At 37.4% G+C, this 121,084-nt stretch overlaps 1 protein-coding gene across 2 annotated transcripts; it reads right to left on the reverse strand.

Moving 5' to 3' along the window:
* Positions 1 to 7,228: 7,228 nt before the first annotated feature.
* On the reverse strand, positions 7,229 to 101,894 carry PRKACB (protein kinase cAMP-activated catalytic subunit beta). 2 transcript variants are annotated; one of them, XM_007421375.4, is made up of 10 exons: positions 101,585 to 101,894; positions 37,754 to 37,815; positions 29,822 to 29,950; positions 25,776 to 25,874; positions 24,037 to 24,119; positions 21,261 to 21,387; positions 20,409 to 20,504; positions 19,081 to 19,203; positions 13,161 to 13,325; positions 7,229 to 10,189 (listed from the first exon to the last, which is right to left on the reverse strand). In XM_007421375.4, exons 1-10 carry the CDS (start codon positions 101,628 to 101,630, stop codon positions 10,064 to 10,066), a joined length of 1,056 nt encoding a protein of 351 aa, XP_007421437.1. In that variant the 5' UTR covers positions 101,631 to 101,894; the 3' UTR covers positions 7,229 to 10,063. The 2 variants fall into 2 exon arrangements, with proteins under 2 accessions (XP_007421437.1, XP_007421436.1); XM_007421374.4 differs by lacking the exon at positions 101,585 to 101,894 and adding an exon at positions 80,639 to 80,847.
* Positions 101,895 to 121,084: the final 19,190 nt, after the last annotated feature.

The raw sequence follows: 121,084 nt of genomic DNA on the forward strand, positions 1-121,084 counted from the left end.
AAGCTCAGAGCAAGATGGAGTTGGTGAAGAATGCTAGAAATAATAAAGAAGGCTTCTTTACATACATTTAAAAGGAAATGAGGTGAAAGAAAACTGCTCAAACAAAAAGGTTGAATGCTAACAGTTTGGTCTAGTGACTAAGGCATCAGGATAGAAACCGGGAGACTGTGAGTTCTAGTCCTGCCTTAGGCACAAAGCCAGCTGGGTGACCTTGGGGCAGTCACTCTTTCTCAGCCTTAGGAAGGAGGCAAGGGCAAACCACTTCTGAAAACCTTGTCAAGAAAACTGCAGGGACTCATCCAGGCAGTCACCAGGAGTCAACACTGACTTGAAGTTGCCAAAACAAAACAAAACAGGTAGCAAAGAGAAGAGAATGTTCCTTGAATCCTGTTCAACAAGTTCTACCAGGCAACAGTGAAGAGCAAGATGAAGGGCAAGGTTGAAGCTTGACATGGTCAGGAAATATTGATTTATTGTTTAAATCTCTAGGGCTGTGAATTGCATCCGTGAGTACCAGAACTAGCTAACAGTCTGGCTAAACTTTTAAGTATTATTTCTGAAAACTCCTGGAGAACTTGTAAAGTGTCTGATGCCTGGAATAAGGCAAATATTGCTCCTGTCTTCAAAAAGAGCAAAAAGGAGGCTCTACACTTAGTCTGATATTGATACCTGAAAGATTCTGGAGCCGACCATAACGAGGTCACTCTGCAACCACCCTGAAAACAGTAAAGCAATTTTAAGACATCAGTGTGGATTGGTCAAAAACAAATCTGCCAGATTAACCTCATTTTTGCTCAGGTAGCTTTGTTAGTAGATTTTGGGAATGTGGAAATAATATACCTTCATTTCAGCAAAGCATATGGTGAAGTACTGCATGACATCCTGATTTAGCAAGCTAAGTGTTTGCCAGATTGCACAGTTTCACAACTGACTCAGAAACTATATTGAAAATGCTCATTGATGATTCTCCATCAAACTGGAGAAAGTTGGGGTGCTGCAAAGATCAATCCTCGATCTTCTACTCTTCAGATTGTTATTAACTATTAGATAAAGAGAAATAAATTTGCAGATGATACACTAGGTGGTGTATTTGATGTTATGGCATCTGTGCGGGAGTCAACAACATTAAAATGGTGGGTGTGACAGGATGATTGACACCTCATCCTTTTTTTTTTTAAACGTCATATCACACACACTTAAGAGGTGGAGTTTCAGTTGTTTGTGCCCTCCATTTTAATGTCTTGCAGTTGCCCTTGTTTAATACCTTAGATGTTAGAAATAAAGTTCAAAATGATCTTAAGAGGTTAGAGAAATGACCATAAGTAACAGAAGGAAATTTATCAGAGAAAAATGATGTTATACATTTGGGAAACAAAAATCACCTGCATAGGTATAGGGGATTTATTTATTTATTTAAAAATTGTTTAGACTGCTTCTATCTTAGAAGATTCTAAGTGGTTTTCAAAGATCATCAGCAGTATAAGCCAGTGGAAACTATAAACACCATAAACATTATATTAATTAAGCATTACATATCTGGTACCAGCAGTTTCATAGCAATTAGATCCCACAGACCTTTTGGACAGCCAAGTTTTTAAAGTTTCTGGAAGACCATCAAAGTGGAAGCCAACCTTGCTTCAGGGGGCAAAGTATTCCAAAGGAGAGGAGCTCCACCAGATAATTACTGCTTTTGGGGCCCTCCCATCTCACCTTTCAGTAGGTGGATCTTCAACAGTGATTTATTTATTTATTTATTTATTTATTTATTATTCATTCATTCATTCATTCATTCATTCATACATTCATTCAATTTATATAGTTGCCCATCTCAGTTCATGACTCTGGGTGGCTCACAACATACATACATACATACATACATATATCCCTCAATTCAGCAAGGATACAGGCTCCATCATACATCTGGGGCCCCAGGTTTGAGCACAGAATCATGTTGTCTGTTCCCTTGGACTGGGCAGGCAGAAACTATCTGAGATTGATGATATAATAGATATAAAACCCTGAGCATATTGGGCTTTACAGGTGATAACCAGCATCTTGAATTGCACTTGGAAACACACTGGTAGTCATTGTAACCCCTGCAGCAGAAGACTGCCCAGTGAGCACGTAGTCTTAGTTCCTGGCATGGTAATAATATTTGTGGAAATGATCTTGGAATAGTAATTGGTTACAAACTGAATATGAATCAACTATGTGATGTGGCTACCAGAAGATAAATGTAATTTTAGGCTGAATCAGTAGAAATATGGCTTAAAACCAGCATGTTGACTAGGGCTGGAAACTTACAGCTAACCAATGTAGTGACCTCAACCTACACTGATGAAACTGCTTCTTCTGGTCAATGGTCAAGTTGCTACATTTTGAATCAATTGCTCTTTCAAAGCCATCTTCAAGGGCAGCCACATATATAATGCCTGGAAGTAATCTAACTGCAAGTTTGTGAAGACATCTTAATCCTAAAGGGTCTGTAACTGTCATACTAGCTAAAACTACGCATAGCCTCTCTGGGCTGTGGCTTCCACCTATTGCTTGTGGTGGAGCTTTCAATCCAGGATGATCCCCAAGTCATAGACCTGCTCTTTCAGAAGGAGTGCCTCCCCATCCACAGATAACTTAGCTATTGCATTCAAGCCCAACCAAACACTTACAAACAGCAATTTTATCTTATAGGGATTTAGTGTGAATTTGTTTTGACCAATCCTACAACGCATAACAGCAAGGATCACTGAGCATACAAAGCCCAAATCAGAAAACCCATAGTATGATTGAGACAGTGTCCACGAGGGCCTTTGCACTACTTCAGACTGGTGTCATCTCACCACCACTGCTTTTGTACATATAGGGGATGAGTTGACTAACATCTTTTCAGGCTGGAATATATTGAATTTTTAAATAAAACGATTTTGTTTGAAATGCTGCAATTCTATGTGGTTTGTGAATGGTCTCTTTCTCCATTTGCAGGAATTCACTACACTTCCTGGCTCCTTCCCCAGCAAGTCTTTCAAAACTTGACAGCTTGACAACTTTTCAGCAATTGTTTTCATCTTTTATTTGGATGTTTCTTTTTAATCATACTTATTAATCCCACTGGAAATTCTGAGACTAAGCAAGAAAAAATATAGATAATTCTATGTCTTTTATTTGTTAGATGATTATAGGTCTTTGGTATCAAGTGTAAGCTTTCTCCTTGCCCAGGATCTGAAGATCTACCCCGCATAAATAACTCATGTGCTCCTGATTAAGACTTCCCAGCTTTTCCCATTGCTGTGATAGTGTGGCCTCCCCAGTTCCCTGTTCTTCAAAAAGCTAATGTGAGAAGATTGTAGATTTTCTAAAATAATCCTTTAATGTATGATTAGAAGAAGAGGAACATAATTGAAAGTAATATATTGGCACAGCATTGAATGACTGTATTTTTGAAACATGTCATAATGAAGTGGAATAAAAATATTCCTAACAAAAACTTTGGAGCAAAACCATCATAAACAAACATGCTAATATTGTACAACAGCCACAAGGTGGAACTACAGGCCTGAGTTCCTTCCACTCATTAGATGTTCAACTAATAATGACAGGAACTGTAAACACATGATAGGACAAATTTGAGTTGGAAGAAAAATGTTGGATTCAGTGAAAAAAATTCAGAGCATGGTCAGTGAAATAAAACATCTTTTTGATCTGGGAAAGTGGCAGCCCCATGTCCTCTAGCTATGTATTAAGCCTATATATTAAGCCAGTTTTTTTTTTAATTGGAATCTCTCTTTTCAGGGCATGGAATCTGATAGTTTTAAAAAAATTCCAGGACCTTGATCAAGAGGCAAAGTGATGAGTCTTCATGAGCACAAATGCTTCCTGGGGTTTTGAGGCTTCTAAATATTAGCTGACAAGCCCCACCCTTTCCGCTTTACCTTAGAAAATTTGTTATTGAAATTATTTTTTAAAATACCTTTAGTCTCTTATGGAATCCCATCAAGTCCTCGCAGAACCCCAATGTTCTGTGGAACACAGTTTGAAAGACCCTGCATTAAGCTACCTTGCCCTAAATCTATGAGTTGCCTCCAAAATATGCAAAGAACTAAGTTAATCCAAATGCTAGCCTCACTTACACAGAAGTAAACACTTGACTTTTAAATAAATATTCATTTTATTGTATATTTCCTTTAAATCATGTTTTCTTGTGGAAAAAAATGCTTTAATGTGGAGTAATAGCGTTTTAACTGCTCAATACTCTGCGCGTTCCTTTAGAAGGATCTACTCCTAAGTAACAATAGCCTTACATAGCAAATAGTTCAGGTTTCCAGAGAAAGCAAATGTTAGCTCCCCTTTGCTGGACACTATCTGTTGTGGAAGTTTCCTGGTTATCATTTACAAAAGAACCATTGTCCAGAATTTCATTCTGAGCAAAAATAAAACCTATGTATTTTATATATTGCTTTGCTCACATGTAAGGTCCTATGAGAGTTATTTATTGCTAGATGGTACATGGCATTATTTTTATTCTAACGAAGTGTTTCATTTTTTATGAGCTCAGTCCTTGTTCATGTCTTCGTATCTGGGGACAAGCAAAGGCTTTTTTGTTAAGTATAATAGCTGCAATTTATGTTTAACTATTTAATTATTCAGTTCTAAAATCAGTTTCCTATAATTAGCGATAGGGACATCTGCAGGGTGGGTCAGAGAACTCAAGACGGTAGTCACAACCGTGCAGTTAAAGCCCTGACTCTTTGTACAAGCATGTAAGCTCTCTACACATAGAAACGGGGCAGGGTTTTGACTGTGTGGTTACCTGTCATCCTGACTTTTTTGACTTCCCCTGTGGATACTACTGCTTAGCGAAGATTACACCCCGGTGCTTCCTAACCGAATGGGACTCTTACTTCTTTCACATACTAAGGTACTCACCTCTTTATCTTAGTTCCTTTCATTTATCTTAATTTGGAGGGTGGGGGAGTGTTAGGGGGAAGAGATAAAATGCTTTACTGTTGTTACTATGACAATGTGTGTGGGATTCAGTTCTTGAAATACAGATCAGTATTCATCAAGAGATGGCTCCTCTGCCAACCCTGCCCTAGATCAGTCTGATAAAACCATGGCAGCTGAGGATGTTATCCCTAGGCCTTCTTACCAGAACTTAAACGAGGCTTGTTGAACCTTTATTATTTGAATACAAAGCCCAGACAAATATTGGGAATTCCCTGAGTTTTATATGGTTCCCAGGCAGTTTTTTTTTTTTTTTTAAATGCGTGCTTCATCCCCACTTCCACTGAATTATAGTTAAGGAAAAAGCAGAGTTAACCTTGGGTGCCCCATTACAAGGCACCGCCCCTCTTCCAAACCTGGGCACAGAATCTTCACAAAGCAACGGTTCTGTTCTGTTCTTCTCTAAGCTTATCTATAAAAATATTGGCAAGAAGTGGGAGGAAAACAAGAGATCTCGATGGTGAGTAGATGCTGCTGAAAATGTCCCTTAAAAGATAGCAACAGATATACACCTAGCATCTCAGAAAGGCAATGTAATTCAAAGGGAGAGCCAGTGGTTAATTACACTGTACAAGGTCCACTAAACTCAGTGGGACTTGCTGATATGCAAACATGTGCAGGGTCCATAAAGTCCTTCAAGTGTTTGTAATTTAGATTACACACTATAGGGGTAGGTTATATCAATATATATATATATGCACACACACACACACTCACACAGATGCTCATTTTAATGCTTATTACTCTTCGCCACTTCTTTCCTGTGTGGACCTGTGATACCAACCAGAATGTTTGTGAAAGGTAAAGAACAAAACCACTAATAGTTTCTGGACTTGCACTCATGTTGATTAGTAGGTGTGAATGTGCTGGAGTTGATTGAATAAGTTCTGTAGGAGCTCCTTTCCTTGGAATGGCAAGAAAACCAGCACTGGCATGTGATGAAAGAAAACCTTCTTAATTTCTAAGGGAAAATATTTCTTCAAGAAAAAAAAATCATTTCTGGAAAAAAAAAAGTTTGAATTGTGCTGACAAAATCATGCTTGAATCCACTTGAGAATTTGGGGATTCGGGAAGTCCCCCCGCAATTAAGTGGAAAATATTTGTTAGATTCCTTATGGCCTCAGAGATGTAATACAGATCGGCTCTCCTTTCCTGTCTGAATAATAATTGCTGCATTCTTTTTAGCATGTCAGGGATGGTTGGGAAACCACCCCCGTAGTTATAGAACATGGTAAATTTATTTATAAATCAAATTTATATCACCACCCAAACCCCCCCACGAGGAGGGACTCTGGGCGGTTCACAACCAGTTAAAACCAATAAAAACATAAATAGTACAGCAAAATCTGTTTTAAATAGTCCACAGGAGAAGCAAATGTTGGTTTCTTTGACCAATTCCTGGTTTTCCCTTTGACTTTAGCTGTTAACCACAAATAAGCAAACCTCATTATGCCACTGATGCAATCAAGAAGAACAAGCCATGATTGTGGTTTACTGCCCTCAAATAAAGGAGGCTTTATTCAGTGACTGTATTTACATATTCTAAGCCAAAAATGAAAATCTAATTTACGCTCACAGAGGGATAAGAAAGGTGCAGAAATCAAGGAGATCTGTAGGGTGGTGATAGCTTAAGGATGCTCAGCTGCTTAGAGGATTGGTTGGGAAGCAAAAGCAATGTTTGGAAAGACTCCTTTACCAGGAGACTACTTTGCATTTCGGGGGGGGGGGGGGAACAGAGGGAAATCTCACTATTCCTCTCTCCTATTGGAAGGTATGTGAAACATGCAGCATACAATTTTTGTAATAAATAATGTCTCTCTGCGTTTTAAATTTTATTTATTCTAACTACTATGCTTATATAAGTCGAGTACCAGTTTGGAAGATTATAAACCAACATAAGGAATTCTGTAGCAAAGGAATCCTGTACCAGTAGGCATAGTTCTTCGAAATGTTAAAAGAAGTGATTGTCTAGATAGGAATTAGGCTTAACATTCTATCTCCCATGCAAGGGTATTCCTCAAAATAAAACTGTTTTATAGAAAGTACATAAGCTTGGCTTCCACAGCAAAGGAGAATGCGTAACAGGATATACTACCTCAGAAAAAAGCACCACAGTCTTTATGCAGTGTTGTACATAATTTAATTTGCAGTTCTGTATATAAACTTTTACTGTATTGCACACTATTGTAACAAACTAATTATTTTCAAAGAAATCAGTAAATACTTAAAAGATTTTAAAAATAAGGGTTTTAATGCAGCTGACAAAAAAATAAGAGAAGCAATTTACTTAATGAGATACAATTTTTTATGTTGAAAATGAGAGTTACATACAGCTAGAGTACAGTTAAAAGATACCATACAGTCCAACACTTAATTCCTCAAATTATGTAAAATTAACAAGTCTGTACTGTCAAATATACAGTATTTCATATGATGGAAAAGGTTTTTGAAATTAGACAGAGGCATCTTCTTGTGGCTTTTGTGTATTTAAAATGATAGGACCATCTAACACATTGCCAAGTGTGTACTTCAACACAGCCCTCTGACTTGCTGCCCTCCAGATGTGTTGGACAGAAATTCCCTTATTTTCCCAGCATATCCAATGCTGGCAGGGAGTGATTGTTGACATATCTGGAAGACAGCATGCTGGAAAATATGTTTTCATGCATTGTAAATAGCAACTTCCTTATATTTTGCCCAACCCCTTTCTATTTCAATCTATTACTCCATTATTATGATTTATGTTTACTGTTTATTTCTGACACATGTAAAATATTTAAACAAGCATAAACCAAAAGAATCAAAAGGGTGTTTCAAAATTGTTCATCTAAAGTTGAGAACTCAGGCATGCTAGAATCCATCCCATGGACATCCAGAATGAAGCCTCACATTTACACATACTTATAAGTTACCCAATTAAACTACTGGCTAAAATTCATACCAGAATAAAAAAAAAATGATCTGCAGCATTTGTTAAAATCCATAAACAAATTAATGTTGAATTTATTGGATACAGCTAGCATACAACAGCATGTCCTCTGTCTAGATGAAATACAAAAGATTGTAACATTTTTTCATACAAATAATTGTTTAATTTATTAATGTGACAATATATTACATAAAATTTGCTACTGCAGATTTTCATATGTTTGTCTTGCACATACATAGACAGGGGTGGACAAAGATGGCAAACATCTAACAATGATTAGCAAAACTGCCTGACAACTTAAAGACGTGCAGAAGATTGTATGATCCATCTCATTCTAGACTGAAAAATGTCTACAGAGGTTTTTGTTAAAGGAGTGTCACAGAGATTAAAAGGAAATAATGCCAATTATCTTACGTGTATTGGCATTCTATAGAACACAATGATTACCTAGCAATTTAGATCAATTGGATAAAATAACCCTTCATCCTTGTAGATGTGTAAATTGACCATAAAACATGAGCCTAGTTTAAATGTACTGATGTGCCATCTTAAGACATGCCATCTTGAGATAAATCAGAAAATAAGTGCCTAATTAAAAACTGTATGGATAAATTTAAAAGCACAAGGACGTGTGCTCAGCCACTGATTGTTAAACACTGAAATAGATGTCTGGAAGTGCTAGAAGCAAGCACATGGTAGCAATACCCATATAGGTCAGTTGATGAGATTATATGAGACTTAATTCAACCCAATCAATTCTTTGTGCAACCATAAGTTTCATTTCACCAAAAGAAAAGTATGTTAGAAATGAAGACACCACATCACAGATGGTGGCAGTTTCAAACGTTGTCTCTTTTCTATATGAATGAAGCGCTGCTGATAGAAACCATGACTGGAGCAGCATTCCATTCTTGAATTTACTAATATAGTATACCAGAATAAAAACTTGGCATTTATTTCTTTTATTCTTCACAGCTAACAGAAATACCAGGTTTATCTAGCAACTTATCAATATTTTAATACTAAATTTTCAATTTGCTAAACCATTTATTCTCATAGCTAAAGAGATAAAAAAGATGCTTTCCCCCCCTTCAATAAAAAAGGGTTGAAATGTGAAATACTTCAGGAGCCCCACTGACATTACTAAAAATCAGTCCTAGTCTCTTGACAATACTGACCAAATCTTTTATGAGTTCCAGGCTTTAGGGTGTTTAAAACCCATTTAAATAGTCAATTCTTTAGATGCAAGTTACTAACCATGATTAAATATGGTCCAAAGCCCAGACTGGATAGAATTGTTCCTGCTTACTGAGGCTGTGCTTCTTACGGCACAGTACGCTTATGGCATATTTACCTACTGCCTAGGAAAATAACACAAACTATGAGGCAGGGAGAAGAACTGCCAGCAATGTAGAAAACCAAGGCACAGGGCTAGCTACTGTACCTTATACAAATTTTCCAATTTTGAAAATAGGTTTGGTCAGTCTCCAGGAAGAGATCCTTAAGTCAATTAGCATACACTCATATGGTGATAAATACTACTTTCAAAATGCTAATGAAGTTGGCTAGGTTTAGATTGTGTTACCCAAACAAATGAACAAACAAACAAAAAAACCACCACTAAAAGAAACCCCTATGAGCTGTAGCCTCAGACACAAAGATGGACACAGAAGGATTGGCCAGCACAAACTAGAAGCAACACTTATCTTCCACTTCACTCTAACTCATATTAGCCAGAACACCTTCAGTTTCATTCATACAGATACATTATTCAAAATAAAATGGAGCATTCTTGAGTAAAAGGCTACTTCATTTTAAAAAAGAGGGTCAGAGAAAAGAGGAGAAATTAACAATACACAGAAAACAAAGAAAATAACAGAAACCAAAAGGTAAATAGGAAAAGTGGTCTATATTCTGTGTAACAGCACAAACCGTGCTTGCTTAATTGTGCCTAGTTATAAGGGTTGGTGCAACCTGCACACATGGAAGATGGCAATAAAGACCTCAGTCAGCTTTGTGGAATGAAGTAACTAGATAATTGTTTTGACATATGATGGTCTCAGCTCCACTTCATGAGTTAACAGAGTGCAAAGACCCCAATATGAGCCCTGATGTCCTCTTATCCTTCAACAAGTACTAAAAATCAGCAAATTCCTTTGCACATTTCTCTGTTAGAGAAACACGAATATCTTCTTCCTCATAGTCATCGAAGTTGCTGGTGTCTCCTGGACCTCGACATTTTGGTATGAATGGAGCTTCTACCTATATAACGAGAAGAAGTATGAAAGGTTGTTAACTGCTAATCTGAAAAATTAAATACAGTGGTACCTCTACTTACGAACTTAATCCGTTCCATGACTGATCGCAAGTCGAGTTGGTCGCAAGTCGAAGTAAATTTTCCCATAAGGTTCAATGTAATTACTGTTAATCCATTCCGGCGTCCGCGGACCACGCGTCAGGGGCGGAAAAACGGCCGCTGACCACGCGGCAGGGCGGAAAAAATGGCCGCGGACCACGTGGAATGGGCGGAAAATGGCCGTGGACCACGTGGCACAGGCGGAAAAATGGCCGCGGACCACGTAGCACGGGCGGAAAAATGGCCGCGGACCACGTGGCACGGGCAGAAAATGGCTCGTAAGTCGAGGCGAGTTTGTAAGTAGAGGTAAATTTTTGGGGCCGGAGCTGATTGTATCTTGAAAATTTTGTAAGTAGGGGCGTTCGTAAGTAGAGGTACCACTGTACTAAGACTGAGGAAATTAAAAAAAATAAAAGAAGCCTTCAGGAAAAATAGCTACTCTTCAAGGACTATTTGACAGGGAATGAAAATGTCCAAAGGAACAAACAAGAATCCATTGTGACACCCACTATATGAATGAAGGGGCTATATAGATCAGGAAACTGCCAAAATTACAAAATCCCTGTAGTAAAATCGAGTCAAAATACAATATGAAATGCTTGAACAAAACAGGGCCCCAAAATTGAAAGAACTACATCGAAGTGCCATTTATCAGGCCCCCTTATGATCCTTCAAGAAAGTATATATAGAAGAAACAGGTTGGGTATTAAAGACCAGGTTAGCAAGACAGTGGAAGGCACTGAACAAGTGGAATAGCTGAACTCTGCATAAAGTGTTGCTATAGATTACATTACAAAAACATGAAAATCATAGCCTTTGAAGACAACAAATGCAAAAGGAAGATTCAAGAAGCAAACAAAATGGAAATAACTGGCCAAAAAGCTTTGGAGAAAAGAGCACTGAATTTAGAAGGATAAAGAATGCAGAATTTCTTGGATCATTTGAAAAATAATTGGTAACATCTCAACAAATGATCAGTCATATGACTCATCTAGAGTTAATCAATCATTATTTGTACTGGCCTGATAACAATTGGTTTATTGGTGAAACCCTGCATTCTTGTGCATTATTTGCAACTCTGTTATATACAAAAAGTGATTTTTGTGAGACTAAAATGACCAACACAGCAGATTCAAATAAGAACCAAAGCAAAGATTTCTTTGTGGAAAAATGAATAAAAATATGTTTCTTCTATATATTCCAGGCATAAATGTAAGAAAACTGAACACATTTAGTTTAGAATTTATTAATTTAATACAATTATTATTAGGAACTCAGTCCTTTTATGAATGCACAGAGTCATTTCAGGTAACTACAGAAATATAAAACCTCACAGGTGAATACTACCTCATTAAACTTGCATCTGCACAAAATGGAGTCTGATCATAAGATAAATAAGAGAGACTGATTTAAGTGTTGCTACATATGGTCTCCCCACCCCCCAGCAAGCTATGGTTTAGTACAGGTATGCCCAACTACCCTTCAAAGCCTTGGGTGCAAGCCCCAGAGCCCCACCAAAGTTGCCAAATATTGCTGTAACAGAAGGGCAATTTTATTAAATTCAGGAACAACTGTATGTCGTTAATGAAGTAAATTCAAAATAAATCAAATTTTGTTTTGTTCTAGTCCTGCTTATTTGGGGATTGTGGCTCTCTATACCTCATTCAAAGGCCAAGAGCTGCTCTGAGACTAAGAAAAAAATGTGTACCCCTGTAGTGTTAAAGGGTTAGCTCTGTAGTCCAATTCTCTTACTGTACAGTTCCAAAAAATTAAAAATAAACAAGCCAACTCTATAAGCCATATTTTGACACTGGCTTATTTCAAAAGCTAATGTTAACTTTTTAAAAATTTTATATTTATTTGAGTGTCCTGATAGGCATAAACACATTTCTGAAATATTTTAATATGTAATATAAAAAACTTAAAAGAATGATTTGTGGTAGAAGACTAATGAAAAACATTTTGATATTCAGGAGAAGAAGAATAAATAACAGAAAATTTCCTTTGAAACAAACAGAATTTGAGTAGAGATAAAAATATTTCCATTCTTTGATGAAAGTTGTATTTAAGAAATTTCCCTTCAAAATAAAACAAAACCCCAAGAGTTAATTGTAGCCTGTCTTGAAATAATTAATACATTACTTATTATAACTATACTGTACTGTCACACTGCATAGCTCTGTAACTCGCTTCTTTTTATAAACTATTATTATGATTCAGATTTGGCTTTTAAATAACATTTTTGTAAAATAGCATGCCTATGTACCTTGAAACTATCGTATTAAAAATGCTTAGCTTACAAAAGATTGGCTCTGTCCAAGAAGTATAACTTCTCAAGGTGGTAATAATAATAATAATAATAATAATAATAATAATAATAATAATAATAATAATAGTAGTAGTAGTAGTAGTAGTAGTAGTTGTTGTTTAGAGAGAGAATTATAATTTTTACTCATAGAAAATACTAGTAAATATTTCACATTGCTTTAGTGGAGTTAGATTAGGAATCACCTCTGTCTCTGTTACTTAGGTGAGGAAGAATACACAGTAGTTATATATATGGAGCGATATTTCTGAGAAGTTAATAAAAGTAGAATACATCTATACTGGAAATCATTTGAAGTTAAGAGGCAGATGGACATTTCTAACAATTAGAGAAGAAGGGGGAGCATCCTCCTTTTGAATACAATCAAGATGGACTGATTCAGGAACTTGATGATTCTAATCTCAAAATTCTAAGGCCCAAAATACTTTGGAAATATTCTTTGTATTTTAAAGGTAAAAGCAGATATAACAACCTTAAATAAGGAAAAATGGAATTTTCCACTTGCTGAAGTTTGCTGTCACTAAATTCCTTTTAAAGAAACACAAACTTACCTTTCTCTGATAAATGGCAATCCAATCTGTAGTGGCAAACCATTTGTGGTTTTTAATATCATTTACTCCATTCTTGAGATTTCCATACCGCTTGGTCAAATCTACCTGGAGTAAATTTCTTAATAGATCCTTAAGATCTGAACTGAAATGCGATGGGAAGCGTACCTACAAAATATACCCAATGCATTTACTTTAGCAATACATATGCTGTTCTTTGAAAAGGATGACAGATAAGACAACTGAGTTTATATGTATGGTGTAAATCCAAACCCACATTGCATATTGGAGAGAGGGAGGGAGGGAGGGAGGGAGGGAGGGAGAGAGAGAGAGAGAAGCCTATTTCAAAGCTGAGTATAAAACAAGATTTGAGAATTGAAAGCTGCATACATACCTCTGCAGCATTTATTATTAGCAATCTACAGATAATTTCTATTATTTTTTATAATATTGAATATTTCCAGGCAAAGCCTTCAGTGGAGATAAAGCCTATTAAAATTCAGCCAGATGCAATTTTTTATTCACAGGGAGTCTTTATAGATTTTGGATAATATAAATGTTCCCTAAGTTTTCCAATGGTTGCATGGGCAATTTCTGAGTACCAGATGTGAAAGTGTTGCCTTTTAGTTAGAGGTCTGCTATTCCAGAGACAGATATCTGTGTTAAGTTTCATCAAAGGTGGTTTTGGGGCAACAGTGAAAGAACTTTAATACAGGTATACCTCATTTTATTGTGCTTCGCTTTATTGTGCTTTGCAGATATTGCATTTATCAAACAGCTCTGCATGCTACAGAGAAATCTTTCGTGAAAGGAAGTGTCAATTGATGCAGCAAACTTCACTGTTATTTTAAGAAATTGCTACAGCCACTCCCACCTTCAGCAGCTATCACCCTGATTAGTCAGCAGCCATCAACACTGAGGTAAGACCCTCCACCATCAAAAACAGTACGACTCACTGAAGGCTCAGATGATGATTAGAATTGTTTAGCAATAAAGTATCTTTTAGTTAAGGTATGTGCATGATTTTTTTTAGACATAATGGTATTGCACACTTAATAGACTACAGTATAGTGTAAACATAACTTTTATATGCACTGGGAAACCAAAAAAATTTGTGTGACTCGCTGTATAGCAATCTTTGCTTTATTGCGGTGGTCTGGAACCGAACCCGCAGTATCTCCAAGGTATGCCTGTAGATTCATATTTCCTTTCCCCAGGGATTTAGTTGTGCTACTGCTTCCTCCAAAATGAGCCCTCTTTTGTGGGGGAGCCTGGAGGAAGAAGAATTCAATGCAATTTCCAATCTGAAAATTCTTTTCCTGGTAAATACTCTACTTTTTGTCAGAGGAAGCCTAGAGAGACATTGCCAATATGAAACAATATATGCCTTTACACCTTTTACTATGTGCTTTGCCCTCAGCATGGACTGATTTCATGTAAAGAATCATGTGTTAAAGATTAGTACCTTTTATTCATAGTAAAGTTATGCATGTTACATCACTCACAGGAGTGCCTCTGAGTCACATAAAATGTATACACAATATAAACATATTAGAAGCTCACAGTCACAAAAGGGATATAGTGAAACTTAACACTACAGAAATAATTATAATAAATTACTAACACTAACTAGTAACTGAACAGAAGAATGAAGATAGAACTTAATTCCAAATGAAACCTAACCTAGGGTAGTAACAGAAAAGTGAAGTGGGGAAGAAATGATATAGATAATACAACTATATTCTGAAAGAGACATAAAGACAGACTAATAACAATAAATGATACTTAATTTCTAGAAAATGGATAAAAGTCTGATTGTTAGAGAAAAAAGAAGGAAATGTCAGATATCAAGAATATAGACAAGCTACAAACAACAAACACTCTCACTGATGGCATTACATCTCTTCAAAAGTTTGGTTTCTGTTCAAACCAATCAGAACCACATTAAGTAGTACTTTCATGAAGTACTCTGTCCCACACAAAAGTGGAGCAGAACATTGCAAATGTATGCAGTATACTATACATACTGTGTGAGCCAGAAAAATGGTGCTACTGTTTTAAGGAAATCTACTCACTGAAGCTAATTTAGGATAAAAAGCAGTAGCACTTCTTTTTATCCCAAACTCACAGGAAAAAAATCAGGCTAATTTAAGGAATAGCAGAGAAGTGCTGTGGTCACCCTTGTGTGAGTTGGAAGTTCTTCTCCATCATTTGCAAAGAATATATTGTCTTGTCAAAACTATCCAATAGCAAAAAATAGGTTCAGCAAAGTATGAGACACAACATCCCTTCCCCAGCATAATATGAATGGAAAGGCAGCAAATTTCGGAGTCAACAGACTGTTAGTCACGTCATCCCACTCCCTCTCCTTGCCTGTATGGAAAAATCCATGTATGAAAAAATGCAAGGTGCATGAATGCTGTGTGTGTGTGTGTGTGTGTGATCTGACTGACTGTTTTTGTATAGCTCTATAATTCTGGATACTTCAGAGGGAATCTCGTTTTGCTCTCTTGAGTCACACATTTTTCTTAAGCCACTGAATTTGGCTTTGAGGTCAGTCAAATCTGATATATATCCCTTCAGAATGAAGATGGAAAATTCTTCATCGTGACATCATATTTTATGTTACTGAACATGACTGAAAGAGGAGTTATTTTTTCCAGCAAGGGTCATGTCTGTTGTACATCTATTTTAGAGTATCACTCATATTTTACTATGGATGGATGGAGGGAGGCAGAAAGGAACAGGGAGGCAGAAAGGGTGGGAGGGAGGGAGGAACAGGGAAGAAGGGAGGGAGGGAAGGAAGTGAGGGAGGGGGAAGGAAGGAATAGGGACGGAGGGAAGGGAGGGAGGAAGAGAGGAAGGAACAGGGAGGAAGGAAGGGAGGGAGGAAGGAAGGAACAGGGAAGAAGGAAGCAAGCAAGCAAGCAAGCAAGCGAGGGAGGGAGGGAGGAAGGAAGGGGAGGGAGGGAGGAGGGAGGGAGGGAGGGAGGAAGGAAGGAAGGAAGGAAGGAAGATTTCCAACACTCCCTACCAGCTTTCTACAAGGAAAGTCAATGGGGAAGCCTGCAGGAAGTTGGAAATTACTTCTGCTCCTGTTGCTGTTTTGCCTGCCCATGGTCATTCTGTTTCTCTGTTTAAGTAAGCAAATATCTCTGAACTCAATGGGTCACAGGTTGTCTAGTAACATTTAAAATGTCAGAGATCTCTGTTGTATTCTTTAATTGAATGCTGAGTTATTCCAAAGCAAATACATATCACAGTTTGGACAAAGATTTGTCCATATCTTTAAAATGTAATTCTGTACTTTAACTCTTATCTGTGCCCAACAGATTTCTGATCAAGATAAATTCTTCTAACACCAAATCTTTAAATGACCCACACAACTTATAAGGGGTGTTAATGGTATTTAGTAGCTAATAATATCTTTGATTTTCCGCAACAATGTTTTTCCAATGGAAATGTTTATTTTACAATCTCAAAGATCTCTAGCAGAAACATTTCCATATATTTCTGAAATGGAGAAGTTCACAGGTAATGTTTCAGATATTTATTAGAACAATGTTTTTATAAGATTTTCTTTCACAATTATATCTGATAAATTTCACCTAATGACATTTAGCAACTAATATAATTACAAAATAATGTAATTGTTTGACTACTCAAAAGTGCAATCTTTCTGTGATATATTTTATAACATTAATACTTTGCTGAATTTGTGCAATTTCTATTTCAATGTGGGAGAAATGATCTGTACTGGGTTTTTTTTTAAGGACAGTTTTTGAGTTCTAAAAATGCATTCTTCATTGCAATATTCTTACATTTTCAAAATAAATAAAAGAACTGGGCAGTTTCAGATTTTTAACTTACTTTTTCAGCCAGTTATAGCTTCTTCCCATACTCCATCCATGAATTTAAAATAACATGAAGGGTGATGATGCTGTCTAAAACCTCAATGCACTTAATCTATTCTTACGTTCCACTGAAAATGCAGGAACTGTGGGCAAATCCAGTAGACACATAAAGATTGGAAATGTGGCCAGTGATTGTAATCTCACCACTCTCTACATGCTGAATTCATATGGTGAAGAGGGCAACCTACAGCTTGTATTCATTTTTATCCCTGCGGCTTTGCTATGACTTTCAAGTCCTCTCCAATGAACACATATGAAGTAATCGTTTTCAATGTTCTCCTTTTCTTTTAATTTAAATAATGCATCTGAATGTGACTGAACTATTAACATTATTATTTGACAGAAATTATTTCTAACTAAAACTTGGAATATAATATTAATCTTTAATAATGTATACCTTATGTCATTTATTTTTTTATCCAGTATTTTTACTTCAGTTACATTTTTTGCTAAATCCATGAGGTATTTATAGAGTGGACCCATTCTAAACTACTGTTTAGCATTATGTGAGCTAGACTAGGATAGCCTTAAACTCACATATTCTCATTTTCCTTCTACTCCTTGGCACCTTCACATACAAACACACTCTCTCTTATTTTCTTTCAAACACAGAGCAAGACAAAGAGGTACATATATCTATACAGAGCAGACATAAAAAGAGACATAGAGAGGTAGGGAATAGAAGACAGAGTTCTCCCCATTTGAATTCAAGTGACTGAATGCAACAGTTCAATTGACAATCATTCAGCTGGTAGACAAGGCAAGTTTCAAACTGATTAAGCATACATATTTCTCAAAGAACAGGAAGTGAATTAGAAGTTAACCTTTGCTTATACTATATAATTGTTGCTATAGGTTACCAGCTATATGACAATCTAGAAAGGGAGAATGAAAGGACATTTCTTGAGTAGTTTTTCAGGTATTATATTCCAAGCACTGTAAATTAATGAAAGCATTAAAGCCACTGAATTCATCAACTGGAATGATTGCCAGATACAGACAAAGGAGATGTTTCTATTATAACGGTCTGAAGGTCATATGATGCAGCAACCATATTGTTTGGACAGTGCCAGAATAGGAGATTACCTGTGAATCCTATGAATGTTGCCTTATGCTTCATGGAATATATGATATAAATACAATAATAAAATAACATCCTTTTATATGATAATGCACGGAACACTAACTCTGCTACAGACAATTGTTGATATATTGGTTTTATAGAACAAAAACAAACTATGTCAGTCAGGATCTTTAAATGCATTTGGTATAAGGAATAGTGAAGTTAATTCTATTCCCATTTCATAATTACTTTTCAGTCATTTGAATGCATAAAGTAGTTGCTTTAGATCAAGACTTTATTTTTTAATTTTTCTTTCTGCTCTATATTATCTGAAGCTGTTGGTCTAGCAGGCAGACCTCCAACCAAACAGGAGGGAACTTTACCAAATTATCTAAATTGTAAGAATTATTTTTGGCTTCAAAAACTACTACCTTACCTCAATAACTGTAGCACAGTTTCTTCTTAATTTCTGACCAATTGGATTATAGATGTATTTTAAGAAAGCTTTTTCTTTTCATTTCATACTTTTTTACTATGACAGCAAAGTGCTTTGGATTTAATTTCAGAAAGGTACTTCGGAGCGTGCAGATGCACAAATGCAGCACTTGTCTGCAACCATTTAAAGCAGCTGTGTCTTCTTCCTGGCTGCTGTAAATCCAATTCTTTAGCGCTATTTAAAGATGATTCGAAATTGCCAAAAGATGTCGATAGTCAACAGTTTAGCAAGGTTATTTAATTAAGGACAACTTTAATTAAGGGACAAATTAATTAAAAGACAACTTTCAACTCTAGGGACAAAACTGATAATTTTATCTCTCTAATTTATTAATTAAGAGAGGAAAACGCTCAGTTTTGTCCCTAAGATGGAAATCAAATAGCAAAAATAGTTATAATACAAACAGAGTAGGACAAATGTTATGTGTGCTATTTTCATGAATATGCTTACCTTTCCAGAAACAATTTTTTCATAAATCTGGATTGGTTGATCTGCAAAGAATGGAGGATATCCAGCTGCCATTTCATAAATTAACACTCCTAAGGCCCACCAATCCACTGCTTTGTTGTAGCCCTGATGAAAAAATATTATTAGATCTAATGATAATACCACATCAAACTTTAGCATTAAATAATCACATAGTATATAAATGCTTCACTTTTAGATAGTATATGAACAATTTTCAAAGTTTTATTCTCATATTATTCAATAAATAGATGCCCTGAGGATAATGCCCAGGATAAAAATAAATGACTAAATTATAATTACTTCTATATATACAATTATATTATAAAAAGCAAATGGAGCAGAATCTTCAACACAACAAAGGAATCAAATGTTGTTTCTACATTGACTTTTATGTTTCTATATTATACAGTTAGTTCACTTGCATGTAAGATTTGCAGTTTCACTGATGAAGTGTAAAATAGAATCAACCAGTGAAAATACACTTACTATTTAATATTTGGCTGTCAAGTACTAGCTGTTCTAGTTCAACATAAACATACTGTATTTGAAAGCAGTTCATATAAAACATATTTGCAATGCTTCCATTTGGTATGCGAATAATATGCATGGGAGCTCAATTGTACATTCTTGCTGAAGCACTCTGCAAGCTTAAATGAACTATCCTTAGCATTTTATAGATGAGCATAGTCTCTTCAAATGTTCTGAATCTTGTAATTAACACAAAAGAATAATGCATGAACAAGGATGTTAGCTTCATTCCACCAAATTCTGTCTAATCATTCCCTTTGTGTGGAGGTGAATTTTTGTGCCTATCCACAGTAATTCACAGAGTGTATAATTATGAAATATCGCAGATTTACACTGTATATAGAAGTTGATCCTCATGCTTGCCTCTCTCTTCTTGTATGCGATAAGTAAAACTCAGAATGCCTGAAGAGAGCTAGTTAGATTTTGTATTGAACTAATCAGTCCAATAGTTAATCGAAAGGAAATTTCAGAGTCATAAAAGCACTTTACTATATAATGCTAAAACCACCCCTAGTAAAGACTCTTTACCATTTCCTGAATCTAAATGTAGTTAAGACTTTAAAACTTTATATTCTATATTACCAAGCAATGTTTTGGCTTGCAGAACCTGACTAGGTTGTGAGATTCTACATAAGAAAGTATCATGACAATGTTTGACAATTATTACCTAAGTCATGCGTGCATTTATTTGAAATTTCAGATGAAACTTCTTCCTAAACATATTTAGAACAGTATTTTCCTTTCGGCAATGTTTATTTAATCTGTGAAGCATTTTCAAATACCTTGCTAAGAATTATTTCAGGTGCCAAATATTCTGGAGTCCCACATAACGTCCAGGTTCTTCCTTTTACTCTTTTTGCAAACCCAAAATCTGTGACCTAGGAGAACAGAAAGAACTATTATATTTCTCAAGGTTTATTTATAAATTAAAATAAATCCCAAATAATGTTAACAGTATAGATAGGTATCAAAAAGTATTCAATCATAGAAACAGTCTTTTGTATGTCATGATGGAAACAAAGAATTTTAGTCTTAGGCATATCTTTTCAATCAAACAAGGCATGACAGGTAATCAGTCCTTTCTTAGAAGCATTAAAAAGTAAGAATTAACCCAAAAGTATAAATCCCAGATATGCTATACTCAACACTAGGCAATGTCTATAATAACATTAAGCTTTTGATTTTAAAAAGCAGAAAGTAAAAACTAGGGCTGGGCAATCAGTTTTGGAACCCCCAGTTTTACAGTTTTGGCTATTTTTTGGGGGGGGGGAGGTTGTTGTTAAAAGGTGAAAAAGGTAGTTGACACACCTATTTGTACCTTTCCCCTAGCCTGAAACAACAGCAGCAACAAACATAAGCTGAAGTTTTTCAACCACATAAGCTGTTGTTGCCTCCTGCATCACTTGGATGCTGAAAGAATAAAAATGAAAGTGTTGCCCCAGTTGAAAAAAATTACCCATCCCTGATGTAAACCAATTTGGATCAAGTTTCAGCATCTATTTTCTCCAATATGCAACTTAATTTATAAAACTGGTTTGTAAAGAACTGATTTCCTTACAAAGCCCTGTTTAAGCATTTACCACATCATGTTATAGACAACTAAGTTTTCATGTCTATAAATCTTTGCATCATACCTGAATATATCCTTGTTGATCAATTAAAAGATTTTCAGGTTTTAGATCTCTGTAGATGAGGTCTAATGAATGGAGGTACTCAAATGTTAGTACTATCTGAGCTGCATAAAATCGTGCATGTGGTTCACTGTAATCAATAAAAATATTAAGTTTTTAAAACAGGTACTCTCACTCAGACAGAAGTATAGTCATTATCTTTTTAATACAGTGAATAGATGGTGCCCATATACAAAAATCTGTGAACTGGTAGGAATATGTCAGAAAATATATGTTCTATTCTACAAGGATTGCAAAATAAATTCAAAAATACATATATAATACAGGTAGTCCTCATTTAGCAACCACAATTGGAACTGGCAACTTGGTCACTAAATGAAGCAGTCTCTAAGCAAGAAATCATGTGACTGAGATTGTGCTTTCCAGATTGAAACTGACAAGAGTAATCAGTTTCATACCGTCTGATTTTGTTTGCCTCCTAACCACTCCCCTGCCCTTTGGATTGCTTACCCCAGTGCTGGATAATTAACAAGAAGGAAATTAATCTTTGTATTTACATTCATTGGGGAGAAAGGGATTAGAAGAGAATAATCACATCAAAAGCAATGCTCTGGTACCGGCATGGGGTATATTCCCCATTGTGCCTGTTTACTGTACTCTATTCTAATCTCTTCATCTCCAATCTCTCTGCTCTGCGAGGGGGCAGAGGAGAGATTGCCTACAGAAATCACTTGGTGGGGTCCTTCTTTTCTGGGGGGGGCAGCGAGGAGAGAACAGGGGCTATGATTGGCACATGGGAGGGGGAGGAGGGCATGAAAATGTCAGAGTGACTTGGGCATTGACAGGGCAGGGGAGAGAGAGATGGCAGGTGCTTCCTCTTTCTTGCTTTGTGTGGAAGAGCAGGCTGTTGAGGAACAATTGCAGGTGCCTGTGCTGCTTCCCTCCCTTCCTATTTGAGCCTTCTACCCAGCATCAGCATGGCAGAGTTGCCAATAAAGCTGCAACCTTGAAACAGGTGTGGGAGGAGACGGGAGAATGGAGGAGATACGTGTTTTGGAAGCTCTGCAGCCACCAGCAAACACAGCAAAGCAACTGAATAAAAGAAGGCATTTTTCCTCCAAAGGGAGTGGGTGGTCCAGAGGAAAAGGAAGAGACACAGCAGAGCAAAGCACAATGTGGAAAGGTGCAAGTGCTTTACATGCTGGCCTTTAACAAAGAAGAAGAAAGTAGAAGAAATCCCAGAGAAAGTAATTATAGACAGAACAGGTTCTGTAAGAAGACTACATTGCTCTATAATAGTAATAGTATAGAAGGAATAGTAGTAGAATATAGTGTAGAGAAAACTGTAATTGTATAGTAGCAATAATAATAGAAATAGAGTACAGGATAAGATAGAGACAGTAAGAAACCTCACATATAGATTTGTATGTTTCACTTTGGATGGTTTTTTTTTTCACAATAAAACATCTCTCCAACCCTTATAGGGAGATATAAAAATCCAAGTGCCTAGGGTCTAGTGCTTTTGAAGGATCTTTTGAGTCTGTGGCAATCAAATTGGGTATAGTTTAAAAAGAACCTGGGACACTTTGCAGACTTGGGCAGGGGCGGTGCATTTGGATGGGAGGGGACTGGTGAGGGGAGAAGAGGGGGCTTCCAATTGTGCATATTGCGGGGGGGGGGGTATCCCTAGTCCAATATGAGTGCTGGAAGGCAGGGAGGGGAAAGTGGTGAAGGATAGGGCTTTGCTAAGGGCCCTGTTGCATGCAGCCCCCAACTGGAGCAGAGTAGCCTGCTCGGCCACGGGGAAGACTGGGCATCTGCCTCAGAAAGACGCCTGTCAGCTCCTCTCCTGGCTATCCCTGGATCCAAAGAGACCCAAAGGGGTGCCTTCCCAGTCCTGTTTGATGTTCCAAGTTGCATGTGTCTGGAGTCTCTGCCCCGGTGTGCTTGGAAGAAGAAGGCACCCATGGGTGGTTGGCCAGTTGGCTTAGGTTGTGCTGGCTCGGGACCCTGGCTGGCCTCTTCCATTTTGATGGGGCAGGAGCTGCAAGGGAAAGTTAACTGGCCTTGGCAAAAAGATGGAGCCCTCGTGGTGGTTGCTGCCTCACTCCGAGGAAAAGTTTGACTGAAAGGAGGGGACTGCGAAGGGGCTGGGACTTGACAAGTGGCTGCGGAGCTGCCTCTCACTCTGTCCAGCGCCTGGCTTTGGAAGATGGCCATCAATCACTCCCCCCACAACAGGGTGCTGCACTGCGATAAAGCCCAGGATTAGAAGAGTATAAGCAGGCACACAATAGGGATTACACCGACTGTTTTCCGAGTGGCTGTCAGCACCAGCATATTGCTTTCAGTGTATATTCCCCATTGTGTGCCTGCTTACTCTCTTCTAATCTCTTCTTCTCCAATCTCTCCATTCTGCAAGGGGGGAAAAAAGGAAAAACAATAGGTCGGACCCAGAACAACACATACTGACTGTAAAGGGGATCATGTGACTGAGGGAGGCTGCGAATATCGTAAAAGGTTGTAAATTGGTTGTAAAGTTATTTTTTCAGCACCATCATAACTTCAGTCACGGAATGAGTGGTCGGTAAGTGAGGACTACCTGTAATTATTTCAATATATGAAACGATTGTATACATACTGAAGTACAATTTGTTTTTCAAAGCTATTTCAGAAAGCTTTCAAGTTTATGCTAAGTGAACTACATCCTTTCCCCTGTAGGAATCACTAAGGAATGACAGCATGCAATTTTGAAAATAACTTATTTGCTCATTCTTACCTGAACCTTCCAATTCTTCTTAAATGTGAGAACATTTCCCCACCAGGAACATATTCCATAACCATATATAAATTAGAATTATCCTAAAATATAGAGAAACACAGTCAATTGAAAGGGAGATATACTTAAAAAAATCAAAATATATTTCTGGCAAAACAAAAACAAAAAGGTTATTTAAGCACTTGTGTTCTTGAACACTGAATGTGGGAAAAAAAACAGCAGGGTGAAACAGAATACTAGGCTGAATTAAAATTGACCAACCTTACTCCACTGTTCTCAACAGAAGGACACAGCTAACAATCTAAGGATCAATATGAACCTAGTCTGTTTTGCTGGCTGCAGAAAAAGGACGGTGGCAGAAGCGTGTGTGTGTAAGAAAGATTCTGCAGATTTGGGGGGGGGGGAAATACATATAAAAACTGCATCCATTTTCCCTTACAACAACCTTCCTATCATACAGACTTTTTGTACAGAACTACTGCTAATATAGGTAGTTCTCGCTTAACAACCACTCGTTCAGTGACTGTTTGAACTTACAATGGCACTGAACAAGTGGTACTTATGACCAGCCCTCATAGTTGAGGTTGTCACAGTGTCCCTGCAGTCACATGATTGTGATCCAGGTGACTGGCTTGCAATTATGATGTTGCAGCATCCCGCGATCATGTGATCACCATTTGCGACCTTCACTGCTGGCTTCTGACAAGCAAAGTCAATGGGACAGCTGGCAAGAGGTCACAAATGGTGACTACATGGTGTCACGTTTAACAATGAGAACCAGAAATGCCAGAACTGCCGTTGCTAAGCGGCATGGTCATGTGATGTCACACTTTATGATTGTTGCTTAGTGATGGAATTTTCGGTCCCAAAACTACCATTGCTAAGTGAGGACTACCTGTATATAGTTTTAATGTATATAGTTACATTTAAAAGGTTGGTTGGAGAATTTAATATTTTTTCTGATATCATTCTTTGTTATATAAATGTATCCAATGAAAATTGCTTCATTTTTTAAAACTAAAGACAACTGTTAATACATTCCATTCAGTAAATTTTACAATAGATTTCTTTCAAATTCCCAGTCACAAAAGCCTTGGGGTTATGTTTTCCCTGCTTCTTCCACCACTACACGGCCACTTAAAAGTTTCCATTTTCTATTTATATTAACATCAACATCTTGTGTCATGTTACTTACTACTTGAAACAAGGCAATTTCAAATTACATTTAAAATTAAACACAATTTTAAAATAAACCACAGGATTGTGGCATTATGTGTCTCCAAATAAAAATGGACTATAAACAAGTGTTAAACTAATGAATGTAATTAATTTAGAGCAATTCGTTTGTTTAGGAGCACTTAACTGATAATACCAGATTTGGACATCTAGACTGACAGACAGACAGATATGCAGCAGCACACTGCCTTTCCACATTCTGATTTACAAAGCCATATTTTTTATTTAAATAGTGATGCATGAATGTGACCAAAGAAGGAACTTCTCTATTTTATTAGAATAATTTGTTCAGCTTGTAAAACTTGCAATCTAATTATATGATTATAATTAAATCAATGGAAGCATTTTACCTCTAATTTTAACAACTGAGCATCTTGAATCATCTTTGTTCTAGTCTGATTTGGGAAATAAACTTTTATGAAAAAGGCAGCACTCACTGGGTACTAAAAGACAAGTTATACAAGACAAAAGTAACTGGTGTTACTTTCCAATCCAATTATTACCTTAAAAGAATACTCCAGTCTTACAAGAAAAGGAAAGTTCACTGCTTGTAATATTCTTTTTTCATTCAATGTGTGTTCTATTTGCTTCAGTTTAACCACCTAAGAACAAACCCATTTTATTAGAATTCAAAACAAAGCATTTAGTAAAAAATAGAGAAAATATGATCAATTCTAAAAGATTATGAATTCAATTCTAAATTCAAATAAGGTGATAATGATTATTCCGTTTGAGTTTTAGAAAAGGCTTATTTAAGACTTTAGAAGAATTATGTACTCTCTGTATCTATTTCATCTTTGGCTTATTTGATGATATTGCCAAAGCTATATCACAAGTAATCTGAACAAACATAGTTTGTGAATGCTTGCAACAAATTTACAATGAGAGTTTAGATAGTTGATTTCATGCATATCATTTAAAGTAAAACAAACAAACAAACAAACCCACACCCACAAAAAACTTACAAAAAGTGATATATTTCACATCACTCTCTTTGTTAAACTGTAATGTGTTGATTTTGGGAGTCTCTTCAATGAGAAAGAGTGGATGATGATGATGATGATGATGATGATGATAACAATAATTTCTAGGTTCTTGGTTAGAATCTGATTCACTGGAAAATACTCATCTAAAGAATAATGCTAACCCTAATGCTACCTGCATGAGCAAACAGCAGCTGAAAGAGGGAGCGGGAAGGCCTGATTCAGGTTAGATGAGATAAAGCAGTATCTGGAAGCCCCATGTCCCAAGCATGCTGAATGATACCTTGATTTTGTAACAGCTTTACAATTATTCCTTTGCTGAAGTTTGCATTTAAGTTAATAGTGTAAAGCTGTCACATTTAATTTCCACCACATTTCTATAACATGGATTACAAATGGATTTTTTTGGGGGGGGTGCCTTCAAGTCAGTGTTGTCTCTTGGCAACTGCCTGGACAAAGTCCCTGCAATTTTCTTGGCAAGATTTCAGAAGTGGTTTGCCACTGCCTCCTTCCTGGGGCTGAGAGAGAATGATCAGCCCAAGTCTAACCAGCTGGTTTCTTGCCTAAGGCGGGGCTAGAACTTACAGTCTCCCAGTTTCAAGCCTGATGCCTTAACCACTACACCAAACTGGCTCTCATTACAAAGGGATAACTTTGAGAAATAGAGAAAATTATTCTGTGGCATATGAAATGTGAAAGCTGGTTACAGTTAGTCCTTGGCTACCGATAATTTGTTCAGTGACTGTTCAAAGTTACAGCGGCACTGAATGGAGTTATGACCCATGCCCAAAGTTATGGCTGTCGCAGTGCCCTCGGGGTCACGTGATCAAAATTCAGGTGCTTGGCAGCCTGTCCGCACTTATGACCACAGGAGCACTTTAACTCCTCCCACCTGCCTGTCTCCCCCCCTTTTATGCCTTTTTGGCCCCCTGCTGCCCAGCTGACTGCTGTCTTCTAGCTCCTGCTGCTGACAAGGCATGCCCAACCTGGCTGCTGGGCCATGCTGGGGCTGGGCTTTGTGCTGCCAAAAAAAATAAAGCAGAAAGCAGCCCCAGAGCTGTGGTGCACCAAATAGCCCCTTTGGATGAAGCCCAGGAGTGTGGCACAAAGGGGTTTTGGTGCATGATGGCTCTGGGGCTTTCTGCTTTCTTTTTTTCCCACAGCACAAAGGCCAGCTCTACCCTGCCTAGAAGCATGGCACAAAGAGGCTTTTTGGCGTGCCACAGCTCTGGGGCTGCTTTCTGCTGTTTTTTCCTGCAGTGCAAAGCCCAGCCCCAGCTTGGCCCAGCAGCAAGGCAGGGTACACCTTGTCAGCATCAGGAACAAGAAGACAGTGAAGGTCAGCTGGGGCAGTGGAGTGCAGGGTGGCAAGGGCGAATGTGGCTGGGACTAGGCTGGGACAACTGCAGTTTCCCAGGGCACGGCAAGCAGCCCCAGAGCCATGCGGTTCTGGGGCTGCTTGCTGCTCAGCAAGCAAGGTGCAAGGTGGCCAAAAGGTCAGAGATTATGGGCAGATAGGCAGGTGCGGGAAGTTGGAGGCAGTCCCTTACTTTACAAAGGCTTGGAGCTGGGAGGAACCAAATCTGGAATGGCTTGGCGTGGGTACTCGCTTAATGACCCATGATTCTCAGTTAACAATGGCAACAGGGACTGGTGGGATTGCTATCGCTAAGTGATACGGTCATGTGACATCTTGCTTTATGACTGCATCAGTTAGCGACAGAAATTCCAATTCCAACTGTGGTCATAAGCTGAGGACTACCTGTTAACAAACCAGCACATATGTTATTATGTCAGGGTGGAAATGATGTGACATGTACTTGCATCCAATGTCATGACATAACCACACCATTTGTCTGTGTCATTCTGGCATCACTGTGGCTGATTAGTGCTGGTTGAAAAATTTAATTTTCAAGAAGGATTAAAGTAAAATTAAGTTTAAAAATGCAGCTATTTTTAAAATACAAAAATACAGTAAAATTAAACACTGAAATTGAAGACATAAATGTTACAATTTCCAAACATTTAGTTACACTGTTTTCATACATTAACATAATGAAACTGGCTTGTAGAAATGCTGCTCCCACATGCCAGCTCTTCTAACTTGTAGCTGCCAATTATATTAAATTCTATTAAAGACCAAACTAAAAATACAATTTTCTTATAGAGAGTTCAGATTAAGCAAATCTGAAGAGATTTCAGGAATTTTCAAGGAAAACTGCAGAATATTCATAGACAAAAAAAATGTTATGAATATAGTCATATGATAGCATTGGTTTGGCTATACAATCTGACAATAGTCAATCAACAAATGGTTCACTTCTTTTCAAATGTTTACACCAAGAATTCTTCATTTGTTAAAAAATATATATACTAGGTAGACTTACACAAATATTATTCAGTTGAAGTACAGATCTTTTAAAAATGATGTGACATTACACTAGAGTGTACTGTTAAATGTTACAATTTTTTTTTCTGAATATTCATTACTTCTGATATAGTTATGTAAAAAATGGTATCTCCCGCAAAGGTTTAAAGACAGATCAAATACTTTGATCAAAGCTGTGCTGGGCTGGTGCCAGAAGAGGAGGAACATTTTCTTTTCTTTTTTAACCTTTCTACACTGATTCCTTTCTACCCTTTCAGTTCAAAATACAAATTTTAATTCTATTGCAACCAACTTGCTAGCTTGAGCATTGTTTAGGAACTGTAATGTCCAGATCAATGGCTTCTTCTGGCACCCCTGCCTAGCATATCTTCCCTGACACGGGGGTAAAACTGAACTTCCACAGTGGCTGAGAAAGGTATCTGAAGTTGTATTTCCTCATTCTCTTTCCAGGATCCATAACACTGCAGCCTATTAATATTTATATCATGACTAGTATTGAACCTAAATATCAAAATCCTCTTTCATATTCCTCTTACCAAAAAACCAAAACAAAACAAAAAACACCCTTAAGTATTACAGAATGGAAAAAGATTATATCAATGGCTATAACTATTACATGTTTTGTTACTATTTTAGAGGAAAAAATGTGGCAGAATAGCACTGTTTCTTCCATTAAGTCATAATTTAACAATACTACTCAGTTCTGCACATATGCATAACTGTAAGGCCTGTTCACAAGAGGCATGTGCTATAATAATCACAACCTCAAGATTTATTTTAAAAAGGTACCACATTATTTTCCATTCATATTGTGTACTTATTGCTTGTTCAGATTTACGTCAACCCTTCTCAGAACTCATTTTTCAAACAGCAATCTGAATCACAACTGAACAAGGCACCTGACCATGCTCTCTGTAAAACACAATCAATGGAGAACACTCAGCATGCATTTTATATATCTCTAAAGCAGTTGGTGCACCATTCTTCCACTACAAAGCAAGCTAGCAGGGTTTGGACTGAGCTGAACTAGGGCAGAAAACAGCACTCAAGGGGCATGTGAACAAACTGGAAACAATGAAGTTTGTACCCCACCTGAACCACAGCTTTGCAGGAAACCATACATAAATATTGGTGAGTAAACTGAGTAAACTGAGTAAATTATTATAAAAGTACCAACTTTTTGTTTATCCAGTATCTTCATGGCATAATACTGTTCTGTAGATTTGTGTTTCACCAACATGACTCTGCCAAATGATCCAGTTCCAAGTGTTTTAAGCCTCTCGAAGTCATCTAACCCAGCAGTATTCTATATTAGCAAGAGACAGATAAAATATTCCAAGTACAACAGATTATTATAATAATAATAATTTCAATTAAATACATATAATTTATTAAGGAGAATAGCACCTATGTCTACTGGAGAGAAGAGGGAACTTGAGAGACAGAATACCTGTTATGCATGTAGAAGATCTTAGGATCAATCCCTAAAATCTCCTGGTAGAGCAGAAATCCTTTCACATGAAATTGTGAATGATTACTTCTCAGTGTCAGTACTCAGCTACATAGATCAATGAACTATAAAGGAGCTTCTGTGTTCCAAAATGGGAACAGTAATCAGAAATAGCTAATGTATCTATTTCATATATCCAAAAGTTATTGGTTAAATGATGATATATTTTGTAAAGTGCAGGAGCTCTGATAAGTTTACTCTTCATTCAGTCAAGGACAAATTGCATTGAATAATATATTTAGTCGATATTTACCTATCGACTATAAGACGATACTTTTTTCTAAAATCCTTACCCTAAAAACTGAAGGGCGTCTTATTCAAGGAAGTCAGCCGAGAATCGCGGTTGCAAAACTGCCAAACTTTGTTTCTGCAGAGAGGCTTCTTCCTATTGCTAGCCTCCAATCACGAGTGAAATAGCTTGTCTCCCAAACAGACTTCCTCCAATCACGAGCCTGATATAACTGACATCAGCTGATGCTGAACAAACCAATTGGAGGAAGGCTGTTTGCAGAGACAAGCTATCGGCAGTTTCACTCGTGCTTGAATGTAATCAGTTAAGCAAAAGAGCCTGGAAATAGAGCTGCAGAGAGACGGTTTGGACCTCCTCCCACTGAGTGTATCAGGTCAATGTTAACTAATTACTAAATAAAAATGTGTTCTGCACTATCTTTAAAATACTGATTTTTAAATTTTGGGCTAGAAAAGTGGGGGGCGTCTTGCACGTCTTGTCTTATTGTTGGAAAAATACGGTATGTAAATTGAATACATGGACCAGCTCAGTTTCTACCTACCTCTGTCAAGCAATATATATCTTAAACCGTGAAAAGGAAGATGGAGACGCTTGCTGTGGTTCTGAGTACTGAGGCTGTGCAGCACCCCCACCCCCGGGCATTTGGCTTATAGAGGCATGGCTGATCTGGGCCTCCTGGACTGTGTTCATCGGTGTGGAGGTCCATGGATGCTGGCTTGTGGACTTTTTCAAATTTAGGGGTTGATTTTCTCCATTTACCAGGAGTAGGAAAGGTGAGTGGGACCTGATTATGTGCCATCAAGTCATTTTCGACTCCTAGTGACCACACAGCATCTTCTCCTATATCACTACTGCCCAATATAGGTGCCTGCTTGCTTTACCTGGGCAGCTGGGATGACCTTCATGCCTTGGGTGACCCTATTGGGAATATATATTCTTGGCATACACTCCTGATGTTCTTCAGTCATCCCTCCCAGGAACAGCCCCCATCACAATGAGGCAGCACAGCAAGACTTGGGGGGAGGGGAGTGCGGCCTGGGTTCTAATTTTTTCCCCTGAAGAGGCTTGTCCCTCCTGAGACTGCTGACTGCTTTGGCAGGTGTGACTGAAAGTGGTTGAGTTCCATATGGGCCAGGGTGGACTGCTGTGTGCCTGAGTCTGATTTATGTGCGGGGGGGGGGGACTATTTCTGTGTCCTTTGGCCTAGGAGAGGATGCAAAGGGTGGGAGTGGACCAGGGGGAACTGAGGGGGTAGGCAGGACTATATCAACAGTGACGGGGAGAAGGATATATGGCAGGAATCTGAGGGTGGGCCACAGTTGGGGACACCGGGCCTGCAGTTTGCAAGCAGTCCCACTGTCCAGACCTTGATTTCTACACTTGGTGCCTGGCTACTGAATTCTTAATTCCACAGGATTTTGGCTGTTACTTTTGAAGGACAGGTTGATGTATAGCAAAGCTGCCTCATCCATGACCTTATTTTGGAGGAGGGTGCCAACCTGATTGGGCTCAAAGGGGAGGGGTTCCCCTCTTGGAAATGTGCCCATCTTAATTGCTGGCTTCTGGGGGAGGAATGGTGGACTGAAGCCATCACTGTGAAAATGAAGCTAACGAACATGTCGAAGAACAAAGAATCAGTGAGTAGACTGGCTCTTTGGAGCCTCTCTGGATAAGGAAAGGATGGGAGATCACCCACATGTGCTCTGGACAGCTGCTCCTCATGAGGAGACCACAGGAAAGTGGTCTCCTGCGGGTGTGAGCACTGGGAAACAACGGGAATAGCCATCTTGCTCGCAACCATAGTTGGCGCCTTTTAAAGGACACTAAGTTCACTAGTCTCACTTTCTAATCACTTTCAGAAATTGCTTATTAACTACTTTTAAACTATTAGAGACCTTCGGAACAAGAAGTCTGAAAACGCTGGGTGAGTTTGCCTTCAGTCCTGAATGAAAGAAAATTTTAATCATAAGCTTAAAAATTTAAAGAATTTGAAATAAACAGTAAAGAGCTAAGTAAGATTTTGAACTTAGAAAGTTATAGTTATAATCATTCTGAAAGTCTCTCAAGACCTGGTTATGTCTGGGTGCTCCAGGGAACTGGAGACATTCTTAGACAGCTCCATTATGTTTGATCTTTTTACTCTCTCCATGTGGTTTGTATATTTTGAATTTTTTATAGTGTTTTTTTTTCATTTTTAATAATGATTTTTTATATTTTTGTAATGATTGTTTTTATTGATTGTTGTATGCCCCCCAGAGTCACTTCCTGTTAGATTGACAGCCATATAAATGTGATTAATAAATAAATACATAATAAATAAATGGACTAAGATTCCAGATAAATTTGGAATATAGAAACTTTTACAATAAGATTTTGGAATTAATTATAAAGAACGAACAACTTCTCACGGGAAATAGATCTGTTTTGGTTTTTGCAAGACATAACAAAGATAAGTAATTTTATGATTTTAAAAACTGGACACCAGAGGGGCTAAAGATTCTAAGCAGAGGGGGAAAAACCCCACAAGCCTACCTTTTGTGTTAATTAACTGGGACCTATAAAATGATGCAAAACGTTATAACATTGAAAATACTAAAGGAGACTTTTTAAGAATGGAGCCAGAAATTAGTAGCTACAATATCAACAGTGTCAGTCATGATGCCTGCCTCTATGGATAGATTATGTCCAAAAGATGTTATTGAAGAAATGACAGATGTGGCACAAATTTTATCTGACAAAATAAAGATGGTACTGAAAGTGGATTTACAAATGACAGGCCAAAAGAATAACTTGGAAAAGGATGTCTCACTGGATATACGAAAGAAACTGGCCAATTATTTTAAAAATCAAAAGGGAAATACAAATGATAAACCAAGAAAGTGACCTGGATAATTTTTTCTTATTGGATTTACAAAAGAGGCTTGTTAAAGTCCTGAAGAACTCTGTGCAATGGTATAAAGAAGAAATGAAGAGAAATAAAATCTTATGACAATATTTGAATGAACTAAAAATTAAGACTGTTAGAAGTAAAAGGAAGGAATATAAAGTTGCTTTATTTATCAAGGTTAAAACCGTGTGTTGTTACTTCTGGCAGCCCTTTGTGGACTTTCTGCTGACACTGAAAATATGGTATTTTATGGATTTGTCTATAGATAAGGGATGGGATATGGGATGAAGAGATAATTGTTTGTAACCTTAGAGGGGATGAAGGATCACTAATTTTTTAAATACTTATTTAAATACTTGTGATGAAGGTTGGAAGTCACTTTACATATTTCTTTTCTCTTTCTTTTATTCTTACATTTCTCTTTCTTCTATTTTCCTTTTTCATTGTACTTTTTACTCTTTCTATTATCTTCTTTTTTTAGGTTTAGTTTGTATTAGGTTTTACTATTGCAATCAAAATTCTTCAAAATTATATATCAAAAAATAATTTAAAAAAGGAAATGCACCCATCCAGATTTTAGGTTCTGTACCAGCCAAGAGCCCGGGAAGGGGAGGAGGGATAGCTGTTGTCATCCATGAGTTGTTACAGGCTTTCAGGGACTCTGCTCCGCAGATAACTGGATATGAGGTGCTCTGGTTGAAGTTGGGCTTAAGGGAACAGTTGGGATTGTTACTGGTGTACCACCCTCCCTGCTGCCCAGTAGCATCCCTACCTGACCTCCTGCATTCTGCTGCTGGGCAACAGAGTCCTCATGGCTGTTGGTGCTTGGGGATTTCAATTTGCTATTCAGTGACAGTGAAAGGCGGCAGCTCAGCAGTTTGTGGCCTCCATGGCAACCATGGACCTGTCCAAAGTTATTGATGGCCTGACATATACCACAGGCCACATGCTAGATCTGGTTTTTGCATTGGGGTGGTTGAGATGTGATCTAGCAGTGGAGGACGTTAATATCAGTCTGTTGCTATGGACAGATCACTGCTTGGTTGCCTTTTAGCTCACTGGTGTCACTCCTCCCTGCAACGAAATAGGTTCTGTTCAGTTGGCCCACCTCTGGTGACTGATGGACTCAATATGGTTCGAGAGAGAGGTTGGGGTTTTCCCTGAGGATCTGGTAGGCGGTTCAGCTGAGGTCCTAGCCATTGCCTGGAATGGGCAGGTGGCTGAGGCCTTGGACCGTATTGTGCCTATATAGCCTCTCCATGTGCACCAATCCCAGGGTGTACCTTGGTTTACCAAGAAGTTCCAGAAGATGAAACACTTGAAGAGGCACCTGGAGTGTCACTGGAGGAAGATTTCAAGTGAGTCTGACTGGATACGGGTAAGAGCCCATATTAGGGATTGCCTCATAGTGATAAGGTCAATATTTGTCTGCCCTTATTGTGTCTGCTGATAGCCATCCAGTGGCCCTGTTTAGGGTGACCTGGTCCCTACTGGGTAGGGAAGGCCTACCCATCTGCTGGGCTGCTGTGAGAATTATTCAGGGTATCTGGTAGATAAATTAACTCAGATTTGCTGTGTCTTGGACTATGACTGGGCAGGGCAGGCTGAGGTGCCTGGGGCATAGTCTGGTGGTGTGAACTGGCATGAGTTTGAGCCAGTGACTCCTGAGGAAGAGGACAAGGCTCTCTGTGTTGTCAGCTTAGCCACCTGTTTATTGGATCTGGGTTCCTCCTGGGCCATGAAGGTGGCTAGGGAGGAGACCTGTGGTCGGGGCTATACTGTAGTAGCACTGGTCTCTTTGATGAAGGGGGTGGTTCCCCCAGTTTTGAAAGAGATGGTAATGTGCCCCTCCTCAAAAGGCTGGCCTTGGACTCAACAGTCTTTGGTAACTATTGACCAGTCTCTAACCTTCCCTTTTTGGGGAAGGTTATTGTGAAGCAGGTCAGTCTGTAGCTGATGAGATCCTTGGAGGAAATGGATTCTCTAGATCAATTTCAGACAGGTTTTAGGCCAGGATTTAATACTGAGACAGCTTTGGTTGCACTTGTAGATGACCTGTGATGGAACCATAATAACAGTGGTGCATCCATCCTTGTGCTCCTTGATCTCTTGGCAGCTTTCAGTACTGTCGACTATGGTAGCCTTCTGAGCCAACTCTGCTGATTGGAGGTAGAGAGCATTGTTTAATGTTGGTCCTCTTCTTTTCTCCAGGGTTAAGTCTTGGTTGGTGGGGGGAGATTCTCTAGATCCCTCCTTTGTTGGTTGCTGCAGGGTTATATTCGCTCTTCCCTCCTTTTTAACATATACATGAAATTGCTGGGTGAGGTCATCCACTGGTTTGGGGTTTAATATCATCAATATGCTGATGATACCTGTTACATCTTTTGACTCCAGGCTGGCCAAGTGAAGTTGTCGAGGTACTGTGCCTGGAGGCTGTGGGGTTTGTATGGGGAAGAACCATCTCCAACTCAATCCTACCAAAACTGGGTGGCTGTGGGTGTCTGCACTGCTCAGATGTGGGGATATCCCATTTTTAACATTAGATGGGGTGGCACTTCCCCATTTGAATGGTGTGCAATTTGGGGATCTTCCTGGACTCACAACTCCTGCTTGATGAACAGATGGCAGCCATGGCCAGGAAGGCCTATGCACAACTTCATCTGGTGCACCAGCTGCACCCTTTCCTATATCAGGGAGTCCTTAAACAGTCACGCAAGCCCTGGTCACCCCAGGGTTTGACTACTGCGATGCACTTTACATGGGGCTGCCCTTGAAGACCAGCTGGAAGCTTCAACTGGACCAGAATGCAGCAGCATGGGCAGTGATGGGCATGCCTCAGTATACTTCTGTAACACCTTCGCTTCATGAGCTGCACTGGTTGCCAGCTTGCTTCCAGATGCAATTCAAGGTGCTGGTTGTTACCTATAAGGCCTTACATGGCATAGGGCTTGCTTACTTGAGGGACTGCCTATCTCCCATAGTATCTGCCTGGTCGATCCAATCTGGCAAAGTTGGTGCACCCTGGGTTACTTCAATTAAAGAGGACCCCAGAAATGCATCTTCTCTGTAGTAGTGCCTGTCCTCTGGAATGAGGTTCCTCCCAAGATTGGAATGGCCCCCACCCTACTGGTATCTCAAAGGGCCTTGAAGATGTGGCTCTTGGCCCAGGTCTTTGGTGAGGGTGACTGAAGGGCCTTTTCTTCTTTTTCTCTGTTCCCATCTGGGTTTATTATCTATCCCATCTTTGTTCCTTTTGTTTTGTGTTGTTCCTTTGTTTTTAAATGTTTTTAACAATTTCTAAACTGCCCAGAGTTGCTAGGAGTCGGGCAGCATATAAATTTAAATAGTAATAGTAATAATTATAATTATAATTCTGCTCCTTTGCCAAGAATGGGGAAGATCTAAAGCAAAATGGTAACTGCATGAAGCTGAACATTGTTAAAGCTCTCTGTACAACTGGGACTTATGACTATCTGTGTTACTATTCTGCTTCAGATATTCTCTATCAACAGATGGAGGAGTGGCCACAGAATAAGTTCCACTCTCCTTTTATAGGGTTCAGATTCTGTAAGACCTGAATAGGAATGCTTTCTCTGAGACCTATCTGTATTTCTAATAAGCATCATAGCTTCCTGGAAAGGGGAATCAAACATTAGAACTCCTAAGTGTCATGAAAGAATCAGAGATGAACTGACTTTGCTTCTAATCCACAGCAGGATTCCTTACTGTTCTGAGTAGTCTGCCATATTTTTCTTTTACAAATAAATGACTGTGACAGGTTCCCCTCCCTGTTGTTATATATTTGTCATTCTCCTCATTTGTGTCCCTGAATACTGGAGGGAATACAGATATATGCTTCAATTGGCAATGTGGAGATAGAAGCCAAAGTTCTGCTTTTGCTGCAAACATTAATTATCATAATTTCAGAAGCAAATGTTCCCACTGCTATGTCATCATCAAATGAAAACTTCAATAGGACTATAACCAACAGTTTGATTAAGGATCCAAATATCTACTCATGTCCTTAGGTTTATTCATGTCTCTACTGGATGATATTTTGTAGAAAGAGTTTGAAATATATTGGCTTGTCTCAACAAAGCACTAAAGTCAAGAAGTTTAAGTTTGAACAAATACACTGAAACACTGTGTGCTACAGAAATAGAACAGAAATGTTGCCATATAATATATGTGTGCAAAAACTGACCAGCAAAAATGTTTCTTTGGCCAAATGTGGTATAGCAAACATGGATTGTGAACAAAACTGAGTATTAGCTTCAGAAATATGTCCATAAAACAGATACATGAAATGGAAACAACCGTTATCATTTAGCACAATATCCAGTGTTCTTCTCAGAGTTTATTACTATAATGCAGTAGATTAATCACATAAAAGAGATTTTCTCTATTCCTGAATACCATGGGCTAGAATAATCAATGAGTGACATTTAAATTATTTCTTTACCTGAGCAGGACTTTCCCATTTTCTTAAAAAATCTTCTTTGGCTTTGGCTAGAAATTCTTTCACTGAAATCAAAAAACAAAAACAAAACTGTTTGGTTCAATTCACTGTAATAACAGAACTCTTTGAAATCATTTAAAGCTGTTTCAAGAAATGCTGAAAAATCCACAAAATAAAAAGCAAGATTTCTACTGTAGTTCTAACAGCTCTCTAAAACTTACAAATTGCAGCATATATTTTAGCACAACTTGCTTAAACTAATTTAAATCTAACAGGCCACACCACTGTAACACATAAGCAAAACTGAATGTGATACAGAACCCTCTTAGATGAGGCAATTGGTTTTTAAAAAATCTGTTGGTATTTCAAAAGTAAGCAATTCTTGCTATGGTGCATCACTTTCACTTAATGGCTGTTCGCAAGCTGAAGAATCAAGTGCATAGCATTGCAGTATTGCAAGCAAACTAGAAGGTTACAAAATTGCACATTAGAGATGCCCAGAGTCAGAGACTACCTTGAACTACTAATTTTGCATTTCAAGAAAGATCATGGCTGTATAAAATGTGCACAGATATCTGGTACTTCAGTATGACTTCGTTGTTTTTTTTTAAGCCTTTAAATATTATTATTAGCCAAACTAAGATAGTTTTGCATTTCTAAATAAAGGGTACTTGCCAGGCAAAGCACTTGATGAATTCTATTGATCTGGGCCAATCAGAATGGGTGGGAGGTTAGGGACAACTCCATTTTAACCTTTGTAGGAAGCAGACAAACTGTGGTGAAATGTTCGTGAGGAAAATAATCTTTAATAAAATTTTCAATGAAATGGAATGTTATTCTGTTATTCCATATGGAAGAATAAGCTGCATACTTGTATCTGTGGTTCTTTGAGTGCTCATCCCTGCATTTAGTTGTGTGGATTCTGCAGTTTGTGCTGATGCTCTAATCAAAACTCTTTGTTAATACTTAGCCCTTTGTTAATGCTTAGATATGTGGCTCTACTTCTCCCAGAGACCCAGCAATCCTGGAGGCAGACCACCCACTAGAATATGCACATGGAGAAGAAGACATATGTGGGTTATGTGAATGCACAGGTGATCATGAAGAACCAGACTTACAACTAAGTATTCTGTTCTTCACTGTGATCTCTGTGCATCACAGAGTCTGCATCCATTTTTAAAAGTATACAACTAAGTGCTTTACAGAGGCCGAGCAGAATCCCTCTCTGAACACTCCTACTGATGTACTATTTTCATGGAATGTCTCCAAAAAGTGAGTAGCATGTTGAACTTTGCCAGTTGGTAGCTTAAGATAATGGTCTCTTTGACTCAGTAAGCAAAACTTATAATTAGATAGCCATACCATTTTTGGAGTCTATGTAGCATATAAATAGTTGGTTAAATAACAAAATACATTTGTGTTCAATATGAAAATCCAAGAACATTACAATTGTGCAGATAACAAGGGGAGAAGAATAAGCAGAACTAAGGGATTGATTTTTGTGAAAACTGATACCATTATGGGTATAAAGGTGATAAAGAGAAGAGAAGGATCAACCCAGAATAATACAACCTTGACAGAGAGCAAATGGATCAAACAGAAGTCAATCAGGGATACTGGGTGTGAACTATTTTACATGGTCTGGAAAAAACACCTAGGAAGAGCTACTCTGGAGCTTTATCTGGAAGATAAGGTCAGATGAGCCCTTCAGAAATTTCTTCATTTAAAGGACAGGAGAACACTCTGTGCCTCTTAATGTGGGTATACTGTGTTGAGGTAGTTGCTCTGTGTATTTTGTGGGAGCACATGAATAGGCCTATCGTAGGGTTGTCAGCAACTGAATAAGAAAAGTATCTTTCAGTGGAATACCCATTTGTGAGTGCCCCTGATGGTTTAGTATGGTTTAATATGTCTGCCAAATTACTGCTGATCCTGCCAGATGGATTACTATCAGAATTATTCAGCATTTTTTGCTCCATTCCAAAGTTTCAGAGTTCAAGTGGAGAAGGAACTGTAATTTCATTCCTTATTTGTTAAGGTAATATACTGGGATTGAATTGTTTAAAGTCATTAGCATTACTATGTTCTATAATATTGGTACAAATGATGACAGTAGAACACAGATATGGCCCAGATAGCTTAACTATCAGTTCTAAATATCCTCTTCTCTCCAGCAAAATTTGACTGGCATATTGATTCACCAGGGAACTGAAAGTAATGAAGGGGGCAGGAATGCAAATGAAAGTGGTGAAGTAGTCTTGGAATGAATCAGTCTTAAGCCCGTTTGTGATCCTAACCCATGGGAATGGATATAGCAAAGAGGACCTATGTCTCTGCCTCCATTGTATCTGCACAGAAAAGATCCACTATGCTTTCTGTACCAAAAGGTTATCTATTCCTCCATCAAGATGCTGGGTAGAAAAGTCAGAACAATCAAAGGCTCACTGATAGTAAATTCTATTTCTCCTCTGTAGACAAGATTGATTAAATTTGATTTACCTCAACTTGGACTCCAATGTTGGATTAGGTCATAGGGAGGTAAACTGGGAAACAGCTTGTCTGTTCATATGCTTTCTTTTCAGCTTGTACATCCTAAAAATGTAGACAGAGTATGTGGAAAGGAGAGGGTCACAACCTGTTTGTTATGCCCTTGCCTCTCCCGGCTGATTGGGCCCATGATTAGAAAAGGTGATTAATGTCTCCTTGAGTCAGGGCTGTGTTCCTCCTTAAAAAGAGGAAGTCATACAGCCCTTATTGAAAAGGGCCTCCCTGGACCCAGATCTTTGCAAATATAGGCCAGTCTCTAATTTTCCATTTCTGGTAAAATGACTGAGCAGAGAGTGGCCTTATAGCTCCAGATGTATCTGAATGAAACTGATTTTTTTGGATCCATTCAACTGGGGAGTTGTCCAGGACATGGTACTGAAACTACATTGGTTTTCTTGGTGGATAATCTATGCAGGAAAAGAGATGAAGGGAGTTCTCCTGGTGGCTTTCTGTATCATTAGAGGCACTCTTATGCTGTTCAATAGCTATATAAAACTGATGGGTATGGTCATTTGGACTTTTAGAATAAAGTGCCATTGGTTCGATTGCTTTAGAATAAAGTGCTATCCAGTTCGATTGGTTTTTACTATCTGATTCCTTGGAGAATATCAGCATCCTTGAACATTGCTTAATATACACAAGGGAGAACAAATGAAAATTTAAATACAGACAGGATAAAGGCGCTGTTAGTAAGGAGAAAGCTAGACTCAGGGGCTGAGGTGAAACCTGTCATGGGCGAGTTAAATTCATCAAAAAGAGCAAGTTTGCAATTAAGAAGTAATTTCTGGCATCCAGCTGTTATTGGATCTACAGGCAATGGAAGGTGCAAATATGATCTTCACTACAGCTGCCACTATAGCTGGTGTGCCTAATGCAACTCTTTCTGAACCAGGAGATATAGCAATCATTATCCATATCTTGGTTATCTTCTGTCTTGGCTTTTGCAGTACATTTTTATAGGGTTTTGAAAAGTGTCTAAAAATCCCAACTGATGCAACATACAGCAGTTCTGAGCTGATTGCCAATTAACTGCCAGTACAACTTAAGATATTGATAGACTTTAGAGTCCTAAATGGTTTAGGGACTGCCAGAATACTTAGATCAATAACAGAAGCTCTTTTAAAGTCTCTTCTCCCTCCCCCCCCAAAGAAGTTTGCGTATTTGGGAGACTGCCTTCTCCTGTGTGGGTCCCCCTCTCCCTGACTGTGGAATGTACTCTTCAAGGGCATGGGTTTGGCTTTAACTCTCCCACTATTTAGGAAAATGTTAAAAGATCATCTCTTGGATCAAACTTTTAACTGTTAGTTGAATTAATCTGGGTTTTAATAAACTGATTATGATTTTGCTTTAATTTAACGGTACTGTTTTATTCTTGCATTTGTATTTTTAACTGCCATAAGCCACCTCAAATATTATATAAATAGAAAGTTGGGGTAGCAATGTAATGAATGAATGAATACTGCTAGAAGTTCCAGTACCTTTTTGGAAGAGGTCAATGCTCTCTAAAAGCTAGCTGGCCTAAATAGGCCACTCAGATTACTTGAGATATATCTTTAGTAGGGGTTCTCAAGCTGTAGTCTGCAATCCCACAGAGGCTATAAACAATGTAGAGTGGAGGGGTTCACAAAATTTGTTTAAAGCTGAACAGGCTTGCTCAGACAAAGTGGGAGTGCTCTGAAAACTCACTTCTGCTCTGCCTGTTTCAATGGATGCGATCTCTTTCATTACAGTGAAGGTAGGCATCATAATAATGAGAAAATAAGACATCTCTTTCCATTGTCTCCAATCAGAGGGATAGCAATCTCATACCCTTGATGAAAATCTAGAGACTTGGGAGTGATACTCCATTATTTTCCTGTACTGAGTCCTGCTATGACATGAGTAGTCAGACAGAAATGGGTTAAGATGTGCCACTGGTTGAATCATATCTGTAAGTAATCATAAGGCTTATTATGAAAATGGTGACAGACTCTCTTATGACAGAGAGACAGAGATTTCTGATTTCTTCCCTTGATGTTATTTTCTGAATCTGCAGAACAAAGCTATCATTGAGAACAAAGATCCTCTGGGAGGTAGTCTAGAGATTAGTGAAGCATGCAATGAGTGAGTTGGAATAGTATGTAACAGTGACACTGTTACAACCAACTTTTTTTAAGAAATGAAGAAAAATATATAGATTTTTGTTACTAAGGGAAGAAAAAAACAGAGAAAGAGAGATGGGGAGAGAGAAGAAGAAGAAGAAAAGTAAGCAGCTCAGACCAATCAGTTGGAAGACTTATAATAAAGCAGCTGCCTCAGTCAAAAAGGAATTGAAGAAAAAGAGGTAACTGATTATGGCTTCTACACAGGTGCAAAATCTATGTCTACTGCACAAAGATCATGGACTAATTTAGACTGGCAAATATTTAATTCACCACCATCTTACTGGCTGTTATATAGAACAAGTTCTCAAAGGTGTGTGTGCCCAATGTTTTTAAACATTAATACACCTATTTACCTTATAGTAACAGAAGTCCTTGCTTTCTCTTCCCACAAGGACAGGCTAAATAGTCTGTGTTGAGTGTCTGATCCTGTAAATAGCTGATTTACATACATGAAAAGGGAGAATCAACTTGAGACCACAGGAATGACTTTCACCTATCTAGGCCAGTGCTTCTCAACCTTAGCAACTTAAAAGACGTGTGACTTCAACTCCCAGAATTCCTCAGCCAGAATTCTGGGAGCTGAAGTCCATACGTCTTAAAGTTGTTAAGGCTGAGAAACCCCAATCTAGCCAATAGCAATCTAGTTCAGTGAGATTTAAAAAACTGAACAGGAACAACGTTCCTTTTGAACATTATACACATCTATGTTGCATCATAACCTGCATAGCAAACTGAATGTCTTTGAGAAACAGCAGTAAAAGGCAATCTATTCTGTTGTCCCTGCTTACTATGTGAATCGTACATTTCTCAGATTTCTGGCCTACATAATTTTCTATAATAATGGAATCTATTATCTGAGATGGAAATTTTCAAGTATGTATGTTAAATCCTTTGAAAAAAGATGCTTCACAATGCATGGGACATGTTCAAAGCATCTTTTTTTTTTTTGAATCATTAAAGCAACTGCACCTTTCCCCATGCTTGCGGGGTTGTTTCTAAGCTGCTCCCAACTGTCTCTGCATGTATGTACATTGTTGGCACTTTTATTCCACTTTCTTTCTATTTGGGAAGCAACTTCTGAAGCAACTGTGCAAATCTTGAAAACAAAGCAGCTGCTTTAACAATTTGAAGGGAAAAGGTGTTTTGATCTTGATCCTGCATGCTGTGAAATCACCTTTTTTGACTACTTTGTATAGGTCTGTTAAATATCCCATAGACTAAATTGTAGAAGTCTTAGATTAAGCATGGTAAAACTAAAGACTTCAATGGTGATATTTGCCAATACACTAAGAACATTTTGAACCTGGATTCTAAATATTGCTTTGTGTAGTAGAGGCCCCAGAATACGTGTTTAACGAACTGATCTTTTAGAAAATTATTCAGTATTAGCAGTAGCTAATACTGCAACTGTACAATCTGCCAATGTGTTTCTGGACAAGTCCAGAAGAATTAGTGGTTCTACAATCTGCATCATGCATGTTTTAGGAAATATTTCTTCCATGTACTCCTTCCTACTTATTAAGATCACTTAATAAGTACTTCAAGTGGGCTTGTTTACATTCCTTCATTTAAGGAAGTGATGTCTAACAGGTTAAATACTTTCTCTACTCCTGACACCTTGTGCCATGCTGAATATTCTTTTAGACATGTGACATGAGTCAAACAGCAAATAATTTTGCAGGTGTTGAATTTCAAGTTGCAACATCACAGAAATAAGCCTAATAAGAATAAATGATTTTAATACAGATTACTTTTTAGGTGTGCCTTTGCTAGTTTTGAATTATGCCTGTTTTATTTCTTTTACTTGGGCCTATTATTGTTTTTAGATTTCATTTTAAGTTTTTGTATCTTAATTTGAACAGAGTAGAAAGGTAAATATTAACTCACTGAAATTAGTAATTTAGGAACTACCTAATCTAACATCAAATTATTAAAGTGCGTCAACTAAAATCAGAAGAGAGCTAAGCCATTTTATTAGTTGGTATTGGCTACTTATTTAAAAGGGAATTATATAAAATCCACAATCGTTTCAAGCGTAAAAATAATTCCACCATTAATTTTTTATCTGAAGTGCACATTTCAGTGATTTTTTCCCCAAAATTTACTATAAACTTTGCAATATTTTTCTAAAAATTAGTATAGCTGTAATTTCCCCATTTAATAATTTTGTAATATAGTCAATGACTCTGGGTTCTAATGAAAAAATGACCATACCAAAGATTTCTAAAGTTTTCGCCAAGGATTTGCAGGAGTATTCACCCACACAGATGTGAAGAAGAGAAAGAAGAAAGAGAAAAAGATTTACACACCTTCCACATATGATATACAAAAATTAGATTAATTCTTATCATGTTCCTTTCTCCATTCCTTTCCTAGGAATGGATATCAAAATATACCAACCCTCCCATATGTTGCCAGATTGGATTAGGCAACAACAAAAGTACTTCTGTAAAAAGATGAACAATTGTTATATCAAGTGCAGACAGCAAATGTACATTATACACTAAAAACTGCTATAGAAATTATCCCCGAATAGCTTTATAAGGAATCTGAACAGATTGAAGCACACTAATATCAAAATTTACTTGTACAAAAATTTCAGAAGAAAACAGAATGACATTCAGAGAATGGTTGTGCTGGCTGGATAGACTTAATATTCTCCCTTTGCCCACTGCATAAGTAGAATAAAATGCTAGGTGAAATTTCAGGGCTGCCAAGCAACATGGGGGCGTGGGAGAGAACTTCACATTCTGTGCAGAATTTACAAAAATTACACATATATCTGATCAGGCAACTCATATTTTGAAATGAAAAAGTAGCTTGCCTTTCAGCAGTGCAAGTGGGTGGGTGGAATTAAAACAACATTCAAATAGTATGCAGTCATAATCATTCCCCCCACACATCCTTATAATGTATTCTGTCTCAAAATATCACCCCCACATGCCATCACAAGATGTATACTGGATAGTGTAAAAAGAAAGGTTCAACATATGATCTTTATATACATAAATACTAGGGAAACTAATATAGGCAATTGCTAAAAATACAGTTTCTATGTGATTAAATGATGCAATACTATTAGCTGAAACAGTTAAGCAAATGATTCCAAAAGTACTATTTCCTCTTCCAATGCTTTATTTATTTCACTCAATTTACCATATGCACGTGTGTAAATAAAATAATGCAAATAAAGTTACTGGCTTGGGTGCAATGCAAATATCATCTAAATCACCAGAATAAAATTAATTTACCATCTAATATGTAAGAAGATAGTTTAATAAAAAAATACAAGCTTTCTTTGCCTTGTGTAGAAATGAAGATAGGTAATGGTGGTGGTGGGATAAAGGAAAGATTATGCAGTTTGCTTATGATATTTAAACTGTATCATCTGAATAAATAATCTGTTTTGCCATGCAACTCAACAGAATACAGTATTGTGTACCAAACACAATGGAAATGTGAAGTAATATCTTCAAGTTTCTATCACACAATATGGTGAAACCTTTTTCCTCCCTTTCAAATGTTTGGGGTAAATATCAAAGCAAATGTCTAAATCTCATTTTATGATTATCATGCAAAGTATTTATGAAATCTTGGACGACAGATGAAAAGTGGGTTCTTGTGGCTTGTTTTATTATTAAAATTCCTGAGTTAGTGTCATGTTAATTCAGCCATATATTATATCATTCAGCTATAGTATCTAAAGCAGATTTTTGTAAGCCAGTAATATATACAAGCAAACAGATGGTAGTTTGGCTCCAATTTTGACATTTTAGAAACAATATAAACCAGTTTCATTTCAATAAACCTACGGTCCCAGTTGACTGATTGTGGATTTATCTTTTGTTTCTGATGGGATTTTTACTGTGATAATCCCCCCTCCTTTTTTTAAAAGATTTTTTTTATCCCACCTTTATTATTTTATAAATAACTCAAGGTGGCAAAGATACCTAATACTCCTTCCTCCTATTTTCCCCACAACAACAACCCTGTGAAGTGAGTTGGGCTGAGAGAGAGTGACTGGCCCAGCTGGCTTTCATGCCTAAGTTGGGGCTAGAACAGTGATGGCGAACCTTTGGGGCTTGGCGTGTCAAAAATTCAGAAAATGCCTAACTTAACTCTGCTGGCATGTCACCCCCCCAAGCAAAAGAGAAACAATTCTTGACATATTCATTTATTTAAAAAAAATACAGTCCAATCATGTATGGTGCTATGTATTATATAAAGAAACTTCAAATAATTACAAAAATGAAATATGAATAAAAGGAACTCAGTTTCTTTGGTAACTCAAAAAGGGAGAATAGTTGTTGTCGGGTGTTGATGAACACTGGTGTGTCACCCAAAACATCGTGACATGTCATCTTTGACATGCGTGTCATAGGTTTGCCATCACTGGACTAGAACTCCCAGTCTCCTGGATTCTAGCCTGGTGCCTTAACCACTAGACCAAACTGGCTCTCTTTTTCTTCTTGTATTAGTTTTGTATATTACTCAGAGTCCTTCAGCATGGAGGCAAGTTATAAATAGCAATAAATGAATGAATGAATAAATAAATCTATAATTCACCTATGAACTTAAAATAAATTCTGCAGTGATACTATCAACAGCCATACCAGCATTACTAGCAAAGACTGAACATCTGAATCTGTAATACAGCTCATATATAGTTGGTATTCTTTAAAATGTAAGGTTTCTAGAAAAAGGTTAAATATTCATTCTAGAGAAATCTACCTATGTGGTTTGTAAGAGTTGACACAGAGCTAATAGCACATGATCATTATCAGTTAGAAAGTGGTTCTTCATGTATGTTCATAAATTCAGATCTACTTTATCTTTTTCATGATAGCCAAACTCAAATGAGTAATCTGATTACAAAAGAAAGAATGACTATCATTAAATATTAGAAATCAGAGAGAATAACTAACAATATACTAATTGTCAGCCCATTAATATTTGTACAACTATTTAGGTTTTGATACAGCTTTAACTGTTAATGGATCATTTAGAAATTACATATTCTTCCTAAAATCTATCTGATATTGTTGAAAGCCATATTAAGAATGTTTTACCAGCTGCTGGTGGTATATTCTGTTATCACAACATTATTTCATATTGAAGTATCAGTTTTACAAGCCAATGAAATAACCCCAAAACAGAGAAGAACCAAAAAGAACAAAAACATAATAAAATCATATCATTTACATGTGTCTAAGCTAAGAGCTATCAATTATTTGACTTTTCTTTTGCCTCTATTGTGCCTGCAGAGTTTGATACTAATAGTTTTCAAGGACAAAATAAGCATGACCAATCCTGATCAACACTTTCTCTACCCAGAACACAGACATATGCAGAAAGCAAGAAAAATAAGCAAAACTCATTGTTCATGATTTAAATATCACTTTCTAATTTGTTGGAAGATCCTTCATTAAATTTAAATTTACTGTAATGAAAACATAAGCTCATGGATATTTAAGCATATTGACCTAAGTAAGATAATGTAACAAAATCTGAGGGTTAGTCAAAATTACATCTATTAGATGCAGGATTCCCATACTTTTGGTTTAACGGATAGCTTTGCACTGAACTAGAACCATAAGTGTTGCTACTTTTATTCTGCTTATTGTAACTCCCTTGGTATGCCCTATCTATGATAATCAACTCTGTAAATAACATAAAGGACCTAAAGTTATGGTCTCCTCGCTTTTCCCTTGGTGATACAAAATCTTATCAGCCTGAAAAATAATCCAAAAGGACATATACTGGAATTGAAGGCTGCTTCATACTAAGGCTACACATACTTCAAAAACATTCTAGAAGAGGTGCTTCAGAATGTGCTGGAATAGAAGTGCAGCACCACTTTAGAGCAGCCATATCTTTTTTGGGATTCTGCAGACCATTACAATGTTTAAGTCTCAACACATGCACAGTGATGTCATCATGTAAATGCCACATTTATATACTGTCTTCCAGATGTCTGACTTAACTATGTACAGTGCATTTGGAAAGTATTCAGACACCCTTCACGTTTTTCAATTTTGTTATGTTGCAGCCTGATACTACAATCGTTCAAATTCATTTTTTCTCATTAATCTACACTCAGTACCCCATAATGACAAAGTGAAAATAGAATTTTAGAAACGTCTGTACATTTATTAAAAAGAAAAAACTAAAATATCACATTGGCATAAGTATTCAGACCCTTTACTCAGTACTTTGTTGAAACACCTTTGGCAGCAATTACAACCTTGAGTCTTTTTCGGTATGATGTGACAAGCTTTGCACACCTGGATTGGAGGATTTTCTGCCATTCTTCTTTGCAAATCCTCTCAAGCTCAATCAGGTTGGATGGGGACCGTCAGTGGACAGCCATTTTCAGGTCTCTCCAGAGATGTTCAATAGGGTTCAAGTCAGGGCTCTGGCTAGGCCACTCTAGGACATTCACAGAGTTGTACCTAAGTCATTCCTGTGTTGTCTTGGCTGTGTGCTTAGGATCGTTGTCATGTTGGAAGGTGAACCTTCGGCCCAGTCTGAGGTCCTGAGCGCTGTGGAACAGGTTTTCATTGAGGATATCTCTGTACTTTGCTCCATTCAGCTTTCCCTCAACCCTGACCAGCCTCCCAGTCCCTGCTGCTGAAAAACACCCCCACAGCATGATGCTGCCACCACCATGCTTCACTGTTGGGATGGTATTGGGCAGGTGATGAGCGGTGCCTGGTTTCCTCCAGACATAACATTTAGAATTGAGGCCAAACACTTCAATCTTGGTTTCATCAAACCAGAGAATCTTGTTCCTCACAGTCTGAGAGTCCTTCAGGTGCTTTTTTACAAACTCCAAGTGGGTTTTCGTGTGTTTTGCACTGAGAAGAGGCTTCTGTCTAGCCACTCTGCCATAAAGCCCAGATTGGTGGAGGGCTGCAGTGATGGTTGTCCTTCTGGAACTTTGTCCCATCTCCACACAGGATCCACACAGGATCTCTGGATCCACACAGGATCTCTGGAGCTCAGTCACCATTGGGTTCTTGGTCACCTCTCTTACTATGGCTCTTCTCCCCCGATTGCTCAGTTTGGCCGGGCAACCAGCTCTTGGAAGAGTCCTGGTTGTGCCAAACTTCTTCCATTTGAGAATTATGGAAGCCACTGTACTCTTGGGAACCTTCAGTGCAGCAGAATTTTTTTTGTAGCCTTCCCCAGTTGTGCCTTGCAATAATTCTGTCTCTGAGCTCTGCAGGCAGTTCCTTTGACCTCATGGCTTTTGCTCTGATACAGTATGCATTGCCAGCTGTGAGGCCTTCTATAGAGAGGTGTGCCCCTTTCCAAATTATGTCCAATCAATTTAATTTACCACAGGTGGACTCCAATCAAGGTGTAGAAACAGCTCAGCAACAATCAAGAGAAAGGGGAGGCACCTGAGCTAAATTTCAAGTGTTGTTGCAAAGGATCTGAATACTTATACCAATGTGATATTTCAGTTTTTCCTTTTTAATAAATTTACAGATGTTTCTAAAATTCTGTTTTCACTTTGTCATTATGAGGTACTGAATATAGATTAATGAGAAAAAAAAAAGAATTTGAACAATTGTAGTATCAGCCTGCAACATAACAAAATTGAAAAAAGTGAAGGGGATCTGAATACTTTCCGAATGCACTATAAGTCATGGTATTTGCTTGCTAATATCATGACACACGTTTTGTCATTGCCTCCCCACAGCCCATCATGATTCTGCATAAGCCTAAAAATGTCAAGGCTGCCTTAAAGAGACAACTTCTTAAAGCAGCCATATCTGTTTTCAGGTTTGCATGGAAATCTGAAAAAAAAAATCCATTTATTTAACTAAGTGCTGTGCACATGTTCCAATATATACTTGTTTGAAGCAAACAAAGGCTTACTTTATACCCTTGATAAGCCTATGTGAACTTAAAAGTCTTTACCAGTTATGATAATGATATACATATATGCCTCAAATGACAATGATCTGCAAATGTCTCATAAGTACAAGGCACACAGTACAAATGTCTCTGTGAATTCTCCATTCTGTCTTAAGTTCAGATCTTGGGACTTATTACTCCAAAACATTCAGTAGTTTAATCCACAACGGTACTTAAGGTTTATAGAACTGATGCAACAGAGAAAAATCAAAATGGTCTGGTGAGAATAGTATCTTCTTTTAACAGGTATCACTTGGAACAGAAGGATCTATGGGTTAATGCAGTTAGTTAAATGCTATCCAGTTGGGCCTGATCCATGGTCACTCAATGGAAAAGTGCCCAACATCCTCATGTCTCTCCATCATCATCCCTTGCTGTTTCAGAACATTCCATGATCTCTTTATTCCCATCCATCTACCTTACCGTGGTTTCCTTTTTTACTTCCTTCAATCTTCCCAAGGGTTGATTTTTTTTCTAGTTTGTCATCTACTCATGTCACATGACTGAAATACAGGTGTTTCTGCCTACTGATAACTCCCTCAGGGAACAATCAGAATTTATTTGGTCCATTATGCACTATTTGGTACTTCTTGCAATCCATAATAATCATCTCCAATAATTTTGGAGCTGATCAGCCAGACAAGTGGAAAAGTATTCTGTTTGTTGCCAAAGAAATATTCTTATCCTTTCTGACCCTGTCTAAATGTGCAACTGCAATCCCCTCTAGAATTAATCTTCTTTACCTTTCCTCCATCTTTATCAGTTCTTGAGCCCAAGGGGGGGAAAAACCCTATCTGCCTCTTTCACTTCTTCACTGTCATCTGAGTTTACTAGGCATGTTGGTTTATGTTACCTGTAATGATTAACATCAACCTCATGCTTTACTTTCATAAAGAGTTCTTCTAAATCTTTTCTTTCAGCTAAAAAAGCGATTACATCTGCATATCTTACGTTTTTAAAGTTTTGACCTTCAATTTTAACATTTCATCTCTTCCAATCCCACCATTTTTATAACAGATTTGCTGTGTAAATAAAACAGATATGGGGATAGTATGTATCCCTGCCTCACTCTCTTCTCTATTTTGAACCACTGTTCCTCCAAACATAGTTCTTGAACTCGATTCTTGTTCATTGTAAAGCATCTTGTGTGCATTAAATTATTCTGAAAGCCACTTGGATGTCTTCTTTAATTTTTTTGGAAATTGTTTTCAGTTTTCCCCATAATTTATCTTTTCTGTTAGCTTCTCAGATGTTCTTTTATATGCTAAGTGTACTAAATCTCTTCCTTATACTGATTTTTCTGATTTGTACATCCTCCAGATATGTTGGTACATCAACTCTTTTTAATTTTCTACATTTGACACCAATTCACAGTCTGCTGTACTGTCTATACCTTGAAATGTATTTGTTGACTGTGCTGCACTTTAATTCACCAAGTTCACTAATTTCTCAGACATTCAATTTATTTATTTCATTTCCATGTTCACAATTTTGTATTTACTTAGTTCATGCTTTTCACATTCCATGTTATGACTGAATATGACTTGTACAACAAGAACTCATCTTTCAATACAGGCATCATCAATGTTTGGACTTTGGCTTGGCTACATCATTAACTACAAATATTATTTTTTAGATTTTTTTAAAATCCCTTTATTATTTTTATAAATAAGGAGGCGAACATATCTAATACTCCTTCTTCCTCCTATTTTCCCCACAACAACCACTCTGTGAGGTGAGTTGGACTGGCCCAAAGTCACCCAGCTGGCTTTTATGCCTAATGCAGGACTAGAACTCAGAGTCTTCTGGTTTCTAGCCTAGTGCCTTAACCACTAGACCAGACTGGCTCTTTTACTTTTGAAACTACTTGTGAACTACTACATCACTTCCTAATAGCGAGAAGAATACTGTCCAACATGAGGATCTCATAATCTGGCATCCAAACCTGACTAATGTTAAAGCTATATCCATATTGTTTTCTAAACAACAACACAAAAGTGGTTTGCTGATGATCCCTTCTGAGTTTGATCATTCCTTCTCCCTGGCTGCTGCCTAGTCTCACTCCTGTCAAGTCCCACTTGCTCTCATCCCTGTTGCAGATTACCCTTAGCTTTATCCATCATTTTTTGATCTTCCCAACAAGTGTGACTCCACCAGGAGCTACCAGTCTTGGTAGCATCACTTTCAGGATCACCAAAGTTATCAACTCCTCCTATTGTATCCAGTTAAAATTATAAAATTATTTAACATCTATGAGAAATACTTAATCTCTAGTGGCTTTTAAATATACCAAATATTCTATTTTTCCAAAGCATATTTTAGGTCTTTGTAAGGAACCAGTAAAGTGCTGAACAAATTTGGAACAAAATTACCACAATCCTATTTAAAAAGAAGCTATTTCTAAGCAGCAAGGAATACCGTTACAGGTAGTACTTGCCTAGCAACCAAAATTGGGACTGGGAACTCCACTGTTAAGCGCTGCAGTTGCTAAGTCGAAAATTATGTGATCGCAATGGGCTTACGACATCATTTTCCATTCGGTCATTAAACAAATCACCATGGTCGTTAAGCAAGACATTGTGACCACAGCTTGCAATTTTAATTCCATTAACTCTGCTTGTCAGAAGCCGATTGTGAAGCACACAAATGGTGACCACTTGACGGTGGGATGCTGCCATGGTTGTAAATGCATGCTGGTTGTTAAGTGCCCGAATGGCTATCACATGACTGTGATTGTGTTGCAATGGTCGTAAATGCAAAGACTGGTTGCAACGCTGTTTTTTTATGCTGTCTTAACTTTGAACGATTGCTAAACAAGGCAGCCAGTAAGCAAGGACTACCTGTATAGGTTCAGGAAGGGTGACAAATGCAGGGAAGGCATACATACATCAATTCCCTTTCTCAAAATATGTTACAAAATAAAGGTCTACAAATGTTTAATTGCATATAATAAAAATTAAATTAAATGTGATTTTGTTTGTAATGTTAGAGAACCATCTTTCTCTTAAATGTAGAATTAGAAACAGACATTTGATGAATATTTGAAATATATACTATATCTACCCATCCATCCATCTTCGCTTTGCCCCCCTTTTTTTTGTTGTTGGTTGCTTTTTATTCTTTTTCAATATTTTTTTCTTCTTTTTTGTACTTTCTTTAAAATGTAATATAAACAACAATAAAAAAGAATTAAGTATTTAAAAACAGATTTTTTAAAAAAATAAAAATTAAATGTGATTTCTTCTCTCTATATTTTCTCAGGGCTTGCTCTTCTCTCTCTTCCATAGCTTCTCTTACATATAACTATATTCCTATATCCTGTTTTGCAATTCTGTGCATTGTTCTGATCTTTTCCATTCTTCCATTCCAGCCTTATAATCTATTTTTATTATTAATTTCTATACCTAACCCTAGGTTGCTATAAAAGAAAGTTGTTTTCTTTCATTTTTTCAGTTTCTCACAGTTCTTGATTACAGTCAGCTGTTGCCAATCACCAAAGTAAATTCTAGGATGGTGATGGCCTTGCAGGGAAGTGTGGAGATCTGTAAATAACGCCGTCAAGATGCTCTACAGATTTTATTTCTATACTCCTTTCTGTAGCTCTGTAATATTTCTTCCTTAATTTTACTTTCCTTCAACTTCCAGTTGGTATACATCTAAGTTGTATTCCATTCTAACCTCTTAGGTCAGTCTTAATTCTATCTATCCTGGCTTCATTCTGAAGTCTCACCAGCTCCCAATCTCCTGAATGTCTTAGCTGGTGGGCTGTTTTTTATTGTCACTTGGCTCAGTTGCTCAGTATCTCTGGATGTTACCAGAGATACTGTATGGGTTCTTCCCAGAACTTGTATGGGTTTTCCATCTTGTTCATTCAGCCTGCTTGCCTCTATTACATCTTTGGGATTTTACTTGTTATCTCATTTGAGCTGCTTCTGCCGATTCTTCTTTTGGGTTCTCTGTACTGCTGGCTGCTAATTTTCTTCTCCCATAGCATCCTCAGCCTTCTTGTTTCTTTTTGCCTTTCTTTACCTCTGCAGCTCCTTCTTGGTTCTTCTTCTCTTTGAGGTTTTTTCCCCCAACTTACACAGCTGCTATCACATCCAGTCTCAAACCTCTTCTGTCCTCCAGCAAGCAAACCTTTCCATAATGGTGCCCCTTTCAAAGGGATTGGCTCTTCTCCATACAGGGGCTTATATACAGGACATCAAAAACTTAACAGTTGGTGGAGTCACTTCCAGGGAGGAATGGCGAACTGACGTTCTGCAGACCACAGGAGGCATTACATCCAAAAAGGCAGTTGGAGGTTCGATCCAGACTGCTGAAAATTCTCTCTGGATTAAGGCGATATCTTGAGATATACAGCAAAAGGGGATTAGAGTGTTGTTTTTAGGAGGTTTTTTAATGCTAAGGGTTTGGATGGAATTGATTTTAAAAAAGACTTGGAATTTAATTAGAAAGCTCCTCTCCCATGGGAAAAATTCTGCTTACATGCCGAGCTGATAAAAAGACTTTGGGGGTTGATCACTAGAGGGCACCAGATGGCTACTTTAAAGGAAACATTTGGTATGTGGGTCCAAGAAGAGCTTGAGTTATTTAACTCTATACTGGAACCAAAAGGTGTTACTAAAGAAGAGCAAGTCCCTTTGAATATAACTGAAATGGAGTTTAAGGTGGACATAAAAATTATAACCCACAAGAAAGAGATAGAAATACTGGAATTGTATGATAATTTAAAAATGAAAAAAGATATACAAATAATGTATCAAAAGAGTTTGAATTATCCTTTTAAATTGGAATGTAAAAGATCTACTGGAGTTACTACACTATAATTACAAATGGACTTGGATAAAGATGACAAGAATTTTGAGAGAAGAGACAAGGAAGTCAGAACTTTACTGACCTAAGAATTGCTGGGAGGAAGAAGAAAAAATACAAAATCAGTTTATTTGATTATGGTTAAACAATGGATTGCTATCTGAGTTTAATGGTTATCTTGACTGGATAGTTCTTTTTGAAATGTTCAAGTAGGTGTAATGGATTACCAATAAAAGAGAATATACGTAGCTCAGGGTTGAACTGTGGAGTCCTTGGGGATCTCTGAGCTTGCTTGTTTTCTTGCAAACATTTCCTTACCTGGCTAGGTAACATCTTCAGTGCCAGAATGGAGTGGGGTTTGCTCTCTGTTTATATACAGTAGCTTGCCCTGCCAGTGTCTCTTATCACTTAAGAGACAGTGATAAGTTGTTGATGTTGAATAAACATGCTCGGAATGAAGGGGGAAGTTTCTTTTTTTTTTTCTTCCCTCTTTCTTTTTGTTTTGGGGGGGATTTTTTCCTGTACTTTTTAAATATTTTTTCTTTTTTTCAATGTATTTTGTATTAGGTCCTTGTATTAGTTTTATTTAATATAATCCTTAATACAATTATTGGGGGGAAAAAACTTGACAGCTGGTGAGAGATTGCTTTGCTGTCCCAGCTGTCTTCTCATGCAACCTATCTACAGGTAGACCTTGAGTTACAACCACTCATTCAGTGACCATTCAAAGTTATGACAGCGCTGAATGAGGGGCACTTATGACCAGTCCGCAAAGTTGCGGCCATTGCAGTGTCTCCGCAGTCATGTGATCACAATATGGGCATTTGGTGCCCAGTTTGTGATGACATTATGGCAAGCCACAGTCACATGATTGCAATTTCCAACATTCCCTGCCGGCTTCCCACAAGCAAAGTCAATGGGGAAGCCAGCAGGAAGTAGGAAGTCACTCCTGCTTTTTTGTCTGCCTGTGCTCCACAGACCTGCCCGCAACCCCCACTCCATAGTGCCCGCATGCCTGCATGTGGCACCCCCACCCCCTGCACTCCATAGAGCCTGCTTGTGGCCCCCCACAGTGCCTGTGGCACCCTTCCATGGCACCTCCACACTCCAGAATGCCTGCCCACAGCCCCCCTTGTGGCATCCATGGAACTGCCTGCACTACTCCCTGTCCCTTGAGCAACTGCCCGCACTCCAGAGTGCCTGCCCGCAGCACCCACCAGCCTGGTTGCCTGAGACTCCTGCCTCTTCCTGCTTAATGACCTGCATGGTCGTGGGGTTACGAAGGCAACTGGGACTGCAGGATTGCCATTGTTAAGTGATGCAATCATGTGATGTCACACTTTACAACCACACTGCTTAGCAATGAAAATTCCGGTCCCAATTGCTGTCGTAACCCAACGACTCTCTGTAGAGTTTTATTTATATATGAACATAATACACTCATCAGCATTTTATTATAAATGTGGTAGATACACACACCTAGAATTACATTTCTATGACATGTTCAATTCTGGCTGTTTGCTTCTTCAAGCTGACTTAAAAAAAAGCATTTATTTAAAGGAAACCCTTTATCTTTACTATCCATTCTCCTTTCCAGTTGTACACCACAGACATTTTGACAGCTATCTACCAAAAATCTAGTCAGTAGAGATTGCAAGATTATATGAAAGTCTTAACATGGTCAGTCTTGAGCATAACTGATAGAGAAATCACCACATTCAGTTTAGCAATGTAGTTTAGCCTCTCAATAATCTCTCTGAAAATTTCAGAAAATTTTATATAAGAGTCACTTTGGATATGAATATGGAGACAACAGTCAACGAATAGTCATTCAAACAATCCAGGGTATGTACAGGGTACGTAGCTCTTTCTAGCTGGAACTCTTCAAAGCTGCAATGCTTAAATATGAAATCACCTTATGAAACTATAAGCCAACTTACAGTTGCACATATTCTATAAAACCAGCTAAGTTTGAATTTTTAAGATTCTGTCTACACAGTTTTGGAACATCTAAACTAAGACAAATTTCCTGTTTGTTAGGTTTTCTTGCCCTTCTATAACTCTGCCACTTATTTTCCTCAGTGAGGAGCTATAATTTGTTCCTGGCAAACTTAATTCATAGCCCCAGCTTGATCCTTTAAGATAAAAAGGAGACAGAGCTACATGTGGTCTTACGGATATCTGAGGTAATGCTCAGTTATTTCTCTACATCATCAGTGTGCGCTGCAACATGTACAGAGATTGATAACAACACAACTGGTTTCTATAACATGTGAATGAAAGAAAGGAGCCATGCCAGGATTTACAGACTCATGGTTATAGCCACTTAATGGACCGCAACAGGTATTTATTTTCAGTCTTGTAGCTTGGTAATAATTAGTAGTCATTAGAGTAAATTTATGTAGCAAGATTTGTCTACTTATTCTGCAGGAACCTAAACTTAATTGTTACTGCAAAAGCAGCTCTCCTGAAGGTCAATACTCAGTCATAGGATAATCATCTGTTCCTTTAAGAGCACACATAAACTGATAATCTATGAAGTTGCATTAAATATCAATGGCTGAGTACATACCACATGACTTTATGAGACATCTCCTCTTCCAGCCAATTACCTCAATTCTATGTGTCAGCAACATTCAATCTAGGATGTCTTAGTCAGTCATGCAGTTATGATGGCTTTAGTCCTCCCGGCCACCAGAGCACAAATGGGTGGGTAGGATGAAAATGGAAGTAAACCTAGTCACTTTTGAAACGACAATCACATTTGGCTGTCATAATGCCAGGTGGATATGTAAAGAACAAAAATGACTTTAATTCAATTGCTTTGGAGTAGAAATACACAAGTATCACATTATTGCTTATGAAGTTTTAGCAGATCCTTTTATTCACCCAATATAATCAGAGTTAAGATTACAAAGTTTTAATTCTTGAACTGCAATTTTTATTTAGCCTTATTTATCTCCATGGCTTAGCTGGCTTGGTTTAATCTTCCACGAAAGAAGATTAATTCTGATATATAAATATTCAAATTAAGTAAATAACTTTTAACCAAACCAGTATTAACTGTATTAACTAATTTTTGGATTCTTGTATTTCAACTTTTGAATGCCATTCTGCTTGCAGTTTGGATTCATAGTTTTAGCAACTGGACATCCTCCAGCAGTGCTCAAAAGGTACACCATGGATGAAAAGATGGATTACATTTTTGGGTGTTTAAGGTTGTGTCCTGTGGGCTAGACTTTAAAAAAAGTTTAGCCAGGTGAAAGAGACAGGGTTAATTCAAACTAAATTTATTTTACAGTTAAATGTAACTACAAATATATTAAATTAATGAACACATTTAGCATGATTATTCCCCAGCGTTTAATAATTTCCTTTTTTATCACATTAAAAATTATAATACAATGGCAACTTTTAGAGAGGTTTTGGGGATTGCATCCAAGGATTTCAGGGAGCAGTGCGTAGCTCTAAGTTTTCATGTTGTGGAATCCTGCCATAGATTCATTAATATGTTATGTTTTAATCCTCCAAACCCAGGCAGGTTTTATATGCTACCTCTTCCTTCTCCAACATATTCAGATTACTTTGGGAGCATATTGCTTCATTACTAACGTTCCAAAGGATAGCAAAGATCTGAAAGAAACATCTGAATGCAGACCACAGAGGAAACATGACAATAAATATTACAGGAACAGTAAAAGATCTCATTAGTTAATTTCAGATCTTTTATTTTGACCTCTCTCCATCTGTTTTCCTGAAGTCTGTGGGGAGGTACAAGAGGAAGTAAATATATCAAATTCTTCAGATGAATAGACAAAAGATTTCTTTAATGCCAGATTCAAAAAGACAGAATACTATAGGACCATAGTGGCATTGATCTACATGATATCTTATTCTCAACACCATTTTTAATCAGAATCCTGGTTTATGGATCTTAGAATGGAATCTTTTGATGACCATACACAACTAGATTGAAAGTGTTGAAGATTAGTTTAGACTTCCTTTTTTCAAAATCAGATTGGTTCTTCATCAGACCTCATTCTTCAAATAAAAGGTAAGAAAGTTATCTCTGACCTTATTGTAATATTTCTGATTTCCATGAATTGGTATATCTCAACATTGTGTGTGTGTGTATACACCCTATCCACAAAATAATCAAATATACATAGTCTTAGATTGTGTGATCATTCCTAGTTTTTGCCTAGGATACCAAACATAAGCTCAAACATACATGGGCTAGATCCTATCTATATATGCTATACTAATATATATAATCATCTGTAAGTGCTTTGAGTGGAGACAGACCAGGCACACATGCTCATACAATCTGGCAAATATTTCAGCTGGTCTTGTTGCTAAAGCTGATTCTACAAGCATCCTTTGTGAACACTCATGGATAGCTTCAGATGCTAAAAGCTTTTAAAATCCAGCATAACATTCTATTGTATACATAGCAACTGATCCAGAGGAAGAATCATCATGTGGGCTCCTGATTCTAAATGTTATGTACTATGTTGAGGCAAACTCTATTCAAGACAATACCCACAATGGAGGAAAATATAGAAAAAGTTACCACATTCCACTAGTATTATCTCTATTTAGGGAGGGGAAGAATCAAGGGAAGATAGCCTACACTCCTTATGGGCTACATTTTTGCAATCTGTGTAGCAGCTGCATAGTCAGTTACCATGACTAATTTAGATAGTTGTACAAGTCAGAACTCCTTTTTGCATGTCTATGTGTCTCATCAAGATGATATATTTAGACAATATATTTTGAAATTCAACCCTGCAAATAAGTATTTTTCAGTTCCATTCTATATTGACCCCCACTGAGACAGCTACAAAGAAAAATAAGATTTTAAATGTTTATATAAATAGCTTGCTTGTTCAAGCTGTATTTTGAGACCGCTGAGGTACTTACAGTTTTAGATAAAAGCTTTTGGAAGAAGTTATTTTCCTGAAATTATGTCCTTTGATAGAGATCTTTGCTGAAATAGGGTCAAACATAAATTTCTATCTATATACTAAAAATAAAGTACAGCATACATCATAGGTAATTTGATTCTTAATTTTATTTCATTAAATTGTGGGAAACTATATTCTGCTTTAGCCTATTACATATACGATCTCAAAATCAAGTTTACTTCTCAGAAATGCTAACAAAAATCAGTTTGGCAAGCTATTCAGTACAACTGACCATTACTTCACATTAGTTTCAATTGCTAACACCTTGAGCAAGCACATACAAATAAAGGCTCAGGGGGAAACCCCCCCCAAAGAAAACTAAACTCCCTAGCCAATCATGAAACAAATTTCTTACTCAAATACTATGTAGAAATGTATGTTAATTGACTTATTAAAAATGCCAATAAACTGAAATAAAAGGTTATTTGCACAGCTCAGATTTAAAATTACTAAACTTTAATTACACATATAAAAAGAAACCTACAGAAAATAAGCTAATGGCATTATTCACATTCTATTTAATGCTCTCATAGTAAGAAATGCTTCACTCCAATAGCTTATATGATATTAAATAATTTGGTACCAAATGACTCAAAGCAGCAACTCTCTATTATTGAAATTAGAGAAAGGAGAAAAGCTCATGACAAATGTGTAATGGCACAGAGGATAATTTTATAGATTTCCTTTTTAAAAAATGCAAATCAATTCATAATCTAAACAGAATTGTAACAATGAAAATGACTTACCATTCATATTGAAAGATTAGCTTTTAGAAACATATTGCTAGTAATATTTATCCGTTAAATGAGTTTTTAGTCTCTAGAGTAGATGCAATGGAACCCATACACACAGCCACTAGAACTGGAAAACAGACAAATCCAGGGAGCTTGCTTTCATCCAGGCAGTTTAAAATATGAATACTATCCAATAAAAATAACAGCAAAGTAGATTGATATTCAAACAGTAATGTTCATTAACTATTTTCTTTTGAACCGATGTTACCGATACAATGTAAAAATAATGTAAAATGGCTGAGAGAAAAAAAGGAAATGTCAGGATGTTTTAAGATGTTCTCAATTATAGCAAGCACCGCTAGTTTCCATAGCAACCTTAGAGGAGAATTATCGGTCTGCTTGTACCCAACCAGTAGCTTTCTCTAAAGCTTTAATTTATTCACACAAAAAATATCTCTGTTTTATACATTTAAAAAAAAAAAGCTTCAGTATTTCTCTGGAGGCAAACAGCTCAGAATTTTCTAGTGGAAGCTCTATACTATTTTGTCAAATACCCCAAACCACAACTTATTCTATTATAATTTATTGCCCTTTACATCATACAAACTTAACCATCTTCAGCATATTTCTGAAGTTTCCAATGTAGTAGTGCTTGCAGGACACCTGTGACCCAAATGCCACATATGATACTTAAAGAGTTTCTTGCCTCCCCGAGGGTTTGGGTTTTACCTTTTATACCTAGGGCAATGTATGTTGGGTTGTGTGTGCCTTTTCAGAGAGCCTGTGCATTCTGGTTACTCTTATTTAAGTTTGCAGGAGGGAAACTACATTCGCTGTGTGTGGAACATGTTTCCCTGAGGGTTTGGAATAGATTATCTTTCTCCACGTGCAGATGGCATTATGGGAATGTATTTTGCCATCTGTTGGTATGGGAGCATGTTGGAAGGACATTTGCTATACTTTTTAAATGCTTTTTCATGTATTTTGTCTGATTTGTATGAAAGGTTGCCTTTTTGGGGGCACATATGAACATATTAGTTTTGACTGCCATTTGTTAAATGTATGTGTTTGCATGATTTCAGGAATGTAAATTTATTACAATTATCAGGATTTTTTGGAAACTGATATTTTGAGTCAAGCATGTGGCTTGACATACTGGGAAATTATTTATTTTCTAGATATTTATACGTAAGTATTTTATGATAGTATACACATCATTCAAATACTGAAATATATCCATAGGCTTGACACAACTGGGTTCCATGTTAGAACTTGTTCCCTAAGTAACTACTTATTACAGAAATACCCAAGTTACCAACACTGCCCATTTTAGAACATTCACACAGCCAGTTCAAACAAAACTCAATTTGATTTACAACATGATTTATATTATGCCATTCCCTTGAATAACGAGATAAAACTTGATGCTATACCAATGTAGCAGCTACAAAAAATCAAAATTTTCCCCAAGTAGTTTATAAGAAATCCATAGCTTAGCCAGGCTTTGAGACAGCCAAAGTATTAGTTAAGCTTTCTGGCTTATACTATAGCATTATTTGTTATGTTAATCTTGATTAGAACTTAACTAAGGTTTAAACACAGTATGCAGTGGCTGAGTCATTCATCACATTAAACCATGATGTACTTTGTTTCATATTTGTTTAGCATGAAGTATAAAATCAGCCAGTAAGCTTAACTGTAAGAAAAACTATGTATGACGGTATATCTATGATCCTGAAAACTTAAACTAAGCATCAGCGCAACAACTATTTTGCTATGCTCTTGTTAAATGAAGCAAATTGTATGAAAAAAACCTACTGTTCTAAATCTGTATCATGTAAGTAATATGTCATTCCATCATGTCAAAATTAAAAACAAAGCAAAAACAAATGTTTTGATTTTTTTCTAAATCAAGAACTGTAGCTCCGAAAACCTTTCCAAACAACTACAGTATACATGTTCTAGAAGGAGAATTAGTGGGGCAATACTGCTTCCTAAGAGACACATGCTAGAACTCTCAGAGAATAAGTACAAAATTCTGTGTGTGTAAGTCAACTTAGGGTGGAGAGAATTATTTCAACTTCTGCTTTTATTACTAACCACAATATGTTAACCCACAGTTAAACAGGTTCCTCTTTGAGAGAGCTACAGAGGAGGCATAGGAAGTTTTGCAAAGAGAGTATATCAAAGCAATGTCTTGGAAAATTTTGCAATAATAATGTTCACCATGTCAACTTAATATAGATTCTTTCCCTTTTTGTCAAAAATGGTTATGTTTTTGAAGTTTTATTCAAGCATTTTTTCCTTACTTTGCTCCAACATTTTTATTATCATGTGTGCCAGAACTCCATGAAAGTAAGCTGTAAATAGTTGGATAATATTATTTTTTCCTCTTAGCCTTTATAGAAACTTCTTTAGCCCTTTTCTACCTGAATGTGTGAGCTCTGACTTCAAAAGAGAGGAAAAGATTATGGATGAGAGTGTGGTGGTGAAAAGAGAAAGGCATTTCAGATCCAAATAAAAGCTCTTGTGTATTTTCTTGTCATTGTGTCTAATGGTGTGTGCAGGGTGGGGTGAGGGGTTAGTGTAAATTCCAGGACAGGAGGAAACAAACTTTTTTTTTTTTGTTCTGCTGCAGGTGGACATGGGATGTTTTGAAATTGATATCAAAGTCCTATGACACAAGAACAGGAGATGCCTATTCTTGTACTTAGATTTTTATATTACCCACAAGCCAAAAGCTTAAATAGACTTTCTAGGAAGCAATGTATAATTCAGTAGAATACTCCCAAGAACAGCCTGTTAACACTGTGCGTCTAACACTGTCTTTCAAGCTCATGAATGATTTCAAACAAAAATTAAAATATGAATTATATACAACACTTTAGAAATGGCTTCTGGATGTATTTGTATCCTGCTGAAAACTATTCTAAACTGCAATTTTATCTACTTCTATAAATGCAGTTAAATCCTTAAATTACAGTTTAAGAACAGATCCCAAGTAATTATTCTGAAACCAACGATTCAAATCCTCTTATAAGATTACAATACAGGTGGCCCTCTTTTACTGACTGCCTTGTTAAGCGACTGTTTGAAGTTATGGTGTTAAAAAAAAACAGGTCTGCGACCAATCCTTGCATTTACGACTGTCAGTGTCCCGAGGTCTCATGATCACCATTTGCATGCTTCCCAGCCAGCTTGTGAAAAGCAGAACTAATGGAGAACGTGGAGGTAAAATTATAAGTTGGAGTCATGTGATTTTTCACTTAACGACTGTGGTGACTTGCTTAACAACCGATGGGGCAGTCACATTATAAGCCTGTTGCAGTTACCTGATTTTCTGCTTAGCAATTGCGGCACTTAGCGACAAAGCTGCTGGTTCCACTTGTAGTCACTGAGGACTATGCATATGTATTGTCAAACAAATTATTTTTATCTCAAAAAGGGGTTGAGAAACTCCAACCTATAGGCTAAATGCTGTCCACTAGACCACCCATTTCTGTTTGCCAGGCCTCAAATAAAGTTCCTCCCTCAGCTTTTTCCAAATTCTGGAGAAGACAATGAATTACTGTTTCCCCAAGACAAAGGCAGAAGAATGCAGAGAGAAAGTAGGAGCAGTCACAGCCTTCATGTCATGGGAAGAGGGATGGTCAAAGATAACCAGCTATCTATCTTGAAGCCCTACTCTCTGATTGTATCCAATTTGCTGTGTAGATGGGGTGTTGATATGCATGTGTGGGGGTAGGTAATTAATCTGGCTCTTCAAATTAGTATCTGCTGCAAGCACTCATCTTAAACAGCTGGTTACTTTGCAGTTCTTTCAAAGGTAATCAGTAAATTCATGATTTGGATTATGCATATAGTGAGGTGCAGCTTCCACCACTATTCACTTGGAGAGATGCTGAGGGGGAAGATCATATCCTTTAGATGGGCCTTGGGATACCAAAAATAATCACTGATCCCAGCAAAATGGTCCTGAATGGTCCGTGTAAATAGTAAGAACATGCTGAACATCCAAAGAGTCGTCATGAACTTTCATGACTAAGAACAGCTTTCTAATATTGTAACAATATTCCACAACAAGGTTGATGAAAACTAGCTGTCCAACATTTTTAGGTTATAAAGTAGAAGGAACTGTGTGTATATGCATGTAACAGTGGACATGCAGATGTTAAGAATTTTTCTATGCTACAGCTTGCTATTTTATTTACTACTTTTTGCTGGTAATTATCTTTTCTATACTAGGAAAGTTTACCAGAATCAAGGAGCTACAAGTTTTAGTAACTATACGATTACTAATTCAGATAGCCTCTTAGCGTACATTAGTTGGGAAAATTGTGTTGATTAGTGATATGTACCTCTACTTAGTTATGCTGAAATTGAGAAATGTACTAAAGGGACAAATGCATTCAAGCTTTGATTCAATAAACGTATGCAGTTGTTCTACATACTGTTGCCTTCTATGGTGATTGTGCCCACTGGGGACAAACATTCGGAGAGGGGAAGAAATAATTTGTTTTCCCCCAACCCAAGAGGTTGGGGAAATAAATAACGTAATAAATCACAGAGTTTTTCAGTTCAACAATCTAAAATCATGGCTATTAGTAAAGCCACCTACTGCGTAAGGTGAATTAGCATGACAGTCATCAGCTTCAAGGTCTTTGACATTAAAATAAAGAGAAAGAGAGAGGCTCCAGGCCAGAAGCATTACAGATGCAAGAAGACAGAGATGTGCTAGTCTTTTTATGAAATGCTTCACTAGCCAGAAAAAGAGAAATCCTACCAATGAAGGAAAAAAGAGGAATTAGCTACAAGAATGAAGACAGAGTCAAGCCTTACTGTTTCATGTGCAAGAGAAAGACCAACACATGATGGATTTGATATTGTATGAGACTGGATTGTTATTTCTGGATTAAGTCCTGAAAGCACTTCTTTTTAGCTATGTAGAAAGCCCTTGTGGAAGGCTTCTGAGGAGTGAACATAACCTGCTTTACCTCATCCCAGAGTGTTTGTGGAATCAAATACTCAAAGCTATAAGGTAGACAGAATCAAGGTCAGGATGGAAGACTTGACAGATGAAGTTAGGTTGACTTGATAGGTAAAACAGAACAGGAAGAACTATGGCTGTTAAGGCTGCTAAATGATTCTTAAGAGTACACCTTGTGCCTCAGGTTATTAATATTTTGCCCTTTTTCTCTATAAGTGCAGAAAATTGTTGACTACAGTAAGAAATAGTATCCCTTTTCTTTTACTCTATAAAGCTTCTAATTGTGGTGCTGATAGTACAGAAGCCTATGTATTATGAAGAGGTGAACTTGCTGAAAAATCATTTTTTCAGTTATTTACTTTGTTTCTGTTTTTACTCTGTGCTATACTATATTTTCTCCATATTTCACCAAAACATGTTACCTTAGAGGCTTAAAGAATTTCTAAGCTTAGGAAAGGTGAATTCTCAATGGGCGAGCTCCTTGGTGCTGATAATGACACAACAGAGACCTGAGGATCTCCGTGAGCGGTGGTGGATTCAGTGAACTGTCCAAGAGATGAAGGACCACCAGCCAATTTTGGGACATGCTAGGAAGTTCAGAGGAAGATGAGTGGGTTACAACAGTCTTGGTGTCTCCTACCTTTAAAGCTTGTGAGAGAGTGGTCTGCAAATAAGAACAACTGTGATGAGCTCGTTTAGTAAATGTCTGGCAGTGCTTACAAGTGTTTATTGCATGATCTACATTAAGGCAAAAAGAACAACGGAGTTCTGAAGAGCTGGGGGAAGAGTAAAGAAATTAAGAAGGGAAAAAAATGAAAATGGAAGGAAGATAGCCTCAAGCATGTTAATTATGTGGTGACAAAAGCAAATTGATTCTGAATGGGATTCTACAAGTGCACTTGCTTCATGCATGCGAAGTATAGATTTTCATCTACTTGTGAAATATATTTATTAAGATCTACCTGGGTAAGGTAGCTCTGTAGTTAAAACTGTGGTCTACAATAAGTGAAATCAAGATACCAAGAGTTGTGAAACAATTCTAGGTATCTAGCACCCAGAAGCTGATGAAACAAACAGCTGTGAGCAATCTAGTTTAATTATAGTCATATAAACAATTCTACTTCTGCCTCCATCCTCCTTTTGGAAAGTCAAGTATTATTAAATGCTTGACAATTGGGATTTTTATCTGCAGTAATTTACTCAGCTATATGCTTTAGATTAAAACAGTACCAGAGTATCCTAAAATGTAACATGTTATACATTTATTCTCATAAGAAGTTTTCATAGGCAGATATTTCAACCAATGCAACTTTTCTTAACAAAGAATTGGAAATCAGAGTTAACTGATGTAACAGATAAAGTCTCCTTCAAGTTGAGCTTGAGCCCTGATGACTTCCTGGAGGCATCCATGCAATCTTCTTGGTTACAGGAAGTAGTTTGCTACTGATTTCCTCTGAAATATATTTTTGAGTTCAGACCTGATATTCCCTGAAGATCTTCCATCCAGGCAGTAACCAGGCTGAAAGTATTTAGCTCCTGAACCCAAACAAAGAAACCCAAGTGCTGGTCCCTTCTGATGTTATTATAAAAAAAAATATATGGTGCTTTACAGGTTCATGCCCTAATATTGAGAAAAGAAAAAGAAGTAGAGGAAAGGAAAGAATGATTTTACTTTTACAGCCTCAGCTTAAATAGATAGTTGAACTGCTGTCTTACATGTTTATCTGGATGGCACTTTGAAATCAATAGAACTTACTTCTGAGCAGATATGCATAAGTTATATTGTCAGTAATAGGACAGCAAAAAACATTTATTATATTTTTACAAATAATTTTATTGATTTTCTTAAGAGGTACAAATTACAATAAAACCAACAAATATAATTTAAGCAATTAAAAGAGAACATAAAACAACAAAATATTACAAACTAAAAACTAATATACTGTAAGTATGGAAAAGAAGGGAAGTGGAAAAATAAAAAAATAAAAAATGAAATTCAATAGAATTAAGACTTTTCTATGTTACAAGAGCAGTAGTTTCCTCTTTATGCAAACTGCAACTCAATTTTTTTAAAAAAACTGAACCTAGGCCACATGGAATGAAATGATCTAATCTTTCTTTTTCATAGATAAAAAGGCTGAGTTGACCTATTTCATCATGCCAACCTAATACAAATGTCCTTCCAGGAATGCATGATCATCTTTATTATAATAGTCCAGGCATGGTGTATCCAATGCTCTTCAAGATAGGCAAGTCCAAATTTGGGAAATATAATTTAACAATCTTCATCCCAAGAATCTACTGGTTAGTACTGATGTTTAACCATGAAGTCTACCACATGCCTACCAATAGACATAATAAAATATGCACTAATTTTCCATCAAATATATTGTATTCCCTTACACGGAAAGGACAGAAATCACTGTATTTTAAATACCCATTAGGAAATCCAATCAATCCCCCAAAATATATATTTTTTTGGCTGAATTAACCTAGTTTTCAGATCATAAGAAACCTGTTTAGTATTCCTTAAAACCAAAGACCACTGGTTTTATAATACAGTATACTCCAATTCTCCACTCCAAATTTGTTGTATATTATTCCAACTTGATTTTTATGATCTTTTAAAAGAGCTGATAATATTGGATTGTTGATTTAGCCTCTATAAAAACCTTTCCCATTGCTTAGAAAGTTACAGGAGTTTCAGAACCTGGTAAGGCATTCAGTCAAAGAATATAAGAGATGCTTTAACTAATATATAGTGCCATCCAGATATTTTAAATTATATTCCTTTTATAGAAGCATTCAAAGTATTATTAATATTTATTAAGGTGACTACAGGTAGTCCTTGTTTAACTACCACAATTGGGACTAGCAACTCTGTTGCTAAGCAAAACAGTCATTAAGTGAGTCACCCAGAGTCATTACGCAAGACATCATGTGACAGTGACTTGTGATTTTACTGTTGACTTCTCCATTGATTCCACTTGTCAAAAGCTGGCTACGTATTGTGCAAATGGCAATCACGTAACTGCAGGATACTGCAATGGTCCTAAATGCATGCAGGTTGCAAAGTGTCTGAATTTTGATCATGTGATCACAGAGACCCTGCAACAGTCATAACCATGAGGACTGATATAAAATAAAACCAAAAGAGCTGATGATAGAGAGACGTGGTTGTCAATGGTTTCTTTCTTGCAGTTATCAGAAATATTTAAAGTAGGTTAAAGAATTCATGGTATTGAACAATGTAGGACAGAATTTGAAATGGAATTGTGTACAAATGAACACGTAATTGCTAAAATGTATAAACTTTTATTGAAATTTGGAACAGAAGAAGAACAGGTCAAAAAATGTATGATAAAGTGGGCTAAAAATTTTGGTGGAAAAATATGTGGCTGAAATGATTGAAATTTACATTATGTTATAATCTTAAAGAGAATTTTTATAAAATGATGTATTGTTGGTACATTTATGTTGGAAATATGAACAACAAGAAGGGTCATTTTATTATGCTTGGTGTAAAAATGCGAAAATTTTGGGCTCAAATACATATTCAGAGGATTTTAAAGATTAATATTCAATTGAAGCCAGAACTTTTCCTCTTGGGACTGATGGATAAACAGTTGGAAAAAAGTCATGGAACTTTGTTTTTATATATGATAACTGCAGCAAGATGATTGTATGCGCAAAGATGGAAAGATTTGGCAGTACCTACAACGGAGGAATGGTTGGTGAAGATGACAGAACTTGCTGAAATCGATAAATTGACTAGTTAGATTAAAGAAAAGACAATTATCTACATTTATTGGTGACTGAAAACCCCTTATGGACTTTTTTCGTAAAAAAGAAAAAAATGAACTTGAGATTTATGGTTTTGATGATTACACAGGACAGATTATAGAAAGAAGTGAGGTATGATGTAATTTTAGAGAGAGAGGTTAAAATGTAATTGAACTTATAACTGCTATGGAGAAGATTGGAAGCCATTTCTTTATAACTTTTTCTTTGTTTCTACTTCTGCTTTTTTTCTTTTTGCACTTTTAGCTTTTTCTTATATTTCTTCCTTTTTATTTTTTTTTTTGGTTCTATTTTAGTTTGTGTTAGTTCTTCCTACTGTTGCTAAAACTTTTAATAATACACACACACATATATACACATATACATACATACATACATACATACATATATAGTAAGTGCGAGGACTGGTTGTAAAGTTACTTTTTTGGCAATGTCATAACTTTGAATGGTTGTTAAACAGGGCAGTAGTAAGTGAGGACTACTGGTATCCTATTTTCTGTCCATTTTTAAAAAAATCCCATTTGAATACATGCATTATTTCATATCATCAGTTTCTAATGCGAGTTTAAATCAAATCTTAATTTCTTGCACAATAGTGACCAAATACGTCTAACTGCCTTAAGGGATGGAAATATTTTCCATAATTTTTCTCTTTTAAATATCATATAGCCCTCAATAGGTATCCATCCATTTGTAGAACATAAATCTGAATAAAATTCCATAAAGTAAGAGTTAATGCAGTTACAATCTTTGGAAATTGTTACTGCAGTCTCTTATAAGCATTATGTTACTTTGTTTCAACTGCTAAGCCAGCTGTTTATCAAGTTTTTCTCCCTAATCCTATTTACTGGCTTAATATACTTTAATAAACATTCAGTACACAATAAAATATAATTCATCCATCTCTTATTTAAGAGACCTAAAGGCTTGACATAATTCCAAATATGCTGGTTTTTTAAAATATATTTTTAAAAACTTTCTACTATGTAACTTTCGTTTTTTTCCTCCAAAGGGTGTAAAAGCAAAATGCAATATTTTAAATGCATCCCAAATACCTCACATCTGTCAATCCTATATTTATTTGAAAAAACAACATATTCCTGTGGTATGATAAACATCTCTGCATTTATAAGGATGTAACTGCTTCAAAAACAACTCAGTCAGAATTTCTGAGATCTATATTCTGAATTCCCTGCTCCATAGCCTATGCATTTCTTTGTTTACAGCTTGGCTGGGCCTCTAGAGAGGCCCATATGAGACTGCTGTTTTAGGTGCCGAACCAAATATTTGATGGCAAATCCCTGGCCCAGCTTAACCTGGTAGATAAATATACCTTCTCTTGAAATGAGTAACTAGTTTCCGATCTGGCTTACAGCAACCTCTCAACCTGAGCTTTATTTATGTTGCCTCCAGAAAAGGCTATGACTGAGATTAAACAGAGTTTTTGACTCAGACCTACAAAATGACAGATCTAAACTTTTATATCACCACCACAGAGACCCTGGTGTTAATCTTTATGCCATCCTTAAATATTTTTTACATCCTCCTTTTCACTCCACATGGAAGGGCATTCATATTAGCAAGATCTGATATCTGACCTAAGAAGGTGATGGAGGAGAGGTTCAATGTCTGCAAAGAGAAATGCCTATGAACATGCTCAAATGCAGAGGTTACAGACAGTTGCACATATTGTCGTTTCCTATACCATTTCTCCATAGCAAGCACAAAGAATTGCTCATCCTCCACACAAGGCAAGTTCAAAACATGTATTTTTATAGCATGCTTGTCCTTGAATCCAATCTAATTCTTCTTTGTAGGCTACCGGCTTTTTAAATATATTTAATTATTTACTAAATACTTTAATTTTTCACACATTTATTTTTTTCTGGATTTTGGCATATTTTCTTTTTAATATATTGACTTTTGAAACAATTCAGAAACCATCTGCTAATAGCCTGTAACATAACTAAAAGCTCTAAATTTGTTACATTTCTTGGTGTGATATCAGAAGGCAGTTCTGGAGTCAAAATTGTTCTCTGTACATCTCCTAATTAATAATTTAATGGTGTTTCAGCCAAAATCCTTCTTCATGAGGACATGTATTTAAATTCTCACCTGAAGCCAAAGCATTACACCTACTTCAGAAGCTCGATCGAGAGCAAGCTGTTCAGGGGAGGCAGAGATGGCTATTTTTTTTATTGGCAAGGCATATTATCTTCTTTAAATTCCAAAAAGCAGTGAAGATAAATTCAATTAGTATTTCTGCTTACTGGTTGTTGCTTACTGGGTGTTTCTACACACAATCCAGAATATTCTTTTCAAAAATTCATGGAAGAAAAGAGAAACACACTGTAACTCTGCACCTGGCCATCTTGCCAGAAGTCATGTATCACATTTTGCATATAAAAAGAATATTTTCCTTTTTAATATTTATTAAACAGGCTCATGATAACTGATGCCCCAAAATGGTGGAAAGCTTTTTCATTCATATATCCTAATCATGGTAGCAGCAGCTGTTTTTTCTCTAGGAAATGAGGGACAAAGCCATGGAAAAACAGGTGGGCAGGGAGAGTTTAGGAGGTAGGTGGCCAGGGAAAGCAGTATAGGCAACAAGAAAGGGTAACGATGGAAAAAGTAGCAATTTGTGACTACTATTCTAGCCACGTAGGAACATTGGTAAACTTTTCAGCAACACAGCACACTACAGTGGAGGCCCAAATGGGAGACAACAGAGCAGTAGTTTGGTCCCAACCTACTTTCTGGCCTATCAAACATCTGAGGTACACCCCCATTTTTTTTTCTTCTGCTGTCTAGCCAGAGGAAAGTTGCAGACCTGGGGTATTGCTTGCACGAGTTTTGTCCCTCACCTCATCTTCTGTCTACTTGCTCTGGGTCACACTGGTTACATCGTATAGCATCACTACAATCAAACAGAAGTCCACTCAACAATTTTCTCCTCTTTCTCGAGGAAGCATGAAACAGAATAAGGAGCAGCTTATTCTGCAGGGGCTTTGCTGATGCACTGGTAAATCTCTATGGATGATCCTAGTCCTAATCAATTACAAGGTTAGTCTCTTTTGTTTGCCTGGTGACTGGAAAAATAGATTTTGCATATGATATGTTTAAAGCATATAATGTCTTGTACCACAACTAATCTCTAGATTTAAAAATAGATTATGCTTTTACAGAGGTCAACAAATAGGAACGTAATTTTATAATTGGCTAGTTTTACAGCTGGAAGATAGCAGTATGTTCTGTCAGAAATTAGGTACAGATGGACTGCCAGACCACAGCGGTAATAAATTTAGGAGGAAGAATAACAACAAAACATTTTTACTATGAAAACTTTCATTTTTCATTAAAGTGACATGAGGCTGCCATTTTATTACTACTATCCCAAATAAATCCACTAGCCAGCAGTTTGCTGGATTTCAGCAATTAGATTCCTTTTAGACTCATACGTTGCACTTGTATAAAGCAGATAGCATAACAGAACATTCTGGTTTCTATTTCATTATTTATTATTTATGTAATCTATAAGAAGTCTCAGTGTTAACAACAATAACATAACATACACCTAATATTAAAGTGTCCAGATAAACAAAATAAACACTAAGATAAATTAAAGTGAAAAAGAGAACAGCAGCAATTAATATAAAACACAGATATCATCTTCCTAATCATCAGATGCTTGCCAGAAAAGCTTTATTTAACCAACTTGTGAAAGGCTGTCAAGGAGGGAACTAATCTAACTTTCAGAGGAAGGCTGTGACAGGATAGACACCACTACCAAGAAACAGAATCTCCAGACTTCAGGCACCTCACTTCAGGAAAGTGTGTAGCCACTAGCAGTTTTCCCTGAAAGAAGGAATTAAAGAGGTTAACTTTGACTGGAGAAATGGTCTTCCAAGCATCTACAGGTAGTTCTCGAGTTACAACCATTTGTTCAGTGACTGTTCAAAGTTATGACGGTGCTGAAAGAATGGACTTACAACTGGTCTCCGAAGTTATGGCTGTTGCAGCACCCCGCGATCATGTTATCACAATCTGGGTGCTTGGCCCCAGTTCGCACTTACAACCAGTTGCCAAGTACCCTGCGATCACGTGATTGCCATTTTAAATACTTCCTGCTGGCTTTCCACAAGCAAAGTCAATGGGGAAGACAGCAGGGGAGCTCAGATAAGTCTCCCCCACCCACCCCAGCCTTTCTACACTTGTATGCACCGCACCCTCCTTCCCCCCTTCACTCACATGCATGCACTTTGCCCTCCTTCCCCCTTTGCTTGTTCGCACACACTGCGCCCTCCTTCCCTTGCTCACATGCACCAGTGCCTTCCCCCTTCACTCGCTTGCATGCACTGTACCCCCTTCACACTGCACTGCGGCTCTGGGGCTTTGCTGGAGGAAGGCTTTGCAGGAAGAAGGAGAAAGCCTCATGAATGGCCAGCAGCTACCAACAAGAGCTGCAGAGCACATGCCGGAAGTGCCCCTGGAGCAGTGGCATACTTGTTACTGGGGCTCATTGCTAGGAGCATACAGGTAGTCCCCAGTTTAAGAATGAGTTCTGTTCCCAAGATCTGTCTTTAAGTTGATTTTGTACGTAAGCTGAAATAGTATTAATGTATAATACTGTATAAGTAGTATTGTGTAATTAACTGAACCATTGTGTGTTTAACTTGAATTTTGCTACAATAGGCTCTGTTCTTAACTATAGGCCGTCTGTAACCTGGGTGTTCTTAACCTGGGGACCACCTGTATTACAACTATACAGGCCCTTGCACTGCATTCCAGTAGGCTTTTGGTTGTGTTTCAAAGTGCTGGTTTTAACCTATAAAATCTTAACAGAATTTAGCAACTACAGGTAGTCTTCAACTTACGACCAGAATTGGGACTGGAATTTCTATCACTAAGTCAAACCAAAACAAGTTTCAACTAACAAGACAAGTTGCTACCACAGTCGCTGTATTACATGGTTTCTCAGCTAGGGTTCCAGAGAACTCTAGGGTTCTGTGAGAGGTCACTAAGGGTTCCCTGGGAGATCATGATTTATTTTTAAAAAGTGAAGAAAAACTTTCCAACTTCCAACACTAGATGGGGGTCAGTATTGTGCATGTGGGGAAGTGAGAAGGAGTGAGGAGGAGAGGAGAAGAAGAGAGAGGAGCAGCAGGTGGTGAGAGAACATGAGAGAGAGAGAGAGAGAGAGACAGACAGACAGACAGACAGACAGACTCTGACTGTCGGGGTCTCCATGCCGGGGCTTTCCTTGCCGGTGCATGTCTGCCTTTCTGCAGGCACAGTGACCCAGGGGGCTCTGTCTCAGGGCAGGAGTCGCCCAGCACCAGTGGCAGCAGGTGGCCATGTGGCTTTCTGCAGGTGCATGCCTGCCTTTCTGCACCAGGGGCTCTGTCTCAGGGCAGGCGCAGGAGATTTGGGGCTGGCCTGGCCTAGGCACTAGTAGCAGCAGGAGCCAACCACAAAGGGGGGGAGGGAGGCAGGGGAAAGGAAAAAGCAGTGGTGGTAGTGAAGGCTTTGGCATCAGGGTGCCAAGATTTCAGGAGAGATTGAGGAGTCCAAATATTAAAGGGAGGGGTGTTGGATGTTGCAAGGCATTAGCCCCCCTCTAATTTTGCAACGGGGTCCTTGAGACAAAAGGTGGAAAGGGGGGGGCAAGAAAGGAGAAGCTGGATTTGGGGAACGAGGTGCTGGTGGTGCAGGGAGAGGGGAGGAGGCCGGCCACCCCAACTCAGTGTGCCGGTGTCATCTGTGTCCTGCAATACATTACAGTTATCATTCATGACAGTTTGACATATTTCTCAAAAACTGTATGCACTCTTAAAAGTAACCCAAAATAGCCCCCAAAAAACGCAACCCGCAAAGGCCAAAAATTTTCCAAACTGATCTCCAAAACTCAAGTTTGGCCCAGAATTGAGTATTGTGCAGCAAAAACAAGCACAGGTTTCACATTAAAGAGGTAAGTTTCATTATTTTTAGTTTAAGAACATTGTTAATGCATATATACAGGCCCACACATGAAATGAATCTAATAACTTTATAACTTCTGGCCTATATTTGAGCCTGAATCTGCAGGGGTTCCCTGAGGACTAAAACATATTTGAAGGGTTCTTTCAGGGTCAAAAGGTTGAGAAAGGCTGCTGTATTAGATTCTGCCAATAAACAGTTATGTTTTTGGCTTCAGTGACTTTGGCTGTGCATGACTATTGGCAAAATACTGTGCAGAACAATCACAGAGGTCTTGAAAGAGAACAGTCTGTTAACTCCCCCACCCCTGCGAGTTGCCTACACTAAACAAGGCCCTTTGCTGATAGCCTGATGATGAGAAGAAGTATTAAAGTTTCAGCACTCCTATTACCTTGGCATAGGCTCAAGCTTGAGCTCTTATGCGTGTTCGGTCATGTTCACTTTTTGTATTTCTCCAGTGGTGTTCCAAGTGTCCCTTCTGCTACTTTATCTCCCAGTATTCCTCAGTAAACCAAGGAGCTGCCTGGGACCAGCCAACTAAAAGAGATTGCTCAGGAGCGATCATGGCAAGACTTTGAGCTATCTCCCCATACCCAAGGATAATAGAACTGCATACCAGGTCACTGCAAAATTCCCCAATGTCTGTCATAATCCATCTAGATACATGAGATACCTGGGATAGGCTATCTTAATGGACTTGAGTGGCAGTCAGTCTCATCCAGACCAGAAAATCATCCAACCACAGAAAAGACCAAAGTATAATGCTCTTCATACTGGATAAGCGTATATTTACTCTAAAAATGAAACTCAACATATCACTACTTGAGTGTATCAGGCCTGGAGTTACCTGAAACAAGCCCATGGTTGCTATGGAGGACATGAACTTTTGAGCCCTCCCACACCTTGCCTGCAGGATTTAGAGACTGAAGTCACTTCACAACAAAACGGTCTGTCATCTTATCCCTATGGCCCAACTTAGGGTCATGCAGAGTCTGGCCCATCAAAATCGATCATACCCTATCATAGAAGCAGAGGGATAGGAAAAGATCAGGCAAATTGTCTAATTGCTCAAATCACTGGAAATTAAAGTAAAGGCAATTCAAGACTCCTTGTTTGTTGCTGTAATGCGTAGAAGAAATAACCTTGAGGAACAGAAGGAAGAGCCACAACCAAGACAAAGGTCAGATAAAAGAAATCTGAGTCTGGGCCAGAACTGTAACCTGAGAAAGTGTCTCAGACAAGATCCTCCCTAGTTCTCATGAAGATAAAGGAAGGGAGTGGGAAGTGCATTCAGACTTGCAAGATTCCGTTTCTATAGCCTTACAATAAAAGTAGTATTAGCCTGCATGACTTTGGCTTCCTAGTCTGGTCTACCTTGAAGGGTGACAATTGCTTCCTAACAATTAATGAATGAGAAACCAACAAACGTCTGATTTAGATTCTAGATAGACAAATAAGAAGTACTGCTTCTAACAAAGCACTATGTTTTTATTTCCAGGTTAGTTTCCATTACTTCAATTGCTTAAGTTGGCAGAAACAGCTAGGCATGAATAGTGATAACTGATGCTCCTTAAAACAGGTGGGGAAGAAGACAGGGTCATCACTAATCCTGATAGCACTAGTCAGTCCTTGGTTGTCATAAACTAGATTTTTATGGCTTTAAAAGTTCTGCCCACTCCCCTTTCAAAAGAGTAGGAATACTAAAGCAATGTGCATAGCGGAAAAAGTCAAGATTTGGAAAATCATTGTGAAGCACAGTCTTTTAGTCCCACTGTAAAAACAAAAAATCCTTTGCAAATGAGTATTTCTCACTCAACACATTATAGAAATTTAAACATATTTTAACACTTAAAAAGGAAACAAGTCTGATATTATGAATGTAGAACATTTCTTGAACCCGTATTTCCTTGTTTCACCAACAAGCTACAGAGTTAAAGTGGGTCAGCTGAGTCACAACCGTAAAATTGATTATTTAAGCAAAAAATAAATGGTTCGAAGTTTAAACTATATTGGCTCAAAATGACACAAACATTTTCACATTGCAGAAAGGCAGATGCTATCAACCAGAAATAGTCACAGATTGATAATGTGGAAAAGCAGAAGGCATTAACTAGGACTGCAATAAAACCATTTTTTATTGTACAGGTCAACTCAAAATCTGTAACACAGATGGTTATTCAAACAGAACAAATAAAAAACCCAATAAAAATGCAACTGTCTAATGATTTCCAGGTCATTCCCAGATTCATAATCATAAATCTGGGTTTATAGGTTGGTTCTGTGTTCTCCATTCTGGGCATTCATAATGGAATATAGATTTGCTTGAGTTACAAAGATGAACCCAGCCTCATGATTGCAACTGTTCCTGACAACATAAACTAAGTAAGCAGTTTCTTGACATTTGAAGTGACTTCCCTCAATATTATAAAATTGATTTAATAAATGTCCCTGTTATAAATTATTAATCACTTACTGCTGGAATCCTGAAAGAAGACCAGAATTTGTCTGATACATGTGTTTTACAGAATCTAGAGAATCTTGTTATTAGTTGTTCCCCAAATCTCTGAGCCATCAACATTTGGGTAGCAGCTTTCCCACATAGATTTTAAGTACAGATACAATCATTTGTCTGTCTATGTGTAAAAAATAAGAAATACAAATCTAAGAACATGCTAAAATTTTAATTGTCTGCTTGTAGTAATTCTATGTAACTCCCTCATCTTAAACAACATCCTCTTAACACTGTTATATTTCAAGCACAAAGGACCATATTTTCTTCATATAGCAAAACAGTTTTGGGGGCTGGATGGAAGAAAAAATAAAACTAACAAAAATTCTAAATCACCATATTGGTGATATAGCATTAAAAGGAAACAGAGTCAAGATATTATCCTGTTTTATCTCTCTCTTAATATACATCCTTTCTGGGAGAACTCCCAACTCTTATGTGCATAATGTTGTGATGCAGTTTCTAATTTGACAATAACAATTTCCTAAATATATTAGCAGGAAATCAGGCTCAAAGTATTCTACTTTGGACACATTATATGAAGACCTTGCTCTCTAGAGAAAGTTCTAATGCTGGAAAAATGGAAGGAAGAGAAAAGGACGACCAAGAACATGGTGGATAGATTCAGTTATAGTGGCAGTGGGTGCTCCATTAGAAGACCTGAAAGACCAGGTTAGGTTTACATCATCATGGAGGAAATCTATCTATGTAGTTGCTAAGAGTCAACACCAAATTGACGGCACACAATCAATCAGCAGGAAATATTTGGACTATAAACATTGCCTATTTATGGATCAAAAGCTGGTGCTAAATCCCGCCCCCCAATCATAAACCAGGCACAGAATTTTTTAAAAGGGACATTTTTGCATATAGTTCCATTTGGCCATATAAACTAGCCCTATTGACAGGTAAAGCTGAACAATGTGCATGACCATGCTGCTTGTGAACAATAAATTAATAATCTCCAGAATGGTGCCTTATCTATGTACAAACTTATTCATATTGTTACACAAAAAATCATTTCAGGCATGCTTGTATGGTATGGATTTTCCTCTTCATTCAATTTCTTTCAGCATTACTTTTAAAATTAAATTGTATATGGAGAGACATAACTGAAAATCATGAAAGCAGAGTGCATTATAGTAAAGTCCAAAATAAATTGGCTCATACACTAATCAATTAAAATTAGATCTAATTACAATTACATTTGCTAATACCTTTTACATCTATTAAATAGAAATGCAGCAAGGTCTAGAAACTGATGATGTACTATTTTAAATTATATAGACAATTTAACATACGAATAAATGAAAGCAACTCTATATCTGTGCCCTTAAAATAAGTACTACTTTGAACAGCAGATTAAACAGTCTTCTGTGACAGAAGCAAATTTTTAAAAATCCTGATTTTTTTGTGTAAAAGACCTTCTCTGGAAATATGTGAGAACACTTGATTGTTCCATGCAAGTTAACAGAAAAAAAATGTGTAACTATATTGAACCTGCTAATAAATATTTTAAAGTAGCAGACTGCATATTTGTCAATATTAACTTAAACAATTAGTATATATACTGCTAATTAGAGTTTGAGATGGGAAACCTAATTCAAAACTGTCTTTGGAATTCATTGTCATCTCACAAGAAATTTCATTACAGTAAGAATTAAATCTACTCTGATTTCCTGAGAAAAGAGAAACTACAAAAGTAGTCAAATGAGTTTAGAAAAATATTTTTTTAATATGTATTATAGTACAGTGGTCTATTATTTGGAAAAGTAAATCAACATTACTTTGATTTACTTTTTCTGACTGACAACTTACATTGTCAGTTTGGTTTAATGAAGCGGTGGTACTTCCCCATCCATTTTCCAGTATCAGTCAACACATACACACCCACATACCCCAAACATGGTTACTGACTTCATGAGTGTAAATTATATATGTAACATGCAGCAACAACACACACATCCAAGAATTTCTAGTACCTTTAGAAGAGATACTATAGTCAGCTCCAATAGACAATGCGTATCTTCATGTACTGGCCATCTTCCTCCACATTCTATCAGTCTATGTGCATGAGGCCTCTATGTAAGAGGATCCTCATCAGAAGCCTGTTTCATACATGAATCAACCTTACTTGGCTGAAGGTAATTTCTGGCATATCACATTCTCCTCTTCCATTTGTAGCTATGAGACCAGTCAATAATTTTAAACTAACATTTCTTGCTTTAAAAGGTCTACTTTAAATAATGAAAAAAGTACATATTTACATAGGACAGTCTGGATGGCAATACATCAACAAAAGAAAGCTGGCTGATATGTACTCTATAAGCTATTTGCAACTGCTCAAGAAAAAGAGCACAGCTCTGAATCTACCTGCCAATCATTTAATTTAGCAGTTTAGCTCTCAGCATTTTCCTTTATTTAGCAGGTAATATTGGGAAGTCTGCAATTTCAAACCAAGCAACCTCCACACACTTACTTGATTTTTCCCACAGTGCAGTAAGTTCAGACATGTCTGAAGATCCATTTTCCACAGGTGCTTTCAGTTCGCTTGCAGAACCCTTGGAATGTCTATGAAAAAGTCTGTTTGCAAATCCTTCTAGCCTCTGCAAAGCATTAGCTGTCCCAGTGCTTGAGTTACCCTGTGACTCCCTTTGAGCTGCCATTTATATGCATGTAAGATGTAAGTTAAAAGCAAATTCTAATTCTGAATTTAAGAACTTAGCACAGAAGCCAAAAACTATGAATGTGTCACACTTCCTGTATGCAGTGAGCTAAACCACAACTGTTTTCTGTTTCCTGTTAATATAAAACCAAACTTCAAGGGCTATTCTCAGCAAAAGCCTCTTCATAACAACTGAGGATGGCGACTAGTAAAATAGTTGCCCTGTTTGCTTGTTAACTTTCTCTTTCCAAATTAGAGTTGTATGAGAACAAGTACCAAGAGTGCTAAATGTAAAAGCATGACTAAAAACTAGATCAGGAAAGCATATATGACTATATACACAAGCAGTAAGCAAGAAAATGTAAAATTTGTGTAATTTACTGAAAATGGAGAACATTTTCAAAAAATAACATTTAAAAAATAATGTCTATAGTATGACAACACAAGGGAAGTATCCAAACACAACTGCAAGTTATATCTACCTTTCTAAAATGATTTACATTTGCAGAGCATGCACACAGAGAGTAGTTATAGCACAAAGCTCTTGACAGGAGGTTTCCTTCCTTGTTCCTAAAAGAGTTATACTGCTGAGTTTGCACTATCCAATTGAAGAGATACTGAAGGTTCATAATTTATCTCACTTTTCACATTTATCCACGTGCTTTGCAATTATTAGAAATTAACAGATAGCAGTCAGAGAAAGAATAAACATTCTTGGCATGAGAGTTCACAACTCCTAAAATATTACTTTTTATTAAAATACTTATGTTTTTTTAAAAGCCTTGAATCTATAACAACACTAACTTTGATAAAATTTTTATGAGTATTAACAACAATCCAGGAAAAAACCAACATCCCACACATTCAGCAGAGTCTTTAAATACATTGTTATACATTATTTCAAAGCTATTTATGCATTTAATAATGTTAGACAATACTCCATGCATATTAGTCTCTGCCACACACAACGCATATTTGAGGAGAATACAGCAAATACATATAGTATATCACGTACACTATATATTATACTGTTCCATAATGTATAACTTGGTCCTCAAAATACTGTAGATATCTATTAGGGCTGTGCCTACTCTAAAAAAAATTAATAGGATCACTTCAGATTGCTCACAAAGGCAAGCGCAACTCCTCTTCATGAAAGTAAGCCTCATCTTTTTTCAGGCTAAAAAATGTAGCTGCTTTAAGAGATGCATTAATTTTAATGATTCAACTCCTTAAAGTCGTGGTATCCTTTTTCAGAGCCTTGAAAACAGACTGTTTTAATGAATATGTACTGTACAATATGTACTGTTGTTATCTTGGTACTGTACAAGGTCTGAAGCGCTTCTTCCAAATTATACTTATTATTATCCACTCATGTAGTACCTCTCAGCAACTCCTTAATGCTCTTGTATCTTTTCCCAGGACTACATGGCTACCCTCCATAATTAGTGTATGATCCAAGGGAAAAACACATTTGGTTTAAAAAGTTTTCAGTGGGTATTACGTGTACACTGAAGCAACACTGCACAGTCCTCCTATAGATGATACTGATATGAAAGAACAGCATGAGAATTCCTGTTCCATTTGTCTAGCTTCTTTATTCTTGCTCACTGCCTATGATTCCAGAAATATTATAATGGAAAAAAAATTATTTGACTTTAAGAAGCATTTAAAGCCACCCTAAATATCTCCTTAATCTCAAAAAAACTTGCCTGAAAAACTCTTATTGCTAATACTGTATATGAATTTCTGTAACAAAGATGATTATGGGAATTCATGAAGTGAAACGTAGAAGCTGGATAGAAATAGTGTTGATGCTTTTGAACTTTGGTATTGGAGACGACTCTTAAGAATACCATGGAGATAGCCAAGAAAACAAAGAAATGGATCATTGAACAAATCAATCCAGAGTCCTCACTTGAGGCACAAATGACCAGACCTAAATTAACATATTTCAGACACATTATATGAAGACCTAGCTCTCTGGAAAAGTCTATAATGCTGGGAGAGGTGGATGGAAAGAGAAAAGGAGGATCAGTAGAAAGGTGGCTGAATAACTACAGTGGTGGGTATATTGCTGGAAGATCTGAAAGACCAGGGTGGGGACAGATCGTCATGGAGAAAATCTATCTCTGTGGTCACTGAGAGTTGACACTGAGTTGATGGCACATAATCAAACTGTGAATAGCTGCATATCTTATATGTTAACTGTAGTGGCACTGCTCCAGATATCAAGCCCAATCATCAACTTTACTGTGGTTGAGATCCAAACAAATACTTCAGTTGTTATTTTGGTGCAGTTGTCAACTCATATCTATCCACACTAACTACTGAAAATAAAGAACTTTTGAAACCAAGGGAGACTTCAAAAGTTGCCTACAGTATTACATGGGGAGGGGAAGGGTTATAGGAAGAGCAGTACAAAATCTTAGTAATTACATTGAAAAGCTTGGGTCCCTGATCTATTATACAACTATAGCAGCTGAAAAGCAGTGCATGAAGTTTAAAATCAGTCAAGGACTGTTGTTTATTGATCTTCTTAAGACTTTCTAAAAAGCTGTTTAGTAAGTCTCTTTAGCTTGACAATCTAAAAAAAAAAGAGGCAACAGCAGTTCTATAAATAACAATGCCAAGAGGAAGTTGTTGCTATGGCAGCCCTGATCACATTTCTATTTTAAATTCAGAAGATAACTACTGGCACCTATTGTTGAAACATTAAAATGCAGCTAAAAGGGACACAAATTAAACTAGTAAATCTTTTTATAGCCAAGGAACAAATGCTACTTCAAAATAATACAATAAATAATAAATATTAGTGTTGGGTTATGATTCAGAACATTATCTGTATAAAGTGAAAGCAGCCTGATTTTTGTTTTTTTTCCATTCCTACTTGTACGGAAACAGGTTGTTAAATAATAATCTAAAATAATGCAGAGTATATAAATAAAACATTATACAATTTTTTAAAAATTCAGTGATTATAAATTTATTGGAAATACTTCTATCCTACTTTTCTGTTTGCTTCAAGTCTCTAAAATAGATGGCAATAATGACTGCAGTAAATATTGTCAGCAGTATTTTTAATATATACATATACATATATATACATATATATACATATATATATATATTAAAAAAATCGATAATTCAGTATCTCACACAGTGTCATGCACAGTTGTTTGGTTTCTTCAAATTGATTAGGATATCAACAGTATTTAGAACCCTTTGTTTTGCTTGCTTGTTTTCAACTTTAAGGGAAGATACTATTGTCTTTAAATATTTACATTATTTTATATATATAACATAAATCATTTAAAGCACATTTAATTTTCTTTAAGCTAAACACAGGGAGGCCTTGAGTGATGCTGATCTAAACTCACCTCTCTAGCAGGCAAGTGGGGATGCCTGCTCCATCCCCCACTGTACCTCTTTGATACCAGGGACTTTCTTCATCCTGTTGGTTCTCTCCTGCAACAGCAAGAAAAAAGGGGGGCAGCAGGGCAGACGAGGCAAGGCCAGCATCACTCAGGGTCTCCTTGTGTTCTGCTGTTGTTAGGGTGCAAGACAGTGGCTGCTTCAGGAAGGAAGCAACAATTGTGACACCTCCTCTTAGGAAACCCTGATGAATTTGGCTGGAAGGGGAGCATGGGAGGGTGGGATGCTGTCCCCGTCCAAGTGGCAGGAGCAAGGATGAATTGTGGTTCAGCCTCTGCCAGCTGTGCCAGTGGTAAAACTGACAGGCTGCAGCCCAAGCTGTGATAGCAGTTGGATGCAGGTTTAGAAGCCCAGTCACTCCACAGCCTATCCTCTTCAGATGGGGAGCTTTCAGCATTTTTCACCCCACTGAACAAACATTTCCAGTGAAAAGAACTGCTATTTTATACTTTATTATATAGGTATATCTTATAGAATAGTCTAGGCTTAACATCATATAACCTCCTATTCACCAAAATTTCTCAAAGGACTTTTGAGAACAATCTGCTGGACAGCAGATATTTTGCTGAAGTTTTTCAATTTGCTTGTTATTAGAAAACAGAGATTATATGTTAGTCTTCCAGAAAGATAGGTCAATGTCATCACCACTGACATCAGAAACAAGTGAACAGCGAGCAGTGTAATCCTATCAATCTTCTGTTTCAGTTCAACACAGGATGGATAGTTTCAATGAAAAAGAAACCTTACTCACTTTTAGACTACAATGCCAATAACAATACAGTTCTCAACTCTTTTGCTCTGAGTAAACTGCAGGTTATCTGGCTTGCATTCCTTCTCCTAGTAAAAGCGGACAACATAATTCTATTTTCTTTATGATTAGCAGGAAAAACAGCTGTTTTAAGCAGAAAGGGAGGAATGTAAGCTTGCCATGGTGGAAAGCAATTACTTCTCATTACGCCTAACTTGACTACAAACTTAAAAACAAAAAAACAAGTAGCTTTCAATTTTGTTACTTTTCTCCTGACTCTTTCTCCCATGGGAAAAAAAAAATGAAAGTCCTTCCCAGGTATAAAATTGTTTATCCAAAAGAAAAATGAACATCAATTTAATATAACCACTCCACAAGAAGAATATAAACAGGAAAAAAAAAAGGAAACAAAGATAAAAATTCTTTCCTATCTTTTCTACCTACCTAGGTTGCCAACTTCAACTGAAACCAATCCTGGAGATTCTCCCCACCCAACAAATGTATACAATGTCCTAGTTGTATGTACATATATAGTTATCACATTCCAATAAACAAATCAGCATTATTAATAATTACTAATTAAAAATATTAATTAAATTCTCACACACAGAAGCACATACATGTGTATTGGCACATACTTCTATTTCTCCTTCCAAGAAAGAAAAGAAATGAAAATGGGATAAGGGGAATAAGTAGCCACAGTGAAAAAGGAAGATAAGGGTAGGAATAATTATTCTTCATCCTGAACTCTGTAAACATCCATACATTGCAGCAATAATGATTGTTATTTCTACTCTTGCTCATAACTTTGTTTTCAACAACTTCTTCTACTCTTATCAATAAATGTTGAATACCTCCCCTATTAACAATTATTTGCAGGAAAAAAAATCAGGTATATACAGCAATTTAAGCTTAATCAGAGATTATTTGATACAATGATTGCCTGTACATTTCCATGATATATTTAGCCTACAATTTAACAATAACGCTTTTCAAATGTTAAGACTTTCCTTTCTTTAGTTTTAATAAAAGGACTGATAATGGTTTAGTGGAATCATAAACCATAAAATTGGATTTACTAATATAGTAAAGAAGAATGACTCTCACTCCCCATTGCAGCTTCTATGTCCCACCAGGTCTGCTGAAAACAGTAGCTAGCCAACACTCTAGGTGAGATTTTGGGAACATATGTGTATTGGAGAGCGCCTTACCAGATGATCAGAAGTGCACTTGTTTTATTTATTTATTATATTTATATAGCCTCCCATCTCACACAAGGTGACTTTGGGCAGCATAAACAATTAAAAAATAAATACATAAAAACAATTACACACAAAAAACTGTAAAAATCAATGACTTTAGATTTCATTCCCTCCCCTTTCCTGTCACATCTATGAAACTGTGGTTCAGTATAACGCATACAAGGAAATACATTCTGGTTGGTACAAACAAGGTTTTCCAGTAAGTTTAGTACTGGTCACCAGCTTCAAATTACGTATGAAATCCAGACTCAGCACGAAACCTGTTTTGCATTAACCTAATCCTCAACCATAATTCAGAAGAGAAAGAAGACTTATTTTGAAGTCAGAAGAGAAGGAATGTATATACAGGTAATCCTCACTTAACCACCACAATTAGGACTGGCAACTCTGTCACTAAGTGACACAGTTGTTAAGCAAAACATCACGTGACAACACTAGATTTATAACATCAGTTTTGCTGTGGTCGTTAAATGAATCACCCACAGTTGTTAACTGAGACACTTGACTGTGATTTGCAATTTTACTGCTGGCTTCTCCACTGACTTTCCTTGTTGGAAGCCGGCTGTGAAGCTTGCAAATGGCAATCATGTGACAGCGAGATGCTGTGATGGTTGTAAATGTGCGCTGGTTACGAAGCAACTGAATTGCAATCATGTGGTTGTGGGGATACTGCGATGGTTACAAGTTCCAGGACCAGTCATAAAATTACTTTTTCGGCACTGTCATAACTTTGAACGGTCACAAAACAGGAGAGTTGTTAACTGAGGACTACTTTATAGGGGGGAAAGACCATCAACAACAGAATACACACTCGTATAGATTTAATTATTATGGTTAAAGCTAGAGGAATATTATACCTGCACCAGCTCAGAAAGTATCTACTTGTCATAAATTCTTTCCAAAGTGTAAACTTTGATTTATGATGTATTGAATAGCCAGTCAAAACCAAATCAACAAACACTGAAATCAACCCTAACAGATTAAGCTACAAGTTTTAGTGGGTAATATTATGGGCTGTAATCCTTTCTCAGTACAACTGACAGCAAAGGAATTCATCATGAATTAAAATTCTGAACTCAGGGAGATGAAGTAGCAGAGGCAACACCTTGAAAATTACTGGAGGAAGTTCTGTCTCAAATCTGACTGGAGCCTGGTAGGAGCTAATGTTCAAGCCTACACAGGAACGATTAGACTAGCAAGAAGGAAATATTTTGCTTTCCTTACTGCATCTGCTGAATGTCACCCAACAGCCCTTTGTAAGAGGACTCATTCTTTTAGGGAAAGACAATCACCAAGAACATAAAAGCTTCTGTGAAAAATTCTCAGAGTATTTAGCAGATAAAACTGCCCAGATTTGAATGGAGTTAGACTTTCAGCTAGTGCTAAAGGAAATAACTGGGGCTTCAATCTTTGTAGTGACCTGGAATCAATTTGAGTCTGTGAATCCTAAGATATGACTCTTTGTAATGTCAACTCTGCCACCTATGGATCCCTGCCACTCATGGTTAGTTAAAGGCTCTCCTGAGGTGGCAGGAGTTTGGATTTGAGCAGTAATCAATGCTTCCTTGAGTGAGGAGGTGTTCCCATTATCTTTCCATAGTGGTGCACTGTTCTGCACACTGCTCAGGAACTCACTCAATCTTACTATCTTGGATAACTGTTGATCTATCTTCAATCTTTTCCTGGGGAAAGACTGGGATAGAGGGAGTGCAACTCTCCTGGTATTCCTTGATCTCTCAACAATTTTCAATATTATCAATGGTATTGGTGGTGTATTGTTCTAAACTGCTTCCGCAAGATTGGATTTGGAAGCACTGTTTTGCTATGGTTCTTCTTCCTGAGGAGACAGTCTCAGTTGGTGAGTGGGAGAGGAGAGGAGAGATCTGCTCTAATCTGTGGAGTGCCTCAGAGCCCTCTACTGTCTACACTTCTTTTTAACATCTACAGTACATGAAACTGCTGGAGGACATTATCTATCAGCATGGGGTCTTTATCATCAATATGCTAATGATACCGAGCTATTTATCTTGGCCCTAGGCCAAACAGGCAAAATGGTAGAAATGCTGACCCAGTATCAGGAGGCTGTCAGGATCTGGATAGGGAAGAATAGACCAGACTGAATCTCTTCAAGCTAGAGTGGCTTTGGGTTTGTGGACCTAACAATTTTAGGGAAATACCATGTTTGACTGAATGGAGTTGTATACCCCTTTCAGAGGTTGTTCACAATTTGGGGGTCCTCCTAGATTCACAGTTCCTGCTCAATCAACAGCAGCAGCTGCGGTCAGGAGGATATTCAAACTGTTTCATTTTGCACACCAATTGCTGCCTTTCCTGGATTGGGAGACCCTGCTCATAGTCACTCATGTCTTAGATGCCTCCTGCTCTGATTACTATTAAGTACTATATATGGGGTTGCCCTTGGAAAGCATTTGGAAGCTATAGCTGGTACACAATGTATTTATCAGATTTGTCCACTGCCTGAAACCTAATGTAATCTAACAACATAAAACACAGTACAAAAATCAGTATTATAATTAAAATGATAAAATCCAATTTTTAATTTGACAAATTTGGTATTAAAATTAATGGGCTGAAATTTTTTTTTTTTGGGGCATAGTGCTACTGGTCATTAATCCTTAAAGGCCTTGAAAGAGCCAGATGCAAATAAGATCAACTTTTTATTTGTCCTTTCTCTATTAGAATACCATCTGATGGGGCCTTGAACATAGGCATTTTTGACTGCTACTTCCATACTCTGGAATTCTGTCCCCACAGAGGTCTGTTAGGGTTTGGTCTGTTTTTCTTTTTGGATTCAAGAGCAGTTAAGATCTGGTTATTCTGCCAAGTTCAGGAAGAGGGAATGTTGTGACTGAAGATATGAATTTGGCAGACACGTTTTTGTACATCTTTTTTGTATAATTTTGATACTGTATTTTATTTAATGGGTAGGTCTATTTATTATTTGGAGGGAATTGTTTGGTGATGCTTCTGACTATTAATCATCCAGAGCCTTTCAACAGAGACAGCACATAAATAAATAATCAATCCGTTCCAGAGCCTTCCGGCATGGGCAGCATGTTGTAGAAATGATTGAAGTAAGGAGCACAATACCAAGGAGAAATTGCCAGCTCTTTATTCAACAATCATTGGGTGCCTGCTTTCCCTGAACAATGGAAAAGCAAAGATTTTTATAGAAGTTGAGGGCTGCAAGGCAGAAAATCCTAGGGATCTGATTTGCTGGCCAGTTTGGGAAGCTAGGCAGCTCCTTGGCAGTGTACCTAGGGTTATTTTTATAGGTAGGCAAACAAGCCTTTCCGGAGAGCAGCAGAGCTGAGGAAGTCCAGTGTTAAGGAGACAGAATGCTGAGGTAATCAGGCTGATTGAGGAGAGAATACTGGGGTTTCTTACCTTGCTACTAGGCTGCAACTCTGTTACTAGGGCTGCCCTTGGACTGTACTGTGAGCTGGTGAGGAGACTTCTATTCTTTGGCTTAGATGGGCTTGCAGGGGACTTTGTCTGGGGGCAAAGAGGGTCAATTTGGGTCTGATAGGATTAGGCAAAAGATGGACTGGGTTTGACTCTGGTCATGTCCAAAAGACCGAGGGTGCAGGGGTAGGGAAGGGTGCCGCCTCCATTTTGTTTGTTAGATTTATTTTCTCCACTACATAGCATACAAATAAACTGTTCCAAAAGTTGCTGACACTATTCTCTCCAAACCTTAGTAGATGAAGGAGAAAGTTAAGGATAAGTCTGCCTTCCTCTTTGTATCCAAAGCTAGCACAATTTTTGCCTTGTATGGTAAAACTACAATAATACATAACTATATACTATTATTAACTACAATTATTAAATCCAAGAAGACTAATAAGAAACAATACATATGTAATGGTAGACCTTGAGATTGTTTAACTTTTAATTAATGAACTAATACAGTGAAAAGGTATGCTATTCTCAAATTACAGCAGTTTAAATTTTTTTTGTACATGCTTTAGGAAAACTATCCTCTAGAAACCTTAGATCCCTACCATCCACCATGATATTCATTTTAAGCAGACAGCACAATTGCTTGGAGACATGCTTCCCCGCATACTTGAGCTAGAAGTGTCAGAAAAGTTCTGCTTTTGCTTGTAATGCAGCAGTGGTGTCTGCAATGACAGACCAAACAGGTCAATCTGCTGTTGCATATATGTCCAAAAGACATGGCATTTGCAGTGTGGCACTACACTCATCATTTTGACAAAAGTAGAATCCTGCAGATGCCCTTGCTGTTCAGTGTACATGTGATGCTGGTGTCCTTCTACCAGCCATAACAAGCCATAAAATGTAAATATGGAGGTAGGTTAATTTGGGTTCATTCTGTATTTGAGTGATCAGCTTAACCTTTGTCAAAATGTGGACTGATACTTTAGAAGGTGCACCTTTCTAGCCACAGAGAAGAAGCCAGTAACTATTTTTGTAGCACTAGTCAGTAAATGAATCCTAAATATTTTATTGGCCCATAAAATTATTTAAAAGGTTTGAAAACTTCAACTTTAAGATGCTGATTATTTAAATATAACTAATACAGAAAGCCTTTAGCAACCATAAAATTAAAGCTCAAATTTAACTAGCCTAAGGAAATACAATGGTGCTTAAGTTTGTGAAGTTTGAATTTTCTACATTTCTACATTAACTAGCCTAATGAAATACAATGGTGCTTAAGTTTGTGAAGTTTGAATTTTCTACATTTCTGCATAAATATGACCTAAAATGTGATCTGTTCTCCACCAAGTCCTAAAACTAGATAAAGAGAACCCAATTATACAAATGAGTCAAAAACATTATACTTGCTCATTTATTTATTTCAGAAAATGATCCAAAGTTACATATTTGTGTAATTTCAAAGATAATGTTTCTTAGAGTTTGATCAAACATGTATGTCTGCAATTAATGTCACCTTCCTTTTAATTCTGTGAATTCATCAACTCAAAAGCAGCCAAAAGTCCTGTTTATAAATTGCTAAATATAGGAATAAAGAATTTTAGGCTGCCAAGAATGTAAAATTCCGCAAAACTATACCAAGAAAATTTAGCAGAGTTTTCTCAGTCTGGCACCCCTTCAAATGTGTTTTTAACTTTACAGTTCTAGGAGTTATAGTGTAATTTTTGAGGATGCCTGTTTGGAGGCTACTGCCTTAATTGAGTATTAAGTGTATAAGTAATACAAACTTAGTTTAAGCATTCTAGTCAATGTATTTATATTAAAATAAATGTTAGCTTCTCTGTAATCCTTTAGTGATATTTGAGGGGCTTTGAAAAAAATAATCTGTAGTATTCAAAGATGATAGACAAAAGAAAAGTAACTTTAGTGGAACTGCATCCAGTCTGAACTTTGCCAATAGAAAAGGAAGAGAGGTCGTTTTCTGCAGTTTCCTCTATTCTAGCCCTCTTAATTTGCTTTAATATATTAGATCCATGCCACTCCTGGTTGGTTAAGGCCTCCAAGGAATAGACACGTGGATGGATCCACGTAGTAATAAATGCCTCTTTGAGAGTTGGGATAATTCCACCAGCAGTGAAAGAGGCTTCTGGATAAAGGGAGGAGGCAGCAGGTACCAAAATCCATCAAGAAAAAACTTGGCCGTATAAGTACCAAGGAAATGTCACTGACCAAATAACATAGAAAGTTCCTGGCCCAATAAATCAGTTTGTTATATTGTTTTAATTTGCTTTTTTATTTTAAGACACTTCTGGGCTTTGGCAGTACCCCAGTAATTTCCCAGTGGCCCCAGCAACTTGCATTACTGTCTGGCATAGTATATCCCCAGTCCAACTTGAATGTGGGGTAACATTAACTTTAATCAAGCAATTTTAGCCTATTTTTACCCAGGCCAAGGAAGTATTTTAGTTGCCTGCCCCTGCAATATGTCATTCCCTGTAACCTGGAGACTCTGCCCTCCCTCATTCATGAATCTCAGAGAAAAGATCTGCCTGATGCCATGATGGATTGAATTCTTCCAGGTGCTGCTACCCACTCTTACCACCCTACTAATGACCCATACCACAATCAAGTGTGAAGTTCAAAGGATGGACACATTCCTTGCTGGGAAAATGATCAAGGTAATATAGATGAAGTTTTGATAACAAAATCCTCAAAGTTGCAAGCAACACTCTTTACATTTTGTGACTGTCTGGACTCTGCACACTTAATATCACTTTACAGAACTTATTCTAAGTGCCTTTGCTTGCTGTGTATCTAGTTTGATCATTTGCGGGGGAGGGTATGTTTGAGGGTAAAACCTGTGGATTTCAGATTCTGTGAAGAAATGGGTCAGTTGGGAGCCCCACTGAAGAAGACTAGAATTATGTGTGGCATACCCCCACACACACCTGGGGATGGTAAACTATACTATGCACTCACTTCTTCCTTTCTTCCCTTTGTATCTACTCCCCAATGGTATCAGATGGGGTAGTGAGATTGTAATATGTGAATGCACCTTAGGGACAAAGCCTGAATATTCTATTTGGGTAGAGGGGTGATGAGCCCTGCAATACTTTCCTTTACAAGAATGAGCCCTGTGATACCTTTTTTTTACAAGGAGGGGATGGACAAGATCTATATTGTCCACTTCAATAACCTGAATGAAACTCTCCGCATTAAATTAAACGGGCCGCCAATCACCTACCATGCTGACATGAATACCTCTCACCCAAAGAATCCTGTCCCACTGTGTTCTACTGAAACACTCTACTGGGTTACTACCTTAATAGATGGCTTTGCCTCCTGACTAGGATGCAGTCAAAACACTTCTCTGTCCTCTTCTGTTCCCTGGAAAAGATCTTCACAAATAAATTTCTCTCATTGAAATAATGTAGCTACAGCTATTTACACCACCAGAATTTTGACTATTTAACTTAACAAATATGCATAACTTTTGTGTAGTCCATAGAATTACTTCACTGATATATCAGATTAAGCTTGCTGTGTTTTACTGTTATCTTCTATAGTATATTTCTAGTTGCTCAGCAGCCATTTAATATGCATATGCAAATTTATTTATAAAATGTATTACCCACTTTTCATTGTAACTATTATAATCTTAAACCAGAGATACAAAGTACAATTAAGAGCACAATATTACATCATCTTAAACCCAGAAGAAAAGCAGCAGGGTTTAGCATTCTTGTAAAATTAAAATTCAAAATTATGTTTTTCCTATAATCCTGAAAAATGTTTAATAATTTTAAAACTTTTTACTCAGTACAGAAATACTTTTACCAGAAATGAAACATATGAAACAAAAAATTAACACAGAGAACTTTCCCTTAGGGTTTAAAACAAAAAACAAAAAAAAAATGTATACCATTACATAAAATCTTGTTCAAGAATATATATATGCCAGATCAATGATTAACAAATAAAGTCTTTGGGAATACTTTAAACACAAGGGGAAAGCTTCTTATGTCACAGATAAAAAAATTACAGAGCAGCTGTAATTAGAAAATGGCAGACATAGGAAAATATGCACTGAAAATTAGTAATTGTTAAAGACAAATAAGTATTGCACTGTGTAAATTTGTAAAAAGAGATGCTTGTCTGATTAGACAATAAAACAAAGAAAACTAATTTTCTTTCATGTTGGTAAATATATGAAAACAATTAACATTCATGTCTGTGAAAAGATAATCTTTATATAATGCAAAGCTGATAATGAAGTACCAACCTACTTTCTAACAGAAAAGAGAATGTAAATTACTGTAAACAATATGGCTGACACCATCCCACATTAATTTGACAGTTACTTATTTCAAATTTATACACAGCTTCACATTCTATCAATTTTTGAATATTTCAAAAATGCATTAATTTTACTCCAAAGTTTGCTTCATATCTGTGTTTCTGTATTACTCTTCACACTACAATGGTGAAGAACAGAACATGAAATAAAATAAAACAAAATTTAAAATTAGCCAATTTTATTAGAACACGCTTCATGGAACTATAACATTTTTTAAGAAAGTTAATGTTACACTGCGTAAATAAAATGAGTTTAAAAAATTAAATCTAATAAAAATTTACTATGTTTGAACAACCACCTGATATTAAAAATTAATATATCAATATTTCAAATAACTTGATGATTACATATTTAACAGCAGAGAGAAAAAAATAACCCAGGTATTAACTTAGTTATAACCAATAACTTGGTTAGTTAGTAACCAAGCAAATATTTGTAGGCAGTCTCACTATTATGATGGGATGCAACTTCCTTAGATTGAAAAATAATATTTCATCATAAAAAAATTGGGAGCTTTAGTTATTTGTCATGATTTCAGTGGGATCTGCTTCTAAGCCATCAGATATTAAGCTATCAGGGTCCTGTTCTGTACTAGCTAACATGTATCATTTTTTTAAAAAAAAGCTTTCTATAACTATGTTCATAAAATATTAATTTTATTAGGGATACCTTAGGATACTGTATTGCTCATTTCTAAGCTGTTCAGGCAATATACCTTTATATGTTACATTATAATAATGGCATGCTAGAACACTAAATATGATTTAAAGAAATATAACTTAAAGTATACTGAATGACCACCATTAGCATACACAATTAGTTTCAGTATACAAATTACAAATCATATGTTTGTTTGGGCTGTAACATATAATTTTAGTAAATTCTATGTTAGAACAAGAGTCTACCCACTTAAATTCAAGAATGTTTATAGCAGCAAGGTTTTAAAACATCCAGCTATTATGTGTCTTTCTTTAATAACCAAAAATAGAAAAATCAATTGAGAGGGATAGAAATTATTCATGACTTTTAAAGTGAAATTGCTTTGGCTGTTTCTTGCAAATAAGCAAGCAACAACAACAAAACATAATGAAACATGAATTAGACATATTCAGAAGACATCCAAAATCAGCTGGATAAAATGGCTAATATTTATAAGTAAATCTATTTTTAACTTTAAAATTGCAATGCTGATTAAATGTGGCTCTCCTCCCAATTTAAGCTATATCTAGAAAGTTCATATACATTATTCTCACTAGGTATGTGCAGAATGGAATAGTTCTGAGAACTCTGGAATATTCCATTTCTACTCTGGATCATACTAACTCTGCTACTCCAAGGATGGTGCACTTTCTAAACTGGAAGCAATTTTAACATTCCAAACAAATGGACGCCACACATCTATGATTAAATCACTTCTATGTTGGAATAAAGTAACACCGAAGCAGGTACTTGTAATCACATTTAACCTATTACCAGTAAAAGGCATTTGTCAAAGTTTCTGAAAGAAAACTCTATTCCATTACTTATTTTTAGACCCTGACCACTCTGAATACCATGCTTGAATACCATACTATAACTTAAAGAGATAAATTTCTATGTGTCTCAGGCACTACATGGGTGCTGAGCATTAGAACTGTATAAAACCAAGATGAGTAATAATACAGCACCCCAAGAGGTGTTGTTCTGTTTAAAATTATTTTTAAAACATGCAAGCAACATATTCTCAAAAACATTTAACTAGAAAAAAAATTAACTTAATTGTATGTACTTTTAAATTAAAATATATCTGACTACATGGGCACCAACAAGAACATACGGATGGCTGTTCTTATCTGTAATACCAGTACTGGCACTTACTATAAAGTATTCACAGTACGTTTTTCCTGTATCTGTGGTTCTGGGTTTGCTTTTTATTACTTTAGACATGCACAACATGGCAAATGGGCTTCTGCATGCTATTCCCCCCACCCTCGCCAAGGTCTCATTATCCAGCTGCTAGGCTAGAATGGGACACTTATTAAAAAAGAGGACCACTTTTATGCATTTTTAGATTAGAGCGAGTTACCTAACCAATATGAAGAATGAGCTACAATTCTGAGGATGAACACACTTGCCATTAGCTATGAAGGATATTCTCCACAATGTCTTGAACACAGACTGGATTATGTATTGTTATGAATAGTGTACCTTTGCAAAAATATTTCTAATTGCTCTATATACATTTTATGATACTGAAAGGCAAACTATTTATTATATTCCTAGACATGTTTCTGCATAACTCTTCCTAAATATACAAATTAGTTTCTGTATACAATGGTTTTGTGGTTAACTAGGGAGTGCTGTTATTTTGTGGCCCCAGAGATTTAAGTGGTTCTTGAACTAATTTTGAAAGTTTTCTATGAGTGATCACTTCAAACTTCTAGCAAGAGCAAACTTTTTCTTTTTGAAGCAGCCTATATAAGAAGAATGGTGTGCCACAAAGACAAGGGATGATCTTCCATGTATGTTTCTGGCTCTACCCAAATACCCTGAGGAAATCTTACTCTCAGGAAATAAAAGTTCTCAACTTTATATAACTTGGCCTCAGACCAAAATATGGCCAGTTGCAAGAAAGAAAGGGTCTGTGTAATCATATATTATAATCTTAATTGTTTGAAAGTCTCATTCAATTTAATAGAACCAACTAAACACTTCTACTATTTTCTATTTTAACATTTCAGTTATTTTGAAAGTCACACTGAAAGTCACCTCTTGTCAAAAAGGTGGAGCAAAAACTGTAAACATAAAGTAAACACTCAACATTTGGGGAAAACAAAGTAACATATGATCAGTATTGTCATAAAGAGATTTGGCTATCTCATCGTTAAAATTCGCCCATACAATTAAAACAAATGGGTTTTAATTTTCTTTCCTCTTTGGAACATTGGTGTTTCTGTTTCCACATGTACACATATTACAATAAGTAGCAGAATTCTGTGATGATAAAGATAAGCTGAAGCAACATCCTGATATACAGAAGGTTCAGTTGTAAACTCTGTTTTCATTCAAACAGAAACACACACAACAAAATACCTGCTGCCAGAAACAAGGATTTCTTTTCTAACCCACGACTTATGTGTGGTAAAAACAACTTGGTTCACCTGCCTCGCTACATAAATGTTCATTTGTGGGTTCTGAATAAAATACAATTGAGTTTGCGTAATATAGTACGCCTTAAACTATGGTTTATAAAACATTACAGCTGGTTTCATGCAACATGCTAGGACAAAAACAGGCCAACTGTATTATGGCTTAGTGCAATTTGCAAATCCAGCTATTTCTTGATCAGACTGCCCACTGAAATAAAAAGGCATATTAATTATTTATTCAAATTATCTGAATTAAAGATATTGCTACAAAATTATATTAAAATTAGATGGAATGCATTCTGTGAATGAAATTTCAAATGGTAGAATATTAAGGAAAATTTTCCCAAACTAGTGCAATTCAAATTATGTTTATTTCTTTAATTTCTAAGACTGCCCACTCACAACTCTGCTGGCTTACAGAAAATTAAAAGATCAAGACTATAAACAGTAACAACATTAGAACTATAACACCCAGAATTGGAAAGAATCAGACTGGAAAGGCACCAGACTAGGGAAGTCTGGTTTAAAGTTCAGAAATCTACCTGTAACAACTTTCACCTCATTTCCTCAAATAACGCACATTTGTTATTATTGTGGCCTGCTCACAGTTCATCAATGTAAATGTAAATGACCAGTAGTAAAAAAATTCATTTATCTAGCAACTTTCATTCTTAGATGTTTCAATCTTGTAGAATCTTAGACTTTTCAAACTTCATCTGAGTGATGAAACTTCAATCATGATGAATACAATTCTGATACTCTCCCACAAGGATATATTTTTTAATTTACAATATGAAATGGTGACTTGTTAATTTTCATGAACTGTATTTCCTAAAACCAACTATCTCAGTGAAATCACCAAGGTTTGTATTTCAGGAAATGTTTTACTTAATCCTCTGAGTATTGAAGTCTTAAAGGGAATCCCATTGGTTGAAAGGTACATTGAATTAAAGAGTTTCTATACAGGTAGTCCCTGGGTTAAGAACGCCAGTTTACAGACAACACATAGTTAAGAACAGAGCCTATTATAGCAAAATTCGAGTTAAATATACAATGATTTGAACCATTTGATACACAATGGTTCAAGTTAATTACACAATACTACTTATATAGTATTATACAATAATACTGTTCTGGCTTACATACAAATTCAACTTAAGGACAGGCCTTGGGAACAGAACTTGTTCTTAAACTGGGAACTACCTGTACTTCTTGAAAATATACACTCTGCTTCTTAGCTGTAAATGTATTTGTTTTGGAAAGACAGCTACCTTGCCAAAAGTTACTAGATCACAAAAGTTTTTACATTTTATTAACATATTCTAGGTTTATTAATGTTTATTAATATAGTGTAGGTTAATATTTCTGAAAGTATCACTTATTTGAGGCTTGAGGGAGAAAGAAGCAAATGTACTTTTCCAACCAAACAAAAGTTTTTCAATCAACTGACCAAAACTTTTACAAATAGTTCCTTGCCAGCTTAGAGTTTTTAAAATCTCATTTTCATGCAGTGTATTCAGTTATAGTTAATATAATTTTATGCTATTAGCTTGCACAAAACATTATCAGCCTGCAAATATTACACTTTAACATTTCTTTAAGAAACATCCAAGATTGGTCTTTTGGAGATTATTTTTATCCTACAGTTGGCTTCACTGTTAATTAAACCAATGAGTATGCACATCCATGAAGTCACCAGGAGCTAAGCTTAATTCAAAGGAGAGGCTGCCTGATTGCCCTATCATGCCATCATACAACACTTCAAGTATTTGTTAAACCAGAATTTCTTAGTATAGTGGGAAGGACCTCTTTAGTTAACATTTAGGTTTTTTAAAAAAAAAAGGCACACCAATACTGTATTATAGAAATCACAGATCCTAGGCCAATGCTTTATCACATCAATCTAACCACCATCAATCAAAAAATAAATCACATAAAGAAGCAAGAAGAAATATTACTATTCCACAATTTTTATCGTATAATCCTAAAAAAGTTCTTCGCTAGAATTTTCTCCTCAAACAATGCACTGCTTTATTTTGCATTCAAAAGTTCCATTAGGATCAGAAAAAATGCATCAAGGACAAATCCATCACCAGCTCTGAGGGAACGGTCAAAATTGCTTGTAAGTGCATATAGCTATTGAACACCATGATCAATACTGCCACATAACAGCAAATCTAGGACACAGCCATAGCTTTGATTATTTTTAATTATATGCATACAGTGTAAAGAGATTACAGATTTACAGACTTTGAAATATTGGGAACCCAACTTTTGCACTGTAAAGTGGTAACTAGAGTTTCAGTTTATTTAGTTTAAGAGGAAGGAAAAGTGCTCAGGGCATAATCCAGACAAGATTTATAGAATTCGCTAAAAATGCTTCAAGGAATCAAAATTTGCACACTAAATGCATGGATTCCAGAGTGAAGAAAACAAGAATTCATCATTGTGTAGAAATGGATACACAAAACCTGCTGTTCTGTGCCTAAAGCATACTGTGATGTAGGAGGTCGTTCTTTAGAAGCCAGGCTTCATCTTACTGGAGTAGTCCTCAACCACTGGGAATACTAGCTAGGGATGACAAAACTGTAAAACAACATATCTGAAAAGTACAAGATTGAGAGAGAATTTCAGTGTAAGAACCCAGTGGTCTGTTCCTTTTAAGCCCTCCAACATACAGGTTACACTCAGAATAGAGTTGGAAAAAGTAAATGGTTGGAAACAAGATTTAAGTCTTTAGTATAAACAAATAGCCCTCCGCACCACAGCTCATTTGGACATTAATGTACCACTCACAAGAAGTACCATGACAGGAAAGGAAAATTTCAGTAACTGTCTTAAGGGAAATCCTTTTCTCAGGGTGCAGATTGCAAAATCCAAAACAATGGTTTTTTTCAAATGTCAGGCTCACACTGATTCATCATAACAGATATGCACTAGAAGACATGAAAACTATTCTCCATATTATTATTTAAACAGGAATACAATGATTTATTATAACACAGATCTCTTAACCATTGGTACCTGAACCTTGAGATGCTCCTCTAAAGTAGGGCTAAGACTGTAATATTATATAAACTTATTTGTGAGCAAATCCAACTGAATTCAGCAGTCTTTATTTCATAAATATGCAGTGGATTATGGTGCTAAACATGTTTCACTTATTCTGGATTTTCTGAAACAACAAGCCAGCCAACATTGCTATAATACTTCATTATTCAGCCAAATATTTTATTTGAAAGACCCATAGCTTCCTCCAGTTAAAACCTAATGAAGTCGACAAATTTATAAAGCAAACCATCCCCCAACATTATTTGCTAGACAATATATCTAATCAAAATAAGCAGCCATTTAAAAATGGTTTCAGGTAAGTTAAAATAAAACACACACACACACAAACAAAAGCAATCAATAGGGTTATTATTAGTACAGTGCAAGACAAAAATATTGTATACTTCTTTCTGTTGGGTTACAGGCTAATCCAAATATTTATCTAATAATAATAAAAGGATCATTGGTGTTTCTATTTTTCCTCTATTAAAACTTTGGGTGATAAAAGTTTATTATTAGGACTCTGCCATGAAGCAGAAATGAATTACTGTAACGTTTTTTCCTGTCACGACATAAAAACCTCTAAACTCTTCTACACCATTAACATGCTTAAAGCTTCCTTTACATTCCAGATGCTGAAAATAATTCTTTCACCGTAGCAAAGGACTCTATAGTGGGAAAAGACAGGGAGTTCTCTGGGGCTGTATCAGAGAAGTAAAAGAAACACACCGGAACCAACAAGCAAATCAGTGCAGAGTTTACATCATTATGTATCGCGCGGTCCCAAAGCTTTCCCTTGCCATCCAAGTTGTGTGACATAAAGCTTTCTCTGGAAAGTCCAGATTTTCTAAAAAGAAAAGGAAACACAGCGAAGAGGGAGCGAGAGAAACCCCACTGGCTCTAATTCATTCTTCCTCCGCCGGGACAGCCCGATTAGAGCAGAGCAGGGCGAGCCTGGGAGCGTCGTCCGGCTCACGGGGGGCTCGGCGCGGGTTGCGGGGACGAGGGGCTGTCTTCGCGCCCTCTCCGCCACTTCCCGGAGCCTGGCAGACCCGAGTTAACTCGCTCACCTACAAGCCCCCAGATCCCTGCGCGAAGCAGGCCCCGCAGGCCAAGAGAGGACTGAGGGCGCTCGCCGAGGCACGGCCTCCGCCTCCAGGCCTGCTGCCCAGGGCAAAGAAGAGGGGCTGCCGCAGCCCGCCAGGCTAGGCCGCAGGGCCTGCCAGTGGCCGTCCCGGCGCACCTTTGGCGAAGCGGCGGCGGCGGGGCGGAGGGTAAGAGGAGGGGTGAAAGAGAGGTGCCTGCCTGCTTTCCATGGAGCCAGAGGCTCGCCTTCGCGCTCCCTCCTGGCTCACTCACCGCTCTCAATCTCGTTGCCCTTCTTGGCGGTGGCGGCGTTCCCCATGGCCGGACCGGGGCGAGCGGAGAGAGGTCGGGCTGCGCCGTCCGTCCAGAGGGAAGGGCGGGAATCCCGAGTGCGCGTCGAGCGGCGCTTCGCTTGGCGCGGCCGCCCCCTTCCCTCCCCTTCCCTCCGCACTTGGCCTTTCCCGCTATCTTCTTCCTCCTCCTCCTCCTCCTCTCTGCTTGGGGGTCTCCGGGCGGCCTCAGGAGCAGGGAGGCGGCAGGAGAGCGCTGGCTGGTTTGTCCGCTTGCCGCCGTCCCTCCCTCACTCCCTCCCCAGTTCACACACGACGGAAATGACGGCCGCCGAAGCGCCTCCTTCTTCGGAGTCGGCTCCTTACCTCTGTGCCCGACGCCCGCAAAACCCTTCGGCGCCTCGGCCTGGGGTGCTTCAGCTTTCTGGCCGCCTCGGGAAAGTGACTGAGGCGCTTTCCTAGACTGCTCGCTGGGAGCCGAGCAGTTCTGGTTTTGGTCGGGTTTCCCCCCGAATTAGGTGGAAAGCAGGTGCCATCCCTGCAGAGAAACCTCTACCGCTCCTCCGCACATTATGCACCGGATGACAGACCCCGTTTTTGCTCTGAGTTAACTGAAAATAGTCGCCACCTACCTTTTGGTTCAGTAGCTCACGCCAGCGACTTTACTATGCGTATTTGGGAATAAAGTAGCTAGTTTACTATCGTACTTAGGCTTCCTCGGGAATGAGTCCCAGTGGACTTGGAGGGGCTCAGCTCCGAGTTAATGTGCAAAAATCGGAGTGCAGCGCTATAGATCCTCTGCTGAGGAGAAAATTACAGCTTTAAGTACTCTGTGACTTCAGAATAAATAAGTTCAGGCTGCCGCCATCCAATGCCCCATTTGCGTGTGTGGAAATAATTTTCAGAGAAATTTATTTTCTGAGTAAACATGCATTGATTTGGGTGGAGTGGCTGCAATCCTGCATCGCTGTCTATACAGTACTTGGAAATCGAGACCTAAACGGAAGGAAGAAAAAAGTACATACTGGCTAGACATACAGCTAGAACATTTGTTGATTTATGTTCCACCTTTTATTCTGGAACTCAAGGCAGCAGAGTTCCCTCCTGTTTTTTTCACAACAGCCCTGTGAGGTGGGTTGGGCTGAGAACATGAGTTTCTATGGCTGAGGATGGACTTCTCCCAATGCCATAATCACTACACCACATCTGCTCTGGTGAAACTCACTTTAAGATAAAGTCATTTGGGAACTCTGCTGGTGTTCTGATGGGATTGCTGCCATTTAGGCTGGAGCACCACTGATGGTATTTTTACTAGCAACCTTACTTTCAGGTAGACTGCTGAAATGTGGAGCATGTTTTCAAGCAATCATTTACAAAGATATGTAGCATGTTCCATTCCTTTTGTCAATTCCAGCTAAAACATTCTAATTCTAATAATCAGTGATCTACACCTATTCTACACAAGGATTCCCATACCTAATCCTGGCAACATTTTTACAGGACTAAATAGCATAATTCACTCTCTTAGGGGCTGATTCTCCAGTGTGTTACTATCCATTTAGTAGCCAGAATCAATCTCTTGATAAGAGAAGGCCAACTTGATCTCTTTGTTCTGTGAAGCTACTAGCTACTGGGAAAAAAAAAAAGCTGCTGAGAGCTTGCCTCATCCTTCCTGACCATATTCAAGGCTAAACTATTGCTGATTGTTTTCTGTTTGGTGGTGCGCTCTGGCCTCAGCCAAGAAGCCAAAGATAACCAATTGCTATTGAAGAAAAAAGTATCAAGACTGCTCCAAATGGGATGAGATGTGTTACTTTGTTTCTAAGCTGGAGGGCAGGCTTCACACTTAATTTATAAGAGTTGCTGAGTCACTGTGACTGCATTCACAGAAGATGTATAACCCAGGACTTCTGGGGAAGAAATGGCAAACTGAAGATGATGATGGCCAAGGGAGAATGAAGGGCTGGTGAAGGGACCGGCTCTTCGGGATTCTTCTCCAGACAAGGAGGGGACTTGGGATTGCCCATAAGTGCTCCAGACAGTTGCTCCTTGTGGGGAGACCACAAGACAGCAGTCTCCAGGGGATTTAGAGATCTGGGAGATGAGGGAATGCCATCTTCGCCCAAAATGCAGTCAGCGCCTTTATAGACACTGAATTTGCATATTTCCTTTTCTAATCACTTTTGGAAATTGTTTGTTAACTGCTTTCTAGCTATTAGGAACCTTTGGAATGATAAGTTGTACAGTACTGGGTGAGTTTCCTTCAATCCTTAGTGAAAGAAGTTTTAAATACAAGTTTAAGGACTTAAAAAAAAATCTTTTTTTTTTTTTGGAATAAGCAGCAAAAGGGTTAGAATGTTGATTTTGGAAAATGGACTAAGGGTCCAGATGGATTTGAAATAAGATTTTGAAATTAATTATAAGTATCCTTCCTGTGGGAAAATGATGTTGTTTTGAATTCTTAAAAAAAAGATAAGATGGGACTTTGAAGGTTGGACACTAGAAGGAACCAGAAGATTACAATTAAAGGAGAACACTTACATTTGACTTACTAATACAGAATGGAGCAAAATACTTTAACATTGGACATATTGAGGGATCTATCAACAGTAGACCCAGAAGTTTATTTTAAGAGTGTCTGCCATTATAGATAGACTGTCTTTAAAAGATGTAATGGAAGAAGAACAAGTTTTACCTAACAAGACTGAGGCTGATCTGAAAGTGGATTTTAAAATGACAGGCTACAAGGATGATATGGAAAAAGATGCTACATTGGATATACAAATGAAACCGGCTGATGTCTTAATAATTAAAAGGGATATACAAATAACAAGAGTGAAATGGATAATTTTCCTATATTGTAGTTACAAAAGAGAATTGTTAAAGTTTTGAAGAATTTTGTGAGAAGGGACAAAGAAAAAATGAAAAGAAATAAAGTTTTAGGACACCATTTGAAAGGATTAAAGATCAAGATTGTTAAAAGTAAAAGGAAGGAAGATAAAGTTGGTTTATTTGCTCAAGGTTAAAACATATGTTGTTATTGCTGGTAACCCTTAATGGATTTTTGCTGATCAGGACTGAATGATGAGGTTTTAAGGATTTGTTTATAGATAAAAGATGAGATATGGGAAGAAAAAATCATTTGTGTATTTTAAGAGAAGGAGATAAGTTACTAAAATTGTTTATACTTGTGATGAAAGGGGAAGTCATTTCTTTATATATTTCTTTCATTTTCTTTACTATATCCTTTTTTTCTTTTCTATTTTTTTCTTTTCTGTACTTTCTATTTTTTCTTTTTCTTAGTTTCTTAGTTTTTATCTTAATTGTAATGTTTAATAAAATTACTTTTTAAAAAAAGATGGATAGTAATCCAGTCGTGTAGTGTCTTACAGTTGGACCTGACCACACACATTCATGCTAACTGAATGAAGGAAAATGAAGGAAAATAGAATGACGGAAAATACAATGCCTACTTCCTTGAGCTGTGCCTGGTATCCCATTAACTATCATGCCATGAGTACTAGCGAGGCTTCATAATATGAATGTTCCCTTTCTGACTGACCAGGCAGGAAGCAGTGGTCATGGTTTAAACACTGCCAACGTTTCAGACTTATGTTTTATGGCTGCTGGACCTTGGCAGCATGTTTTGTAATGGAGTGCCTTCTGTCTCATTTCATTGAGGGATGTACAAGTAGATCTCGCTTAACAACTGTCCTGTTTAGCGACCATTTGAAGTTACAACTGTCGCAGCATCCCACGGTTATGTGATTGTCATTTGCATGCTTCACAACTGACTTCTAATAAGCAGAGTCAATGGAGAAGCTGGCAGTAAAATTGTAAGTCACGATTAGGTGATGTCTTGCTTAACAACCCACGGTGATTTGCTTAATGACTGCAATGGAAGTGAGGTCATAAGCCTGTCCCAGTCATGTGATGTTTTGCTAAGTGACCGTGTAGTTTTGCAGTGGAGTTGCTGGTCCCAACTGTGGTCACTAAGCAAGGACTACCTGTATGAGCCATTACTCCCAAAGTGATTGCATAATTCATTCTGACCAGAGGAAAGTGCTTTAACAATTGACTTAACTATCTAATAATACTTTGGAGATAGACTGACTATCCCTGACACAGAATTGACCAGAATTTTTGGCTTAATGTGGAATCGAGAAATAATCCAGTTAAGCCATATGTTGTGCAAATATAGCCTTTAAGATGGTCTAGAGTTGCTGGAAATGATATAGCCTGTTACTAACTACATTTATTTGGAAAAAGAATCGATTGATATTTTGATCTCTTCTGATGTCTCAGCTATGGCATAGGAGTCTTTTCAAACCCCAAACTTGGCAGGTTGTCTGGTCTTCTCTAAATGTTTTGAGCTGGAGCGATTATGCAACAACCCAAATTTCTCTAACTCTGTTCATGAAAGCCATTTAGTGGCAATCTAAGGTTCCCCACCTTACCTTACCAACTTAGAGAATATTTTATTTCCAGAAATGGTATAAGCATGTGCAATTTTTGATTTTTTTTTCATTCTTGATTTTTAAAAACCTGAAAATGTATTTTCAAGTATTGCTTTAATGAGAAGCTTCTAAAAAATGAAATCTTAAAATAAATAATACATAACAGTTGGGTATGCACAACACATTAAACCAGAAACTATAATTACATACAGCACTGTACAGTAAAGGTAATATAATTTGTTTTGGCTTAGCACATTATGTGATTGACAAACCACAATGTTTTAATGAGTTGGGTGCAAACGCAGCCATATTCTGAGTTGTTCAGCATCTGTCTCTGCAGACCGCAACTTAGTGGTTCAACTCTTGTAGACTCTATTAATAGTCTTTACAGATCAAAAGTCTTATTTTAGAAACTTACAATGCTTTATGTATAACTTGGTTTTCTCAAATTATCATGTTTTGTGTATTTTAAACTATGGTTAATTCATAATTTTAAAAAGTGTAGCTGGTTGAGTAAATTTGCCCCAAATACCAGTTTGTAAATATTCAGTTATAATTTTTAGAGGTTATTAAGTATGAATGTAACAAAAAAGAATATATGGAGTTGGAACTTTTATTTTTCATTAAAGGAATGTGCTGTACTTTCTTCCCTGGCTGCTTTCTGTTGCTCTATTCCTTTTGTAGTTTTAAGGGCAGACTCAAGGGGCCTGCATAATTTTTAGATAGGAGTTTGGGAATAAGATGTGCCTTAAACATTCATTATTAGAAAATATTTCATAATCCCAAATTTTCCATTTGTCCAATTCTTAAAAAAAAAAAAATCACACAAACCCCTCCTCCAAAAAAAGGTCTGCTTTTCCCCCCCCCCCCCAAGCCTTTAGATTTCTATTTGCACTTAGTCTCAACTAACTCACATTAACATAAAATATACAAAACAAGTTTTAATGTATACTGGGGTTCCTTCACTTTTTGGTATCATGCCCCTTTAAAGATTTTTTAGAAGTTCTCATATTTCCTTACATCTCATTTAAGCCAAACTGTCTTTCAACAATACTTTCCATTCATAATTAACATTAAACATTAAAAACTTGATATACTTTAAAAAAAACTTTTAATTAAAAATAAAAAAGGGTTTTTTGTAACAAAACTGTCATGACAGTCATAAATCATTAAATGTGAAGATGTTGCATTTTCTTCACAAGTTGGGTATCCTAGGGTTGAAAAACAAAAGTGCACAACGTAATTGCTTTTGACATCCAATCTACCCCCCCCCCCATTTTTATTGTGAGTAAAGTTGAAAAGCTTTTTTCAGAGGTACCTAGAAGAAAAAGGAAAAACAATATATGGCACTTATTTTCCAACTTTTGGGTAAATTGGAAAATGTTTTACAGTATCCAAAGTTCCTCCAAGCTTGAATGTTTGAAATTAGCTTTCACACTTGAAACAACTGCTTGTTTTTGCAATAAATCTGGCAGCAAACCAACTGCAGCTTTGAATAGATAGTGTACTTATTTACGGACAGAGTTATCAGAAACATCTGGAAAATAACAATTGAATTCATCTGCAAAGAAGTCCCAATGAACCACAGATTTATTCTCCACATTCCCCTTTACAATGTTCATGGTAACCTTAATTAATAAGTAATGAAAACATTTTAATGAATGAAGTTTAAGAAGTTTAATGAAGTTAGGAATCTCAGCTTGCATTCGACATTTCCAAAACTGGATTTTTTTATGGCGCATTACATTTGCCGTATTTTTGATTCTTGCAGCTTTAAGCTGAAGTTCTTCAAAGATTACAAAAATGTCCCTTTAATATTCCAATGAATATTCCATGTTATCTTTCTTTTGTTCTTTGAAAACAATCCATTTGGTCTTTCAGCTTTAACAATCTCAAAAGGACATTCCCTTTGGAAAGTCATAATACTTTTATGTGAAACTGAAGTGTTTACTTAATATCTATACAGATATTTTGCCATCAAATTTGTAGGTTTTGTGAAGAGGTAAAAATTCAATGAATCATGCACATCATCTAGAAGAATTTTAGCAATCAATGCTTGTCTGTGCCTGATGCACTGATTTCTGATTATGGTTTTATTTCACCAACTAAAAAAATCCAGGCAAGAGCCAAGTATCACTGGAATACTGTGCATACATGAGTCATGTATTTGAGACAGGCGGCTACACAAATCAAAATAATAAATAAACCAATCAATTTTCCTATGAAAATCCATTTTCAAAAAAAAAAAAAGGAAAGGAAAAAAGAAATCATTTTCATAACATCAGAAGCCTTTGATGTGGTTCTCAATTCCTTTGAAAAAGCAGTTCTTTTACACCTCTATTGTTAATGAATAGAATGTAGACAGGCAATTGACAATATTGTACATATTTCTGAACTGGGAAAAAAGAAGCCTAAGGTCTCCCATCAGGTCATCAATACAAGTTTTTACAGAATTACTGAAAAGTGAAAATCCTGACAGGTTTTCAGCACCATGCTCAGTACTGGTTGCTTTCAGCAAGGAAAATTTCAAGAGTTTCTCCTATATTATCCATTTTCTTGCTTAGCAATTAGAAATGATACTTCCTAAGATGCTTGTCTCACTTTAGCCAACACTTGATGAAATTTTGCAGTAGAGTCTAAATCCATGTATTTCCACTTTTAAAGTTTAGCAACAAAAATTTCTTTGGCTTGACTTTCAAAGCACTGTGGTTTATTGTTAACCTGTCGCTCAAAACACCTAGATCTCCTGCATTATTAAGAACTGAGTAGTATACTACACACTGAAGATTGTCAGTCATATTTTGTTTCCATGGCAGTGAAACCATACTTCACATAGTCTTCACTGAAGTTCTGTTTCTTAACTGCAGCCGTATTATGTTAATGAAAAGGTATATTAAAATATTTTTTCTTTTAACAAATAAATTCAACAATTTACAGGCACTGCTTTGCCATTTGATATTGCTGTTGGGTATACATTGTCACCACACAAAACTGAATCTACTAGAAAAGCCCTATTCACCCCTGAATATTCATAAGCATGCTAGAAAAATCAAGAATTTCTTTCTATAGTGTACTTGCCTTCTCTGTTAACCAAACAAGCGCACCTACATGATGAAAATTAACTACATTTATTAGCAATTCACGGTATAGTATACCACTGATACTACCAATCTGTCATCAGTCTGCCCAGTCGTGATCTTTCCACTGCATGCCCACCTATATTTGCAACACCTCACTCCCTCCTTTTCATTAGGCAACCAATATTCACAATGCTTTCTTCTCCTCCTTTCTATCAGTCTGCCCATCATTATCTTCTGGTTACACAGCCACCAATCTTCACAGTGCTTCCCTCCCTCCTTTCAATCCATCCCTACCACCTACTGTATATTTTCAGCCCACTAGATGCTTCAATTGAAAAATACTGTATTTTTAAAAAATCTGATAAAGTTTCTAAAAATTTCACACATTCATGCCCCAATTAGAAATTCTTCATGCCTTCCCCAGAGGGAGTGTACCTCTTAGTTTGGGAACTCTGGTTGTATACCATTCCAACTCTTCCCTAATTCCTGATTCGTATTATACTATGTTCCCATAAGAGACCTATCAATTTTAAATCTGGGAGGATTTCTTCAAAATATTCATACTCTGAACTTTTCTATGGAAATTAGACCCTCAAGTTTCTCATGTTTTTGGCATGCCATATTCTGCAAACTTTTACAACACTTTTACAACTTTTACAAAGTTGTCCCAGCTTTTCTGTCCTCGTGGTATAGCATCATGCTATTAAGGACATTGATAATTTTATTTTAGCAATGTTCTTCAAAAATACATGTTCTTTTTCTGCACTTTCTTCTGACTGCAGTTTATTTACATCCCATAACCCACCCCAAATTCAGTCACTTTAATTAATTATTTTAACTTGAGAATTTTTAAATGCTGCTTCTCCTCAGCAACAGCAATATCTTCTTTTCTTCCAGTTCCCAGTATGATGTGCTATTTTCTCTATGAAGATGAAGAAAAAATAGTATCACTACTATTACTACTTTAATTTATTAAAAATCCCCAACATTATGCTTAAGGACACTCCTACTGGTGCTTGCCATACTGTCTGCCCCACTTAATTTCTTAAAAAAGTAATTAAAAACAATAATAACAGGTAGTTGTTATGCTGAAAAGCAAAGTGTCAGAAACATTATTTCCAAGAATGAATTCCATAAATATTATTAGGAAATAAAGTGACAAGTGGCTAAAGAGTAATATTATATTTGGTAGTATCCCAAACTGCCCCCCCCCCAATAAAGTGGAGGGAATAGGGAATCTCCCTATGACGGTGGTTTGAGTAGTGGGGGGGAAACACAAGACCATTTGCCTTGTGATGAATGAATGTTTTGTGACTGACCATGCCTACCCCTGCAGCCATTTTATCTGAGCACACACAACTCTCTATCAAGATACCTTGGGAGCCACTGTAGTAAATGATAAAGATTACATTTACATTAATACCTCGGTTCACGAACGCTTCTGTTCACGAACAGTTCACAAAATTTTGCTTCCATTCGCGAACTCCGCATTGGGTGATGAACATGACCCGCGGCCATCTTCCCTGCTCTGACACGTGGTTGTGGCTTCCTCTAGGTGAGATCGCGGTTGCAGACAGACACTTGCTGTGAAGCTTTTTGGTGTCGCCTCAAGCAAGGTTAGTGTTGTCTCTCTTCATACTTTACTGTATTGTACTTTGTTTCATATTTTTGTGGTTAAAAAAAGAATACATATGGTTCAGAATGGATTAATCTTATTTACACTGAACCTTATGGGAAAATTTGATTCCGTTCGCGACCAATTTGGTTGGCAACTATGTTCGTAGGGGTCAGAATGGATTAACCTTATTTACATTGAACCTTATGAGGAATTTTGATTCGGTTTGCGACCAATTCGGTTCGCGACCAGAATTGTGGAACGAATTAAGTTCATGAATCGAGGTACCACTGTATATGTAGCACAGCTTTATCTAGAATTTTCTGCTTTTTCTAGGAGGAGACATCTGGTCCCTGCAACCAGTCTCACTGTAGCATAATCTATACACAATTCTAAGTGTATTCTTTCTACAGCCCGAAAACAGTATTACAATTACCAATGTTTATGCTAATTACCCAGTTAACTGGGAAATAGGGCTATGTTATGCTCATTCACCAAACTATGGTGAATTATCTTTTTTGTGTGTGCCTTTGAGCCAGTGTTGACTCCTGACAACTGTCTGAATAAGTCCCTGCAGCTTTCTTGGCAAGATTTCAGAAGTGGTTTGGCATTAAAATCAGCAGAATAGTTTAGTAAAAATGTTTTACCTATCCTATGAGGGAGAACCAAAATCTGAAATGGACATGCCAACTAGATACTGGCCTGGATAATTATAAAATCCAGTGATTTCCCTTTTAGAAAAACTGCAGCTGACAAACTACACACTGCATATCTCTAAGGAAAGAAAGAAATTTTCCTGGCATGTACTACAGGATAATCTACTGGAGACAGAGTCAAAATCAATAAGTTAAGTATGTAAATGATATGTGCTTTCTACCAATTAGTCTCAATTAACAGGAGAAATGATACCAGTTTTCACTCATGGTCTGTGCAGCGTGCAAACATTATGCTACTCAGGAATATTTCTCCTTATTTTCTGATGCTTCACATTAGAAAAGGTATACTGTGGGATAATGGCTCCTTTACAGAACACTCATACTGTACTTTTAGACAATATCATTAATGCAGGTGAACAAAATAGCAACTCCACAAAACAAGCAAGCAAGTATAACCCTCACCTAACCCTCAAATATAACACAGCTAGAAAGAAGAGCAAGAAGGGCTCAGTTTATTCTGAGACACTCAGAAATCATCTTTAGCCACAGCCTAGGCATATAAATCAACCTTTAGCAAATGGCAATGAAAAAGAGAAGACTCAACAAAGAAGTGGATGGATCCAGATGATTGGCAACTGGAAGAGAGTAAATTATTTAGATTGAAAAAGGTTGGCCTAAGATCAGAAGGCAGCTAGAAAGGTTGGTCTTTCTAGGTTGAGGCTGTGTGATGGAGTCTGCGTGTTTGGACAAGCCCTCTTTTTTCAGACTGGGACTAGTTAATTAAGAAGGGACTCAAGGTACATTACTGTGATGTTTGCAGAGCTGCTACCTTAGTCAGATGCCTGCTATATCAGAAAATGGAAGGTAAAAGCTGCCATATAAAAAATCCAAACGTAGAAAAAAAATGAAGGACATATCCATTGCTTCCCTAGAATCCTCATTACTGTTCAGTGCTCAGGGATTGTGCTGGCAGCAATCCCTATATGCAATGAGGATAGTCAACTTTATTGGAAGTATACTGTCAGCCCATTACATATACAGTGGTACCTCGGGATACGAACGCCTCTGCTAACGAACTTTTCGGGTTACGACCAGCTCCGGCTGCAAAAATTTACCTCGATGTGCGAACTCCGCCTCGGGGTATGATCATTTTTCCGCCCTGACACGTGGTCCGCGGCCATTTTTCTGCCCCGACATGTGGTCTGCGGCCGTTCTTCTGCCGCGCGGCACTGCGCAGCGCCCGGCCATTCTCCTGCTGCGCCGCGCCCGGCCGTTCTCCTGCTGCGCCGCGCCTGGCCGTTCTCCCGCTGCGCCCGGCTGTTCTCCTGCCGCGCCCGGCCGTTCTCCCACCGCGCCGCGCCTGGCCGTTCTCCCACTGCGCTGTGCCGCGCCCAGCTGTTCTCCCGCCACGCCGTGCCCGGCCTTTTTCCCGCCGCGCCGCGCCCGGCCGTTCTCCCGCCCCTGACGCGTGGTCCGCGGACGCCAGAACGGATTAATGGTAATTACATTGAACCTTATGGGAAAATTTGCTTCGGGGTGCGACCAAATTCGGAGGGTGGAACGGATTAACCAGATTTACATTGAACCCTATGGGGAAATTTGCGTCAGGTTATGACCAACTCGGGATACGCCCAGAGTGACAGAACGCATTAAGTTCGTATCCCGAGGTACCACTGTACTTGCCATTTTGGCCATACAACCAAAACATGGGAAATACAGATAACTCAATAGCTGCAGAACAAAAACAGCCCTACAATACTTCCTCTTAAGCAATGATAAGCCCATCTGGGTGGCGTGGATTCAGATCTTTTCATGCAACACTTGATCTGCCTGCATCAAGAAATGAAAATAAAAGTAAAATCAAGTAACAGTAATAACTGCTGTGATGTAGTCTGCAGAATAAGTACAAACATTGATGTAAATTATGTTTTCCTTTCTTGATAACTGTAGCTTATTGAAAAAAGGAAGCTTACTATAGTTGAGGAGGCACACAAATGAATGCACAAATATTTTAAGCATTGCTAATTGAAATATATTTAAAGGAAAATACATTATATGAAACTCAAACTCAAGATCAGGGACAGGAAGTTCCCAAGCATCTGTTGACAGATGAAGGATCTGCATGGCTTCATAATCCAGAAACAAAATTAGGGATTCCTTGGGAAGCAGAGAATATGCATAGAATACTTTCCATGGAGTGGAGCAAACAGCCATGGGCAAGAGTGGAGAAGCACTGCTTCTTGAGTTTCAGAAATCTTGCCAAGGGAATCAATCCCTGAGGCTGAAAATCATCTAGCAACATACATCCACTTACTCCTTGCTGGCAGAAGATAGGAAAAGACTAAAGCACTGGCATGACACTGCAGAAAAACATACAAACGTTGGACAACTGGAATAGCACTTACACCATGGGAAGCCTTTTGTTCCAAACAAAACAGCCTCAGGAACCACTTACTGAACTCACTCTGCCTCCACTGCGCTTGATTATGGAATATGCATTTGGGATGCTGAAAATGCATTCCCATTGTAAGAAATTGGAGAGTAAGGGGAATGTGATAAGGATGCCTGAGAAGGCAGCCAAAGTCATTATGATATGCACTAACACTCTAAGACAGCCTTGAATGAGATTCTGCCTATCATGCCTGCAAGTCAGGAGCAAACACAGAAAGCTGTCTTAGACGTACCACTGATCCTTCAATGCCAGCAGCTCCCCAGTGTTTCAGGTAGGAGTAGCCATTTCCTCAGTAGTGATTGATAATGTCTTCTAGCATCACCCAACCATTGTTGTGGCAATAAAAGCCTATCTTCATTACCATTATATAGGCATAGTAATTGCTGGATGATGCTAGAATATGCTATAAATAATTGGTGGGTAACAGCCTATGGTATTAGAAATATCTATATTCATGATACATCTATATGTCTACCATTATAAGTTATGCATCTAGTAGCTGACATTATCTGATGGATGATTTCACTTACCTTCTTCACTTCTTTCTCTGCATATGTGCATACACAATAAAGCTTTTTTACATTTAGGAATCATCAACATAGCTTTTAACTGACAATGTGAAAACTTCTTCCAAAGAAATGGAGTGCCAAAAATTTTGTGCTTATATGTGCAATTGTTGCTGCATCATATGGGCTGCATTAAATAGAAGACGGAAAGTATTGATAATTTGTGTTGTTTAAGCAGAAACTCTACAAGAGGAACTCTGCAAAATAATAAGCCAGTTTATGCTCCAATAATGAAGAGCAACATACATAAGCCTTCTGTTTGAAACAATTATTTTTCACTGATTTTCATCACTTTGAACTGGGCTAGGCAGGAGATCACTGGCATCTCATCATCATACTAGCTAGTCCCAACTCTATCTTGAAGTTTCCAAACTGTCTACAAAGATAGCTCCATAGAAATACATTGCAGCAATCCAAATTAGAACACAGAGAATTGATTCTCCTTCCAGAATAACACAGACATAGAGGATCACACATGTGATTTTTTTCAGTTTTGACTTAACCTGTTACGGGAATCTACTCAATTACAGCTTATTTAATACACTATTAATGCAGCAGGTGGGTCCAATTTATCAGTTCATCAGCAGTTGAGACTAAGGTTGCCAACTTTTGATTTTTCAGGTGAGAAAAAAGTTTGCTTCCTGGGTAGAACCTGTTTTAGAACAGATACAGGGCAAGACCTGATGGGATAAATGAAGCTGTTGTGGAGCCTGGTAAATCTGAGCGGTAGGAATGATAACATTTTTTAATTAAAAAAAAAACCAAGCTTTTATTTACCATTCAGATCCTGATTGCCTTCAAGGAGTCAGTTTTATTAACACTGTAAGTAAAATAATGGTTAATTTCAATTCAACCTGGAAGCAAATATGGTCAAGCTTTTAAATTATTTATTTGCATGTTTATCCTGTGGCTACCTTGTGCCTAGTGGTTGTTTTACAAGGTCCTAATCTTGCAATCCTAAACATGTTTACTTATAAGCAAATTCCACTGAGCTTAATGTTAAATATAAGGTTGCAACTTTAGTACTTAAAGAACCTTAAAGTACTTCAATCCCATATGACTCTGCTTGGCAATCTTCATTAACTTTAGTAGTCCTCTGAGCAGGTGAGGGTTGTATTCACAAACAGAATATGTCATAGGCTGTGCTGAACAGAGCCTTTGTCCTTATATGACCTCATATGAACTAGTGCAAGTCTTCAGGCTTGCAGAATTTGTTTTACTGTTATTATTGCTTTTATTAGAGCCCTGAGCCCTGTACTTGTTGCCTGGTACAAAACATTAGGCTATGTTCTTACAACAGGATTACCACTGATTATCTTAAACATGGTTTATTCAATGCTCTGATTTTCTACATTTGCACAACACACTGAACCATAAACTAGCTACACAGGTTGAGTTCACATAACACGCTTGGCTAGATTGTGGTCCAGCATTTCATGATTATAGAGCTATACTCTAAACGAATTCTGAGACCAAGAAATCATGTTAAGTACCAGAACTGAACCAAGTTAACTATTCTTCTGCACAAAAATTCTTAATCAGCTATTCCAAGATGTTGTCATTTCAACAGAATAATCTGTGATAAGGAATTATTTATTATCCATATTGTTAAACCATTAAAAGAATTCTGTCAATCAATCTACTGAGATCGTAAAAAAAAAAAAAAAGATTTACCCTCTGCCCACCCTCCACCCCCCAACTAATAAATGTATTATACATTTGTCACTAGAGGGAGCTGATCTTATTTTCCAAATACAAAGAAGAAAGGATGTGACATTGCAGTTACTTTGAAAAGTAGAGACTCAAATCATATTAAATCATTCCATGTACACATAGAAAATCTTTCCTCCTTCCCCTAAATGGGAGGGGAAAAAGAAAAGGGACTGCAGTTGGTTTCTTAATTTTTCCATCAGCTGCTTTCTGTAATACTTGTTTAAGATTGTGGGAGTCGAGCAATATTTGGTGACTGTATTTAGCCTTGAAGTCGGTCCCTTTAAATCTCTACGTTCTGTTTGGTTGCCTAGGACAAGTTTTGTAAACACCAGTGAACCTACATGTGGCCTTTGAAAAAGCTGGGAACTGAATCTGATGGGAAAGGCTAGGTCATTTCAGAGCAGTTGGAATCAGACTGTGAGTATTTATGTAGAAGTGAAGATAGTGAGGTTTTAGTCCTTTCATATACTTCATACTTTTGGATTTTACTTCCCAGTAATCAACTGACAATTCCATATACAGCACAGCGAATTTATTGCTATGTAATTTCTATTAAATATAGTACTGGAAACAAGATTTTAATAATAGAAATAACTGAAAACGTTAGAAATCTCTTAGCGTAGGAAACTATTGTTCCTTATTGCTTTGTCAAGTGTATAGAATTCTAGAAGTACTTATAGGGAACACTTTCAGAGTCTCTTTACATACTCTTTCATTTTCTTCAGCAATTAACATAAAAATAAAGAACGGATGTTTTGCCATTCATAATTTAAGCCATGTAGTTAAGACCACAGATGTGTTAAGATGAAGAACAGAGATCTTCATTAGGAAGAAGTATTCAGAATTGACATTTCCAGAGAAAACCTTTCAGGTTTCTCAAAATAATTTATGTACTACTGAAGTGTTGGCATTTTTAAAATGAAATTAATCAGTAACTTGGAGGTTTTTGAAATGGTTTCGATTTATTATGTGTTTCCTCAAAGTTCTGTATTTTGAACAAAGTTCATTTAGTTCCTCAAGCATGTATAAATACAAACACTATGTATTTTCCTCTTTTAAAACTACATCAAATATGCCCTGTTGCTCATTTTCTTTTTAATTTGATTTTAGAACCGCTGGCTTGTGATTTTAGAAATTCTAAATATTAAAGACAGTATAGGAGATTAAATGGAAATTAGGATACAACCACATGTGGATGATAGAATACTTCATAGACATGCCAGAATGTTATCCTTATTCTTATTTCACTAATAAGAGAGTTTTGTATCTTGTCTAGTTCTACTCCATAAATTGGGGTAAATCAGACCTGATACGATTAGATCTCAGTAATAAATATTTACATATTTAGGGCTTGGGGTTCAGCTGTGGTTTGATCTCTTGTTTAGCTTGGAATAACAATTTCTAGAAAGAGTTCTTAACTGACAAATTTGTATTTAACTGCAGTTCTAGATCTAGAAACAAGGTTTAGACAATTAATTTGAGTATTTGGAGCAGTATAAATGAGATTAAAATGAATTTAACTCCAAGGTTGATTTATTTTTATTCCTTCACATCAAGCATACTTATCTACTACTAAACTGTTTCTATTGGCAGGATAAGCCTTTCAGATTCTAATTCCACGTACTAGAAGTACTTAATGGTAAAGGTAGATTTAATCCCGTATACTTTCAGGGATTTTCTCATTAAGCATCAATTTAAGCCACAGTGAATGGTTAGAATAAAACATTCATAATTCAGCTCCTCTTTCAGTTCACCTGGAATGTTATTATTTGAGACTACTGAATTCTTGGCAGGTATTGGGATCCACATCTGTTTGGGGATAAGTTTCAATTCCTATGCTGAGCATTCATTCATTCATTCATTCATTCATTCATTCATTCATTCATTCATTCATTCATTCATTTTGTATGACTGCCTCCTCACTATGAAACTCCGAGTGGCTAACAGAGGATGTAAAAAAGATTTTTAAAAACTAAAACAAAAATTATTAACATCACGTTGTGTTGGAGGCAACTCACATTCAAAATGTTCAAAGGCTCACATAACAGCTTAGTGCCTGGGGAAGAACTAGGTCTTTCTAAACACTGGTAGGGTCAAGGTCATATGAATTTGAGGGGAAATATTCTCTTTGGCAGGTGCAGTGACAGAGAAAGCATACCTCCTGAGTCCCATAGGACAGCCTATTTAATTGATGGGATCTTGTCAGATGAGTATGATAATTAAATGGAGATGGTCCTATAAATATCCAGGCCTTGTGTCATGAAGAGTTTTATGGGTGACCACTAGCACCTTGAATTGCCCCTGGAAGGCCACTGGCCAACCTCTGCAGATTGTGTAGTAGCGGTATTACTAAGGTGTACCAAGGTTCACCCATAATTACTTGTGTTGCTGCATTCTAGACCAACTGTAACTTCTAACTGGTCTTCAGGCAATCCTATATAGAACACACTGCAATAGTCTAACTACAAGGTGACTAAAGCATGAGTGACAGTGAGCAGGGCCTTCTGATTTTGGAATGGATGCAATTAGCACACAAAATGAATGTGTAGGAACACCTGTCTCCAAGCCATGGCTGCTCTCTTCTCTTCAAGCAGGAGCTGAGAGTCTACGAGAACCCCTCAAATTACATACCAATTCTGTCTGGGGAAGTGTAACCCCATCCAGAACAGAACTGAAGATGGAAGATATCCAGATGGACTCAAAATCTACAGCCACTTGGTCTTGCTATGGTTGAACCTGAACCTCTTCCTCCCTATCAAGACTCCCACAGCCTCCAGATACTGAGACAGAACCCTGACAGCATTGCTTGGTTGGCCTAGCATCATGATGGTACTAACCCCATGCTGACAAATGACCTCACCCAACAGCATCATGTAGATGTTAAATAGGAGAAGGGAGACAGTAGAACTCTGAGGCATCCCACAAAGCAAGGTTTAGGACTAGATCTCCCTTCCCCCACCCCACCAGTGCTGACTGGAACTGGCCCTGAAGGAAGGAAAACCACTGCAGCACCATACCCCCTACTCCTAACCCTCTAAGCCAATCCAGAATAATACCATGATTGATGATATCAAAGGCTGCCAAGAGATCAGGGTGGGACAGGATGGATGCATTAACCCATCCGGGTCATTCATAGGTGCAATCAATGCCATCTTAGTATTATGTCCACACCTAAAACCTGACTGAAAGGGATCCAGGTAATCTGCTTTCTCCAGGGACCCAAAAATGGAAGGCTAGAGACTGGTCAGAAGTTATCCAACACCAATGGGTCCAGCAATACTTGATGAGGGGATGGATCACTGCCTCTTTAAGGGAAAGTAGAACCAGCCCCTCACTCAAGGATGAATTCACCATCATTTGGACTCAAACACATCTTGTCTCCTGGGAGGTCTTAACCAACCAGAAAGGACATGGAGCTAATAAACAGATGGTCATGGTCATAGCCTCGAGGACCTTGCCTACTTCCTCAAAACTAACAAGCTCAAACATCTCACTGATAATCAAGCCAGACCATACCTCAGTCAACTCTGAAGGACATGCAAAACTGGAGTCTACCTCAGAGTAGACCTGAGCATTTTTATCCATCAGATATCTCAATCTTTACAGTAGCCTTTCAGATGTTCCTCTGATCCTTTTTTCCCTAAAGAGGATTAGTCACCTTAAACAGGGCTACCAGCTGGCAACCTGCAGATGTAATAAGAGTGAAAAAATTGTTATCTAATAAAGCTCTTTTGCGTATTCTGTTGGAATCACTCTTCATCTTTCTCCAGTGGCACTCTATACATTTTTTCTTCTGTGTCATCTCCCAGGGTTCCTCTGAGAACCAGGGGGATCTCCTGAGATCCACAAGCAGAGAGGGGCCACATAGGTGCAATCCAGTCTAAAAGCCATTGTCTCCCTCTCATTCTAAATAGTGACTAATGCCTCAATCAAACTGTGCATTAGAGCTACAGGATTTTCTCCAAGCTCCCTATGAAACCTAATGGGGTTCGTTTGGTGCCTGGAGTGGACCAAATGAATAGCTCCTAACTTCTTGTAGTGGACAGGAGCAGTGGAGAATTCCAAAGCAATCAGAGTAGTCTGGCTATGACAAGAGATAGATGTTAACATCCTTCAAATCCAGATCATGTAGCTACTACCCCAAGATAAAAACCAGATCCAATGTATGATCCCTGATGACCTGAATCAGGTCCATGGTTGCCATGAGCTACCAAGCCACTTCAGATTCTGCACTCAAGAAAAGCAGTTTGAAGTCTCCCAGTACCATACAGTATGTCTGGGAAACTACACCACCAACTCAGCCAGAAAGTTGAGCTGCTGAGAAAGTGAAGCCACTACACAGCAAGGAGGCAACTACAGCAGCATTAATCCATCTGTTCCCTAGAGACCAACTTTACAAACTGGGTCTCACATCTGCTTATCTGCAGAACAGCATCTCTGACAGCCACAAGCGCCTCCTGAATGACAATAACCATTCCATCACCCCTGCCTTGGAATTGCAACTGGTGCCAGTCCTGAAACCCAGGTAGGCACATTTCTGAGAGGGGTATTATTACTATATCTGAAATTCTGTATTTGTAAAAGTCTTGGAAGAAATTATGAGATTCCCAAAGCAGTAACATATTTTTAGAATAAGCTGAAGGATCTAAATGAAATTGTTACTAAATATTATATAACTTTTGGAATAATGGAATTGGATGTCTTGTCCTTGCAAACCAGCGGAAGATTTTTTAAAAAACTATTTTATTTGGTTCTAAATGTGGTTAATACATTTAAATGTTTCATATATATTCCCCCACTCATAAAGGACATTCAAGACTTACTGATGGAGATGCAATTCAGAAATTTGAATGTTAATTCATTTGATTTGGATTTACTCTGCTATTGCCATATTTGGGATTGAAATGTACAAGATTGTCAGCAGTTGTACTGGTTGTTGCTTAT

Source organism: Python bivittatus, unplaced genomic scaffold (assembly GCF_059951505.1).
Source record: "Python bivittatus isolate LINGU-HERP-01145 unplaced genomic scaffold, Pbiv_v1 ctg000700_np1212, whole genome shotgun sequence".
In the NCBI taxonomy this organism is placed as follows: domain Eukaryota; kingdom Metazoa; phylum Chordata; class Lepidosauria; order Squamata; family Pythonidae; genus Python; species Python bivittatus.

Bases quoted from the DNA above. Each gene is read 5' to 3' on its own strand.
- PRKACB (XM_007421374.4), bottom strand. From the start codon at position 80,825: ATGGCAGCTCAAAGGGAGTCACAGGGTAACTCAAGCACTGGGACAGCT. The intron at 37,816-80,638 runs GTAAGTGTGTGG...TTTTGATTTCAG, and splicing joins TGCACTGTGGGAAAAATCAA to TGAAAGAATTTCTAGCCAAA. The intron at 13,326-19,080 runs GTAAGCATATTC...TATATTTTGTAG, and splicing joins AAAAAATTGTTTCTGGAAAG to GTACGCTTCCCATCGCATTT.